We start from the raw sequence: 138,617 nt of genomic DNA, 5'->3' as shown, positions 1-138,617 counted from the left end.
AGGGGCACAAAGGCGGAAGCGCAAGTACTGGGAGGCGGCCCACACGTCGCAAACCGGAAACGGAAACAAAGTTGATGGGTGAAAACCCGGAAGTTGGAAGTCCCGCCTCCTCCGCGGCATTTAGTCCATTAAATTATTCCAATCCCAACAATCTATTGTCTTCATTTCTTACTATTTCTTTTGGCTGCACTGTATGTGTATGTTAGATTTTATTTTATTTTTTATTTTTGTCCAATCACATTTCAACTTGTGCTGCCATGTCTGTCTTATCTGGAGACTCAATTGTGACAGCTGATGTAACTAAAACCACATTAGTAATGATTTATTTTATTTTATATAAATATTGCATCTTTGTTCATCTATTTATGCCAGTGACTTATGATGACAGGCAGAACAATTAAATGCTCTTTCACCATACAATGTTAACCCATGTACAGCATTCACATTTTATGTCATTTTATTTCATGACATTTTGTTTGGTGATGTTGATGTGAATGTTTTCAATGCTTTTGGGTGTTATTGCGCAATAAAAAAGTAAAGAAAGCCTCTTTGCAGTCCTGTCACTTCTGTTTCTCTCGTGTTTATCTCTGTAGGCAAGGCCAAGTGACGTATGTGATCATAGTGGTGGTGTGATCACATTGCAAAACAAATACTGTAACTGCTTAGGTTCTGGTTATCTTCAGTATGAGGGGAGATAAAAAACATTTGAAACATCTTCAATTGTCCTTAGCTTCTTGACAAATGCATTATATTCAGAGGGTTTGCCCATGTAAGTGAACCTTTAAAGTAAATAAATAAATAGGCTAAACATCAGTAGTGTGAATGAACATATGTTGATGAGCATACAAAAGAAGCTTTGCATAAAGGCTATCCCTTAAAAAGCAAAAAGAGAAAAATAACATCTACACTCAGAAATATGTAAGTGACTGGTGAGGTGAATGATGTGCACTAAATATTGACTGTCCACGGACTGTAGGTGAACGGCCTGTGATGAAGCAAATTGTAAACACATGTCCAATGACAAATAACAAAGTATACTTAGAACTTACCTTCTGTTCCTGATAAAGATTAGCAGCAATAATGTCACCCGTTTCATTGTGTACAGAACTTGTCCTTATCATCCGAGAAGTGTCGTGAAACCATCGCAGGGCACATTCACACTTACATTCACATTTATGGACATCTTAAAGTCTTCAATATGGATGGTTTTGGGATGTGAGAGAGCATCTGAAAAAAAGAGGTTCCAACCTCACACAGGAGGGCCTGAGCCAGGTTCAAACACAGGACTGTGAAGCACACAAGAGTGAAACATTGCCAAAATGACAGATAGTTTCAAAGAAAGTCCTATATATTCAAATATAGTATTTTTCCTTTAAAAAAAATGAAATTAATGGCAATTTCCTATTCCTCAAATTTTTAATTTCAAGTTCCTGATTGTAAAACGGCCACAAGAGGGTGGCCGATACTGGTATCAGCCACCTTCACGAGTACCGATACCTTAAAATAAGGCTGGTATCGGCACCGATACCGATACCTGGTATCAGTACTCGCCCATCCCTGTTAGCGACTGCAACAATATCTGATTATGTGAATTTGCTTACAGGGTAAAATGCAGACGTGTTCAGATATTTAAATTAATTTGAAATCATTAAGATGTAATTACGATAAGATACGATATACTTTTATTTTCCCCGTGGAGAACTTTTTCCAACGTAATTTCAGAATATAAACTGAAGCCTGGAAATTTATCTCTTGATGCTAATGTCTTCAGATGCTAATGTTTCACCACCAACAACGTTAATTATTGATTTCTTAAAAAGGAAGCAACCAGCTAAGCTTGTCACATCGCATGGGTTATAATTCCAGCATTCACAACAATAAATATAAATTGCTACAAAGTGAAACTCAGTTTTTTTTCTCTGAATATTACCCCATCTAAAAAAAATTATACATGGCCCTAATATGACATCACAGTTCCCTGCCATTATATCTCCTCTGTAACCAAAAGGTTAGCAGTTTAGATTTTTTTTTTTTCAAACTTCAATGTTATATACTAGGGGTGTTAAAAAAATTGATTTGGCAATATATCGAGATATTACAGCGTGCAATTCTCGTATCGATTCAATATGCAGCTGAGTCGATTTTTAAACATACATTTTTGATGGAAATATTCAACAAAATGCCTTACTTAGGGTTAGGGTTCACACTTGAAGCATAGAAAAATGTTACATTAATGGAACATTAAGGCTTAAAATTTGATTTCAATGCTGTTCAAACATGAAACAGACTGCAACTTGTTTGTTAAATACAGTGGCTCACAGTTATGAGCCTGAAGTACATTTTCATACAAATCTTACAGTGTACATGTACAATTTTAATGATTGGTATTTTCTAAATTTAAGTTGGAAAAAAATCGCAATAATTGACATAACGAGATTAATCGTTATCGAATCGAATCGTGACCTATGAACCGTGATAGTGATCGAATCGCAAGGTACTAGACAATTCACACCCCTATTATATACTAAAAAACATTGTAACACGTAACACAGTTTTAGTGATATTTGTAGGGGGTAAAAGTTGTGGTAGTGCTGTCAAAGTTAAAGCGTTAACTGATTAATTCATCGCAAAAAAACAATGCATTAATCATGAATTGACGCAGATTAAAAAATCTGATCAAAAAATGTTGAAGACGTCCTCATAACATTAAATGTAAAAATAATTAACACATAACCGGTGCTCTTCAAATTTGGGGGGGGGGCGGGTGTTGATAAAAAAGCCTATTTTATTAAGCGATTAATTGTGATTAATCAAAATTCTAAGATGTGATTTTCTGGTTGTTGGTTTGACAGCTCTAATTGTAATAGTTATTCAACAGCATGCTGCAGTGAAAACATCACTTCAAGCCATTTCACTGGAATAATAGGGCAGTGACACGTAACCTTGTGCAGTCCAATTAATGATTAATAATGTCAAGGGATCACATGCAACAGTTTGAAAAAACAGCGGATCTCTGCCAAGAAAAACACAACAAAGACTGTAGCCTAAGCCTGTAGCCTGCAGACATGGGGGGCTTGTTGCCTATAGAAGCGTCACGGTGCCCTTTCCCTCACACCTCACTTAGGTTATCAGGCTCTATGTTTCCGTTCGTGCCTACCTTGAACTTTGCACATGTCAACAGTATAAGTCGACAACATTTGTGGTCAGCTCAGAGCTTGGATAAAGATAGTGTCGTGTGTAAACGAGCATTTGAAATGTGTTAAAGTAGTCTTTATTTTAGTTTGGGATAGTTTGGAGAGTTGATAGAGCGAGCGAGCATCATCTCGCGCTGGGAAGTCAAACTAAACTGGTCGGGATCCTTACAAAAGAAAGTGCTGGTTGCCTGGTTAGCAGGCTGAGCTTTCAGCCTTGCGGTTTCACACACAATTTTTAAGGCCAACTCAGTGGATGGTGGTCGTGTGGGTTCGAGCCACAGGAAGGGCCCTGCATGAACAATCACATTAAACGCATTTGGTTTGTTTATCAAAAATTGTGTTGTCCACCATTTATTTTATTCCAAGGTGATGTTTTTCTCAACCGCTTATTCTCCCTCACTAGGGTCGTGGGTGTGGTGGAAGCGATACCAGCCATCTACGGGCAGTTGGCTGCCTACCTGATGCAATTTTGTGTATAAATGTGGGTTTCCCAGACGGCAGGGAGTATTTTCCAAAGCAAGTGTTTCCCACCGCCGGTTCTCTTCGCCAACAGACGGCAACAACCGGCACATAACTAGAAGAGCCTGGTTATCTTCACCTTCACGTGTGTTGATTATGCGAGAGATCTCCTGGATTCTTGACCCGCGGTGGAAAAAAGTCTTTATATGTATGCTGTTAACTTTTGTGACATAGCAAGTAGTACGTTCTCGACGTCGATTAGACAGCCTGGCTAGGGGGAATAAAAGTGGCGGTGATGGAAAAAATAGCAGTGACGAACTGTAATTTAGCAATGGCCGAAGTGCAGTTAAAATAAATATGACAGAGTGACGGACTAATGTAGATTTGGTCGGTTTGAAATAATGATATATTAGCGATGGACGCGGGTGACGCTGGCAAATGACGTACAACAGACCAGACCTTATTACTATTAATTATGAATTTCAGATCAAAAATAAGGAAGAGTGAATTTAAATGAATAAAGACTATTACATACGTGAAACGGAGCAAGGTGAATTAATTTGAAATCAGCATTTCTTGCCCAGGCAGAGCAGCAGCTGTACGTTGCCATCACCTACGTTGAAATAACACTTGAGAGGCCAGAGTCTACATTTATGATTGTATGGTATATGATAAATAATTCCATGAGTGAGTAACAAAATTTGTAATATTCTAAGTTTTAACAAAAATATATCATATTAAGTGCAACATGTAAATACATTTGCTGTTAAACTAGTAAGTTAAAATAACAGCGAGTGAGTAAAATATTAATAAATATAAAGCTGTTTTAGAAATAAAAAAAAAGTATGTATTTTGTTTCTGCTAACACTTATACTTATTTACAAAAACATATTTTCTCATATTATTTTGTCGATTTTAAAGTCCTAAATCTAACTCAAATGCAAATCCACATGCACCTCATTGCCAGTGACTAAGGAATGAAACTTCTTGATGGACCGTCAAACTTGTAAATATTAAAATAAAAAGAGAAAAATAAAAACATTGCTTGAACATTGAATAAAATCCTGATAAAATCTTCTATAGATGAATGAATCTCTCGGGAAGCTGTCCATATTTGCAATAACTTGACACTGAACTGTGAACATGGAACAGCTATTGTACCTGCTCAAAATTTAAAGCAATGCCCAATTCATATTATACAATTGTATTGCTACAAATGATAATACTCCCTCCTCTGACTAATTGGTATGCTGCTCGCTTTCTGTGGGGGAGGAGAACATTTATTGATGTCTCCCCAGAGAATTTTGCAATCATGTCAAAATGACCAAAAATACAGTACAGAAAGTACAGAAAGAAAAAAAGGGGAGGGAAAATGAAAGAAAAATAAGTCAGTTGTTCCTTTGGTTTGTATAATTATGTGTTACTCGCATGATTTGTATGACAATGAAATGAAGCTTCGGTTCCACATTATCTTCTAAATTAAAGGCAATGTTAACAATTTGATTTATTTTGTACCAAAAGCGTATGTAAAATTGTTGATGTAGGAGGGAACTAGGTAAAATCTCACCTAGGGCGCCACATTGACCCGGCCCTGACTGTGAGTGTGTCATCCTGGCCACACCACTTAAACATCTCTGGCTCCGCCCCTGCCGAATTACTCACACGCAGGGATGGATTACTGACTCCCACAACAAGGCTATCGAGGGACTCAACGCCCACCACAGAGAAAGGGGAGAGAAGACCGCAGCGGGGGCGGAAAGGGTGGGGTGGAGGGAAGTGGAATAGGCTGGCCCAAGGAGCAACAGAAAAGCTGTAGGCGGGTTAAGGGCACCATGTGATGGGCTGTTTGCTACTCCCACGGCTGTCGTTATCACCAAAGTTCTCCTTGTTTCATTCAAACTCTGCCACATCATTTTATTTTATTTTATTTTATTTTATTTTATTTTATTTTATTTTATTTTATTTTATTTTATTTTATTTTATTTTATTTATTTTTTGTTTTGTTTTTTGAGAGAGCTCAGTATTGTTCATTCGGTAATTTTACTACTCTGGGCAATCTCTTTTTTTATTTTGTATTTTGTATTGGGTGAGTATGTGCATGTGCGTGTGCATGTGCGTGTGTGTGAGTGTGTACTCATTAGTTAACCTAAAACTATTAAAAATCCCATACCGTTCACCTAAACCGAATACTTCAGAATCCAGCTAGAGTCGTGAGGTTGTCAGGAGACCCGAGGAAGGATCAAAGAAAAGAAAGGAAAGTGAAATCTAGCACCGACCAGACATTACCTACTGCCCACCAGGTTACCAACCAGAGTCTTTCACCAACCCCAGAAACATCTCAATTCCAACAAATTAGGGAGACCTCAAGAGACCAAAGGAGAGACTGAGGAAAGAAAAGAAGGATAGGTTAATAATTTCTGTTTAAATTGCATGTAGGAAACTCTCAGAATGAAATAACCTGGGTGAATCAGAATATTCGCAGGCATTAAAAACTTGCTTCTTGGATAGCATTCATTTGTGCCTAATAACTTAATTTAAAAAAAAGCAGTGTTTTTATTCCATATAAACATGATCTCACAGTGTGGGAGGATTTTCAAGAAGAATGAAAGCCTTTGGCTTTTGCCTTGCAGCGTGACATCCGGACTTTCTAGGAAAGGGCTCTTCTTTCCAAAGAAGCTCAGTTCACCCTCCCCGAAAGGAGAGCGTTAAAAAAACACGTCACGTTTTCAGTCGTGTCTGCATCGCACAACTGTTAAACTGTGGAATAAGCTGCTGCATATAGTGAATAGTGCAGTATATTAAAACTGTCACACAAATATCTTAGACAGTGTGGTCCATGTGGTGCAACACATAAAATGAAGAAAGCAAAGACGATGAGCATATAAAACCAACAAAGTATTCGCCTTCCATATGTGCTTTCAGTGTTGTAAAATGTGTGCAACGAGATTTCTAAAAACAGATTCCACTCAAGGATGATGGCAAATATGTAATCATCCCCTTTTTGTTTTGAAACAAACTATACATGGGTCATTTCAGAATGGGAGACATTTTCTGTCTCCACCGTGACGTTTCTAAGAAGCCAGGCTCAAAATAAAAAACGATAACAATTTAACTGCAGCTATAGTGAAGGGCTTTCCTACATATTATTTCAAATATCAAATACTGTATCCACTGGCGTTGCAAGGGTCCCCAGGGGCCCCAAGCAAGAAGGGATTGGGGGCCCTGGCAGATGGGATGTGTGTGTATGTGTGTGTGCGTGGGTGTGGAGGGGGGGGGGGGGGCACAACAGATAACCATTCGTCAGATGCATGTTGTTGAATTTTAAAGAATCAACATGAATTGTGCTTCATTCAAATAACTTGTTGAAACAAAATAAAAACAATAATAATTTATTTAAACAAACAACATTTGGAACCAAAAATAGAATGCAGCGCTATGCTTTATTTTCATGACTATGTACATTGTACATTGCCCCCTCCAGTCTTGAACAATGGCAGGTGCCAGATCTTCACTCCTCCCACCAGCCTGGTTGCTTCCCTCAAACAAGAACAAATGCAGTAAATATTCAGACAAATATGAACTCAAGTGTGCACCCCTTAGAAAAGATGTCTCCAAACAAAGCTACTGACTTAATATTGACTGAAAATATTAAAGAATTTAGTAATTAAGCTAAAGCAAACTCAAAAAATACTGACATTAGATGGTGGTGGCACTACAGTACATAACTCCTCATCAGTTCATGCATAGTTTTGATGCCTTCAGTGACAATCTACAAAGTAACCCGCCATGAGAATAAAGCAAATGCATTGAATAAGAAAGTGTGTCCAAACTTATGGCCTGCACTGTCTATTCAATATTCACCACTGTCATGTTTTCATTTTTCTTCTCCTTCTTTTTTCCTTTTGTTTTTCACTCCCAGATGGATATCTCCTCTTCAACCTGCCAGTCTTGTCGGATGATCTCCTGTCACCCTATTTGTTTACACTAGAGCACGCACACTGTGACTCTGATGAGCAACAAGTGCACGGGGAGGGACGAGTTTGGCTCGCGGGGCCCCTTTTGGGAATTTGACATCATTTGAAATCTGTATGCCCCAAGCAATTGCCTGGTTTGCTTAATGGCAAGCTACGCCTTTGACTGTATCTCACAAAAATGAGTACACCCCTCACATTCCAAGTGAATCTTTTCATTGGACAGTACTAAAGAAACGACACAAAAGTAGTCAGTGTACAGCTTATATAAGAGTGCAAATTGATTGCTCCCTCAAATAAAGCTATTAATCGTTAATTGGCCTGTGGTCTGACGAGACCAAGATAAACTTAATTGGTTTAGATGGTGTCAAGTGTGTGTGTGGAGGCAATCTGGTGAGGAGTACAAAGCAAGTGTGTCTTGCCTACAGTCAAGCATGGTGGTGGGAATATCATGGTCTGGGGCTGCACGAGTGCTGCCGGAATTGGGGAGGTACAGTTCAATGAGGGAACCATGAATGTCAACATGTACTGTGGCTTGCTGAAGCAGAGCATGATGCCCTCCCCCCGGAAACTGGGCTGCAGGGCAGTATTCCAACATGATAATGACACCAAACACATCCAAGATGACTACTACCTTGCTAAAGAGGCTGAGTGAAGATAAAGGTCCTCGAGAGACCCTATCCAGCCTGTTTTCCATGTCTCGCTCCTTCAGCGCAGCTAAATCTAACGATTAGCTAATCAGCAAGCTTTGCAGAAGCCTGATAACGATCCTGATCATGAATGAGGTGTGTTAGTGGTAAGAAACATGGAAAACAGGCTGAACTTGAAGTCTAAAGATTGAATGGATGAGTTTAAAATCTTGCACTTCTTGCCCCTGATGAATTCCACTGATTTTTTTAATGTGTTTTTGGTCATCACCTTGCTGCATGCCGAAGGATCTCCCAATCAAGTTTTTGTGCTTCTTTCTTTAAAGGGATACTTGACTCATTGAGCCATTTTCAGCAGTAAAAAGTTAAGATTTTCACCAGAATTAATTTGATAACTTTTTTATTTTTCATGTACAATTTATACCAATAAAAAAAAAATTCACTTGCCGTCGACTGAGGAAATAGGTAACGTCCAATCACGGCCCACCTGTTTTAAAATTTGCAAGATAAAGCAAATCAACACTATATTTAGCTGTGGGTAACAAAGAGCTGAAATCTGAAAACTGTATACTGTACACTAAATACAAATACAAGAGTCCAAAGAGGTTCTGTAATAAATAGAGGTATTTATTTATATACAGCAAATGTTGACAACAAAGGTTGCAGAATAGGTACCATTTCCTAAAAACAGAACAAATATTTACATTCATGAACACTCTATATACATAGATATAACCTGCACTGCTAGTAGGTGAATGTAAAAAAAAAATCTACATTTATATACACCAAGACGAACAATTGAGATTCGGTATCTTCCACCTGGAAGTCCAACAACCGTGAACATCACAACGGTATAGTAAGTAACAAATCAGTCACGGTACATAGCCAATGATTTTGTACACATCCTCTCCAGTACAATAACAGCAACATGGCCTTTTGGGCAACAATAAAAAGCACCATTCACTCACAATACAAAGGCCAGCAGCGCCAAAAGACTGTGATGAGGCACGTGTTTTCCTTCCGTCAGGAATGCTACGATAAGTTCCCCTCCAAAGGGAGGCTATAAATATACAAGTGTTATAGTACAGCGCATTAGGCTGGTCCACACGTGGTTGCATCAAAGCTATTCTGAGGAATGCATCGGTCATCTCCAGACACAAGTAGAAATTTAAGCAAGTCGCTCCAATAAAAAGATCAGAAGAAAGGAGCAACATGTAGCTGACAAGCGAAACCCTGCCATTTATGCAGCATTACCTGAGGTCCTGGCACTTGAAAAGTGATTATTTTCCATCAATACTGAGGTGATTGCCGGTATAATAATTACACATAGAGATATGAGGCAAAGTAGTTTGGACGAACAGTCCACACGGCTTCTTGGCTTGGTTTCAAATAAAACCATCTTGTTTCTGATTCAATAAGAGAGTGAATACCCAAACCTTTTGAGAAACAATCATTAGTTCATTCATATTTCACTAAGAAGCTATAAAAAAGTACACTTTAAAATTAAAGATTTTGGTACATTTCAAGCGGGACTTTGATCATAAAGTGCATAACTTGCATTGAATTTAGTAGCTTAAAGGGCTGCTTCAATCTATATGTAAATAGACAGAATAACGTGTCACATACCTGTCATAGAAAAAATATATTTAAAAAATACAGCTTAAGCTATGTTGTCTTGAATGTCCACTTTAGGAACTATCTTATTTTACAGTCAGTCGTTGTTGTTGTTGTTCTTGAAGAGTAGACGGTAGTAAAAACAATTGACTCTCTCTCTGATATATCTAATTGAATATTTCATTTCGAGAAAACTTTATAGAAAGAACTTGTAGGCTAACCAGGTAAGCTGAGCTAAATAAGGCTATGCTAACCTAATTTAAGTCTCCAGTTCTACTTTCATAGTCAAAGCAAAAATTCACTTTTTTTCCCTCTGAAAAATGCCAACCTGTTGTTTCTCAAATTAACTAGAAATATTATAATACTGTAACATAGTAGCATCATTGACCATGTTAACCCAATACAACTATATTTAGGGCTCCGGGAGAGCCTGGTTAGACGAGTTCAGTAAAAATTTTACAGTATAAAGTATCCATAGAAAAAAAAATAATAATAATGAAAATTACCGAAATGAATTGAACCTGAATTTCTTCTAGGTTTTTGTTGCTGTGTAAAGATATAGTTGACTGATAATGCCTTTGAATTCCATCCCACATGCCATGTGAGGTTTAGCTAGTTTTCAGTGAATGTTGGGTTGTCCGCCTCTTCATCCAAGCTCACAACCTGTTTCTGATAAGACAAAGAATATTATCAGACATAAATGCACGTACTGTATGTACAGCAAGTTTAAACCGCAGAAAGCGAATTAACTGGCAATATTACTAAACTTGTCTCAATAAAAACAAAGTAATAGCAGTGAATGCTCTTTTATGTAATTGTCTTTTAGAAAATATATTTCCATTGCACAGTGCTGTTTTGGCTCATTTACTGCATTTTGCGTTAATATAGAGTGTGAAAGCTGCTGCCGTATAGAAAGTATCAGCTGTGATGCCGCAAGATCTCCTGTATTTTACTTCCTGGCATGTGACTTCAAGATGGCCACAGTCAGGACTCAAAATTTAATTTAAGTGACTTGGGCTGTAAAAAATTGCTAATGCAAAGTCTATGTGAAGCAAGGTTATTTTAGTTAACGAAAAAACAAAAACTCAAATTAAAAAAACAATTTCCTTAATGAAATAAAAATAGAAACAAAAATGCTTTAAAAAAAAAAAAGAAAACTAACTGAAACTACCTATTATGTCTACAAAACTAACTAAAATTAATTATAACAAAAATGTCCTTTGTTTTAGTCGTTGGTAATTAATTTAATGCATGAGCCTTTGGGGATGATTTTAAATAAGATTTTAAGCACATTTATTTAACCAAAATAAGGACGTTTGAACGTGTCACACAGAAGTGACGTCATCTAGCAGCAGCCAATAGAAAAGCACATTCAGATGACGTCACTCCGAGGCGACAACGAAATGCTATGTTAGAAATTTGTTACTTTTCTCATATTACCATGGAGTTTATTAAATATTGCGCACAAGCAGAAGTGGCAAATTCAGGTCCAGAAAGTAAAAACCCTGTCACAGTTTAGCTTTAACCCCAGGTGCTAGCTAGCTAGCTAGCTCCCTGGCTAGGTCCCATGATGCTCATTTACCTGCTAGGGAGCATCAATGGCTAAAGCCAAACTGTGGCAGGGTTTTTATTTTCTGGACCTGGATTTGCCACTTCTGTGCACAATACACTTTAAAAAAAAGAAGAGAAAAAAAAGATGAAAACTAATGCTGAAACTAACTAAAACTAAGCATTTTTTTAAATAACTAAAAGTAATAAAAACTAACAGAACCACCCTGGAAACTAATTAAAACTAACTAAATTTAAGAAACTAAAACTAAAAAAAAACTAAAACAAAAAAAACCTAACTAAAATTAAATTCAAAAACAATAATGCTGATGTACAGTAAATAATAAGTGGCTAAAACCATCCCATATACTTACTTTTGGGTAGGAATACCCATCAGAGCTGTGGTTCCTCCAAATGTGCACTTGGTCCTCCGTAGTTTTTTGATAGACAGGGTTGTCAAAGTGGATCGTGTTGGTGTTCTTTAGCTTGTAGTTCTTCCATAGCAGTATGCCAGCGAAAGCAAGCATACAAGTGATTGCTACACAAAGATACAGAGTCAAGTTTGCTACAATGGGTTAGCATAGCAATATTGCTTTCTGTGACCAAAGCTACTCACTCAGAGGTAAGACAATGTACAAAGCAATTGGGGTGCTGGAAGATGTCGTAGGTCGCACCCCAGCAAACTCATGGTGAATGTCTGAAGAAGAAATGGACATAATCAGATAACCTTCCATCTATTTTCTATCACTGATGCAGATCCTGTAACCAGAAATTAGCATTTACATATGCTTTTATTCACCAACTCAAATCGTTAAGTAGTCTCTGGGGTCTTTGTTTACTGGTACATTTCATGTACATATACTGTCATAATTGATATGTTTTTTCCCATGAATGATTTGAAAATGGCTTTCACCAATTTGGCTTTTACCTTGAGAGGTGACTGGCGTTTGAGTAGTGGTCTGGGGGGCTTTAGGTTTCGCTGGCTGTGGTGAAGTGGTCTTAAATTCAGGTGTGGTGGTTCTGACCAGAGGCCTTGAGGTGCTTGGTATTGGCGCGACCACAAGTCTTGTGCTTGTAATGGGAGAAATGGAGGTGTGGGATTTGGGTGGGACTGTGGACAGTGGGGGCTGGTTGGTGGTTGGAATCTGGGGATGCACGGAAGCTGCAGGTGTTGGCACTTCTGATGAATAAAATTAAGAGTCAGTGAGTGACTGGAATATCATAATCAACTGTAAATGGAATTTAAGGCAGATATTTGGTAATTGACATACCTGGCACACATCTCCTCATATCCCTTGCTAGCATCATGTTATCAGGACAGACACAGGTGTATTTAGGGGGATGTCTGCCCACTTGTGGTGCTCCCAGGCACATGAATTCACAGCCACCATTAGACACCTGACACCAGTCTCTCCCTGCAAAATTAGTGGGCATATTATTTTGTAATTAATAGAGCTTTGTGGATATTTTTTTTAATGATAAATCTTCACCCATCCATAGGTCTAATCTACCACACTAATGCAAAGCTTTAGCAGCCAAAGCTGATGACTAACTGATCATCACAAACAGTAATGCCAAAAGTTCTCACATACCCGCAGGCTGTTTAAGGTTATGATACAGAATAATGTCCTCTGGAGATGTCAGGTGCTCTGCCACTGGAATGATGTCTTCGCCCGTCAGTCTGTTAGCACTTAGGATGGCACTGTTACTGACGTCAGTCCAGAACACTCTTTCCTGAAGTGAAGATATGCATGACAACACTATAGACACAACATGTATGGATCCATTTTGATCTGGCTGTAAATAAGTACCTCAAACACGGTGAGTCCCAACGGGTGTGTGAGCTTGTGCTCATCAATAATGAGGGTGTGCCGCCCCCCACCCTGTACGTCGATACTGGACAGGCTGTGTAACTTTGAGTCCACCCAGTAGAGCCGCTGGTTCAACAGGTCTAGGGAATGTGAGCAGTTGGGGAAACAGGTCAGTCCGTCATGCTTCAAATACACACCAGGAATTACAGAGGAACCGGAAGGTTGGGTGTACCGAGTGTTATTCCATTGGGCCACACAATGTTGTCAGTAACCAGAGCGATGCGGTCACCTCCATTCAGACCGCCTTTTTCAATTTTAGCAGGATTCCCCCAGTCAGTCCAGTAAACAAAGCTGGCCGTACAAACACATGCACAAATGATTGCAATCAACACATTGAAATGAGAACCATCTGTCAAGTGTCAAGTTGGTATCGGAGGGTAGCTTACTTGCTGTAAGGATCGACCACAATCGCTCGGGGTTTAGATAAGCCGTGGGAGAAGAGAGTCTTACGACGATCGCCATTAGCAGTTGCCACAGAGATAGTGCCGCGGATGCTATCTGTCCAATACAGGTTGCGATGGATCCAGTCGAAGGCAATACCCTCAGGTGCGTCGATGTCATTAGAAATCAGTACAGTGTGGTGAGAAGAGTCCTCCGCTGAATCCATTTGTGCTCTGGAATCGAAGTGAAAAAAATACAAATAAAATCTAAACCCCTGACCCATTATCCCACTGGGTCAACTTAAAAAAAAAAAAAGAAAGAAAGATCAAATCTCCCTCACCTGTAAATCTTCTTTTGCGATATATCTGACCAGTAGATTTCTTTCGTGGCCATGTTCATGTCCAAAGCCACAACGTTCTTTAGACGAGGAACGACCTGCGTGTACTCACTTTTGTCCAAGGTCATTTTTCTGACTTCATGGCGATTGGTGAAGAAAAGGTAGGCAATTGTACCTACAAGATGACAGTGGATGCTCTAGTCATGCAAAACTTAAAAAATAAATAAAATACTCTATTTGTTGTACAGTTAATATTCAGTGAGAGAAGATGGAGAGTTGATTTTTACCAATGGCCTTGCAGGCTTTGGTTGAGGGGTCAACCTGGTAACCTTCTTCACACTCGCATTTGTAGCTGCCCATCTGGTTAATGCAGATCTGGCTACAGGTGTCCGGGATGAGGCACTCATCAATATCTGATGAAAAATGAGGACCGCATGAAATTCTCATTTGTTGAGGAGTCAATGGTGTATTTATTTTTTTTACCTTCACAGTAATTTTTGTTGGTCAGTTGATATCCAGTGGGACAAAGACACTCAAAACCAATTTTCAGGTTGTTGCAGATATGAGAGCAGCCGCCATTGTTGAAGAGACATTCATTGAAACCTGAAGACAGAAAAGCTTTACAATGATCTTTCTGAGGACATAACAGGTCGACACCATCAGTGCTAGTTATCCTGAGTTGTTATGAATGAGGATCTCAGTACTTACCACATTCCCTCATAGGCTCATCTGACCAATCCTGGCAATCATGTTCCTTATTACAGACTTTATCCATGCTGATACACTCCCCGCTGCGACACTTAAATCTGGTCAAGCCGTCACATTCACTTGCTGTGCATACAGAAATAAAACAACTTCAGCAAAAGACAAGTTAAAGTGTGGCCAAATTGGCTGCAGGGGAGTCGCTTCGTACCATTGACGCAGCCTCTCTCATCACTCATGTCTGTGCAGTCATTCCGATAATTGCATTGGTGGCTTCCATGAATGCAAGTGCCATCATCACATTGAAACTCATCAGGACGGCAAGTGGGACGGACTAGAGAGATGCATCAGACAGGCATTCTGTTGATATCCCAGTTCTGAAGCCGTTCGCTGCCATTGACGGCTATACACGTCAAAAGAGTAAAGCAGCATTCGAAACAAACGATCACACATACCACAGTCGGCTTCATCTGATCGATCAAGGCAGTCAGCTCCTCCATCGCACCTCCAGTTCCCGTGAATGCACTCCCCACTACCGCAGTGGAATTCCAGGGGAGAGCAGCGGTGAGCTGGAGAAGAGGCACGTACCGCCGTACCACAGTTGTGGACCCACTCGTCCGAGCCGTCTGCGCAGTCAGCATCACCGTCGCAAGCCCACAGACGCGGAATGCAAACGCTGTTATTGCACTGGAAAGAAACACTGCTGCACGTAACCGGCGGACAGGAGGCCTCGTCACTGCCGTCATCGCAGTCTGCTTCCTCGTCACACACAAAGGAGGTGGACACACACTGGCCGTTTGTGCAGCGGAATTCTGTGTTTGTGCAGTTTTTGGGTTCTAAGAGACACGAGACACAGTGAAGAAGCCAGTGATCAAAGAGAGATCGTAGAGGTCAACCTTGTCAGACACATAAGAATTGCGCCATTAAATGAACATAAACAGAGGGGGCGAAAGTATGGCATATTCTTTATAGAAGTGCAGATACTGTGCTTGTGTATTTTTTTTTTTAAAGGCTGTGGTGAGAGTGTAAGTATTGAGTCAACATTTGATCAACATTTTGACTTTGCTTCACTTTATGTACCAGTATGTAAAAAAAATATAGATATCCGTTTTCATCTGTTGAAGTGAAAGTAAAGAGTCATAAATAATGACTCAAACCACAAGTACTTGAAAGTACACTAATGAAGTACAAATACTTTGTTACTTGCCACGACTGGGCAGAAGCATTGGGTCACCTGAAAGAAAACAATTGCTCCCCAGTCACAGATTTCTGAAGAGTAGTGTTTGCCCATATCAGATTTGCACTCAGGTCTCTTGGCTTGAAAAACCTTTTATATTTTTTCCTCCAAATTGAAGACATAGGTATAGGGTTTACTGCTAAACAAAATGAACAGGAAGAGCAGCCTTTCTATCGAATCTGGCTCTCTTCACCCTTAGTTCAGAAAGCGTGTTCTTGTATTCCCCATCCCCAGGTATCTTAAGGAAGTGTTGCTTTAATTTTGCTAGATAGCTAGCTGTACTGGACTAGAATTGCTCAATTTAGGACTATGACTCCTATCACTCAACTCCATATTGGGGGTGGCATGGCTCAACTTGTAGAGTAGTCATCTCCCATCTGTGAGGTTGTGTTAAAACAACCACTGCTGTTTTCTTAAGATGGGACTTCACTCGAGGGAGTTCTCCACAATATCAGTCTGGGACTGCTCCGCGTCTATTTGCTCGGGAAAGGGCGGGGCATGCTGTACAACACGTCGAGCTGATTGGACGAAGCAGAATCGTGTGCACGTCGACCTAACTTTTGTTCCGACCAATCACAGGCAAAGGATGAAAATGTCGTCACCGACATGCGACTGTTGTGACTAGCTGATATCATGGCGTTGATATGTGGATACAAGAGACTAATTCAGCGAGAACAGAATTCATTGCAGCGTCCACACATTTGTCCACCGGTGTCACCATGTTTGGTTTGTTTCTTCCCACGGCTTCGGCGCTTCTTGTTTTCGTCACAGCTGCATATCCCGCCCCCAAATACAATGTCGCTCTGTGATTGGTCTGAACCACCAGTGGTTCGTATTGGTGGAAATCAATGGGAGCAGTACAAGATGGATTCTTGGGAGTTTGTGAATTCACAAATACCGCGAGAATACATCTTGTGAGAGCAAGGTTAGGAACTTAGTGGCAGCAGATAAATAAAAAACAGCAGAGGCCCCAGAATTGAACCCTGTAGAACACCGTACATTCCGTTCCGACCACTTTTTTTTTGTGTGCTTGACTTTGTTAACATGAAAAGATTACAATAATAAAGAAATCACACGATGTACCATCACAACAGCCACAAGTCAACAACTGACTGCTCCAAATTCACTGCAGCTAATGATAGCCAAGTGGGGGCATATCTTCACAAATCATTTGAGTCAGATATGTGTCTTGACCTCCACCGAATCCCTGAAGTTCGATCTAACCCAGGTTAAGAACCACTGCTTTAGTTATCTGTCCCACACATGTCCAATTCAGTGTGTGTCTATACTGTGTGCAGATTCCTCACCACAGTGCTCTTCATCAGCTCCATTTCCACAGTCTGCTTTCCCATCACAGCGCCAAGTGCTCGGTATGCACTGGTGAAAGTGGTCGGCGCAACTGAAGTCTGTTGGTCGACATGTTTTGGCCACTGGAAGACGCACACAAAAACAATCCAGTGTTTGAGATGTTATAAATCATCACACTGAGGGATTATGGAACCTAGGTCTATGTATTTTCATACTTACAGCAATTATCAGGAAGCTCGTCCATGCCATCGCCGCAGTCATCTGTGCCGTCACACACCCACCTGGCTGTGATACATCTCCCATTCCCACATGGGAAATGTTTGCTTCCGCATGTCGTCAGTGCACCTGCTGCACACAGATAGAATCCAAATGTCAACGTATGCTAATTCATCCATGACAGGTTCATGATTCCTGTAAACAAAAATGTGTAGGTTTTCTGGCTTCCTCGCACTTTCCTTAGGCCTGCATTGTAAATTAATTGACGATTGTACACAGGTGTGAGTATAAGTGTCAGTAATGAACCGATGTCTCAATGTTTAGCAGAGCTGCCGGAGTTGGGCAATAACTAACCTGGTGAGTCATACATGTCAATACTTGTTTAAACATCACCAAGTCCAAATTTATTAAGTTAGTTATTATTATTATTATTATTAATAAGTAAGTTATTAATAATAATAATTAACAAATTACAAAAATAATGTCACTTTCTGTAGCGTAAGGTCCCTGTGCCAAACGAGTCATCTGATGAAGAAAGAGGTTGCCCCACTAACCTCCATCTATAATGGAGCCACTGAACTGAAAGCGCCACACCAACTGTTCAGCGCATTGCACAGACCATTTATGAAAAGGCACGACAAGCCTTGAGGGCTTGAAATCCAAATGAGACACCTGTTTCAGTCGGGGCTTTGCGGTGAACCCCCCAGCGCCAAATTGGTAATAGCGTGCTATACAAAAGATTAAATGAACACATTGATAATATAGTGAAATCTTTACACATGTTTGATTTTGTTCCACGTTGAATGGAAACGTGACTTGGAAGAATTTTGACTCTTTATTGCTCTGGATATCTTTCAGAACTGTAAATCACAAGACAAACATCTGGTGCCTTTGGACGGGCTGTTGTGGAAAAATCTGTATGCTTAAGTTCTTAAGCATTTAGCCATATCTCTGAATCTAGTTTATGTCTAAAAGCCATGAAACTTGAAATTGTGCTTTCATGTGTGTTCAAATACTACTGTTTACCTGGAAAAATATCAATGAGAAACAATCAAATACTGACAAAAGGCCAACACTTTAAGATAAGTAACAATCCTATTTGGACAAAATAAAGTGTACAATGTATCGTTTCAAATGCAGGGAGTAAAAGTAAAAAGTCGTCTGAAAAATATATACTCAAGTAAAGACACTTGAAAAATCTAAAAGTACAGTAACAAAGTATTTGTACTTTGTTACTTCCCACCACGGATGCACATTATTTATCCACTGAGCTTAAAGTTCAGACCTCGAAAAACAACATAATCTCATTGCTGGCTTTATTGACCGGAAATAAACCAATATTGGGAGAAGAAATGTGCTGCCAAATTCTGCTGTATTTTACTGATCAGTCACTTGCGAGAAACACGTCTTACAACACTGGGTGGACTTTTCTGGTAAGGGCATTAAACACAAGTACACACATAAAAATAAAAAACGTGTGAGGACTTGACTTACTAGGGAATGACAAAAAATAAAGCCATATCGGATTTAGGCTTCTTTGCACATATATTATCTTAAGGTCAAGTTTTCAGGTTGGCTGCATGTAATTAAATTGACTGCCAGTTTGAACACGTTTTACAACTGACTTTTTCTCAGAACCAGCAGGTTCTGGGAACAAGTCTGACAATGTGTGACCAAAACTGAGACAGTGTTTGTATTGGAGGGTGGGCGGGAGGAATTCCATTCATATTCATTTCAAGATTTAAAAAGGGGGGTCGGCCTTTTGGATGTGACAGGAAGAAACCAACCAGTCTTCTGTTGCATCATGTTGGACTAACAAAATACTGCATCCAAATTATTCCCAATGTGGATTTTATGAGTTCAACAAAAGGCAAGTGGGGTCCACTTTCACTTAACGAATGACTAACTGTCTTCTCCCACTCATAGAAGCTGACTAGCTGCAGAACCTGAGTGCCAATAAACAAAAAGCAGATCACATTTAAAGAACATTGAAACAAAGATGATGGAATAGACTGATAGCATGGCGGTTTATTTGTTGATACTAATAAATCAAAGGAACTTGCGAGGCTAATAATATTTTCATCACGGTGAAGAAAAAGAGTGGGAACGATTGACCTACATTCTGGGAAAGCAAGTCCCGACAGCCCTCCCCCTCCCCCTCCCCCTTCACCTCATCATCTTGCATCCGGTACTGGAAATCACAGGATATTTATATATATATATATATATATATATATATATATATATATATATATATATATATATATATATATATATATATATATATATATATATATATATATAAACAAAAACATTTAAAATATTATGAATCCTAACAAACAGAAGAGTTTGAAATTTGTTATTTAAAAAAAAAAAAATGAATTTGAACTTACTTGTTTGAATATGAGCGTAGATTAGAAATGCCACCAACATATAGAGCGGTTCCATGGCTTCCACGCACACTGCACATGCACAAAAGTCTACTTTTTAGACTAATTCTAATCTAGAATCTCAACAGAGCAAAGTGACGTGATATGTGATGCTGACGAAAGAGATGGTCCTGCTCTCACTCTGCAATGTTTGGCAACAACACGAGACCCATTTCAATGTGGCCCATTGGGTGGGTGGGACCGATGGGGTGCAGGGGGGCCTGCAGTTAGGAAGGCGGGATTTGAAGTGGTGTGATTTGTGAGCCGCAGGAGACTCAACAATCCGGAGGCGGAGCTTCCCACTTGAGATGATTTTTTACTATGAGTAACTTTAACCCCTTCGCAGAAGGCTCACGTGGCACATGGAAACATTGCCAGGTTTTTCTTCTCTCTCTGAAAGTTGAATTTTGACCCTTGTGCAATACAGCCTTGACATTGGTTCAGGACAGGGATATTTACTGTAATAAAAAAACATTTAAAATAAATGTTGCTTGGTCATATTTTGTGCAAGTTTCAATCTTTTACAGTGTGTTAGTCAGAATTGCCTCACATCCAGTAACAGTAACTTTATCAGACTCATGAGAGCAAATGTGTGTTTAAAAGTAGGAATGTAGTGGAAGACCACAACAGACAGCTGGCAGAATTCCTAAAGTGAAGAGCCCCCCCCCGTATAACATTCAGCAGGTCACGAACGTGGCATCGTCAAGGTTTATGACCAGAAGACTTCTACATCTACATACAGTATGTAACCTCGGGAGGGTAAGGGTTTACCACGTGGAGCAAGCCTGTCATTCAAAAAGAGAAGGTTTATGTTACGATTTACCAGATTTTTTTTTTTAAAAACAGACATACAGTTAAATTCCATCACCAACATTTTTTGAATATATGTGGTTAAGTTGGGAAACAATATGGCGAACATCAGCTATCTAATACAGTGGGAAATGTTCATGGGCAAAAAAAAAGAAGAAAAAAGTGTGCGATTACACGCAGCTTCAAAATTGTAAACGTTCAGAGGCGTAAACTATACAAAATACTTAGAGCACGGGCAGTTAAAGTGCACACTGTAAAAAAAAAAGTTACCAGCATTTCACAATAATTTGCAGTATTATTTTACAGTAATTTATTGTGTTTCCCTGTAATATCCCAATGAAGACCTGAATAAACTACAGCATCCTTGGATTTGACAGTATTTAAAGTTTAAGTGCGTTTGATTAACCCCAAATGAAGCTCAAATGTTCTAGTAATTTTTATCTGTCATTTAGGTTGCTTTCTAGTAGAGTCCTGTTTTTGTTTTTTTTTTGCACTCACTGCTATTTTTAAGTGCCCATTATTCCCTCCACCTTGTGTAATTTCCAGGTGAGGAACAGCAGCACCATGTTTTTCGATGGGTATGGTGTTGTTGTGCCTGTGCCATGCCAATCAAACCTTTTGGAATTATGGCCAAAATGTTCAACATTGGTTTCATCAAACCATTACAAAATCTTTGAAGCACATGTGGGATAATATTTGTGTGAGTTATACAGGTTGTAGGTTACATTCATCTTTGGAAAAGTTTTGAAAAATAAATTTCTTGATCTTATTTGTTTTTATACCACACAAACAATGCATTTGAATAGGGCTGTGTAGACTTTTTTATTTTTTATTTATCATTTGTATATATAAGATTGTTATTGGAAAAAGGCATATCAGCAGAAACAGAGAAGAGTCTTTTTGCTGGAGTATCACCAAAATGGTTGGTGCCACCATTTTTACAAATAAGTTTGTATAATATTTTTCAGCAATAAACAGCTTTGATCAAATCTACCCACAAGGCATTGAAAATAGGGAATTTAAAGCTAACTTCTCAACGCAGGTGGATCCACCGTTGCTATATCACACATACAATTTGTCGGGGAAGGGAAAAAAAAGAAAATGAACACAACCTGAAGCAAAAAAGAAAGCAGATCCAAATCCAGATGTCCTATTGTAAAACACACCCTTTTTTGAGAAATGATGGTCTCTCATGAAAACTTTTCCTGGTTATTCCGGTATGTTTACTCGCATGTTACGCAGTCACTTTCAAACGGCCTGTTTACACATGTTGAACAATCTGTTGCCTGTCTCCTCCTCCCCTGAATGTTCATTCAGGTTCCCTTGATGCAATTCCGACTGCTTCGTCTTCTTCTTTTGACTCACTGAAGCGCTTTGTGGTTTGATCACGTCTTATGCAGCTTCTCCAACAGAATCACTAAAGAAGGATATCAATATGAAGTCAGTCTGTTTTCCACTTGAGATGGAAATATTTTCCCAATGTATGGGTCATGTACAGTCAGTGGCTGTGAAATTCACATCAGACATTTTCTTTGCCGGTTGATCTTATTAAACATTTACTCATTTGAAAAGTGCAGTTGCAGATTGCTGGTGGATTGGGAGTGGCAGCTCAGTTGGGTTTAGCCGCCCAGTGAGTATATACACTTTAGTCTCATTACCTTGAAAAAGATAAGACTGAGCGCCGGAGCGGCAAATGTCAACAAAGAACCTGCAAGGTAAAGATTCAATGTCAAAGTTTGCTGCTGCTATAATGAAAAGCACAGCTGAACAAATAGATCGTACATTAACTTCACTGGCAGTATTGTTGGACAAATCCTCTCATGAAATCATTTTGTTCCTGGAACATGCTGTGTCCTTACATGCTGTTAGTCTCTGGAGGTGAAAAGAGGATGTCCACCTGCTGAATATTGGAAATATTTCAGGGGACATTTTCCTCGTCACCTCAGCTATTGTGGTGAATGAAGAATTTATTATAGTCCATGCAAGCAGATACTACAAATGGTTTTGTGTTCCTCTTACTCATCGACAAACAACTTCACACATGTAGAGCTAAATCTGAACCTCCTTTATACCAAATGCAAATATATTTTAAATAGAACATATTTATTATTTATTGCGTTTTATGTTCGATCTCAAGCACAGCACTTTGTTATAGCTTCAAAGTGCTCTATTAAAAAAAATTGAGAAAAAAATTATATCCAGGATATTTAGTAAATAGCATGATCACATTTACAGACTAATTCTATATTGTTACTACAAAAATGTAATGAACCATTATATAACGGAGGCTGGAGCAAACATTACAAATAAATCTTTTAATTTCCTCAGTCAAGATATGCGTTTGAAAACGTATTAATTAAATTGATATAATGCATTAACAGGAAGACTCACCAACCCATGAGTGGCCCGCAGGCATATTCTATAGCTAAAACCCACGATGGGACATTGTGACTTTCTAGGAATGTTGCAGAAGTGATCATTTGAAATGTAAACACTGGTATAGATTTATAGTAATAAAATGCTGCATATTTATATTTTTGTTTCCTAATTATTTTAAGAAATCATTAACATGATCAATGTCTCCACAAAAATAAATATTAATAACACTATTGAAGGTATTTTGAGCAAATTAATTTCAGATGTACGTACGAAATTGGTAACCCTTTGCATTAATCAGCACCCAAGAAGTCGTCGCTCGTTTTCAAGGTTGGTGACCCCTGATTTACAATATAGGCTACTTAGAAAGAGACAAACATAAGAGAGCTAAATACATGAGATTAATGCTTGAAATGGCAAAAGATTTAAATTAAAGCTGAAATGTAAAAACCCAAATTGAAATAATTGCATGTCATCTCATACCTATTAAATGAACATTTCGATGACAGTAATGTTACGGAACAGGCTTCCAATAGTTTTCTGTAAAATAATGAAAGCTGCTTAGCAAATAAACCTCAAGAGTAGGACTAAACTGGTAATAAAGAGCAAACTGTGGTTAGTAGGCCACCTAGTGGTCAGGAAAAATCAAAATCAGCCTGCACGGACAGGTCTTATGAGAAACCTTTATTGAACTTTTTGGAATCCAGTGACACCGACACGAGAAAATGGTCCCGTCCCTCCCTCCCTGTTTACATACACAACCTGAGAGGGAGGGGCTGCGGGTGGGCCGTACCATGATTCCGCTTGTAGTCTTAAATTACGCAAAGATAATAACAAAGACACATCCAGGTGCATTTCTACAACGCGCAACATGCATTCAAAACGGGATTTCAGGGGAACACAGTGACTCTTGATTCACTTCTCAAATGGATGACAAACTAACAACTTAAAAAAACAAACAAAACTTGTCTATATGGCCCATGATCAGTCTACAAGTCAGGCTCTGTCAATCTTCCAATTGAGGAGGAAAAAAAAAGAAAAAAGGACACGCTACTGATCATAAGAAAACATGTTTAAATATGGAAGTGGATAGTTTGTATCAGCTTGATTTTTTTTTTTGCTTTTACATCAATGATATACTTTAATGAGAATACAAGTATCACTAAAGAAAAGGAAGAAGAAAAAAAATCTGATGTAGGTAAAACTCGGCTTTCCCACTCAACGTCTCCCAGCTGTACCTAAAGGAAAATATCTACGTTCCAGTCAAGTAGCTCAGTGGGCTGTTGGTCCATTTAGGAGTGGTTCATGTTCAGTCCTCTTCGCTGCCGCTAACCGAATGCTCCTGAAACAAACACAAATGTTAATTTTGCTACCAGTTAATAACATGCTTTAAAGAATATTTCAGAAACGCTTCAGGATAAACTTTTTCAGCACTTCTTTAGTCCATAAGGGGTTGAGCTTCGCTATTCGTTACTCGACTTTTGGACAACTCTATATTGACTGGGAACATGTTTGGAAAAACATTGCTTGCATGAGTTTGAAGTTGAAGAATTTAGTAGAGAGATCTTCGTAATCAATCAATTTAATACCTCTGGCAGAAAACGACAACAGAGATTGTGAGCCAAGCTCTCTTGTCAAACATCGGAGACCTGACAAATGTTCTTAGGGATGGCTGTGCAATGGGCACTGACTGACGCCCCCCACCAAAATAGAACTTGAGAGGGGCTACAAAGAGCAGGGCTAAAAGTAAAAAAAAAAAATCAAAAAAATCTTGAGCCTGAACTTTTTTTGTGGGGAGCGGGGGTGGAGTGGATCAGACGCACATACACTACAGTGTTTCCTAGCTACTTCGCGTTATTGAGGATTCACTCTATCGTGGCTTTTCATTTGTAAGCCTTTTTTAAGATTAAAAAGAAAAACTTGAACACAGTTATTTTGCAGACGTGTTGTTGTCGTGCTGCCAGGGTGCAGAGCACACATCTGCTCAAATCAATTTATGAATGCAGCCTACAATTAACAGCCCGGCATTAATTCTAGATTTTGCATTTTAAAAGTTTAACTTATTAAGTGTTACTAGTGTTTATAGAAGGGTGGGAGCCGTGCGGGGCGTTTGTGATGGCTTAATAGAGGCAAGAAAAATAAAATTAAAAAAGGACAAAAAAGTAAAACTCTCCTTTACGGATATTGACCAATTGTGAGAGGGGCTTGGAACGTATCACTAAATTTGGCAAATAACTTTTTTTGCAGTATGCTTGGCAGGGTACGGTTTAAATGTAAATATTAGAAAGTAATAGTGATAATGATATAAGGACATGCTGTGAAACTCAGTCAGGCTAATTAATTTGAATTATTCATTTAGCAACTATTTAATTGGACTTTCGCACTATTCTAGATAATAATGTTTAGCAACACAAAGACACAAACTATGTAAAATGTTGCCCATTCCGCATCCATTGCAGCCTGATCATCCTGGAAGAGGGATTACCACATTTGCTTCTCAAGGTTTCTCATTTTTCGCCTGATAGCGTTTTTTGAGTTTTTCCTTGCCCTCTTGTGGTTCGATTGGGGATGTCGTTGATATTTGTTAACTGATGGCCATGTGAAGCCCTTTGAAACTATTGTGTGATTAAGGGCGATATAAATAAACTTGACTTGAGTCAAGGGCAATTTATACAAAACTGCATGAACAGTTACAGAGCAACAGTGAACTATAGCAATGGCAAATTCGGTTAAAGAAAACAATTTGTTTTGTTTTTTTACAATATGATCGATGCAGCCCCAGTAGTCTAAAACATGGTATTCTGATTAATATTGTGTTTGTGGAATATGAGTTAAGCAACAAAATACACCAGTTTTTCTCTATCTCATTTGGCCCCTTACTGTCGACTGAAAATGACATCACAATGTCTAAAGGAACAAGAAACAACCGATCACAATTCACCTGTTTTCTGAGGCTGAGCTGATTGGTTGTTACCTGAGATACTGTTTCTTGAGCAACTTTATGTTGTATGTGAATTTTAAACTATTGTACTGAATTACCAATTTTTCAAAGTACCGTATTTTCCCGACTATAAGGTGCACTTTAAAATCTTACATTTTCACAAAAATCGACGGTGCGCCTAATAGTGAGGTGTGCCTTGTGTGTGGACCAAGGTCCAAAATCTGAATCTTTCCCGCACACATTGCTTATATACAAGAAAGGCGGACCTGAATGAGGACAGACATGAGAGCACGGAGGAGTCAACTTGGTGGCGTGTTCTCCAGCCTCTCCTCGCCCTCATAATCTTGCTTCCTTTTTTTCCCTTTTTTTTTTTTTAAATGCCTTATTGAACAACGTTCACTTTTAGCAACAAAGATCGCAAAAGTCACTTTTAAGTAGTGCAAGTCTACACAGAGTAGCTAAACAGATCACACCACATACTAAATACACCAGATTGTTTTTTCCCCATCTCCCTCAATGCATTGTGAATGCTTGGGCGAACGCAAAAGCCGGCATCATTTCCGAGGACACGACAAAGAGACTGACTCTGACAATTAGACGGCGTGTTTGATGGAAAATTTGCCCAGTTGTTTGTTTCTGTTACAGAAGATCACGAGGACTATGATTGATTTGTGGATTAGGATTAATCAAAAGCAACGCGAGTACATTGTTACATACTTCAAGTACAATTGAACTCACAGTTTACATTGTTACTTCAACCGAACTCAGTTTTGTTCTGTTCGCTGCCTTTTTAAAAACATGCGCTAGCACTAGCATATGTTTTAGCATAATAGCATGCTACCATATGTTTTAGCATAATAGCATGCTACCATATGTTTTGAGCTAGCGTGTGTTTAACCATGCGTGCGCCCAATAGTGCGGTGCGCTTTATGTGTGTGTTAAACACAGAAATAGCACTTGTAACTGTGACTGCGCCTTATGGTCGTGAAAATACGGTATTAGCAAAGAGAGAGGTCAACCTTTGCTTCTTTAAATCAGTACATAAACATGTCTCACCTCTTCCTGTTCATCCTCACTGTCGTCGTCGCTCACCACAGGTTTAGCCCGCATGCCACGGCCCCTCCGCCGCTGTCCTTTCCCACTACGTTCCCCCTTTTCTTTTCGGCTCAGTTTAATCTTAACCTTCACAGAACGGGCTGGGAGGGAACACAGCTTGTTATGACCACTAAACATGATTTTGTACAAACCATTTTCTGTTCCTGATTCTTACATTCAGACTCTGAGCCTTCATCAATATCTTCCTCTTCTTCTTCGCTCTCTTCTCCTTCACTGTCCTCTTCCTTCTCAATCTTTTGTCTTACACTGGTGAACACAGATTGAAGCACAATGGAGTCTTCGTAGATCTGATGGTTTGAAGAAAGCAGAAAAGTTAGTCCAGAACTTTTGACTTATTGTATTAGTTTGAGTGTGAACGTCTGTGATTTCATTTACTACGCATGTTTGACTGTTTTCCTATTCAATAAACAACTTGGCGCGCATGGGCCACTGTTGTTCTCATGAGTCAAGGTATTTGTGAAAAGTAGCTGGAAGTTGACACCAACCAGAGATCCCTCCAGGTTGAAAGTCTGAGCGTTCTGACACAACAGCATCACGTCCTTCTCCAGGTCATTCAAGCTGCGGTACTTATGGCTGCGGATCCTCTCCTGATAGACGGAGAAGTGAAAGTCAGATATAGATTGGCATGTGAAAACAAAACTAGAACATCTGAGTATGTACCTTGATCTTCCTAAAGTCTACGGGCTTGCGGATAAGCTCATAGTACTCGGGAAGCTCCTTGCGGGAAGGCAGTTGGATGAAAACCTCACTCAGTTGTCGTCCATTAGTACTAAGGTGATAAGAGAATGTGCATCCATTAGTTCCGACAACTATATCATTGCATTTCTGCCGGCAGCAATGGCTGGCCCAGTCGGCGTTGAATTATGGCCACTTTTTGTCTTTTCTTTTTCAATTTTTCTCGAAATAGTCGTTTACTAATCTACCCAAAAAATCCAGTGAGCTCACCCGTCCTTGTATTTGATGACAGCATCAACTATCTTCTTCATCTTCTTGGTGAGGGACAGCGGGTTAGGAGAGAGTTTCTCAGCAGGTGGCCGACCACGTTTCTTTGCTTTCTTCACGTCGTCATCCTTGTCGCGGCCGCGCCCGCTGCTGGAGCTGGGTGTAGAGGGGCCGTCATGATCACGGTCTCGCTTGCGCTTTCTGGTTGTCTTCTTGTGGCGCACTTCCTCCTCAATGTCTTCCAAATTACCCTCTTCTATGGCCTATTGGAAGGAAAAGATGAGTGATTTGACTCAGGACAAAAGCACAGGTGCTATTTGAAATGGTCTTTCATTTTGACATACCTTTAACCACTGTTTCTCAGTGAGTGAGTCGCTGTAGTCCACCTCCTTACGCTGGCGGGATCCTCGGCCAAACATCTTCTCCTCCTCCTCTTCGCAAGTAAGCCTCTCAACCTCAGCGTCATCTTTCAAAATCCAGTTGGGGAGATCATCCTCCTCCATCAGACGGGGTTTTCTCTTGGGGTTGCGGGCATCCTCACGCCGCCTGTCGAGATCCATGCGCTAAATACGACAGCAACGCAAGATGGTTAGAGGACTCAAAGATTATTCAATGATAATCTATCTGATGTTTGAATGTGGGGTGAGATTAACCATGAACTGCTCAAACTCTTCTTCACTTCTGGCGATCATCTGATTGACTGTCTCATCATCAGGCACTTCATCTTCCTCCTGCAGAAAGATTAGACAGTAATAGTAAGACAGGGCAACCAGCAGAATATCGGGGTACCTCAGAGTCAGTCACCTCTCTCAGCTACAGACCAACTTCAATAAAGCAGAACGATTATTGAGTAAGCGACCATGTCAAATAAACCAAACAAAAATTAAACAGGGACAGCAGAAAGAGGGGAAACAAAGTAGAAGATCAAGTATTAAATCAACTATTACATTAACCATCAATGACAGAAGCAAAAATACAAAAGAGAAAAGCAAAAGTCTGGTTTGATGAAATCCTGAGAAAAGAGGAAGAGAAATAGGGGAGAGAAAAAAATAAGGAGAATGAAGATGTGGGAACAGCGCACAGGGAGATGTGGGTGGGTGGGCAATGTGGCAATGTTCGGATCACACCCACCCATGCCCCCCTAGGGCGGCAGCCTCCACGAGCCCCGACCTCGTCCTGTTCCTCGTGCTCCAAAATGGCCTGTAAAAAGGCCCGGCGCTCACAGCCTGATGACTTCTGGTCAAACATGCCCGCCTGGATGACCTTCTGGTCCACGTTCAGTTTGTACTTGGCTGCCGCCAGGATCTTCTCCTCCACACTGTTGACAGTGCACAGCCGAAGGACGCGCACTTCATTCTGCTGACCTATACGATGGGCCCTGTCCTGAGCTTGCAGATCCTGTAAGATAAACAAAAAATTAGTAGGTTTCTTCCCCTTCCAGCATATCTATCACATTAAAAAAATTCCTGAAAAGAAAACAATTTAAGGATAGTTTTTAGTCCCAACCGGTTCATACAAGTCCACAACTTTTGCAGACCGGCAACCTAGTGGGTTGGGGGGGGGCTGCTACAACAACAAATGCAAATCCACTATGTATTTTTATGTACCTGTACTAGAAGCACAAACATCACAAGGGTAACAACAACGCTTTAATATGGTGAGGTCACTATGGTAATGCTTATGAATGAAACGAGCAACACAAAAACTGGGGTATTTTGTAGATATAACAATAAATGTGAACCCACATTTTTATGGAACTACATTAGCAGCGCCCTCCCTAAACGAGGAGAGATTTATGAGATCGATAGATTTAAGGAGGGCATGATATGTTGGCGCTGCCAACATAACAAGGCACCACAGGACAAATCTAAAGTCCATGATTAACTCACTCACCATAATGCTAAATTAAGAGCCGCTCGCCACAGAGCAAATCATGCATGGGAATCACCTGTAGCTGCAAGTCCATGCACCCTTCTTTATCTTCTTGGTCATAGGCTCCTGTATTGTCTCATCACTGGGCCTTTTCTCCGTTGCAAAGAAACTTTCCAAATATGTATGTTTTATACAAATTTTGCTAACTTGTCGATTAGCATCAGCGCTACACGACTGAGATAATTAGCATCTTGACATGTGTCAAGAGTCCGCCGTAAACAGAGAATCCGGTCACTTTTCAAAATAAAATATTTTTAAGCCTCGGCTAATCAATTAACCAGAAGTATAGTATGTTTTTTATTCTTTCAACTGTGCGGCCCGGTCCAAAGTGGCTTACGGCCCGGTACCGGACCACTGCTTTAATGAAGTGTGATATATACTGTATACAAAAAGAAACCCCCTTCAAAACCCCTTATTCCAGTCACAGATTTGGATTTTTCACAATCCAACAAACCTGACAGTACATTACCTGATGTGGGTTCCAGTCACTGTCATATATTACAACAGTGTCAGCAGATTGCAGATTGAGTCCCAAGCCTCCTGCTCGGGTGCTGAGCAGAAACACAAAGTACTCAGAAGTTGGCTCATTGAAAGTTTTCAACAGCAATCCACGGTCATCCGCTTTTGTGGTTCCTGTGAGGAGGACATTAAGACATTTTTATATCACGTAGAGGACTAGTATTATTAAATTTAATATGCTCAGTTTAGAGGTGGGGGAAGCAGAGTGGACAAATGGTCAACATCGACACGTTCTAAATTATTGGTTTATCGGTATTGGTTGAAAATACCATTATCGTGCATCCCTACTTGCAGATGAACAGATAAACAGATTCACAAAATGTGCACGTTGGTAGTCAACCATATTAAATTAACTCATTCACTCCCAGCCATTTTTCACTGAAGCAACCCTCTTCGCTCCTGGCTGTTTTTAGCATTAGAATATAGCTAAGTTTCATCATTATTCACAAATCTGACAGTGGGGAAAAGATCTTTAAGCAACATGGCCCCGGTTGATCTCTTATATTCTACTGCCACTTGCTGGCCGTTTTTGTAATACAAAAACATACAAATACGTCATTGGGACACTTAAAACATCTAAAATACGTTTTGGGGAGCAAATTAGTTAATCATGACACATTTTCTTTGTTGTTAAAGAAAAAAACTGGTTCTCACCATCAAGACGCAGGTACTTGAAGTTGCGGTAGGCAAAGTAGTCTTCCATGATGGTCATGAGTGAGGTCATTTGACAGAAGAGCAGCACTTTGTGGTTGGTGGCCCTCAGCTTGGGCAGGATACGATCCAGCAGCTCAAATTTCCCAGAGGAGCGGTACAAGTCAGGACTGGACAGATGGAACAGGAAGATTATAATCAAGAATGAGATGGCGTGCCGTGTATTGTATGTCACAGTATTACTTATAGTACTCAATGCAGACATGCAGATGCAGTAAACACAGTTTATGCTATACATACCCAGACACTATGCCGCCAGAATAACCCAGATGTTCAGAGAAAGACTCCTGTAAAAACATATCATATAACATTTTATCTTCAGTCACCACATGTATTATTTACCTGTAACTTATTCTTAATTTCCCACCAAATTTCAATACCAAAAAATGTACCTCAATGTGTTGGAACATGTAGGGGTGATTGCAAATCTTTCTCAGCTGCATAATAGTGTTCATCAGAGTCTTCGTGCCGCCTTTACCCTAGAGGAAAACAATGGGATATACAAGTCTATTAACTTTACTTGCTCAATAAAATTTACTGAAATATTAATGTTTCCACTATTATATTTAAAATCACTTTATTTTACTTACCTTCTTATCTTTCTCTGATCCATCTGTGAGCAAGACCCCCTTCGCCTGCATGTGTCTATACAATACTCTCTGAAGGGCTGACATGTCACATTTGATCACATACTCCACCTAAAAAAACAACACAAACAACGTTAAATCAGGAAACTTCAACTTCGGTGTGTGTGTGTGTGTGTGAGAGCCAGAGAGAGAAATGCTTTTATGCTAATTTAAAACACTGAAATAATCTGTGTGTGTTTTTAATTCAGTAAACAAAGCCATTTTATTAACAACCAGAAGGAACCAAACCTTCTCTGGCAGCTGGGCCTCGACCTCCTTTTTGAGCCGGCGTAGTAAGAAGGGCCGCAGCACCTTGTGTAGACGTCGAATAATGAGAATGGTCTCTTCTTCATTGAGGTCAACCTTGAGGGGGTGCAAGACAAGACTCATTCAAAACATCTATAGTCTACATGGGTTCAGTGTCTATTTACGTATACAATATCTATCCATCAAGCATCTTTGTTAATGTCACTGGATACAGTAGTTAAGTTGTGATGTGGCTTAAGAGGAATAACAGTTTGTGTGCCTCCATCTCATTTTCTGCAAACTTCTGCAATCTAACAAAGAATGCTTACTTTCTCTCCAGTCATGGCGAATGGGGCATTGAACCATTGTTCAAAGGTGTTGCAGCTCTTGAAAATGGTGGGCAGGAGGAAGTTAAGCAGGGCCCAGAGCTCAGGGAGCTTGTTCTGCAGAGGAGTGCCTGTGAGCAGCACCCGCCGTGGGGCCAGGTAGTGGGTGTTCAACACCTGGGTCAGCTTACAGTGGTGGTTCTTCATACGATGGCCCTCGTCCACAATCATATACTTCCAACGAAGCTTTAGGAGGACATGATAGGAATGTAATAAACGAACCACAAATTCTCATGGTTCTGACTTGACAGTAGACACATACCTTTGCTAGCACCTGCTTATCTTTGATGATGTACTCGTATGTGGTGAGCAGCACATTGAATTTGCCACTGCGCAGAATGGGAACGAATGCACGGCGAGCAGCTGGAGAGCCCTGAAAAAATGAGCAGAATGCTTCAAATTTTTCGCTATGAAGTTCTAAAGAACTAGTACTTACACATGCTGCGTGATTCATATATCAGAATTGGAGCTTGATATAATAATCGAAAAACTGACCTTGTAGGAGATCTTCACAACAGATGGCGCCCACTTATCAAACTCGTACACCCAGTTCGACAGAGTTCTATGAATCAATACAGAAGTTTAGATTAGGAGGATTAATGCTGACTCCTGGTGAATTGATAAGTGCATTACAATAGATTAAATAAATGAGTCACTGAAATAAGCCCAATTTTTTGGGGGGGGGGGGGAATTAACAGAAGAAAATCTGACTTTTTTATGGCTTTCTAGCATTACTAAAAAAAAGAAACAAAAAATGCAGTCTGGATAAAAATTATTGTACCGGTACCTTGGAGGAGTTTGCAATAAACAAAACACTTTTTGGCAGTTTTGTTATAACTGTCATAAGGAAAGGGGTCCCTCATCCCTTGCCGAAGCAATGGTGTAATATTTGCCACCAGTTAGCAGAAAAAGTTAAAAAGAAGGAATTTAACAGATCCAGAGAAAAAAGAACAATGGTGACATAGGTGCTGCCTTTCACAGGTGGTGGGGCCACAGGTAGCAACATTTTGCCTCATCTGTCCAAACTAAATTCTCCCAGAAGCTTTGTGGCTTTTTAACATTATTTTCTTTACTTTATTTAACAGAGGAGTACCAACTATTCTTCCTGCGTATAAATACATATTGTGCCAATAATCCACACATCACTGACAATTTGTGGACTCACGAGAGTGGTACGATGATGAGGAAAGGCCCGTTGATGCGCTTGTTTTCCATGAGGTAGGTAATCAGGGCAATGGTCTGGATAGTTTTTCCTAAACCCATCTCATCAGCCAGGATGCCATTTAAGTTGTTGTTGTAAAGTGACACCAGCCACTCCAGCCCTTTGATCTAGATATTTATAAAAAAATAAAAATAATAAAAAAAGAGAGAAAAAAAGAACCAAAAGATAGGGGGGGGGGGCAAGTTAGGCTCAGCATTCACGTTGTTAGGTTTCAATGAAAGAAATGAGCTAATTCCGTTTTTTCACCACTTGATTGTATACCTGGTATTGTTTGAGCTGCCCGTTGATCAACAGCGTAGACTGTCTGTCTACTTTCTCTGTGACTGCATGAGCCACAGCGTAGTAGGACTGCAGGCCTCGGTTGAAAGATGCACTTCCGTACTCATCATCCACATCCTGCTTGGCATGCCTGAGGCAAATAAAAACAGTCAGTCTCATGGCAGACACTAGGGGTGTTCAATACCATTTTTTTTCACTCCAACTACTTTTGCTATATAAGATTTCATTTAATACAATGGCAAAAAATTGGTCCTCTAGTGCAAGGGAGACATTTCCAGGCATAATAATGGCGTCTTACTCAATGATGTGCCGAACATCCACTTCAGATACGTCTTCACTGTCTGGATCTGGGATCTTCTTTTTCTCGTCATTCTGAGCTGCAGAAGCATGAGGTTTCTCTTCGTCACCCTTCACACAAAAGGTGGAGAAAAGGTCAGTGAGAGCAATCCGAAGCATCTTTCTGCTCTGGTTATGAAGAAAAAGTTAGGTAGCGTACCTCTTCCTCCTCCTCCTCCTCTGAGCCACTGTCTTCACTGTCTGAACGTGGTGCTACTTCATACCTACAAAAAGACAAATTACTAAAGACATGATGTTGTTTATTCTGTCCAAAGAGTCTATAGTTGAAAACAAATATTTTAACATTATGACAAAATACAGTAGTGTATAAATGAGACAGACTTTAAGCATTGCACTGACCCTGGGTTCATTTCAAGCCAAGTTTCTAGCTGACCCGCCTTAGGTGCATCAACCCCAGTCAGGATTTTCCCACTGTCCACATGGATGATTTTCACTGGGAGGTCACTCATTTGACTGGTCTCATCCAACGGCTAGGAGACAAGACAAAATTACCACAATTGTACAAATGTTGTCTGCAGATAAAAACTCAACTCTTCTTAATACAGGATATTATGGCACATGCCTTTAGGCGCAGGTAAATATGTATATACATAAGACAATATATTGTCTCCAATTGGTTTCTTGAACCAAATGCAACAATGTATCAACACATGGAGCAAAACGGGTGGTCACAAGTCTAGCTTCATCCCATTTAAAAGCAAGAAGACTTCAATCACAATTGCTATTTTGATGACAGATTTCCAATATCCTATCTCACCCACCTCTCCATCAGGTCCAAGTGCAGCAGCTCCTCCCTCTGCAGGCTCCGGCTTCTGAACCCATTAACGATACAAAGACAATAACTAACATTAAAAAACAAAAACATTATTGTCTTAATTTAAGGTGAATAAACAGGCACCTTCTTTTTCTTCTTCTTTTTCTTCTCCTTGAGAGCTTGTGCAGCTTTGTGGGCTCGCACCAGCTCAGTGAGATTGGCCACATATTCATCTGTCTGCTGCAAGAGGTACGCCAGGCGCTTATCTTTCTTCTGGTCAATAAGTTTACGATAGCCCTCTTCATCTTCAGCCTGATAGATGAAAACATTACATACGGTGATGCACCCGCTGAATACACTCACTGGAATTTATTGTACATAAGTATCTGCGTGAAAAAGATTTTTGAGGGACATCTCACCATCAGCCTACGCATTCTCTCTTTTTCAATGCGCTCATTCTCTTTCTTCTGCTCACGCTCAGTGTTTGCGTGGTAGGTGGCGATCGCTTTGGTGGCCTTCTGGCTCTTTGCTGTGATGGACCGATGGTACTCCTTAAAGTCCTTTGCATGCTGCAGGATGCTGTTGAGGTATTCCTATGAACAATAGACAAAACCAAAAACTCAAATTCCACCCTGAACTTTGTTTTATTCCGTACTCTGTCTCCAATCACAAATTGTTTCACAACAAGGCACATGTTTTGCCACTTGACTTTCTTTCACCTCGCACTGCATACCTGGTGTTTCTGTCGACGTTTCCGTTCTTGTTCAATCTTCTGTTGTTTTTCAAGCTTCTCTGTGATACGGGCCTCGCGTAAAGACTGGCGCTTGCTGCGCTTGTAGGCCTTGGCGTTAAGAGCAGTTTCGAGAGCAGTGTCGCGACGCATGCAGACCACCACCTCTTGCCGTAGCTGAACAAGGAAAAAACATGAAAAGTGGATTTTTAAGGCTGGGTATTGATTTTAATTTCCTCAATCGATTCACGAGTCTTCAGTTTTTTATTTTTTCCGATTCGATTTGATTCACTTCATTGATTCAGATTAATTATGGAACAGCAATTCTTCTAAATGTAAGAAAATGCTTTTCAATTCATGTGAACAGTAATTTCAAGAAAACTAAGGGGAAAAAATTGGCCTTTAGAAATCTATTTTCTTGAGAATTTATGGTTAAAAAGAGTTATTAAAATAATAATTTTTTTATGAATCTATATCGACAATCGATTAGATATCAATTATTACTTCTTTTTTTTTTAACCCAGCCCTATTGGATTTAGCTAACAGTCATGTAGGCTCTAGCTAATTTAGTTTGTCAGCATGCATACCTGTCTCTGAAAGTTAAGCAGCCTCAGGGCTTTGAGCTCAATGTTCGCTTTGGTACGAAGATCACCTGCTAGGGAACCAGGTAGGTTCTCTAGTTCCTGAATGCGGTGAGCAATACGGGCTTGCAGCCTGCAAAACAAGGAGCAGAAACATCTTTAAGAATATATTGCAAGTGCAAATACTGAATTTCTAAACGTAACAAAAACAGTCAATGTGATAATGACTCGTGGCAAAGAAACTGTTTAACAAGAGACCAAATGTTTTCACCTGTACTCCCTCTCCTGGAGGATCTCCACTGGGTCCAGCCCTCTGGGTTTTTGTATAGGGGTTATGCGATTCTGTTTATGGTGAAGCATCATGGGAGGGGGCTGTGCAGGCTGACCAGGAGACTGTGTCTGAGGGGGCATTACAGGTGAGGCAGCAGGTGGCACAGAGGGAGGAGCAGGAGACGGTCTGCCTGTGGGCTGAGGAGGAATCAGCTTCTGCGGAGGATTGGATGGTGCAGCGGCATTCACCATTGGTCCTATAAGAGAGCGACCAGATGGCGTGTGTGAAGACATAAAGACAGTCTAAGCATTGATTGCAGTTTCACTTGTGGCACCTTATCAACAAGCTGCCACTTGACAATCAGTGTGAAAATGCGTGGTTGTCGTCTTTTTAATTAACACTTGACAAATTTGTGAAGCAATCTTGCATGTGCCACTTTTAAGAAATTAGGTAATTGTTGTTGAATTCATAGATACATAGTAACTAGGTCAGTGTTGGGACAAACTGTACCTTCAGGCCATGATTTAGGAGGTCCATTGGCAGGCTGGCCTTGCATGCCTGGGGGAACTCCTGCCGGTCCAGGGGGTGGCATATTGGGACCAACCATACCTGAAAGGGTAAACATTTTTATTTCAACATTTCATTTCATCAGCCTCAATAAGGAAAACAAAATTACCCGTGCCAGACTGGTCAAACATGAAAAAGAAAACAAGTTATGTTTATTTGCAACACTTTAAATGTTTTTTATGCATTTCAGCATATCACAAAAAGTAAACATAAAATGTTTCTCCTCTGCTCACCATGAGGTCTGTTGTAGTTGGCCTGAGCTGGTCCTGGCCCTGGCCCTGGCCCTGGCCCGCCGACAGGACCGGCAGAAGGGGGCATGTTGGGCATGGACTGCTGTTGCATTCCTGGCATGGGCCTCTTCCCTTGCACGGCCATCTGCAAGTGGTCCGGTAAGGGCTGACTGCGTGCCAGCATCTTGTAGGCCATAATCTGAGCCCTGAGTTGGTGCAACTGGTTCTGGTTGAAAGGCGTGGGTCCTGCTGGACCCCCTGGTCCACCTACAGCACCACCTGGTCCACCTGGACCCGGTGGACCCCCACGGTTCGGCTGTCCCATTCCCTGATTAGGGTCACCGGTACCCTCGATTGGGCCAGCCCCTGGACCGGATGGACCACCGGGCATCATGGGGCCAGACGGAGGACCATTAGCTGGGACCGGGCTAGGTGCATGCTCCGAGCCTCCCAACGGCGAGGGATAACCTTGGGAGCAAGAATACAGGGATTAGATTCAATTTTAAGTACACTTTTTGGAACAGGGAATTTATACATTTATCTTGAAGAAAAAGTTTTCCCTGGATTGTTACATTAGTCGAAACAATGTAGAGGAGCAGACTAAAACCGATGCACTTCCTTAGTTTTACTAAATAACACGACATTACTTTGTAAAAATCTCACTCTCACGGATTATTACATATATGAATCCCAACATATAGTCACACATTTACAAATTGGTTGATGTAATACTGTTGTCCCTTTTAGTTCACCTCAGTCTTCTTCTTTAGCAACTATAATTTGTGTTGTATGAAAATGGAAGTCGGCCCTCCGGTTGTCTTCACGTAAGCCGTCTGCTCAGGCTGCCAAATTTACAGCACAAGAAGAAAAACCGGCTAGATGTGTTCGTGATGTCTCTCTCGCTCACTCACATTTGCTTTTACTGCCTGTCTGGATGACTGGCTTGTCTATTCTAACTATGTATATCCGTTCAGGAATACACGTTTTACTTAAAACAAACAAACAAAACTCATTGTAAATTGAGTCAAACTAAAGAACCTTGAAGGCACAGGTCCACCTGATAATGTCTGTGCAATGTTCATCTTTTTGAATATAAGCAAAATCAGATTATCCTAACTAATGTGGTGGATTTAGATTAGTTGCATTTTGTTTAGTGCATCAGCAATACAGAGGAGAGTGGGGACTTATTTATTTCCATTGACGACATGGCAATTGTCTCAAAGTAGTGAGCAACTAAGGCAATGAGTTGCAGTGACATTTCAAAGCACGGGTGAATTTCACTCGTTACATTCAATGGAACAGTTCCATAAACTATATGCTGGCGGCTAAGTGATAGTGAGAACGCTAAACTATGAGAGTTGCAAACAATTAACCAACCTTGATTTTCTTTCAGATAATAAGTGCAAATAATTTTTTGGTCAGGTCTTTAATTTGAACCAGTTTTAATCACTACTACTAACTCATGCTGGGCTGGCTGCCATTAGTTATCCGATACCCAAAAATTTGCTACATTTTTTTTTAACCTGCTGCGACTTAACACAACTTTGTGCCATCTCAAAGTGATTTAGAGCCCCTCCAAAAAGGATTGTAGCGTATCGTCAACCTTACGGCCCAAGTTATTTTTTCAGAAAACACAAAAGAAACTAAACCACATACCATTTAACATGACATTTATCAATAATTTTATTTCAGGGGTTGAACTGAATGATCTATTTTAACTAAGGATGTAGCTGATTTTAGCAGATGTGTCCAGCATCCATAGATATTTAAGGCACAAATAATAATAATGTTGATGATGATAATAACAATAGTCAAAATATGACTTATGTAATTATTTTAAAAAGGTGACTATATTATTCAAGAAAATTGATTCTATCCTGACTCCTGAGAGCAGTACATCCATCACGATGAGGGGATGGTTCAAAAGTCACTTGAATCCATGTGATGCAGTACCTTGGGAATGTTGATCCATGGGGCTTGGAGGAGGCCCCATCCCACTGAGCCCTCCTGGTCTCATGCCCATGCCTTTCATTTGACTGTAGCGAGGGTCATCGGGCATGCCCTTCTCATGCATGGCATCCATTGGCTAAGTTAAAGATACACAATTATCACACAATGGACTGAAAGGCAGACTCATTTATTTTTAACTATATTCTGGTCACTGTATCTTAATAAATGTATTTAGTTTATAAAAAAGAAAGAAAGAAAGAAAGAAAAAAGCACCAACTATAAACTCATAAGCAAGCAAGTAAAATTAGGACAGTGACAAATCTGGTTTAAATTAATCGAACCATAGCTCAATAATGTATTCAACATCCAGGAACGTGAATTAGGAATGATAACAAAATAGCAGAGGCTTTTTGGCATGTTACGGCGTTCAAGGTCACCATTTTTCAATACTGACCGAATACTTACAATAAATAAAAGATTTGAAAATGCAAAATAACTTATGTACTTTGTGCATCTGGTGCATGTTTTCCTGAGGATATCCCGAGGGTCCCTGTGGAGGGTGTGGGTGTCCAGATCCAGGAGGTCCTGGACTGGGCCCCATCATACTATGGGCAGAGCCTGGGGAAGGGCCTGGACTTGGGCCCATCATACCACCCGGAGACAGCCCTGGGCCTGGGGAGGGACCGGGCCGAGGTGTCCCTCCCATTGGGGGGTCAGGAGTTGACATCTCTCAGGTGAGAGTGGGGATGTGAAGCAGCAACAAGGACCCCTATGAAGAATGATAAAATAGGAAAGAAACAGTGAAGAAGAGTGTGTCTTATTAGAAATGCGGTTAGAATCCTTCAATAATGACAGGACATGATTCCTACAGCTTAAGGCAAGTTAAAGTCAATACTTATTAATACCATTTGGGGGGAAAAAAAGTTACTGTAAAACCATCTTTCCAAACTCCCATGTTCTGCAAAGTTGTTGAAGCCTACAAATGACATGCATTTTCTCTTAAGAGTCACGACTAACTCAACATCACTGTTTTGTTGGTTCTGTTATCATGATTGTATGATGTTACGACGAGAGTGATTTGGAAAATTATTCTTTTTTTTAAGAATATTTATTCATTTTGAAATTTGAGACTTCAAAAACATTAAATGCTATTTACGTGTTAACCTTTCTTAAACACTTTTGAAAGGTTGATTTATGACATTCTACAACCAATTAAGGTATTTTTAAAAATCGTGCCTTTTAGGACATTTTATAGTTGCATGGGGAACCCGAATGAAAAACAGAAGAAGTCAGAAATGTTTTTATTGCTTCATTAAAAAACAAAAAAAACGTTACTGCCATTTATTTAAACAATGATGATAAGCAGTTAGGTAAATGGATGTATGAAAATATTAAGAGACACATTTGTCAGGGCTAAACTTTTTATTTGTCAAATAATAAAATGATCAGTCATTTGCATTGTTCACAGACGTCTATACAAGCATAAGTAATTGACCCATCAAAAATATTATAACACGCATACAGCTCATATTAAAAAATAATGACGGTCCCATAACAAAAGAAAAGTTGAGTTATTATTTGATGAATCTATTACATAGTAGGTCAAACCCCCTTTAAACAAGAGTCAGTTCGGTTTCAGAGCAAGTGAGCGACAGTTTAGAAGTTAAACGTCCCAGAAACAGATAAATCCACACTTTTAAAAATCGGTTTGCGCAATGCGTAAACATTTATAACCGTTGCGGTGGATATTCTTCTCCAAATTATTGTCATATTTAGCTAAGCTAACGTCAGCTAGGCCTAGCTTGTTTCATTGTCAGCGTTACTTTGTGTCGGTTCACAGAACTGTTCGTCTATATAACACTAGTTTCATCATGAACTGTTTAAATACTACAACCACTTACGTCACATAGAACCGGACTTTCGAAAAATACACCCCACACATTAGTAAGCGCGTAAAAACAAAACAAAAACATTGAGATAACAACACAAGTTATCTGATGACGAGAGCTAACATGCTAGCGGGTTAGCAGAGCTAGCCTAGCCGGCCATGCTTTTTCGGGCCAATTACACAGGAAAAAATAAATTAGACCAGCAGTTTTAAAGCAGCGGCGAGCCAAAGTTTGGAGCATCTCTCGCCGCTTTCGTTGATTGATCCAAAGCGCCACCCGTACCCTCGGTCTCTGCTCCGCTCACAACACATTTCCAAATATAATTTTCATTCATTGCTCAGAGTCGCGCCACCGCCGGTTAACTGCGGTGTCCGTCTTTTCTCAGACAGAACACATCCTACAAACACCAACCCATCCTTGAACTGTCTTGTCGTTCACAAATGTCACCCGTTCAATCTACTAACAACATCGAATTGGACTTACACAAACGGTGAACAGCGGTGTATAAAATCTTGCCGGTCTCAAAGTCTCTTGGTTTTCCTCCCTGCCAGAAAACAAAGAGCGACCTACCCAGTCGTTTTTTCCACACCCCTCCCTTCGCTGAGTAAACTGGAACTACATGTACGGCTCAACAGCGCCCCCTTTCAGCGCATCTCGCGCCCTGTGGGCCCCGTGACGACAGCAACGAATGCTGGAATGGAAGCGGGGGGATGGGAGCGCGTCCAAGTGCTTCCGCGAATAAACCCACGAAGCTTTTTTACCTCGAACTTTTTCGCAGGAACCAAAGAAGCAAGACAATATATGCTAAGGGACGAATATTTTCATCAACTTTATTCCTAATCCTCCTTGAGAAAAATTGTACAGGACAGTTCAACACAGACCCAAAAATATATGAGCTTATATTTGTTTTTCCTGAGGCCAGTTACAACATTTAAGGACGCGTAATCAGCTACATCCATGACAGCATTAGGTTATTTTAGTGTCACGCGTTGTCCATAAGACTTCTTCCTCCTCCATTTAAAGAAAGTCACACGCTGTCAAACAGCGAAAGGCTATATTTGTCTATTGTTCATTCTTGCTAGTACAGTACTCATTTTATGTTTTTGAATACAGTATTAGAAAAATAATACATTGCCCCAAGAGCAATATGAAGTTTCACCTTGTGAAAGAATACATATAACCATAAAACTATGTATCATGCCATTGGTCAGTTTCAGATCCATCCATCCATTTTTGTATATATAGCAAAGGGGAGCTGCTGACTTTGACCTCATACTCCTATTCACAACTATAACTCGCATATTGTATATTGGCATTTTAGAGTCTTTAATTAACCGTACATGCATGTTTTGGATGTATGAGAAGCTAAATAAAATAAAAAAATATCATAAATGTGAGGCAGATGTGTTGACCACAAATTCACCGCGATGGTCTCAGTTTAAAGGGGAAGTCAACCCACCAATTGTTTTTGAAAATAATGTTATTATTATATTATTATATGCAGCCCCACTAGTCTAAATATGGCATATGCGTTTGTGGAATATAAGTTAAGCAGCCAAATCCAGACATTTTTATCCATCTCAGGGGGCGGCCATTTTGCCACTTGCTGTCGACTTAAGATGACATTACAGTTGCTCAGGTCTCAGGTAACAACCAATCACAGTGCAGCTTCAGAAAACAGGTGAGCTCTGATTGGTTGTTGCCTGAGCAACAGTGATGTCATCTTCAGTCGACAACAAGTGGCAAAATGGCCGCCCCCTGAGATGGATAAAAAACCCGCTGTATTTTGCTTCATTACTCATATTCCAAAATTGTAATATTAATCAGAATGTCATGTTTAGACTAGTGAGGTCACATATAACATATTATTGTTAAGAAATGCTTAAGGTTGACTTCCACTTGAAGATATTGGGGTTTTAGTTTGAGCATATTTTTCCTCAAGCCATATCAGATGTTGGCTCACAAAAGAACAAACTCATCCATGCTGTCACTAGTGTTGACCCTCCTCAGCTTGCTCTTCCTCTGGATATACGTGATGTTGTTGGCGGATGTCTGGCGTTCCTCCTCCTCCACTCGACTATGACCTTCAGCAAATATGAACATGGGGTACGTCTCTGCAGATGTGGAGACAGCCTGGAGGGCGAGGGAGGCAGCAATGACAAAACTGCCACAATGATCAAGTTGCATGTAAGATTTCCACATATCCGCCTACCTCATGGACAACTCTGCAAAGCATTTCAAAGTCCTTTTGGCCTTTCGCGTAGAATCCGATAGTGCAGCTGGGATCCATGCGAGAGAAAGGCATTTTCCTTGGAGATTTACAGTGAAATGACTGCAACATGTAGAGGTGAAAATGCAAAACGTTGAAATTTTCCTTTTCGTATAAGACTGAGCCAAAGTCTTGGCCCTGGGTCACCACTAGCTGGGGTGCTTTTTGCACAGGGGTCATTTTGACATGATATCACATTATTTAAAAAGCGGTATTACGCAAAAAAATACAAAACCAATTCCCACAAAACTTTTTAGTGCAGTGGAACTGGATCTAATGTTAAGGTACGAAAACTTTTTTTTTTAAATTTAATTTGTAACAATGGCATCAATAGAACCGTCCACCACCAGAACCTTATTAGCTCCACCAACCCGACACGACCTGCCTACTAATAAACAGAGGGATAAACAAACAGCATTCCATGACACATTTCCCAGTTTGGCCTTGGTGGAGGTCTGAATTGGCCCATCAGGGGACCTAATCTGGCCTGTGAGGACAGACCACAAACAGCAGGTTTTCACTCAAATGAACTGTCGTTGCTAATTTTGTCCACTGGAGGTCGCATTGCCAACCACATAAGTGACATTCTGAAATTTGGCTGCTCTGCAGGATTTGATGCAATAATTTTATTGTAGAAATTTCACGTGACTCTGCACTAAGATAATAAATGGGAATATAATTTTTTTATTCAAAAACTAGTAAATATTTTTGACCTGTCGTTATTGATAGCTTATTAGGCCACAGGCATACTGGTCCGGCCCACTTGATATCAAATTTGGGTGAACATGGCCCCTGAAATGAAATGAGTTTGGAACACCTGGTGTATGGTAACTAATTATAGCATTGCCAAAAAGCTAATCTATTGGTGGTGGCCTAAGACAAGCTTAAAGAAAAAGAGTGCCAGCATTTCTGGTTACCTCTAGAGGAAAGTTGCTCTTTGTTATATCCACCGTGGGTTGACAGTAATGAGGGTCCAAGTACAACAGATGGTCATCTTCAACAAAGCAGAAATTTATAAGGTAAGTAGAAAATGTTCATACAGGTGATTTAAATAATTGCAGGACAATGCATGGAACTTGACATACCTTGAAAACCAACAAAGTAGAGAGAGTGCTTTGGTTTGCCCCCGATGATACCAATGCAGTATTCTAACGTCAAGATTTTCTATTGCAAAAAATAGTGGAAAACGTTTTGTTATTTGTAGACACTGAAGTAATTACAGGCCTCAACACCCGCGATTAGGGCTGGGTTTAAAATCTATATATCGATATCGAATCGATATTCCTTTTCATAGCCTGATATCGATTCATGAAACCATGAATATACCCCTCAACATAAATTAATGTGCCTTCTCGCGTCACAGGGAAATTTATTCTACAAAAAAGCCCAGTGTTTTTGCCACTTTATTTACATAGTGCTGTGGTTGTAATCAATTTCAATTATTATTTATTGTTTTGATCAGGTCATGTTAAATAAAACATATGATTAATGTAACTGCATTGGATTCAATTTTAAATGTAAATATTTGTATTTTTCAATTTCTAATTATTTTTTATTTTGTTATTTTTGTATTATTTGTATTTATTTTTTATTAATTATTTTTAAATTATTTTATTTATTATATTTATATTTTATTAATTATTATTTTCATATTTTTTACATGTCAAATTTTTCAATTAGAATTTTGTTCAATTCCGATTTCAATTATTATTTGTTTTGATCAGGCCATGTTCAATAAAAATAAAATACATGTAACTGCATTGGATTCAATTTTAAATGTAAATATTAATATTTTTTTCATACTAATGCACCAAGTAAGAGCAATAAGTTTATACTATTTACAGCATTGGTACTCCTGATAATGTTTTCCATATAAAATTAAAATTGATACTGAATGAAATCCTTAACTGAATCAAATAATCAATGTGAATCGTGAATCGAATTGAATCAGAGCCTTCTGAATTGAATCAAATCGATTTTGGAAATCTGAATCGATACCCAGCCCTACCCGCGATTAAATCTATATGTGAAATTAAAAGCTACAAATTGATAATAATACACTTGAAATACAATTTACTAATAGGCTTGTTTCATTGTAGAATAATCCAGTATAGTTACACTGACCATGTTTTTACTGAGACATTAAAAAAAAACATACGGTGGACCTCTGTAGACTTTTTAGTGGAAAACACGTATTGGAGCTTTATCCCTGCTTATTGAAGAATTGTGTTTGGTTCGAAAAATACAGTTGATATAAAAAAAATTCTATGCAATTGCGGGTCATCCCATTACAGCCCACCCCTCCCCCACCAATAACAGACATCATACTACCTTGACACAGGTGATATAGGCAGGATTGAGCTCTTGTCCTCCAAGTCGCACAGGCACCAGGAGGATCATGGCCTTCCAGGGCTGAATAGATGCAGCAGAGATCCCGGAAAGACGCCGCCCACACAAGTCTTTCACATCATCTATGTAGACTGGACAACACTGTGCATAAATGAACCATGTCTGTCCTGGTTAAAGTTCTACTGGTAAATCAGAAGTGGGTGACATTGAGTAAATGATTCCCCAAGCACTAACTGGTGCAATCTTGTGCAACATAGATGACAAGATTGGGAAGGTCAGATGATGCTTCTGCAGCTTTCCTAAAACGAAATGATAAAGAATTTTCGGAGTGAGTCAGCAGTAATGTAGCAAGCTGATATACAAATGGAATAATTACTGACCGCAGAATATGCGCCACAATGGAGGGTCCGTACCAGTCCCCTGCTTTCTTCCCTAAGCTTCTGCCGAACTCTACCAGCTGATGTATCCCAAAAGGAGCTGAGGGGTGATCCGCAAACCATGACACAACCTTCCTGTGTGTGGACTCCATGCGTCTGTCCAGGAGGGAACCCAAGCTCAGCTTTCGGACACTCTTTCGGAGCCCTTTGGAATTCTGTGTAGACACCGGTCTGGCTTCCGGGCGGACCTCTGGGAGATCCATATCATCTTTGAATATGTGATGGCTCACAGAACATGTCGATCCTGGAAAGGATAAAGAAAAGATGGTCAGCATTGTTTTTATGTTGGCTCCATGAGGCATGTGAGAAAAGGGTGTGGCAAATTTGAAAACCCAAACTGTATTTCACAACAAAGTATTCAAAGTATACGACTACACATTTGCAATCCTTTGGATCTTTTATATGGTTTACATTGCGGTGCTGTGTCACCTTGTGGCATCAGGTGTAAAAGTAGTCCTCGCGCTAACAACATCTGCCCTGTACGGAGAAGACATCCCCAGCCACTGTCAGTGGTCAGAGAACAACCTGTCAGCTGAGGGAAACCTCGTCTGTACGTCAACCACAGCAGAGCTGCAAAGGAGTGGTGGAAACACTCATTCTCCCCTGACATTGAAATAATAAAACACAAATCTGGTTATCTTGCAAAGCAATGAAGCATCGTGCTTAAATTATCTGCTTGAAATTGCAAATGCAACCTCACCTCGATCCCTGAGCTGATATGACTTTCCAAACATCATCACAGGAGAGCTCTTGCTCAAATTTGATTTCTGCTTGAAGGACAAGCCTAATACACGAGAAACAAGACTTCAAGAGACTAAATACACACTTGTAGTTGTAATGTAGTTTGGCAGCTTAAACAAACCATATTTGACACTATTCCATGCTGAGACCAACTTGGATTTGATTTTGCCTCTTTCCTCAGTGTCTTCTCTTCTCTCTTCTTCATGGCACAGAGAAGCTGCTGAGGTAGTAGAAGGGAGGAAGTGCCAGTCGTCCATATATTCATCTGCAGCAGACTGGCTCTGAGAGTTAGTTGAGGAAGCACCGGGGTTCATAACCGTCAGATTTGAACAAGACTGGCCATGAGGGAACACTCCTTACAGACTGAGCAGCTATATGCAGATGAAGAACAAACTTAACAAAGCACTGCTGACATATGACATTAATACATCTTGAGTATTTATTTATTTACGGAAACAAACGTTATTTAACGTGATGATGTGCATTTAGACGAATTGGATAACTACTCGTAGCTATGGAAGTTAAGAGAGGGAGACCATGTGACTGCACCCTGTGACTCAAGGAATTTCAGATATTTACTTCCAGTAAAAGAGCTGCTGGTGGTTTATTAGTCTTCTGCCCACAGTATCAAAGAAGGACACAGTTTATGTTACAAAAAGTAAAAGTCAATATCAGAAAAAAAAATCTAATTACACCCTCTGTTAATAAACTAGTATTAACATATTCATACCGAAATAAAAAATAATATATATTTTTTCTAGTTCTAATTCATCGGTTTCATAACATTTCTATGTGACAAGCTGAAATGGTAATACTAAAGAGCCTATAGCTACCTAAAAAAAATACCTGACCTACGTGTTAAGTATGATTGGTTATGAAATGCCAACTAATTATAGCTACTTGTTTCCAAACATATTTTTTTTTTCAATCACCGGCGCTAAATATCGAACATTCCCTTTAAGTTAGTAACGCAAACTCACCAATCAAGTGCACTACATCGCTAGAAAATGACGGTGTTGATTTACCTTCTTTCAGACATTATCTTTCTGTGAAATTAAAAGAGCCAAATCAGTCACTGAAGCTCAGGGAGATTGTATCGTTGATACAAGTAGTGTACGGTAGTTGTAGTTGTCCATCAGCTTCTACTTCCTTGTTTATGCAGGGAACGGTCCAAAGCTCTATTGTGATTGGCTGAGACTGAGCCAATGAGCTTCCTAAAACGTACTCGCCTCAACTGCATGGTCTATTTACGACAGATGAAATTGGCTTCTCCAAAAGTAAACAAACAAATGATCATTTCGTCTGTTTTTATTTTTCTTGCAACACAGGAACTTAAAATACACATCCTCTTTGTCATACATAAAAACAAATATGACTCACAGTACTGCACAGGATCGAGTGCAGGACTATTGAATGGACAGACCACGGCATGATAGGCCTGTAACCCATCTCAAATTGACATATATATCGAACATCTACTGACATCTAAATCGAAATTATACTGATTTTAATGTAACATTTTCCAGGCGTCTCTGCTTTCAAGTAAACAATGGCGTCTATAGTATACTTCTTTTTACTTGGCATACAAGTTCCTATTTGTACTGAACGTACATTAATGATAATTCCATTGTTCCCATGTGACTAACAGTGTAATTACATATGAATTCATAAACAAAAAATATATATAATTATGGTTTGTAAACACGAGACAAAATCTGAAAAAAAGTGCAACTCATGACACATCAAACATTTGTGTTTAATGCGAAAACAACCGTTTCCACTTTGAACCCCTACACAGCACATTGGATGAAATAAAAAGTCACAAGCTTGAAAAAAACCCTTAAGAAATAACGTAAACATCTTCACTGACATTAGACTTATGAATATAATTTTAGACATCAGATTTCTCACTAAACCTACACAAATCAACCTTTGTGGTAGGTCATCCACAAGATGGCAGTATAAGGTAAGTACGATGCAACATTAAAGATTGAAATGAACACACTCAAGTCGTATCTTGAAATTATAAACTGTAATGTTAAAACTGCACACGAGGGTTTTTTTTACAGGTGATTTGACTTCAAGAGACCAGAGTGGAGAAACAAACACTGAGCTCGAGGACTACGGAAAGGGCATCCTCACTTTACGACAGACTTCCGTTCCTAACACGAATTCAAAACGCAGTTTATCGCCAAACCTGCGCGTTTACACAGCATTTCTATGATTCAACTTCTACCTCTTGAGTTAGAAATGGACCTAAATCCCTACAATCTTTTGCGCAGCAAATTGCATCAGTCTACAGACTCTGGCCAAATATTAAAAAGCAAACGTGCGTATATGGGTTTTTTACAATAACGTCACAAAGTCTTCAGGCTTTTGTAACCAGAAAGTAATGTTTGGTTTACACTTTGCATTGTGGCAATGCATGCGCTATAGAAGATTTGTCTTCTTTTTCTAATTGCAGTGATGCTGAGAAGGAAATCTGGTCAGACATTCAGTGTTGTATTATAGTCCTTACCCCTCGCATGGGAGAATCTTTTAAGTAAACAAATTCAGATGAACCGTCCAGAACACATTACATGCATTCGTTTTTTTCATGTACATTTAGCAGACACCAATGTTTTCTAACTTTAAACAAAACACCACATTTGCTACAATAAATTATGAATGATAAAAGGAATTATACCAGCGTATGTAGAAAAACCTTAAGTGTATTCAACCAACTTTTTAAGTGGTAATTATGACCATTTAGTCTCAATAACCCTATAACACACAATGAATTCACATACATTAGCAATTGCACACAGCAAAAGGGACAACTTTAAAAGCAAAACAGATTTGCTTGGCTTATTGCAACGACTTCTTTTACACTTCTACTCGTCAATGAAACAATGTAAACTTAGTTATCCTGGACACCTAAAGTTGCATTATTAGCACATTGCATAGTGCCCTGCCCTGTGCAAGTTCATCTCATACTTTCATCCCACTGGATTTCAGCCTTTTAACCAATCAATACACCGGCCAGCCCCTTTGACAACAAGTATTTCGATATTTTGGTCCAGGCTCTAGTACGCTAGTTTTATTCGTTTTTTTCCTGCTTTTATTATGATACATGACTAGGCAACATTTTTATCATTCTGCAGTGCTAACTAAACTTAACCAAACTAAGTTAAATTGAATGTGGTTTGCATGTTGAGATGGTTGCAAAGTTGTTCACAGTGTTTACTACCTCATGGTCTTCAGTATTTTTTTTTTCCATTTTCATCTGCTTTTTAAATGTCTTAGATTTTCCATGTACAACATGCATTTTGTTTTTTAATTATATCTACAGCACTTTTTGACAAAGACATCCACAGGCCTATAATATGCTAGTGCACACACATTTTCAAACAGTAGTTGATGCATCTTGTTTTTTTTCTCATTATGCCCAAAGTCACATATGCAGTTTTATTCCTCTTCAGGCAATTATGTTTGATTAAAAAGGTGTTAATTGATACGATATGTTTGGATGCTTCTACAGTAAAAGGCAATGCATCGGAGGGTTGGCTTCTTCTGCTTCTCGATCACGAATGATGCTTTGAGCCCCGACTGTTTCCTTTATCTAACTGGAGAGCACTTCCAGCCATCGTTTGGGCCCCACGGCGTCCAGCCCCACCTGAAGCCTCCACTTTCGCCGCGGAGCTGCCTCGTTTTTCCTCACTTGACTTATAGGGGTCTTTGACCTTGGAACAGTCTTGCAACCCCCCTTTCATCGGCGCGAGTACCGTTTTGGCGACACTTGTGAGCTGCGTGACAAAGCTGGCTCTATCCCCGGGGGACATGGCGCGCGGCTTGCTGGAACAAGGTGAGGATGCGTTAGACGACGGGGACATGGGGTTTTCTTCCAACACCTCCAGGTGCATCCTGTCCTCCTTCACTCCCCGGTAGCTCTTTGAAGCTCTCTCCACTTTGGAACCGACAGCTGCTGGTACGTTTGATGCACTGTGGACCTGCACTGGGGTCGGAACTGGAGGCGCAGGACCTTTAACCCTGGTTGTCTCTGTTTTTTTCTCACCACCACTGCCTTCTTTCTCAGCAGACACTGTGGCTTTACGAGGTTTGGATGACTCGGTAGTCGATCCTTTGCGACAGCCGCCTTTGTCTGCACCTGCAACGTATTTGGTTTTGTCTTCGGCATAAACTTTAATTGAAGAGACGCTTTCAATGTGAGCATCCTTTTGCTTTCTCTCTTGCGGTTGGAGGCACTTTGTTGTCCCTGGAGTGGCGACTTTCTCACAAAATTTGCTCTTAGAGACAATAGCCTCAGAAGTCACAGCATTTTGAGGTTTGACCCCCTGCTTCAGTTTGGTCTCAGTGGTGAGCGGGGTTACTACAAGAGAAGAGGTGGTCTCAATTGCAGCTGAGCTCCGTAGAACCCCAGAGGTGGATAATGTTTTTTTGGGGTCAATGGTGGATTCACTTTTTGTCGTTTTGGTCTCAGTATGGGATCGAACAAGATCAGAAGCCGCGGTTTGAGTATCTTTCTCCGCTACTGGCACCATCGTGTCACGACTAAGTGGCGATTCTTGCCTTCCCAGCCTTCTGACAGGCTTCAAACTACTGCTTTCCCCTCCCAAAGGTGGAGAAGGAGAGGAGGAGGAGGAGGGAGAAGGCGGAGCAGGTCCATTCTCTCCCTCCATTTCAAGCAGACTCTGTAGGCTGTGCTCACAGTGGAAAGACTCTCTTCTGTAGTCGCCATGTGTTACCTCCAGACTGTGCTTGCGTAGACTCACCCCTCCCGTCAGAGGAGAAGGCGACGACGATGACGACGAGGAGGAAGGCAGAACAAGCGCGCCAAGCTTCTCTGCCGATTGCACCCGCTGCAGGAGGGGGGATCTGGGTGGCTCGGCGCTCTTGGGGCGAGGGCGGGCGACGGGTGGCGACGAGTGTAGCTTGACGGGGAACATCTGCACGGTGTTGGAGCTGCCTACTGTGTGGCCGCTCAGAGGCGGAGGGGAAGACGTGGTGGGGGACGGGGTGTGGGCTAGAGGCGATAAGGGGATGTTGCCAGCAGATTTGCAGCGAGCAGAGCGGTACTGGCGGTGAAGTTTGGGCGATAAGCCATGAAGAGAGCTGGGCCTCATGTGGTGGGATGTGGCTGGGGAGTTGGGGGTGCTTGACGCTGGGGAGCTGCTCTGTGAGGAAGTGCCTACGGAGAGAACGTCATATCTTAGGGGCCATTATAACAACACGCACACGTCATTAGGATAAGTGTACAGGAATTGTTTGCATTGAAGTTGATAGATTAGCAACTAACCCACGTATGGCGATTCCAGAGTGGATCGATAACTTTGTGTGGGTGAGCGGGCACAGAAGCTGTGGGTGGGAGATGCGGGTAGACTGTCTCCAGATGAAAGAGAGCGATTCAAAGAGGAGAGGCTGCGACTTGTGTGCAGCAAATTGGATTGCTTGGTGATTTTTCTGAACAGGGAACTGCGCTTCTTACTGGAACAAAACAAAACAAATGGAATATAAGCAAGCAATGATGTGACTTCAGACAAATTAAAAAGTGTTTATCATTGCATGTCGCATTAACTCACTCTTGCCCCTCTTTGGTTCCTGGCCTTTTGCTGCGTCGTGCCATTTTGCATTTATAGCTGGTCTTGCGTGCAGGTCCCACTTTTATAGAGGTGTTCTCAAAGGGAGTTGTTGTAACGGTCACCTTGTTTCCACTCTGAAGATAAAATATCACTCATGTTAATTTACAAGCAAGTTATTTATTGGAGTCAAGTAGATATAACTCCACCTCACCTTCAGGATGAGCTCCACCACCTCTGTATGGACCAGACCGTGAACTGACTCTCCATTTACATGGGTGATGAGATCACCAGCACTAAGTCCAGCCTCCTGGGCGGGGCCTCCGTCCTCCACGTGCTGAAAATACAAATAAAATGACTTGTTAAAGGGGAAGTCAACCCCCCCAAAAATATTGACAATAATATGTTCTATGCAGCCCCATTGGTTTAAATACAGTATTCTGATTATTATTGCGGTAGTGGAGTATGAGTTAAGCAACAAAATCCAGCAGTTTTTATCAATATCAGAAGGCGGCCATTTTGCCACTTGCTGTCGAGTGAAAATTGTATCATAGTTGCTCAGGTCTCAGGTAACAACCAATCACAGCGCAGCATACAGGGTATGTAAACTGTCAAGCACTACTGTAAATGTTTGTTTACTAGTGGTGCAATTGGCGTTAGCATGTGGTGTTGCCACCCGGAAGTACGTATGACATCATAGTGAAAAGATCTACAGAAAACAGATGGATGGGAAAATTACTTCCATAATATATCCATCGATTTTCTTCACAACTTGTCCTTTCCAAGGTCACAGGGCCACAGTCTATTCTTTTCTGGCTGCCTTGGCAAGAGGCAGACTACACCCTGTGCTGGTCACATTTGGAACAGGCCGCACGTCACGCACACTCACCCAGACCATATGGTGTACGCTGTAGACATCACTGTCTCCTATGTAGACTCGTATTGCTCGAAGAGTAAAGCCATACTTCTTCCCAGAGCGGTGGATGGTGATGGGGGAATGCAGGACATTTACCACTGGACAGTAGTCTCGACTGGGTGAAGAGTCCCGAGAGGATGGATTGGATGAGAGGGAGCGAGGAGACATGGGACTCGCAAGGGGAGAGGCGCCATGTTGCTCCACTGAGGGGAGGAGAATTAAGTAACACTCAATATATCATAATTTGTGATTTAAAAACATGTTTGGTTTGATAAAAAAAAAAAAAAATCATTATAATGTCTTACCTGCAGGAATGATGACAGATAAAGCTGTAGCAGAAGCAGATTTGATTACTTTATTTCCTGGTCGTGAGTTGAGTTTTTCTCCCTCAGCTGAGAGCTGCTGGTGCCGAACTCTCCGCAGCACCAAGTCCGTGGTGGCCCCTCTGGGCCCTTGGGGCTCCGGAAGCCCCAGAACAGCAGCACTGGCTGGTAAAGAAAATATTTGAATTTTACATAAACATTTCAGTTCATACTTCAATTGTGATCTCCATTTCTTACCTCCAGCTGTGAAGCCATTGCTCTCTTTGAGGAATGTCCTCAGATCGCCTTGCGAGGAGATGGCACTCATGGCTCCTTCCAGAGAGGTGCCCCTGGCCTTAACTTGGGGCTGGCCCCTAGATAGGAACTGTTCAGAATCCACCTCGAGAGGTGAGGCCAAGCGGTGCGTGTCCATGAGGGCAGAGAAGCGCCTTCGGGCCCCAGATGGAGGACTGTAGTCGCTCTCGGTGAAAGAAGACTCTGAGCAGGACAAACGCTTCCTAAAAATAAATACATAAATAGAATTGGTTCTTTAAAAAAACAAAAACAAACGTTATTAACTCACTCAGTCCCCGTCATTTACACTGAAGCAACCCCCTTCACTTCCGGCTGTTTTACTGGATTTTGACTGATTTTGCAAGGCCCACAGAATATTGTGTTCGATTGCTATAAAAACATGGAACCTACCAAAAGAAAGATTAGAGTCTCTTCTTTCATCAGGAAAAAAGTATATTTGTATCGCTTTCCGTTTTGCAGCAATAAGTATTAGAATATAGCTAAATTTCATTATTATTCAGAAATTTGTTGAAAACACTAGGGAAAAAAGCTTGTTAAAACACGGCCCTGGTTGATCTCTTATACTCTGCTGCCACCTGCTGGCCATTTAAAAAAAAATACCATTGCTTTAAGCGACCTCTACAGGTCAGAAACTGCATCAAAGCCTTCTGTATGCTCTAGCATAAAAACAACAACATAAAAACGTATTAATACGTTCTTGGGAGTAAAGGACAAAGCATTTAAAAACATTTATACGTTTTGGGGTTTGAATGAGTTATATGCTTTTTGCCAATTTACTTATTTTTTTAAGTTATAAACAATCGTAGCTTTCTTTAAAAATGGAATCGGCTAACAATTTTACTGCATCACAGGGAAAGATGGATCGATTATTTTGTCTTCTTATCGTCCCTCTTAGCAGCATTCAGCACTCACATCTCAGGTGATCCAGTCCTCCAGCTCTTGTCCCTGAGTGTAAAACTACCCAGACTTTCTCTCTTGGCCATTCGGTCCTCTCTTGGAACTTTGTGCTCCCGTAAAGTTACATTTGGGGGTTTATGCTCCAGCTGGGACAGATGCTCCATACTGCTGTACACCTACATTTGCAAACAACATTCTAGCTATGAGTGAATTCCCACATAAACAGCTGAAGAATGCTAGGCGTTTCAAAACTGTATACTGACCTTACTGAAGCGTGGTGAACACGAAGAAAAGCGATGTAACTCTACTGGCTCATCATCATTGGTATCATCTTCATCGTATGAATGCACATGATGGTAGCGCTCAGACCGTGCTAATATAGGGAGATAATACAATAATAATTAGAATTGGCCGAAAGCAAAGGTATTATTTTGGTTGGTGTGCTACTTTAAGGTCATACCCTGAATTCACAGCAGGGGACTTACTGTCAAAATAACTGGTGTCTTCCTCTGACTCCAGGTGAGGGATGAACTCGGCCTTTTGTCTCAGCAAGCTGTTCCAGTTCACCTCTGTGAAGAAGGAGTGCTGCTTCACTTCAAAAGCGCCCCCTACTAGGCAAAGATTGGGGTGGAAGCAGGTGGGCGTATATAGAGAAGAGGGATAAGGAGAGTGAATCACTGCAGCCGGAAATCAAGAAAAAATACAAAAGAAAATGGAACCAGGGAAATTCAGCAAACTATTAGTCAGTAACTTGAATTTGTAAAATATTTAATTAAAAATACAACTGCAAGTTGAAAGAACAATGGGCTTCATTCAAAGTCCGCTCTAAAAAAACAAAAAACTAATTCCCTCTAAAATACACTTCAAGGACTCAGTTCATTTAAGCATTTCATGAGGGAGCAAAATAACCACTGTTTCTGCAGTTACCTCAATAATATTTTAAATGAGGAATTAGTTTCAGTCACACACTGGATAAAAGCTAACAAATTGTTTATTAAAACTGCAAAAACAAAATGTATGGTTGTTGGTTCAAAATATTGTTTAAAAATTAAACCTATGTTACACTTAATTCTGGAAAATGGCGTAATTGAACAAGTGGAAGAAGCAAAATTATTAGGTGTAGTAGTTGCCGCTAATTTATCGTGGACCAATCAAGTTAACTCTGTACTTCGGAAAATGGGAAGAACTATGGGCACTATTAAATATTGTAAAAAATTTATTCCTTAGTGGTCGGCCAAGCAGCTAGTTCAATCTTTGGTACTTTCATATTTGGATTATGCATCAGTTGTGTGCTCAAACAGGAGTGGAAATAATTTAAATAAGTTACAGATGGCTCAAAATAGAGCAGCAATAATTGTGTTGGGTTGCCCATACCGAAGAAATTTGATCATGCATGATAACTTGGCTTGGTTAACAGTTAAATGCAGATTGAGGTATTTTTTAAATAACATTTATTAAAAATATTATTTTAACAAAAACGCCAGAAATTATTTATGGCAAAGTTTCTTTTTTTCCTTCACATTATCATGGTTACGGCAGACGTCAGGTTAGTGAAGCAAGGTGTGTATTTTCTTCATGTAAAACAAATCAAACAAAATGTTATTAGAAAATTATAAGAGAAGTTTTAAAAATAAGTTGAAACTTATCTTGTTTACACAATAATTAATATGACATGAGACTATATATATATATATATATATATATATATATATTTATTATGTGAGCATTGGAACAATGAACTTAAGTGTTGGATTTGTAAATTCATTTATATTTTGGATAATTGTAAAATAATTGAAGCATACTTATTTATTTTGATTGTATTACAATTATGTACTTAATGTTAATTGACTGCATTGACCTTTCTTTTACTTTTATTTATTTATTTATTTATTTGTTTGTTGTTTAGTGTATGTGTATGTATATGTTTATTTGAAATGATTGTAATGAATTTGAAAAGACCCCAGGAAGATTAGCTCCTGAAATGTGCCAGGAGCTAATGGGGCTCTTAATAAACGAAACCGCTACATATTACATATTATTACAAAGCCAATTCCAATGAAGTTGTGTTAAACATTAATGAAAACAGAATGCATTGATTTGCAAATCATGTTTAACCTATATTTAATTGAATACACTACAAAGACAAGATATTTATTGTCAAAACTGATAAATGTGGGTGCCATGATTGGGTATAAAAAGGAGCTTCCCTGACTTGCTCAGTCATTCACAAGCAAAGGTGGGGTGAGGTTCACCTCTTTGTAAACAAGTGCATGAGAAAATAGTCAAACAGTTTAAGGACAATGTTCCTCAACATACAATTGCAAGAAATGTAGGGATTTTATTATCTATAGTTCATAAGATCATCAAAACTGGTTCAGAGAATCTGGGAAAATCACTTCATGTAAGTGGTAAGGCCAAAAATCAACACTGAATGCCCCTGACCTTTGATCCCTCATGCAGCACTGCATCGAACGCCAACATCAATGTGTAAAGGATATCACCACATGGGCTCAGGAACACTTCAGAAAACTAATGTCAGTAAATACAGTTCGGCGTTTCATCTTTAACTCATTCACTGCCAATGACGCCTATATACGTCAAAAATTCATTGAAACAATTTTTTATTAGTTTAACATATTTTTCCACTTTTGTTAACAAGAGTATGGAAAACCTAGAATTTTTTTATTGTATATTTAGAATAGATATAAAATGTGAGCTAACTAGTGAAGTCATGCGATTAATTACGATGACAAATTTTAATCAACTGACGCCCCTAATTTTTAATAATTTTCTTTTTTTAAATTGTTTTCTTTTTTAAATCTTTTTTTTTTTAAGATTAAAAATTAGGTGCATCAGGTGATTTTTTTTATGGTAATTAATCGTATGACTTCACTAGTTAACTCACAATTAATCACAAATTTTATATCTATTCTAAATGTGCAATTTAAAAAAAAAAGGTTTCATACTCTTGTTAACTAAAGTGGGGGAAAAAAATGTTAAACTAATAGAAATAGTTCAAATGAATTTTTGACGTATATAGGCGTCAATGGCAGTGAATGAGATAAGTGCAACTTCAAACTCTACTATGCAAAGCAAAAGGCGTTTATAAACAACACTCAGAAAATCAATTAGATTAGATGGGCCTCAACTCATCTAAGATGGACTGATGCCAAGTGGAAAATCTGACGAGTCCACATTCCAAATTGTTTTCGGAAACTGTGGACGTTGTGTCCTCCGGGCCAAAGAGGGAAAATAACCATCGGGACTGCTATGGATGCAAATTTCAAAAGTGTGCATCTGTGATGGTATGGGGCTGTGTTAGTGCCCATGACATGGGTAACTTATGCTGCTTTTCCATTAGCCCCGCACGGCACGGTCACACCACACTGCACCGAACGACACGACACGGCCTCCATTGCATTTCCATTACAACAGGTGAGAGGCGAAAAAGGGGAGCGACGGGGGCACATGATCAGGCGAGCGTGTGTTTACTCGCAATTGTATTTTTATTTTTACCACAATCGTTAAAAATCCATCCACAAGTACATATTGAATTATAAATATAGTTCAGCATTGTTGTTAAACATTATATTTATTGTACAGTATATACTGTATTTTTATGACTTTGGCGAAGAACGGCGGGCGCCTCTTGCCTCGCGAGCGTAAAATAAGGAAATGGGCGTGCGTCGATGTCAGACAATCAGATGACAGTGATGACACGACCCCGCTCGGCCCCAGACGACCGGCGCTGCAAAACCACCTCCGAGATGGTTCTAAAAGGCAGGGTTTCATTGTAACCACTCGGCCCTGAAAAAGTCACATGGAAACGCCAACATCCGAGGCTGACCAAAGCCGACTCGGTGTGCCATCCAAGTAATGTATTTTTCATGGACGCTCCTGCTTATTTCAGCAAGACAATGTCAAACCACATTCAACAGTGTGGCTTCTAGACTGGCCCGTCTGCAGTCCAGACTGGTCTCCCATTGAAAATGTGTGGCGCATTATGAAGCGTAAAATACAACAGCTGAAGCTGAACATCAAGCAAGAATGGGAAAGAATTCCACCTACAAAGCTTCAACAATTAATGTCCTCAGTTTCCAAAACGTTTATTGAATGTTGTTAAAAGAAAAGGAGATTTGACACAGTGGTAAACATGACCCTGTCGCAGTTTTTTGGAGTGTGTTGCAACCATAAAACCCCAAATGATTATTTGCTAAAAACAAGTTTATCCGTTGGAACATTAAATATCTTGTCTTTGTAGTGTATTCACATAAATATAGGTTGAACATGATTTGCAAATCATTGTACAGTATTCTGTTTTTATGTTGAACTCATTCACTTCATTGACGGCTATAGACGTCAAAAATTCATTTTAACTATTTCTATTAGTTTAACATTTGTTTCCACTTTTGTTAACAAGAGTATGAAAACATAGATTATTTTTATTGTATTAGAACAGATATAAAATCTGTGATTAATCGTGAGTTAACTAGTAAAGTCATGCGATTAATTACGATTAAAAATTGTAACCGCTTGACGCCCCTAATTTTTAATAATCTTTTCCTTATTAATAGAATCGATTATTAAAAAGAAAAAAGAAAATATTTAAAAAGAAAAGATTATTAAAAATTAGGGGCATCAGGCAATTAAAATTTGTAATCGTAATTAATCGCATGACTTCACTAGTTAACTCACAATTAAAATGTTATATCTGTTCTAAATGTACAAAAAAAATCTATGTTTTCATACTCTTGTTAACAAAAGTGGAAAAAAATGTTAAACTAATAGAAATAGTTCAAATGAATTTATGGCAGTGAATGAGTTAAGAACAGTTTCATGGTAAAACTTAAACATAATTGTAATCTATTTATTTTCTATAGAGTTCTCTATAAGAAATAGTTAAAATGAATTTTGACGTCTATAGCCGTCAATGGCAGCGAATGAGTGAACACAATGTCCCCACTTATATATATGTGCTGTAGTTACTAACTACCATACCGCTCAGATGCTCATGCTCAATGACTCACCACTTGCTACCGTGAGCATACAGTGCATCCTCATTTCATATCATGAATTGTATTATTTGAATGAACTTACATAGCTGTATTATTATATTATATTGCCTTCTAATAATTCTTAATCTCAATAACAACTTTTGAATGCAGTGTGCGAGAATGTCAAACTAACTTATTGACCTGTTCCTAGTCGAACAAGTGAATTTGTTTGTAAAAGAGATGAGATGAGATGTTGGGCATCAACAGGGAGCGCCTCATCTCCTTCAGGCCATACTATGTCATCTGTGGGGGACATAACAAGTCACACATAATTGCAAGAGAGGTCAAACAATGGGAATGATAAAAATAAAATGGTGGACATGGATGCATTTAACATTTGATGTTTCACCTGTTATAACCTGTCCAAACAGCTCCTCCGGAGTGTCTCCAAAGAAAGGCACACACCCCACCAAGAACTCATATAAGATGATACCCATAGCCCACCAGTCTACTGGCTTTCCGTACCCTTGACGAAGAATCACCTCAGGAGCGATATACTCTGGAGTGCCACACACCTACACGCAAAAACAGGTTTTACATTTTTGTTGGACTGCACTTGTCACTGCAGCAGCGAACGTGTGAATGTCATGTACATACATTAATAATAATAATGCATCAGATTTATATAGTGCTTTTCTAGACACTCAAAGACGCTTTGCACTTACACATTCACACTGTAAAAAAAACAAGGGCTAAGGAGTACAATACTAGTAGGGAATACTAACATCTAACATACACCCATTAAAAAAATCTTTAGCTATATCGCAGATGTTCACATAAAGATGTGTAAGATTTGCATGTGCTCACCTACCTGTTTATCCAAGAACTCACGAGTGTCCTTTTCGATGTGTCCTTCATACAAGTTGGTGGTCAGACTCATCAGACCCATTTTAGACAGGCCGAAGTCAGTAAGCTTGATGTGGCCCATTGATGTTATTAGAAGGCTGAGGTGAAAAAGCGTACAGTAGGTACAATGTAGTAGGTATACTGTACCATTATTTCCAATGTGTAACTAAGTAAACACTGCTCCATATGTTATTTACTGTACATTTTGGCATGAATTTTCGTAAAGTGTCTTACTTGTCAGGCTTGAGGTCACGGTGGACAATGCCATAGTTGTGCAAGTATTCCAGCGCAAGGACAGTTTCAGCAAAGTACATTCGAGCCATTTCCACTGGCAGAGCACCAATGTTCTTCAGCAGAGTGGCACAGTCTCCCCCTGACAGTGGAATTCAGAACTTGTTAAGTGTATCACTAAAATAACAATGATGACAAACTAATACTGTACATTATTCTCCCACGAAAATGTTGCTGTGCTATTATATTAGATTTCATTTTGCATCTTGCTGATAATCGACTAATCAGTCATCACTGATGATTTTTGCGATCAGTCAACTAAACAGATCATTATTATGTAAATTGCATTTATTGCACCAGCAAGTAGCTGCTCTTACATAACAATCATCAACTTCCACCTTTTAAGAGTGACGTTTGCATTATTAATTAGCATTCCTGACATGTTTTATGGTGTTAATATGATAGTGAAAATTCATATATAGGCGAAACTCTGGCCTTCAAAAGTCTACCTCATGAAAATCAGTTGAGATATTAGCAAGTTATGACTTATTTTCAATTTACATGAATTTGCTTCGATGAGAACGTTGCCCCCACCAATATGGCCGTCACGGATTCCCATTGCTTACTAGTCAAACAGCTGACCAAGATGAGTGCGCGTGTTGAAATTGAATCAGCCACAATGTGCTTGTTTTTTAGTTGCTCGTGTTATTGCTGCCATGAAAGGTTGAGTTTTTCATTTTCTCACCTTCAACATATTCCATGACCATACACAAGTGCCGACGGGTCTCAAAGGAACAGAACATGGACACCACAAAGGGGTTCTCGGCAAATGTGAGGATGTCTCTCTCGACAAAGGCCTGCTGGATCTGGTTCCTTAGGATCAGGTTTTGCTTGTTAATTTTCTTCATGGCAAAACGCTGGCGTGTCTCCAGGTGTCGCACCAGATGCACAGCACTGATCAAAAAAGAGAAAAGAAAAGAAAAACATCCATTCACGTGCATGATTATTTTCACTTCCTACCCATTACTTGTCTATTGTGGTTCATCATCATTAGTCAAGCAGCTGCTCTACTTACCCATATGCTCCATGGCTAATGAGCTTGATGGACTGGAAGTCTGCTTCACCTGGTGGCTTCATTGTTCTAATCTTACCCTTTGGAAAACAGATTGAGTCAATATCTGCCTAGCAACATGGCTATTCAAATACACACAATCATCCTTAAGCATGAAGTTGCTTGGGAATGGAGCAAAGCAAAGACGGTTTTCATTTGAATATGAAAGACAGAGACCAAGGTTGCGAATAAACACTGGCGAGGCTGAGTTGATTTTGTATAAATAAGTTCATTTTAATTTAATTGACTATAAAGAGTATGCCTCACATGAGAAATACACTGGAAAAACTAGCTCACCTCTGTCGAGTCATCTGTTTCAGGAGTTAGAGGTCCTTCACTGTCATAATTATCAAGGTTTACCATATCTGATGAAGAAAATATATCAAATCAGAATCAACTGTTTGTTAAATATGTGAATCATTCCGCTTTTTACACAGATTCACAAAAGTGTTGGGTTCCAAATTTTATGAACACCCCCTTAAAAACCACTCACTGGATCGTCATGACATTTACCCGTACTTCTATTGTTGAGCAGGTGCATCACATCTGCAAGTATTGGATATGCTGCATTTCAGACTGCTGTGTCTGACCACAAAACATTCTAGTCAAAAGTAAACAAAAACATGGATGACACCCTTGATAAGCTTGTCATTTGCGGTCATCTGCAAAGAGGACTAGAAAATGTAAAATGAGAAAATTATTAATTCAAGTAAGCAAAATTATCTGCCAACAGAACAAGAAAATTGACCTGTAAGATTTTGAAAAATAAGAAAATAATACTAGGCCCATATCAACCACTACGATCTTGAAAATAGTATTTTCAGACTAAAAACAAGTAATGTCATTTTTTAAGCTGTAATAAATAGAACTATTTTCTTAAAATACATGAATTTTTTTTACGCTTGGCTAACTTAGCCTGAGTGTCAAGCAGGGAGGTAACACGTCCCATTTTCATTGTCATGACCTAGCCAAGATTTGAACCCACAACCTTCAAGTCTAGGGTAGGGTAGGGTAGGCACTGACACAATTAAAAATGAGTTTAGTAAATATAACGAAATGAGCCATATTGCACTCGTCAGATTGTTTGCATACTTGGGTTTTTTTCAATTCTTATTGCTAGATTATGCAAAATCTTAAAATAAAATAAAAACTGATGAAACCCCAGCAAGGCCTTTGATGATTTTGCTGTATAAGAACTTGAGGTTCACATCAGCTCACTAATCTTTGGGATGAAATACTGTGTAGCAGAGACTGTGCGCCAGACCCAATCATCCAACAACAGTGACCTCAAAAATGTTATTTTAGAAGAAGTGGATTGAATCACAAATAAAAAGGCTACAAATCAAACAAATGGATTTATACTGGGACATCCTACAGTTTAAGATGAAATTTGTAGGTGACCCAATACTTTTGCCTTAAGTGTAGTTCTTGCCTTGCCCCTCACCTTCAATTGGGTCTCTGGTGAGTCCCAACTGGCTGACAATATAACGAGGAATGTCAGTTTTCATTAGGTGACCCTCCTTGGCAACATCCTCCGCAGCCTCCAGCAGATGGTAGAACTCCTCAGGGTTGAATTCCTGGGTAGTACAATGTAACACCATGAATGATGCAGCAGGTGACGGCATCACAATAAAATCACATGGAGGAATTGATGGCTGGTTAGACTTAAGATGAATTTTAAACTTTGCATGGTTTTATATTGCAAATGAATGGTTAGAGTACACACAAGGTAATTAAAAAAAAAAGGCTTAAAGAAACTGCAATAATCCTTATAATGGGGACTTTTGTTTTCTACATGAATTTTTTTTACGCTTGTCACTTTTCTACATGAATTTTTTATATATATATATATATATATATATATATATAATGGGCACTTTTGTTTTCTGTGGTGCGGTACGCGTAATAATTTTGAGTTCAATACATTTGCATTTAATCATTAGGAACTTTTTTTTTCTTCAAATAATATTTCAGGTCCAATATTTATTCTTACTTTAAAGCTGTTCTATGTAACAATTTGGCCAAAAATAACTTTATAATAACCTTTTTATTTAACCATTTATGACTGAAACATCTCATTAGTAGATTAACAACTTAGCTGTTCACAATGGGTAATGCTGCAAGATAATGTCCAATAGTTTTCCGACTGAAGTTTGAATTTCCCGCCCTCTGTCTGCGGATGTGACGTCATGTGCTCATTATGTAGGTGAAGAAGGGAGTGTGCAGTTATTTTTTTTTGTCAACAGGTGATGGTAGCAATTGGAAATTGAATTTCCTGCTTCAGTAGCATTCATGTCTATTGGATTTTAAATAAATCAGTTTATCCTTTGTTGTTGTTGTTTTTTTTACCATTTTCTTATACTGTAATGTGGGAAAGTATTAATGTTCCAACTGTGCATAATGCTACTGTGGCTTACAATAATATGAATACATTTTCTGCAGAATTTTTTTTCCGGTGGGGAAATATTTAATCAATGGAGTCAGTCAATAATTCTTTTTGTACTACAGTTCACTGCACTATATTGGCAAATGAGCAGCTTGAAGTACTGTATTGTGTGAATGTCTACAGAAAGCAGGTAAGGCAACACGAGCTGCTGATAATTGTTAACAATCCCCAAAATGTGCAATGTATAATCGCATAAACCCAAAAGCAGTGACATTTAGAAAATGGGGGGAAAGTTGAGAATGATGAACCATTTCTCTGCATGTGTCACCCGTCCATCAAATGCTGCATCAGTGTGTGACTCGTCAAGGTGAAGGGATTGATAGACGTCACAAAGGAATGTAATCCCAGACATCCTCAAAAAGGCATCTTGCAACTCTTAATGGCACGGTTGTCATGGTCTGTCTGACTCAGATGAGAAGGCAGCGAGCAGCATACGGTTGCTGCCAAGTACTAGCCACACTATGCCAGGGCAAATTTGAATCTTAATGCAAATACCATCCAGACAAACAGATGGTTGGTTTTTTTTTCACCAGATCATGTTAAACCTTTGAATTTTCTGCCCCCGGTATCTGAAGCATGCGTTAGGATGCTTAAATGAGTATAATAATGTTTAATAAGTGCCAATGTTTATTTGAAGATCCACAAGTTCTACTTCTTTTTTTTTTTTTTGCATGAATACATCAACTCTCAAAATGCTCTCGGCTCAGCAATCTTGTGAGATATCTCTATGCACAAAAATGCAGGTGTGGGATATTGGAACTGGATCTTTGTCAAGTTACATATTCATAGAGTATACTTGTGCCTCTTGAATTCAAAGGTGGTCAGTAAACAACATTACAAAACAACCCAAAGTTCTTTTGTTTTGTTTTTTTAAAAGTACCTGTCATTTTCCAAACAGTTCCTTTGTTAACACTATTATAGATCAAGTTACTATTTTTAATGACAATACAGTAGAGTCATTCTTATGGAGACAACCTCATTGTACACACATACACACCTCATTTCCAATGAAGTTGGAGCGTTATAATGAATTGCTTGATGTACAATTTCAGTTCCTCAACAGTCCGGGGTCTGCGTTGTTGTATTTTGCACAGCACATTTTCAATGGGAGATCGGTCTGTACCGTTAGCAGGCCAGTCTCGTATTCACACTATTTTACTATGAAGCCTGTTGTAACACGAATGTGGCTGGGCATTGTATTGCTGAAATAAGTAAGGATATCTCTGAAAAAGATGCTTGAATCTGAGCACGTTGCTCCTTTCAGCATTAACGGTGCTTTTTGAACATTGCGCTGATAATATTCTGTGTGGTTCTTTTCCTCTTTGGCTCATCGGAAACAATGTCCATGATTTGCAAAAACAGTTTGGTGAAATAAGCTATGAGAGCGAGAGAGTCATCTTACCAGACACTCCAAGAGCCTAGCAGGTCGGGATATGATGATGAGAAGCTTTTTCACCAACTCCGTGACAAAAGCCACCTCAGAGCTCTCTGAACGTTCAAAGGCCTGTCATTTAAACAGAGACAAAAGCAAGATCTCAATCGGTGAGAACAATTGAAGATACAGAGAGATAGAATGAGTCAGGTTCCCATGGGTGATCACAGCAATGCAACCAAGCATTCCAAATTGAAGTGAAGATAAAACATGAAGCGCATCGGCTTCCGTTTATCATTTAGTGCACCCACTCGATGCTTGCATCTCAGACAGCAAATGAATGAAACGTTTTAATTAATTTATTGTGACTGTTTATCTCCAGAGGGGAAATTATTAATGACATTTTTGTTGCATGCATTGTGTAATCATAGATCCTTTGCACTTAAATATATAGGCAAGTGAGAAATGTGGTAATGGATTAATGGGAATGTAGAGTGGTACTGCCTTCATTTGCAGTTCAAAGACATTTTGCAACACAGGGAACAAGTTGCTAGCACATCTGCCCCGCAGTTCTGAAGTCTGAAGTTCAAATCATGGCCTGTTTGAACGAGTCTGCATGGTCTTCCACAGTACTTGCAACATTTATAAGCCAAATTATGAAATGACTTTGTAATTAGATTAGTCAGACTCCTCTTATGATTTTGTTTACTTCCACCTACATCATGAAGGAGCTTCTCCAGGTTCTCCTGCAGCTCAAAGAAGTAGACAGATGTGATGAGTCCCTCGCACGATTTGGTCAGGCAGTCCCGAGACAGCTCAGCGATCTGATGGTGGATGAAGCTGATAACTCCATCGGCCAGCGGGAGAACATTTTCAGGAGCGTAAGCGTGGATAAACTCTGCAAGCCTCCCTTCCATCTGTGCAGTGGCCTAGTGGAAAGTAAGGGCAGGGGTTGAGGACAGTAATGCGTCAGGCCCATCTGGGCTCACTCAGTAGCCAAACACAAATTAACACCGACACAACGGTAGGAAAGGGGTTTCTATTTTGAGTCGTTAAGTCCATACAATTTCAATTTGAAATCATTTGTCTCCAAACGTTTACTACAACTGCATAAGTTGCTATTTTTTGGGGGGGGGGGAAGCTTTTAGCTACTTTCCTTTTCCATGTGAGTCTCACCTTTGGAAAGCGTTCCTTGTACACATGGTTCATCATGACTATCTCGTTATCATAGCAGGAAGAGGAACGCCCCGGGCTGGAAGGAGTTATCAAAGAAGTGAAAAGTGGAATCTCATCTTTTGTAATAAAACACAGCACAGAAACACAAATCTCTGAGACCAAAGGCCCGTCTGCGCATTTATTGAACTTCTGCTATCATGATGGCGCTGCTGACCTGAGACTGCGAGAGCGCGGACGCATGTGTGGAGATGAGCGTCCGCCATCATCATCTGTGATGCTCTCCGTGCTGCCAAAGTGCTTGGACAAGAAGTGGAGCTCATCCATTGTGGGCTGGAACGGCAGCTGGTGCAGCCGCTCATGAGAGGAGCTGGACGACTGCAGAATAGCGTGACATGGGACGAAGAGGAGGGGAGGGCCAAGGGCGGAGGAGGAACAGGAAGCACAACGGGATGGGGAAAGGAAGGGGAGGCAAATGTTGAATAGGAAGGGAAACAAAAATTTGGTTAATCAGGAAAACAATACATTCACGCACTTCAGAAAAACAATGACACTGGCTCCTACACTTGCTAACCGAATGACATCCTGGTATTATCATATGTAACCATCCATCCATTTTCTATTATCCTGTTCAGGGTCGTGGAAATAACTATTAACACCAAGCTTTAAATAAATCGCAATAGCAAAATAAAAACATATTTGGTCAAAAGATTTTGCAGGGATTCTGCATAGGGTCTGACTATATTGGGCATGTACTCAGCGGTCCGGGAGTGCATATCCGCCCTGGTTAAAGTCCTTTAAAACAAAGTGGGCTGCACCTCAAGAGAGCTTGTGCCCTCTGTGCCACCCTTATCACGTCCCAATTGTTCCAACAGCCTGGCGCTAAACACTCCCCCCTCTTCCTCCTCTTTCCTCCAATCACAGCCAGATGGCGAGTTGCTCCCAAGTCTGTGACGCAAACTTCCACAATAAGACACATACTAAAATACAGTGAGGCTCAGCATAGAGACTACAGTATAGCTAATAGGAAGACGCAATTACATTTAGACTGCATCCATATAAAAGGTGCTGATCCAGGGACTGTTTTCATTCATTAAAAACAGGGGTGGCCAAGTTCGGTCCTCGAGAGCCCCTATCCAGCCTGTTTTCCATGTTTCGCTCCACTAACACACCTGATTCATGATCAAGATCGTTATCAGGCTTCTGCAAAGCTTGTTGATGAGCTGATCATTAGATTCAGCTGCGCTGGAGGAGGGAGACATGGAAAACAGGCTGGATAGTGACTCTCGAGGACTGAACTTGGCCACCATTGCATTAAAACATTTAGAGGTTTTCAACAATTTCATTAATTTACAGTATAATGTATTCATGTTAACAATACACTTGGTTACTTGGTTGAAAGTGTGTAATTGCGATTATTATATGCTGTGGACATAAAAAGTCTACACACCCCTGCTTGAATCTCAGATTATTGTGATATTTAAATTTTAAAAAAAATAAAATAAGAAAAAAACTATCAAAAGTGTTTCCACCGCTAAAGCGACTTAAGATATGTACAACTCAAATAAAACAATACAAAACAATAATACAAATAAAATATTTGAGAGAGTGGAAATAAAACTAAAATACTTAGATGATGTGATTGCACAAGTATGTACCGGCTCATATAACTGGGGATGTGGCCGTGTTCAGAATTAATGACATTTAAACTCATGTTCCTATACGGGAGTCAACATACACCTGTCACCATTTAAAGTGTTTCTGATTAAAAAATTTAAGTCAGCTGTTGGCTTTTCATATTCACAAATGCTCATAATTCATAACGCTCCAATTCCGAATTATGAAGGTAAAAAGTCCCAAAGCATGATGCTGCCACCAATATGCTTCACTGTAGCTATGGTCTTGTTTTGGTAATGAGCATTGTTGTGTTGGTGCCGAACTTTCCTTTTGGAATTTTAGCCCAAAAGCTCAAACATGGTTTCATAATACATTTTTCCACAAATGTCTGAGAAATTTTAAATGGTATTTTTTTTCTTTTTTGTTGCTATTTTTGTCCTTTTCCAACTAGTATTTCTCTGGTCTTTACATCAATTTTGGAGGGACGTCTAGTTCTTGGTGTCACTGTTGAGACATTTGTCCACCTGATAATGACTGCCTTCACTGTCTTCCATGGTATATTTAACGCCTTGGAAATTCTGTTATTCTCTTCTCCTGAATAATACCTTTGAACAATGAAATCCTTCTGATACTGCGGAAGCTCTCTGTGGATCATGGCTTTTGCCCTAAAATGTATCTACAAAAATATCAGGAAAAGCCTACTAGAACAGCTAAACTTTATTTGGTATTAATCAAAGGCACTTTAAATGGAGAGCGGTGTGTGCTGACTCCAGTTTAATGAGTTCCAATATGACTAGTGTTAAGTGTGTGATGTGAATCCCTAATTATAAGACCATGTCCACAGTTGTGCAATATCATTATCCCAATTGTTTATTTTGACTTCCCCTGGCTTTCTAAAATATTTCTTAACTAAAATGAATGGTGGAAAAAGTTTTGAAAGGATTTATCTTGGACACATTGAATGAAGATATTTTGTGGGGAATTTAATCATATGTAAAGACAAAAATTGCTACTATTGGTCAATTCCTGCCACAATTCAGGTTTATAATTTTAACATGATGCTTGTACTTAACTTCTATCTGATACTGTTAATCTATTTCATAATGTGAAAATGAGCGCAATAACTTTCTAATCTTCTCAGGCGTTGCATAATTTAATATAAGTAGATGTTCGTATGCCTTACTCTTGTGCTTGCATGGGTTTTTCTCTTGGTAATACAACTGCTTTACACAGTCCAAAGACACAAGTTTGGTTATTGAGTTTGAACTATTACATTAAAGATTTACAAGATGTCTGAATGAGAGTATGAATGGTTATTGGTCTCTATGCCAGCCTACTGAATCAGGTCTGAATCCTTCTCTCAGTCTTCAGCTTACCAATTACCATGAACAGAATGAGCAAGTTGAAAATGGATGGATGTCTTTCAAAGTATTCACGTAGTCATTGTGCCACTTTAACTGGAATAAATGACTTCAATCGGCTACTTACTGTTGAGCTGGGAGTGTTTGTGCCATAACCAGACGAGGGCAAAGATGCCAAAGACCAACGTCGTCCGTCAGCCCTGTTGAAAACACAAATGCGAAAATACTTAAGCCACTTCAAATTAATTCACTTGCCACAGTTGTTTATTCACTCACAAGTTTGTTTGTTTTTTGTCACGTTCTGTTTCGTTTTAGTTGTCAGCTGTCTCTTACCCTACGGTATGTTTTTCTTGGTTCCTTTAGGGGGCGCAATGAGTTGGGTGGCGTGAGCAAGGAGGAAATCACCTGGGATTGCCAATCAGCTCCTAGTCTTGGATGTGCGCACCTGGGAGCAATTGGTAATCACCTCCCAGTTTGCTTCCCCCCCTGGTTCCCAAGAGTTTCGAGTCGCTTTTTCTTTCACCGTAAGCAACATGGTTCAGTAGTCTCTATTTTCTTAGTTTTGACAGTTCTGCCAAAAACGTATTCCTTACTTTACAGTGGCAGGCAAGCAGACAAATTTGATCAAGAAAGAAGTTCAGCAATGTGTCTGACTGGGGACTTACTGGTGTAATCACAAACCATTCAAGTCTCATACTGTATATACACGTTTGTTTGGCAACGGTCATGTGTCACAAGAAGCGGATCAAAGCCTCAAAGCTACTGCGTCACCTGCTGCTCTCACACAGAATCACGTCTCGCTGCAATGAATCATCAAACACCCCCTGCTGCTATTTATGAGGCCGAAGAGCATCGTCTACCCCCAAACACTCTTCTGTCTCTTTGTTATATATAACCAAAAAAAATCATCCATCCATCCATCCATCCATCCATCCACCCAGTGCAGCTTTATGTGTGATTCACATGCTATTCTTGATTGTCTTGTGCATTTACAGCAAGATGTTAAGGAATCTCGTCAGGTGAATGCTGTAGTCAACAATGATCTACTCCATATGACTGGCTCTCAATCATTGCTTCAGATCAGAATGGAATGTCATTGACATTGTTCTTTGTGTACAATACAATGCTTAACGCCAGTAGCGATTGTGCACGGACTCTGAAATGGTTCAAATGTTCAATTCACTTTTACCAAACCACCTGTCCACTCACACCAGTACTGTGGGGAGTCAGTAAACAGAGAGTGTCTGTGAATGTAATGGCTTGTCCCAGTCACAAATGAGTCAGCCTGCTCTGCTGCCAGAAGCTGTGAATACAGCGAGAGGCTGCCTGTTTCCCAGCATGTGTAAGACCTCACACAACAACACCTCCTGGATCACTTAACCCATGTGCACTTGTTGTTGCTGTTGCCTGCCTCCACCCAATAAACATAAATGAGTACGCATCACACTTGATACACTTAAGTATTTATAGTGACCTTCTGGAGGAGGCAAAGGAGAAGTGCACAGGGTTGCTTGGTGAGAAGTTTCTTGGGCTGTCCAGTGGGCTGCTTCCTGCAGGGACAACAAGGACGATGAAACACAAGACACAAACAGGAAAAATGAGCTACTGGAACTAATTGTTAATTAACTAATTGTTGGTGTAAACATAGACTGGTGACATTTCTTGTGCACTTTTATACTAAATTCATGTGAAAACATGAGCGCTCTCCATGTCTTGCCAACACTTTGTGATCAGTAAGTCTTCTCTATTGCAAATTTTATATGATTGCAACTTTGTCAACAACAAAAAAAAGCTAAACATTGTGCTGTTAGCTGGAATTTTAAAAGAAGAAAAATAAAATTGAAATAATTATCCTAGCTGAAGTGTGGTGTGCTACTGCTACTGTACTTACCAAGGTGTCCAGGGAGAGGCAGAGGAGAGTGTGGGCGGGGCAGAGTCGGGGAGGTGGTGGTCAAGATGAGGCTTTTCCTGTTGCTTGTTCGACAGCTACAAATAAAATCAGAAATACATACATAAAGTATGTTACCATACATTAACACTGTTGGGTTTATGCATCCCAATATGTATCTGCATTTAGGTTCAAATACAGTATTGTGGTAAAAGTGTGTGAAAATGTTGCTGATTCTAGTGTTTCTCAACCACTGTGCCGGGCACACTAGTGTTTCGTGAGATAATGTCTGGTGTGCCGTGGTAAATTGTCCAATTCTACATAATTGGTAACAACAAATTAATTATTATCCGCAAATAGTGTGTCGTTGTCGAGTAACTCAAGAAAATCTAGCGAAATCGCACTTATACGCAACTTTGTCCAAACATCGCAACTTTTCCGCAACAAATACATTATTAAAATGCACGTTTCACTTTTCTTTTTTTGAGGGGGGTTATTTCGCCCGAAATGGCTCCAAAGGCGGTAGACGAAAGCTCTTTCGTTGAAGCTGAACTCACGAAGAAGAAAGCTTCATGTCACATCCTGTTTTAGACGCTAGCAAACATTGATATCTATGCTAGTGAAAGTGTTGACATTGACTGCAGAGAAAATGCAAAGCATTTACCATCTAAAAGCTGGGACCCTTGTGAGGATAAACAGTTTGGAAAATGGATGGATGGAATCACGGCAAATTAAATGACCATGCAAACCAATATTCTGACTTTCTGCACGAAAGCGGTGGTGAACTATAAGTCGTCATTCGACAAGCGTTTCACAAGTTCTAAACACATATAAAGTGTTGAAAGAAATATGCTGTCTCTGCAAATCATACTCATAGAGAGGGATGGAGTCGAGGTCTGTCGGGAGCGCCGAATGAATTAAGGTGAGAAACGGTGTACAGTTATATAACATTTGTATGTGAAATAGTGAACGATGCATGTTAAGCCTAAAGTTGGGCAGATTCCTGACGTAAATCAATCATTAAACATGTCTTTAAATGTAAAGAATTATAAATTGAAGATATATTACCATACTCTCTTAATTGAAAGTGTACATAAGTATGTTTTTCAGAGCGATCATTTTGATTTTGAGGAGGAAATGGAGTAGTAGTTATGGCAATGATCTTGGTCATGATAGGATTAAGCACTGCATATTTCTTAGCATTGGCAATTTATTTTATATATTTTGGTTCTAATGTGCATAATGCACCTGTAAGAATATTTGCACATTTGGTTTCAAGAAATTATTTGCGCTTTTTCAAGTTATGTGAACTTGTTGTTCAATGATATACAATAGATATAATACAAACGTTAAAAAAAAATGAAACGCCATAGCCATTTTAGTTTAGTTAATAGTTAGGATTTTTTTCCTATTTTCTATGAGTGGTGTGCCGAGGAAAAAAGTGTGCCGTGGCTCAAAAAAGGTTAAAAAACACTGGCTCATTCCATCATCATGCGCGTTTTCCCTGAACAAAGACTGAAAAGAAAGTAACACGAAACATGAGAGAGAGAATAAATTGTGACGGGGTAGAAATATAGAAAAGACCACATTACTCATCTATAACCTCTGTGACTTCCAGTTTTTATATCACATATAACTGGAGCCAGTCCACAAACAAACTGAGGTAGGTTTTTTATTGAATGGATCTGAATACACAAAGGAAAAAATGGCTATGGCCCTTACACTTACAAAAACAACCTCACTCAACATTGGATTGATGGGCTGCAATATAGAGGTGCAATATACTGTAGACATAGATACAATACAAAGAAATGTTTTCTTTATTTGGAGATATTTATAACAAAAACACCTATATCAAATACTGCATCGAGTGGCTAAGATGGCTTTAATTTAATAATTTGTGTGTGTGCAAATAAATGTGACATATACTCAATTGACCACAACATGTTTATTCCTGTTTCCGATGCAAAATATTACCTTGAGGTCTCTCAGTGCCTTACCTAACCAAGAATATCTTGATCGATTATATCTATAACTAGCCTCATGGACATCGATCATGAATGCCATTAATACTGTAATTTGAACTGAACATGAACAAATAAATACATTTAAATGCATAAGTGCTATATGGCACTTTCTGAACTGGGTCAATTACATTACATCCTAACATTTTCGGTACACAGCAACTGTCCCTGCCCTTGGGATGCTCAAGTGAAGCTGAATCTCACGAAACATGTGAATGCACAAATTCAACATATCACCATAGACTTCCATTTACTTACTTCTTCTGTAGGGTAGAAAACAATAACAAAGGAAAGCAGCTGAACTTTTTTTTAATGTACTTTCAGTGCTGTGATAAATTAATAGAAAACATGATTATACACTAACTACTAGCATTGTGTATTTCCCTCAGGCAAGTCCACAGAGCAACACAAACTGTCTGTTTAAGATGCGGCTTTCAAAGTGATGTTAAGAGTCCTTTAATGGTTGTTCAAGATCAAGTGAGGACAAAAGGGAGCGAGGCACTCATTGAAACGAGGCTGGAGAATACGAGCAGTCACGAAGGATGTGTGATGATGGAGAAATAGAAGGATAGTATATAATGGTAGGGGGATTAGTTGTGCTTAATTCTGACCTGAGAGTTGCATGAGTACAGTATCTCAGGAGGGAATGGAGGGACTATCAATTCAGAAAAAGGAATAGAGGGCAATTTTGCATAAAATAAGGAAAATAAGGCAACTCAAAGCATTCCCAGTGGTCATCATTATACCAATAGGCACACAGTAAACATGACAGAGTCTTATCTCTCTCTCACACACACACACACACACACACACACACACACACACACACACACACACACACACACACACACATATACACTTGGTGGGAAGTATATTCACGCCGGACAAACACGACAGAATGCAATGGTGTGGATGGTGTATAATGTAATGGGAAAAAATAGACTGCTCATGCTCTTATAAAGCCATGCAAAAAGGAGCCTTTATCCTCTGCATGCTTCTTTGCCAGCAATTAACATGAATCAAAACAGACCATACAGTTCACACCAGACCACACAAATGTTCTATGCTGTTTTCCCTCCTTAGGGTCACAGTCATGGATGAGCTGGAGCCCATCCCATCTGACTGCACGAGACACAGATTACACCCTGGACTGGTCCCCAGGTAACCACATGGCACGTATAGACAAACAATCATCCACACAACTCACATTTGCACCTAGAAAACAATGTGGAGCCTAACATGCATGCATGGTAAGTTCCACGAGTACACCTTGCTACCGGATTGCAAACATATGAGGGAATATGCACTTAGCTTTGACTATGTTGCTAAAAGTGATCAACCCTCTGCAAAAAAAAAAAGAAGAAAAAAAAGAGTACTGTACACCTCATCCTCATAGTGTAAGTCAATTAAATAGATAACTCTCTGACGTTATCAAGCATAAAATAAACAGAAACTGATATACTAAATCTCAATCGATTATGTGGAGGTACCCAATGTGGTGTCCAGTGAATGTCAATGTGAATGTGCTTGTAAATTTACTTAGACAGAGGTATGTAAACAAATGAGCACAACTGTATGGTGAGAAAAAGGCCTAATCCAAAACACTGTGGCAATTGTTCTGATATTTTGTGGACACGAGTAGAGATGTGCATGTGAATTTTGTTGACGAGTCACAGCATTTTTCTGTCACTACATGGCCTTTAGCATTTGTACATAAACAGTTGTGCTCATAAGTTTACATAGCATATAAATAAACTGTAACAATACAAAATGGGTGGTATTTTTGACTGGATGAATGCTATGGCAATTTGCAAAAATATCAAACAAAATTTGCACGATAAAATATGCAGCATTTCTGAGTCTGCTTATCTGTATTTTGAAACTGTGGTATGCTTTTGAGTTACTTAGTCATATATACTGCATATATTGCAAAATGCGGCCAAAAAGCTGTTGTGTGTAGTATTCTATTCTTTTACAATATTTGCTTTGGTGAGTACGCAGGAAGGAAAGGCTAGAAGTGTAAAAGCTGGAAGCAGAATTCCCTTCATTCCATCTGATCACGGCTCTCAGCAGTGTTAAATGTCAGAATCATCCACTGAGTCACTGAAGAGATAACCGGGACAAAGGTCAGACACAACGACCTTTACTATGACCTCTATCCCTCCCACTTGGCCTAACCCTCAGGAGTCAGGCACCCTGAACATCGCTGAAAGCATTTCAACTTCAGCTCTTCGGGAGAGCGACACTCGGAAATGTTTGTACACGTAAGGGAATGTTTAGCCAGCTAACATTAAACTGTTAAGCAATCAGTCAATAAAGCCTATCAAGTGGGCGTATCAATGCCTTTGTCATTACTTTGCTGTTGTTCTTTGACGTCGTCCTAGCACGGAGGGAGTTTGCAAACTTGGACGATGGACCGGAAAGACAAACCCTCCCAGGTTACCTTAGCGTAGCAAGCTGGTACGACAGCACAGATGGATTTCAAACTTTACCGAAAGGGAAAAAACACTCTGGGTTTTACCATTGACCAGTGTACTACAAGTAAGTTATTTGAGCTAACAAGGAAAACCTTCTGTAGGTTGACGTGGCTGTGCATCGGACGCCTATGGTCTTGGTAGCCATTCAAAATTGTAGGAGCCATTTTTTGTACATACAGTACATGTAGGTCACCAAGTTCGACAATGAATACCGTGTTGAACACATGATTCACACAAATGAAACAACACATTTATTTGTAAAGTGAGGTCAAGCGCAAAAAAACTGAAACATGCCTGCCTGTCTATTCCCCTCAGTGGCTTTAATTTGGATTTAGCCACGACAGAGTTGATTTGGGATTCACTGCTTTAACAGTCAACTAATAGCAAATGCAGATTTTGGGTGCCAGTCCAAGCTCTAGTATACAGTATATTGTCAAACATTAAAATCTTCGGTTCAGTCTGGGGTCTTACACTGTAGCTGACAGCAGCAATATCTCTCAAACATGGATACATTTAGTGCTGTTGGGAAGCGTCTACCCTCAAACGTACAGTTCTCCACTGTGACAAGCTCAGTGAGTGAGAGTGATGGTGCATGAGAGAGAAGATAAAACGGAATATTATAGTTTCATTTCTCAGAGAGGAAAGATGAGAAGAGGGCCCTGAAATTCAAGCGCCGACGGTTGCAAGGGATTCTGAGATCCTCTTGAGGGAAAAGCAGCACGTTACAAAAGAGATTCTCCTCCTGTGTGATTTAGGTGACTGCCTCACGATGGTTTGCCCATAAATGGCTGAGTGAAGTCTCGCGGCTTATTTAGTTACAAGGGAGGTGTGTGGCTTCAGAAAAGATAGCCGCACACACAAACATGTCCTGGCATCACCCATAAATGTGATCCAGTCTGGCTAAAGGGTCCGCATGTCACCAAGTAAAGTTTCGTGTGTTTGACAAAAATCGATCAGATGGTCAAAAACTTTTGTTTTGAGATTTCGCCCAAAATAAGTCTACTTTCCATAAGGCCTCAATTTTAATTTCTCAATAGCCAAAAGGTTAAAATTATAGTTGAAGTGTATGAAAATAAGTGATTAGTATGTGCATCGTTAGCTAATGTGTTTTTGTCCCGGGGAAGCTGCGTGGAAATAACCCGTAGTTCCTCGCCACTACGTCATTTCACAAAGGATTTATATACAGTAAAAGTCAACAATGTAGCATAATGTGACCCTTAACACGAAATCAAACAGAAGACAGCACGTACAGCAGTGTTAACGAACATGTTTTTACATGATTGTATTTTACATTATCCTACTTTGCTGGCTAAATTGAGTGGCATGAAATACACCACACGTGGGGAAACAAAGAAGGAGAGATTTCTTAGTGGTGCATAAATAGATAAATGCATGATCATTTTGAGAACATTCAGAGATCTTGCGGGTCAGCGTTTGTGGTAATATAATAGTAGTTCTTGTAATGATTGAGAGTGTGTGGCAGCCAAAATAACACAATTTCTACAACTAAGACTGCTTCCAGTTCCAAAACAACACGTTCAAAATGTTAAGGTACGAACGGGATTCAAACCCACGATCTTTTGTTTACGAGACCAACACCTTACCACTTGTCCACCACACCTACATGTCCAGGTAGTGGGATCATACATTATACAGACATATAATAATTAACAAGGGAAAAGGCCATGCATGTTGGTCGCCACATTCCGGTTTTTATAAGAAAAGAAAAATAAGAACAATATTGTTAATAAATTCAAAATATTTTGAAATATGTATTTCTATTTCCGAGCAGGATAAATTTTACATGTGCAGTAAGTACCTTCAAACACAACAAGATAGGACCACGGTGGGGCGCTACACATCGTGGTAGTATTATTTTTAACATATGCATTACAACTGGACCTTTTGGCTCCTGGCTGTGCTGTGCATGAACGTGAATGAATAAAAGGACTCAGGAGACCAAAACAAAGTAGCAGGAGCAAATGATCGAGGATAAAAGAGTGAGACAGTAAAAGCTAGTATGCGTGTTGTCGTGTATGCGCATGGAACCTCGGCGAGCTGAGCGCTAATGGGAGAGCGGACACAGATATCACCCAAGGGCCTTTCACTTTATCTCAGTCTTTCCATCCTTCACCTCTTGCATAACCTCCCGCTTTTTCCACCCTCTGTGCGTTCATCATCCTTAGAGTTCGCTCTCATCTGCATCTTGGGAGTTAGTGCACATATCTTGATGCCATATAGCCAGTGAGAACTTTATTATTACTATTATTTATTTATTTTTACAAGAGCAGTGTTGTTAAACTGTTGACTCTTTTCACGACATCTAATCATATTCATTGTGATTGGATGGATGAAGTCCAGGATAATAGGCTCTAACACACCCATGACCCGAATGATATTATATTCAGATAATTAGTTCTTCGAACAAATGAAATGAGTATTTAAAAAAAGGCCTCACAAGTTTGAAGAATAGAGTTGGGCAGATATTAAAAGTGCTCTGCATTGGGGTTCAGTTGTGCCATAGCACTGTGGTAAACTTTGTCTGTGGTCAAACTTTTGTTCCATAATGGAATCTGCTTTATTCCTTGATCAGTAGGGGGCAAATCAAATCATTGCGAAATGCTCAACATGACATCCAATTCCCAATAGTGCCACTGTCGAAAGAAAAAAAGAAAAAGTGTTTTAATGCCATCTCATATTTTCACCCTGTTGATACCATAGTGATAAAATACTGCAAAGAGTTCAATTCCTTTAAGAAGCAAAATGATGGCGAGCGTATTGATGTTTGACACAAGACTTTATTGTTGCAACCATATCTTCATAAAACCGAAAAAAATCACTTGTGTGTCCTTGTTAAATATTTCCTCAAACAAGCCAATCTGAAATGTCAATTATCATAAAACAGTACAAGTGGATATACATTGCTGTGAAGATGGCTTTATTGGAGATGCTTTGCAATATAAAGTACAATGCATTAAAATAATAAATACTCATTACTTCATTTACGTTTACGTGTCACACTGATATTTACAATAGGAGAGAATAGTATTTTCATTGTTGAACTACGAAATGCAGCTCATGGTTTAGCAGCTATTCCAAAGAGTAAGAATTTGAATGAAGGTATTATACAGCGTAAAGAAAACCACATAATTAGGTATGTTGGATACAGACCGATGTCAGTATGAGTACTCAGCTCTTGAGTAGTCACTGAAGCCGATAAAACTAGCACTTTTGATACATAAAATCCCCCCACCAAAAAATAAAGCGGCAGATAATTTTGAAGAAAGACCTATATACATATATATCAATATGGCATTTTTCCTTAAAATTATATTAAAATTAATGTCATTTTTTCTATTGCCATTTCTAGTTCCATTGCAGTGTTTGAAACATTCTAATTTGATGTGCAGACATGCTATTGCAAAAATACATGGAACACAAAAAGGCTAGTGTTGATTAATACAGTATTTTGTTTAAATGCATACCTTAAAGTTGCTCAATGCAGGAAATACAATTTTGAATCGCTACTGCCACGTGTGGCCAAAAAACGGAACTGCACACTTCCTTCTTCACGTACACACTGTTGACGTCACATCCGCAGACAAAGGGCGGGAAATTTGAAGCCGAATCCAGCCTGATAACTATTGGCCAGAGGCTTGCAGGAGTACCTTATGTAAAGAGCTTTGGTGTTAATCTGCTAATTAGAAGATGATTGTTTAAAAATAAATAAAAGGGCTATAGTAAAGATATTTTTGGAAAATTTGCTTCATAGAGCAACTTTAAGCATGATCAATCATTTTTGACTTATGGCTATAATATGATCATTAAATTAAAACAGCATACGAGGCGATTCAATTCTCCCAAAACTGATGCAAAGCACATACACAAACACTGCAGCTCGCAGGGCACAACATGACAATTACTCAATCTCAAATTTCTCCTCTGGACTAAAAGATTAACTATTTGTTTCTCACTTGCTATTATTGAATACAAAAATTCTGTGAATGAATGTCAGCATGCACACAATGAAAAAAACATCTCAAAACAATTTTGTGGTCTGCGTCATTCTTTTCACTATAATGCCACTCGTAATACATAATGCTACTGCATACTGTGATAAGTGGCCACTTAATTATGCCTTTTAACCCCACTTTAAAGGAGCTATAAAAGGTCACTCTTGACAGAGCAATGACGCAGGTTACCATATAACACACCATCAGCTTCCTGTCTTTGCCTCTCATTCCTTTTAGCGTGTCGGAGCATGTTGGGTGCAGCTGATTGTGACGCGAGCTGTCAGAACGCAGCAGGTATCCCAATGCACCACAGAGCTCCAACCTTATTTAAAAGTGCACTGGTGTGTTTGCGGAAAATCAAGGCTGTGCATGGAAACAAAGAGGCAACAAGGGATTGTGGGTCATTTTCCCAAGGTATGGTTGTGACATTTATGACGCTTTTCTCTCCCTCTTCTTTCACTTGCGTGCACTTAAAGATGAGTTAAAAGCTTTTACTGCAGGCAATGGAATCTTTGAATGAATGGATGATGATGCGAGCAAATGGAGATGCAAGGTCATGTGGACTGTTGCGTAACATGTTGAACAGACTTAAAGATTTTGAAGAAGGGCAAAACTGGTGACAATGCGCACTATGTATTCTCAGAATGGGTCTGCAGGGTTTACCCATGAATGGATGAAGCCAATGAACTCATCTATAATGTATGGTGGCTGCTCATGTCCTACAAGGGGAGATAGAATGGAGTATGAAGCCCAGCCTGCATTTAAATGAAACCATTGAAAGAAAAATGTCAGTAATGGTGCAAAGGCAAGCAATCGGTGGATTGCAAAGAGTTCAATTTAGATTTGATTACTCATCGTGACTCCTAGGAACAGGAGAGGCGATGACCAGAGGGGCAGAAGAGACGACCATGGCGGTGGGGTTCTGTGGGCTGACCCCAAGGGAAAGACTTAACACGATGCGGCCGAGAAATAGATTGGAAAATTGTTACAGCTCTCACGACTGGAAAAAAAATAATCCATACTGGTTATTTTCACACAGCACTTACATAAAGTAGATGGATGCCTGCTGGTTATCGCTTAACAATAATTTATTAGATTCAAACAAATCATGAAAATTCAATCTGTTTTTATCATGTTTTTTGAAAAAAGGACTGATCGCGATGCACTTTTTTCAGGCATGCTTCTTCATTCTTGTGTGGCAAAGGATTAGATGTACAAATATGATGACATAATTTGCTTTCCAATCATCTATTCCTTTTCTATACCACTCTATGATGTGGAGGGGGCGTAGCCTTGCTCAACAGACTTGGGCAAAAGGCACACTACACTTTAGGCTGGTCATTATGTCATCATAAGATGATTAAGCTTAGGTCATTATGTGAACCACTACCACTGACTACCCCTACATTTTTGTACAGGAATCAGGAAGAACTGAGTAATGCCACAAACAAGGGAAGCATATAAGATGAAAGAAATGTTTTTTTTTCTAAACTGGGAATTCCATGTGGATACTTGACTTTAACTGCTTAATAAGAGAGCAAAAAGGAGATGCGTGAGGTGAAATTGAGCAACCGGAAAAAAACAGTACTGGCTTTCAGCACCAAGGACAGCATCCAGACTCTGACAGACAAACAGCATCACTCCATCTACTTCACAGCCACACGACATTCCAAAACCACAAACACCACTGAGCTTCCTTTAAGAAACACTCTTCAGGGTCAAGAGCAACAATGGAGAGAGTGAGGACAAGAAGAAGGGAGAAGTGGAAATAACACTCACCTGCTGCTCTTGCGAGGCAGTGGCAAATCCTTCTAGAAGAAACACAAACACAACAAAAGAGATCAGGTACAGAAAAATCTACAATAACGATGCAGGTAAATTCTATGCACAAAAACACATCAATATTAGAGAACACCAGAATGAAAGAAATGCTATTCTTGTATTTAAGTGAGACTCTTTTTAAGCCAATACTATTATACATTGTTGATTTATTGTATCAACACTGATACAGTCGTGAATGCATTGCACCAAACAGCCTATTTCTATATAAGTGTTTGAAAATTGAATTAAAAAAAAACTGTTCTATGAAGCACGAAATAGTATGGGATCATTTAACAATCACACACATAGACAATGAAAGAAGGTTGTAGAAAACAGAAAAAAATTAACTCAATCTGTCACATTTAGGTCATTTCAGACTTTTTTTTTTAAATAGAACAGAAAGCAAAAATATTTTTTTGCTGCCAAATGAGTATATACTGTAGATATTTATTTAAATGTTATGCTTTTTTTAAATAAATGTTTTAGTAATTATGTTTTCTTTGAAGAAAACATACTGGCATTTTAAAGCTTTTCAATGTTGTTTATGATGTGAATGTGAAATGTTGTCCTTCTCCTAGTTCATACTGTACAAAGCCATGATCACACAATGCAGCATCACATGTAAACAAACATTTATTTGCATGTGTAGTCATTAATTTCAGCCAGACTTTCTCCATCCTGCCCCTCCTGTGTCCATATGGACAGGGAACACCGTAAGAGTCATGCCATGCCAACGAAACCTGACTCTCACAAACAAGTAAACAAGTGAGAGATCACGCCTGAGGTCTTTTCTTTAAGCCTTGGAAATAGCCTGGCTCTCTATGTGCTTCTTCTACTTATGCTTGATGGTCTCAGATAAGAAAGGCACAACATATTAGTGTTAGATACAATGAATGCATCACACCTTCCCCTTGTCACATGGAGGTTAAGGTGCTGTTAGCCAAATATCGACTAACCAGTAACCACAGACTGTGTAATAATTAGCATAGTGATTGCTTGTGTGCGTGCGTGCGTGCGTGCGTGCGTGTGTGTGTGTATTTATGGGTGCTATATGTGGTCAATAATTGCCTGTGGAGGCAAGGGTTGAGAGTCATCTCAATAAATCAACTTTTTCTCCATTTGATCAAAGCATCTCCGTGAGTGCACTTCCCTTACGCCAGCATGTCCCTGAGTGTTTTACAGTACATGTTAACAAATCCATCTTCACAAGGACGACCGAATATTCGAGCCACTGATCCCTCCTCACTTTATCCTTCATTGATCACGCTAATTGACCCTGAGCCGACAGAGCCAACGAGACGACTTCCAAAAGCAAAAGGAAGTGCCGCAGGCTTTGCACCAATGAAGAGGGTTAACGATACAAAGTATTTTTAAAAAGTTTGGAAACAATTCCACCATCAAAAGATTATACCAGCGTTTCGGTAAGCACAGAATGTCTTTCATAAATGTATATTGGTGCCTTGAAATACGAGTGATCTGACATACGAGTTATAAGAGATAAGTGCCATCATTCGGATGATTTTTTTTTCTTTGACTTGTGAGCAAGTTTGAAATTCAAGCACTGGTGACAAGGAACCCAATTAAATTCACTTCACAACACGCAGCAGTTCGGCAGACAGTGAGACAAAAACAGGCTAAGTTTAAGTTGTTTACTGTCAGACTAAGCATAAAAGAAAGAGAATTACACAGAATTATGCATTTAAAACCCATATAGCTTTTCCTTAGAAAAGTTTGTTTGGCTTAATGCTAACAATTATTGCAATACACTAAACACAGACTAAAATATAGCGTAAGCGTTGAGGTCTTATAATCCTTTAACCAACAGTATTTGAAACATACAGTAAAGCAGTACTGGATAATAAAATAATAAAAATAAAATTATAAAAATAATGTTATGCAAAGATATAATGTCTGCAAAGAACGACTAGTGTGGCATACAAAGGAGCAATTTGTGACTGTTTCCATGTGTATGTATTACACTGCCCCAGAAGGAGCAGTGTAATGTCTACTGAATGTAAAAAAAAAAGAAGAAGTAAAATTGCATTATTATTGTATTTATAAGTATAATATTTTAGGGTAATATTTTTATTATTTAAAAAAAAGACTTCCATTTTTTTTTCTTTTTTTAACGGATTAATGGCATTTCCATTCATTTGAATTGGCAAAGATCATTTGGAATATGAGTATTTTGAGTTACAAGCATGGACAAAGAACAAATAGAGCTTGTATTTCAAGGCACCAATAAGATCAACCAAGTAGTAAGAGTAAGTTTTCTAACAAAACAAATTCTGTTAAAGCCTTGCCGCCCACTGGGATGTTTTTAAAATATTTCACAGTGATTCAGAGGTTTTCAAGCCTGCTGTTGACATATTTATGAATTAAATGCATCTGACATCTACTACACATGACCACAGAGCTCCAAATCTGTCTTCCAGTGTCCCCAATCAAATTCACCAAAATCGCATTAGACGCAATGGACCAGTTTTTAGACATGGTCTGAGCAACTCTCTGTCACCGCTGCTCTTAGCTCTAATCATGTGCAAGCAAGCCTTGCGCTGATACAAAAAATCAGGATGTGCCGGCACTAGCATCAAGGTGCAGGAGGTGCGTCTACGAAACTAGAGCTCAAAGTTGTCTTTCTATGTTGCTTGCTGGATCTGTAAAATGTTCTAAGTCAGTGCTGTCTTTGGGTAAACCATAAGAATGTGTAAAAAAACAACAACAATTCAAGCATTTCTCAAACAACAGAGCAGACAATAGTTACCCAGCTACTTTGTATAAATCAAACCTGTGAACATCTGCTCACTGTCCCTGTGAGGAACTCTTGACTCTTCAGGCATGTCTAGGCAATAACAAGTTGGCACATTAAACAAAGTGCAGCGGTCTATAGGCCGTGGTTTTCCACTTCAGGAACTTGAAGGGAAATTGAGGTCAGCCCGCATTTATTAAATGTTGTGATCGCCCCTGTAGGGCATCTTTCTGGTTCTTTTTGGCAGGAGGAATAAACAACAACTGCCAGATGGGACACAGTTATGATTGCTCCACACTGTACTCAAGAGTCAGCATAATCATTTTACAACCACATCAGATGAACATGTCAAAGCAAACACAGCAAGCAAAGATCAGCTTGACTGTCCGTGTTGTTCCTTTTGTTCGTCTTCAACAACTGTAGTTGTGACTGAACAATTAAATTGACCAACCCACCTGGCTGGGATGGAAATGAAATTAAGAAATGGGTTACATGGATGATTAGGCAGCGTTTCCAATAAATGCTTGCGCCACCTGAGCCTTGGAAATACAATCATAAGAACTCACGCAGTCCTCTCTTTCTCATATTCACTAGTTTGAGTATGCGCAGAATGAATAAGTGCTGCTCCTGCAGTCATAGTTGCATAATTAAGTCAACGTAAAACCATGGAGTGAGTCCAACCGGGCCACAGACTGTGTGCTCTAAAATCAAATCTTCATTCCAAACATGGCCTTAATTAGCCTACTAAAAATTCAACGACATTAATTCTCCATCACTTCCTCTTTGTATTGTCTGCATCTGTCAGCTTGGATTCCCTTTCACACAGTTCATTCTTTATCTAAAATCCACTTTCATTTGCACATAAGTCAGAAAGTGACAACTCATTTTAACTAATTAAGTCATTCCAATCAAAGCTTGTTTTGGGGCATTTTGTCAGGAGAACACGTGTCTCTTTCAAACCCTTTAATAATAATGGTAACCCTAAACCCTTTAAAAATGCTGACCATGACTTTAGGAAATTAAAGCTCCACTTTTTATACTATGTGAATTATTTTTCTCCTTTAAAATGACGTATGCCTACTGCCGACTGCATAGTCGTTACCTACATATTTTTTTTTTTACAACATGATGTTTTGCATGTGGGCTTTTCAATACGTCACCTGCAGATGTCCTGTTTCTGTCAAAGCATGTTGACTTTGACAATGAGTAACCTCATTTATGATTAAACCTTGGCACTCATACAATTGTGCACATTGCCAGGGCATGTTCTCATGATTTGAGTCACCAGTCTTGAGGTATCATTTGAAAAGTCACTTAACCTCAAGCCCAAAAAAATGTATTTAATATACTTTTTTTTTTTTTGTAAAAAAATTTTTTGCAACAGTTCCAGTTGCTTATCAGATAGAATGGCTGCTGCTCCCAAGTCGAGGTACGTCCTTCATTTCACCTGACCTCCACTAACACTACAAATGTGAGCATGGGCGTCTGGAATGATCGAGATTCCATCGATGCAAATTAATGTTTGATGACAGCCCCAATTGAATACATAGTCACACAGAATAAAGATAATGAATAAATGGGTGTCAAAAGGCTAAATTACTTTTTTTTAATGTTAAAAAGCTTAAATCCAAACAAAATTGCGGCCATTTCAGCGTGTTCCTGATGAGTAATTGCCTGTAAATCATCATAATGAAATGTGCTCATCAGCATGTGTACTCACTGTAAAAGAATAGGCACTTGAAGTCATGTGATTTGATATCTGTCTGCCTACGGACAGTTGTGATAAAGAATAAGATGTGTGTGTGGCCCATAAGAAAGGGTGGCAGGATGCAGCAGACAGATGTTTGTACTTCATGTCACCTAAGTTTAGATTAGATTTGTAAAATGTTCTCATTCCTATCCATTACTTACATTGGCTGGCCTGGTGACCAGTTATGTTGTCAGCATCTCTGTATTAGCACTGTTATTAATAGACTTTACACCAATCAGATAGATACCTGCACCGCTTCCCTTTCTGGTACAAAATACAGTGCAAATACAGTGCCTCAAATGACTGAAGAATCAAACCTATCAATGTTTAAGAAACTTAAAGGTATCAGAGGCATTGACAGCTCAAAAAGTAGGGCTGGGGTGAAATATTGTTTGGCAATACATTGCGATACTGTCCGTCCCGATCCGCAGTATTGATCCATTAAGTGAGTATCGATACTTTTGGATACCTTATATTGCCGTGCAGCGCCTAAACCTCGGAGCCTGTCATATCTTAATCTGCCAAGTCGATAGGTGGCAGCACTGTGCCACCGCAGCTTAAAGGCAACTCAAAAAAAAGACACAAACTAGAGTGTAGCCTAATATGCCTTGGGCAGCAGCAACCAAATGCGAACAGCGCCGTCGTCGATGCAGCAATTGCGGGGCAAACATCTGTCTTTCTGCCAGAAATGTTTAAGGCCACAAGTGTATAGAAATACAGGCTTAAAAAATACACATGTTAAGGTTAATACTAGCCCAAAAAAAGCCCCCAAAAAAAACAAAAAAAACATAGTGAACGTCTTTTAACGTCCTCGGCGCCCTTCCGTAGGTTTATGCTAAACGTTTTATAACGTTTATGGCGGTCAAAGAGTTAAGTATCGCAATACGTATCGGATCGCCACCAAAGTAACGAGGATATTACGGGAAGCAAACCAAAGCTGTAGCACCGGGCTACGCATTGCAATTGGTTTTATTTTTTTTCTGCCCTCACAAACTTTTTAGAGAGCGTAACTCTGTTTACTCAATTGCATTGTCCACATTTACAGTAAAGAGTTTTAAAGTATTTGTGAATTAATAAACATTTCATATTCAGATCACACTCTTTGTTATTTTTGTATTTCCTTTCTTTGTACATGGCAAAGATGATTAAACACGGGCAAAAGAATAATTGAGAATACTTTTGTGATGTTCTACAAACATAACACAAGTATATGCAGTAAATAGAGAAGTTATATACTGTAAATTGACATATAGCTCCATCTTGTGATTAGATCGGTGATCGGTTTATTTAAATTTACTGATTGGTGATCAGCCCCAAAAACCCTGATGGTGTCATGTAAAGTCTAGCTATTATCTACAGAAATTTGCATGATAAACATTGTGGTATGGGGGTGAGATCAGAGAACTGTTGCCAAGGTCTCGACATAAGCACTAACTTGTCTAAATGAATAAAATGGCGAGAAAATGAATTACAATCAAAAGGACGATTTACTGTAATCAAAATGCGGTTTCATCCATCCAATCTCAATAGTCTCTCTTCATATGTTATCATTGAATATGCGTAAACAGAGTACCCATACGAAACCCACTAAAACACAGGGAGAATATGCAGACGCCACACAGGAGGGTCTGAGGCAAGATTTTAACCCGAGACCAAAACCTTAATCTAGATCCAGATGCAGAACTAACAACATAATTAGTTTTCGTTTTTCTAATTTTTGAGTTCTGCTAGCGGTATCTGTCGTACTGCTTACTGTTATACTATGTCAAAATGACTGTTATGGGAAAAGGTCATAAATCACCCGTGGTGTAATACTTGGAGGTTACCACCATCAGAAATACATTCATGGAAACTGACAGCACATTTCTAGTTTGTATCCTCACACGCGTTTCAGATTTAATTAGATTGTGCACTGTCCTAACTCTTTAGTCACACTGTGACATCAATGAGTGCCATGATCCCAAATTCATTTTACTCATTTTGAGGCAATGCATCGTGGATGTGTGACCCCTGACCCCGCCCTTACTGCGGGGGAGTGGGATGTGTCACCATATGGTGCACAAAGAAATGTGCGTATGTGGAAGAGAAAGAGAGCGCATGACAGTTGGGTTGATGAGACCCAAGGGAATGACAAGGCAGCCAATCAGATGTCAACACACAATTTGACACACAGGCACCATAAGAGCTAAAAGTCAACACATAATACTCATATTTTCTTATACATGCAGAAATTAGCCACACAATCATTGATTGCATCACCTAGAAATGAATTTTGTGAGCCATGACACTATGATGATAAATTTCCCTGTAGCTCGTTATACATCATGGCAGCACAGCGAGGGGCTTAGTCGTGGGGATAATGAGACACGAAACCATCAGCACACTTCAGCACTAATCCTTCCTTGATACCTTACTATTCTCTCCATCCTCTCTCTTTTGTAATAAGGGTCAATTTGCCACTAACCAGCTTCAAAGTACAATTTCAAGCCTTTGCTAGCAATGTTAATGTTGTGGTCGACACGTCGCTAAACTGAATGAATAAATGGAAATAAATGCAAACCGAGAAGCACACGTCGCATGCGCACAAGAGGCTGCACTCCGCCCGGCAGGCTGCTCATCTCTGCTCAGTACACTTGACTGAATCATGCAGAGATTGGGGGTGGGGGGTGTATGACCCATGATTAAGCAGGAAGCTTCATATCGGATGAGCATAGTGGTCTGAATCAGCACGCACGGGGTACAATTCATTTGCAGCATTTTGTCAAACACAGTGTTGGCCTACATAAGCTCCTCTAATCATACTCATGAACCTGCTAGGGCGGGAGAACCTAACAGCAACAACGATGGGCTAAAGCATACCTTGAACAACCCCATGCCTCTTGTCTAGTGTCCATCCATCTTTGGCACCATCAGGGCAGGGGCACTAATAGCAAGTTAAGCAATATAATGGAATGTTACAGTAATATGGATTAAACTTTTGGTTTGAATTTGGGTTTTGTATGTATCCTGTTGCATTTAATGTGCTTCACTCGTTCATTGTTATAGGCTACATATTTAGAAATGACAGTAGAATAATATAATCGTCACCGTTCGTAATATTAGTCACCGTTATCGTTAAGAAACTGCACTGTAGAAATGATAATTATGTTGTTCATAAGATATACGGTACTGTATGAAAGAAATAAATTTTGAGAGACTACACCATGTCGATGTATTTATATGATCAAAAATAATGCTGTTCTTGAATTGTTATTTGTTATTAATGTGTATTATATATATAGCTGGATAGATAGATAGACTGTGGCCGTGAGGTTGTCGGCAATACCCAGCCCTAATACATACATACATACATACATACATACATACATACATACATACATACATACATACATACACATTATATCATACTTACATTTTAGTTTGTAAAATAATAATATATTGATTATGACTGTTATAGTACTAAATTACATATGGTTTATTAAGTAATGCTATGATAATCTATCTCTCTTAATCAACTGCTGATGGAGGTCAAAGTTGAGCTACTATAGTATTACACGGAAACAACAGTAACATCTTTATGTACAATATTTGTATTATTTAAAAAAACAACAGCAACAACAACAAGATTCTGCCAAATAGGATGAGAAACCTCTACAGTACGCAATAATACATCGAAGATCTCGTCACAGAGAGAGGCGATGTCCAGTATGAGCTCACCTGCAGCCTCCGGCGTCGTATTATGCCCGAGTCATCCATGTCTTCATCAAGTGCAATGGCAATAAAATAATCAGCTCCCTCTGTTCTGTTTGGCCCGAACGGGACTTCAGCTTCCAGCCGAACTGCAACAGAAGCAGCAAAGTCCTGAGCTGAGGGGTCCGGTGTCACGTCGAGGAGGAGCACGTCATGACACAAATGTCAAGCGGCCCCATTGTGTCTGCTCTAAATTTATGTCACTAAAAAGAAGCCACCAAGCGAAATCTCACTGTTGACAGTGGCGCAGTTGCTGTCCGAGCATCCTTAACAACACGCCAGAGGTTAGTCCGTCTGGATACGGTTCTGGAGGTAGTTGTGACTCCAATTTAAGAGCACTAACCTGGTCTTGACTTACGTCCTGCTGTGTCACAACAGCACTCACAAGAAACGCGAGTTTCTTTCCACGCGAGAATTGCGACTTGGAAAGCGAGCTGGGCCAAATGCCTATTTGACGTCCCGCAGAAGGGCAGCCGAGAGCCACTTACTCATCCCGGAGCTCCTCGGTCGGTCTGACACACATAACTCTCCTCGATAAAGCACTATTTCCCCGTTCAGTCGTCCATCTGCACTTTCAATAAAACCGGGGAAGCTGGAGCAGCAGCAGCACCAACGCGATATTTGAGTGACTCCTATCTGGGATTCCCTCTCGCCCCTCCTCTACTCCTTCCCCCTCCTCCGCGTGAACTGCTCACGCTCTCCTCACATCATTGGAGCTTCACGCAACGTGCACTATAATGCGTCATCACGTCCCCGTTTTGGTCCACATTTGCTCCACCAGGCTGCGTGTAAACTGGCTAAATTCAGCACCATAGATAGATAGATAGATAGATAGATAGATAGATAGATAGATAGATAGATAGATAGATAGATAGATAGATAGATAGATAGATAGATAGATAGATAGATAGATAGATAGATAGATAGATAGATAGATAGATAGATAGATAGATAGATAGATAGATAGATAGATAGATAGATAGATAGATAGATAGATAGATAGATAGATAGATAGATAGATAGATAGATAGATAGATAGATAGATAGATAGATGGCAAAATTTCCCTTAAGTGTGGATACATCTTACACTGGCATTAGAAAAATAATTATTGTACATTTTCCATCCGTCCATTTTCTGTAGGCTACTGCTTTTCCTCACTAGGATCACTGGTGTTGATATTGAGAATGAGGCGGGGCACACCTTAAACAAGTCGGCAGCCAATCTCAGAGCAACTTTGAATTTAGATTTGTTAATTTTGATTTCTCTTCTTCTGCAGAGCTTGCTGATGAGCTGATCATTTGATTCAGGTGTGCTGGAGGAGGCTGGATATGGGGCTCTTGAGGTTCGGACTTGGTGACCCGGGTTTAGACTTTGTTAATGGTTTTTGATTCCATATTTGTTTTATTTTTTTATTATTATGTGAAACTCGCCTCCCTGCTTCCCTCCCTGCGCTTTGGTCCTCCAGCGTTTTGCCAAAACATCATACAGGAAGCATGACATGACAAACACTACAAGACCACTGACAGCAACATACATGTACCGACAACTAGCTGACAGAAAACATGTAACTAAATAAAAGCAAACAAAGCAAACAAGACACACGTGACTGGGGTGGCTGATTAATAGACAATGGACTGGGCTGACAGGAACAGGTGGAAGCGAAAACCTAACAAGTACGATAGTTCATTAACATGGAACACGAAAAAACAGTACATAACATGAAACACAATTTAATTAAATCTCTATAAACACAGATCATAACAGGTGTAATAGATAGCAAAATGTCCCAATAAATGTGTTTATTTTGTAGCTACTAAAAAAAACAGATGGAGGTCATTGCTATTACATAATGGCCTTTGGGGGGGATTAGGTCTTTCGCACAGATTTTATATAACATATTGTCACCAGCTTTGCAGGCCCATCTAACCCTTCCAGAAGGCAAACATATAGATTGGCCACATGGAGTCTTTTAAATGACCTCTAAATGTATTTCCTGTACAATGATAACATAACATTCAACACTGCCAGTACTGCCAAAAAGTGTACATGTTTGTCAGTAATGGTGGATTAGTTGTTAGCATATTTGCCGTACTCTCAAGTGACATGTGTTCAAATCTCCACTGAAATGCTTGGACGGGTTTTCTTCAGAGCACGCACAACGTCGTTACGGCAGATCGAATGGATTGAGAACTAATCGTTAAGATGATCTACCCGGAAGACGCAGAGACAAAAGATCCTCGAATATACCTTTAAGCAGAAAAATCTCGGGGCGGCCATTTTGCCACTTGATGTTGACTGAAGATGACATCAATGTTGCTCAGGTCTCAGGTAACAACCAATCACAGCGCAGCTTCAGATTGATTGTTATGGATAAAAACAGCTGGATTTTGCTTCATAACTCATATTCCGCAAATGTAATATTAATCAGAATGTCATGTTTGGACTAGTGAGGTTACATATAACTAATTATTGTCAATCTCTGGGTTGACTTCCACTTTAATCAATAATAATAGCTATATCTGTGATGCCATTAAAGCAAGCTTGGGCTCAGTGAAAGGTTTGACTACAAGTAAATGAACCTTAATTTTGACAGAATTAGTGACAGAATGTACTCAGATGTAGCCAGGAAAATTATCCATTAAGTATGCTTGCTGTTGTGTGTGTCAGATTAAATGGAGCTATGAGGGCCATCTGGTTGGCAGTGAAGGAGCCAGACCATTTCTGTGTTGACATTGGGGCTCTGTTTTGTGGCCTGTAGGCAAGCTGTGCAAACCCCAACACACACACCTTCACGGTAACCATCAACCCCAACCCTTTCAGCTCCATCAAAACAAAAAAAACATGCTTGGGCTTCACTCCAGAGGACACATGGTGGACAAATGAGGTTACAGATTAGTGCTGTGGCACAGAAGCGTAAAAAGCCAAGTGCAGGTGGAAGTTGTGCCCAAAGGGAAGCATTTAATTGAGTTTCACAATGGCCTCATTATGGTTGCGGAATGAGTTGAGCAGCTTCTGAACACACAAGAGACCATAGCGCTGTCATATCCGCTTACGTCGGGTAAACCTTTCAAGTTTGGAGGGTGACAACTGCTCAGGCTTGTTGATATAATTGTTTGCTGACTGATATGACCATTTTTCAATTTTATCCTCAAACACCGTGGCATCCCAAGCAAATTCAACAAATGTGCATGTTAAATCCCATGAATGTTCTGTTTTGGTTTGCGTTAGCTTTAGCTAGTTTTGGTTAGGTTTTTTATTTATTTAATGATTTTACAGTCTCATCACCAACTGAGTAAGTAAGTGTGTTTGTGCGCGTGGGTGAGTCTCTGTGTGTGTGCGTGCGTGTGCGCCACTGATCTGAATATATAACTGGCTAGCCGATAGGTCAAGACTTTTGAAGCCGCGAGGCCGCCATATTGCTCCTCCCAAGAAACGTTTCTCGACATACGATACTATACATTTACAGTATCAAAATTGGAGAATATTTGAGACAGTACTTAGTAAAATCAGCATTATTTATGATGTTTAAATTTTACAACTTGCCTTAAATACATGTATAAATGATATGCTTAATGATGTTTACAGGAGGAAACTTGTATATATTTTTTTAATGTTTATTAAATAATTATAACTGCAATTCAACAAAAGATGCCTCTGCCATAATATCTAATATTGGGGTTGAAGGAACTGAGCGATAAAAGAAAAAGGGGGGTCTTCAAAGCAGCACATACCGTCCACTTGTAAAAAAAAAAAAAAAAAAAAACGTGTTAAAAAATAGTGACCACCTCGCCACAAACCTCCTATCCCTACACTAACTGCCTACGAGCTGTTAATGTCTAATCTGTACGTATACCATATATTGTATACACTGTAGTCTGCTCGTGAGATGGGAGGAGGAAGATGGCCGCCCTGTGACTTCAACGGCTTGCTCGAGCGTGTATGGGCTATCGGCTATTCAGTCATATATTCAGATCAGTGGTCTGCGCACCCTTCATTAGTAAACCACTACCCCCTTGTGGTTGATAATTGTATTACAACAACAGAACTGGCTCTACAGGGTACAGTATAGAAAAAACACATGCAGCGTCATTCTAAAATCAGTTTCATTGGGAGACTGTAATCATTTGTAGTTTGCATCTTGTGTATTACCCCCATCCCTCTCTGTCTGAGAGGAGGACAGCTCACAGCGGACATTGAATCCTGATTTCCACAGCGTCCCGTTCAGAATCAAGAGCACCTCTCCTGCTGGCAGCCCTCAGGCCGCATGCACCCAGCAGGATGTCCTTAAATCCTCCTCAGTACTGGATAACAGCCTTCTTGCCTGCCTCCATAGAGCAGGGACACCATAAGAGGATTGCTATAACTCTGACCAGAGCGCCAAAACACAAATGCACACGAATGGATTGACACATTCACTGAAACACACCTGAGCATTTGAGGTCAGAGGCAGAAATTAAAACATTTTCAACAACAAAAAAGATCTGTAATTTTAAGACATCTTATGCTTTTACGCTAATGTTGTAGGAAATATCCAATTTGACTTACACTCATTGCTCAAAAACATTTCTTTATACCAAATAATGTTCCTTTATGGTCTAGCTACTGTATGCCAGTGGCATATAGTGACATACAGGCAGAAATGTAAATGCCCTTACACTAGATGGAAAATTTACAATTAATACAGCATATTTGTCCATATCTAAGTCTTTGTGACATTTTTGTTTGGTGGTGTGCTGTTTCTTATTAAAAAAAAAGAAAAAGTTCCTTGGCGCCAAAGGTTTGGATTTACTTAATAACAAATTGACTTACTAGCAATCCAGTCAATAAAAGTGTTTTTATTCCATCCATCCATTATCTACCACTTATCACAGGGCCCAGTGTGTATATTTGAAACCTATTTGGCAATGATAGGTCCATTCTTTGACTCTTTCATAGCCCACAAAACACATGTAGACTGGTTGGGCGAACTCCCATGCACCCTCGAGGACCCTACCGTGTGAAAAATTGACACACAGCGGAGTGGAGACAAAAAACAAACACAGCTAGTCCACTGTTTCACAGCTGGGATGAAAACCACGTTGCTCCTCCTAAATCTGAGATTCAACTTCTATAGAGAAATCTTCTATAGAGAACTCCATAGAGAATAAATAGACTGCAAATATGCATTATTATTATTATTATAATTTTTAAAAAATTACCATGAAACTGTTCTTAACTCATTCACTGCCATAAATTCATTTGAACTATTTCTATTAGTTTAACATTTGTTTCCGCTTTTTTTTAACAAGAGTATGAAAACCTAGAATTTTTTATTGTACATTTAGAACAGATATACAATTTGTGATTAATCAGGAGTTAACTAGTGAAGTAATGCGATTAATTACGATTACAAATTTGAATCGCCCGACGCCCCTAATTTTTAATAATCTTAAAAAAAAAAATCAAATTTGTAATCGTAATTAATCGCATGACTTCACTAGTTAACTCCTGATTAATCACAAATTTTATATCTGTTCTTAATATACAACAAAAAAATATCTAGGTTTTCATACTCTTGTTAGCAAAAGTGGAAAAAAAGTTAAACTCATAGAAATCGTTCAAATTAATTTTTGACGTCTATAACCGTCAATGGCAGTGAAGGAGTTAAGCAGGGCCTTTCAAGCATGAAGGTATTTTACTGCCACCCATGAATGGCTTCAGTCGATTTGTGAAGGAACAGATTGACACACACACACACACACACACACACAAAAGATGTACACAGCTTTTGTTGTATTTTTCTTTTTTCTATGCCAAAGCAGCATGAGGAAACCAGTCAATAAAGCCACACAGAGAACAAAAGGCCAAAACTTGTTCTGAGCAAAGAAGAGCTTGGGGGCCTGCATGTGTGTGTATGCACCAGTGTTTTAGTCTTTCGTATGAATGGTAATTGGATGCAGCCTCAAAGCAGACTTGGCAAGAACCAACCAGTAGATGAAAAGACTTTCGAACACAGACGATACACAGAAGTAAGCCTATTACAGTGATGCAAAGAGTCCTGCAAGAGTACACAACAACATCACCAAAGTGCCTAACAGCTGTTGTGGCTTTGTGTTCCGTGTATACTATCTGCTTTGACCTCTTCTAAATGTCATCTCAGAAGCCAAGTGACAGGAGCAATGCATCTCGACTTCAGTCAGACTGTTATTCCATGTGTCCGTCTTCCATCAATATAACTCCACACAAGATGACAGGGAAATTTAAGGGACTACAACTATGAACCTCCTGTATGCAATTTGAAGGTAGCTGTGCTGTTCTACTCTCTGACCACAACGTCATGCAGCTCGAGACCACCAACAGGTCACTGCTGGAACAGCAGGCAGCCAGCACAAGGACCATGACAGTTTTGACACAGAGGAAGTGCTGCAGTTGTGTATTTATTCATTTAGTTGTCATTGTTTTTCTTCAGTGCTCTATTGAAAAAATGAGTTGGAATTTCGGGAATCTTGTTAATCGGATGAAAAGCCCCTGCAGATGCTACTGACATAATGATAACTGATAATTCAAAATAATAAATAAATAAATAATAATTCAAAAATATCACAGTAACATTCAGACTCTGTTCCAATAAAAGTGACGAATTAGACCAACTGAAACATTGATTTAATACATTAAATAAATGTTAGAGTTGATCTTATAAACATTATTGGTTCTTTGCATGCAATAGTGCAGGTTAACCACTGGGAGGAGAACTTGAACATCTGTTATAGCTTTAAATTTTCATCAACGGCAATTACTTTATCCCTTGCTATTAGTGTGATTTTAATATTTGATGTGTGTATTGAAACTTATTTAAACTTGTTTTTAAACTTCTTGACTTTCCGTGTGTTGATCGTTTGATTGATTTTATCACAGCAATAAACTGGTTATTCCTAAACGTTATCCCTTGTGCCTGTACGAAAATAAAGCAACACATTTTTCATGCTCAGTGATAATCATTTTATTTGGCTAATTTCAATGTTTACTTTGAAGTAAATTAAGAGAGAACAGCAATCATGTGTGACATCTTACCCCATGTAGTGAGACAATGGTGGAGCAGTATGGTCGCACTCTGTTCGATTGCTTAGAACTCTGCACTCACAAAAAAATATGAAAATGACATGAATAAAATATGCCATGCTAAAAGCTGCCTTTTAACTCGTTTGATTGCTAGTTACCTTTAGCCTATAGCCCAGGTGTCAGCAACCTTTCCTGTCTAAAGAGCCATTTTAAGCCAAATAAATAGCCAAAAATCTCTCTGGAGCCGCAAAACATTTGGACATTGTGATAAAGGAAACTGTGTATTAAGGTTAAAGTACTGAGGGTGTAAGAGCACCATAAAAAATATGCAGCATCCAATACGTAGATTTTTTTTTTCTCTACGTTTCGTCTTCCATTTTTTGATATATATAACTTTTCAGACTTTGTTTTTCGTACATTATTTGACTTTTCTGCAGTTCTGTCAAACTTTTTTAGCATTTTTTTTGGCAATTTTATGGACATTATGGTCATTTTCTGCCTCCTTCCTTTTTGAGAAATTTTATGGCTATTTTTGACATTTTGTTCTGCCTTTTTTGTTATCAATTTACTAACATTTTCGTCCATTTTTTTGGGGGGGGGGGCATTTTATGGTAATTTTTGCAATTTCTTCTTTTGTTTTTGGACATTTTATGACTACGTTTTTATTTTCTGCCTTAAACAAATTTTCAGTCTTTTGGCATTTCTAAAGACATTCTATGGTAAGTTCTGGGATTTCTCTTTTTGTTTTTGGACATTTTATGGTCATGTTTTGAACTTTTTCTTTTCTGGAGTTGTTGTTTTTTGTTTATTAAATTCTCTGACATTCTTGGCAATTTAAATCTAAATTAATAATTAATTTAAAGAATCGTCCACATTGTGTTATCCATTGAAGACATTGCTCTATTTTGTTTTTGTCTTTGGTAATGGAAAGAATATGGCTCCACCTGACAAACTCTTGGGTTTCCTCATGTCCCATTTAAACAATCCATGTGCTTCACCATTTTTCTTGTTGGCGATCCACAGATTGTTAGAACTTTTTTTGGTAGGGTTTTATGACTGCTGACAGAGTTCTGATTTTACAACAAATTTCAACGGTGTGAAGACGATCTTGACGGACTGTGGTCGTTTGGGGGCATGGATTGTGAAAGGGCAGTCAGGGTCAGAGGTGTGCTGGAGCCTATCCCATTTGATTCACTGGAGTCGTTGTCTTGCCAATCAATTACTAGGCACCTCTGGAGTTACAACAATTCACACTGATGGAGAATATTAAGTCTTTAATTAACCTAAAAATGGAGGAAGCTGAAATACTCAGGGATGTATGACCCATACATGAAATACTGTTGGCATCAGACTGAAACCTTGCACTTCCAAAATGTTCACTTTTCAGGAGATCCCAAAATTGCCAAGCTTGTTCAACCATTAACATTACATCAGCGAAAAGAGCAAGCCACGTTCATCACTTTAGATTGGTCCATAATTTGTGAATATAACAACCACACGTGTAGACCAATACTATAGATTTAAAAAATATATATAAAATTTGCGACATGAGGAATCAGCCTAGCGTTATGTATGTTTCTTAGACGTAAAGTTCAGCCTAGGTGGAGGGCTGTGTTATTCTGAGTGGCTTTGTAGTCACTGTATATATTGTCATCATTGCTGAAACAACACTACAGTATAAGACATTTGTTTAAATGACTATAAAAGTGAGTTAAGACAGTAAGGTATCATCCCAGCACACACTCTTATTAAATACACTGTAGAACAACAAGAAAAATTCATTCAGAAATGTTGTGATTCTCATTCTTCTTCATAAGATCACAGACTGCCAGACGTGTCCTCCACTTCCACCTTTCCAGATAAATGCCAGTGAGGAGAATAGGTCAGTGGAACGTATCAGAGGCATTCCAAATGGTGGATACTGCATGAATGCCTGTCATTTAGTGAGTCAACAAAGATGGGTGGCAATGTTTGCCAGCTGAGGGCCAGCCGGGGGCTCCAAGACAGGCCGTGAGCCAACTCTGTTAAATGAAAACGACAGCGAGGGTACACAGGGAGCAGCGATGGCCTGCTTTGTCCTCCCTCTCTCTGTTGCCCTGAATAGCTCTTGCACAAAGGATATCGTTATTTCTCCTCTAATTACCAGATGGTGAACTGTTTGTCTGCCCCCCGCTCCTCTGCTCTCACTCCCAGGAATAAAGTGGTGCTGACCCTTGTGCAGTTATGAAACAGTCTGCTGGGACAAAGTGGTCCCTCTTTTCTGATTCCGCTCTTCCACTGAAATCTATGAGATAAACCGTAAAGCACTTCTTGCCTGAGACCATTGTGTTGTTTAATCTCATTAGGATTTAATGGGATTGGACTGACCATTTTTTATGGCACAATTACAGAATGAATTCGGTGTTGACCACACCCATTAAGATTTATCGTATAAACGGAAATATTGAACAAGTTTCACATTTGAGATTGTTGGTCCTGGACTCCTGACTGATTTCCGAGCAGCTTAGGAAAATAAAATCCTTAACACACCCACACCACAGGATAATCAGTCAGAAAAAATCTATCAGAGACATGTGACGATTGGACCTTTGCTGACTTTGATCGGAATATGGAGAAAATGAAAAAATTCTGGCAATTTTTCGGTATATGTGCACAGTAAACTTCGTAGAGTAAATTTTACTCTAAAAGAGACTATATTCGGTCCCACTCTTAACTCATTCACTGCCATTGACGGCTATAGACGTCAAAAATTAATTTGAATTATTTCTATTAGTTTAAAAAAAATTCTCACTTTTGTTAACAAGAGTATGAAAACCTAGAAAAATATTTTATTGTACATTTAGAACAGATATAAAATGTGTGATTAATCGTGAGTTAACTATTGAAGTCATGCGATTAATTACAAGAAAAATTTTGAATCGCCTGACGCAATTTATAGATTATTAAAAATTCGGGGCGTCGGGCGATTAAAATTTTTAATAGTAATTAATCGCATGATTTCAATAGTTAACTCATGATTAATCAGAAATTTTGTATCTGTTCTTAATGTACAATAAAAAAAATCTAGGTTTTCAAACTTGTAATAGAAATAGTTCAAATGATTTTTTGACGTCGATAGCCGTCAATGGCAGTGAATGAGTTGACAGAGTAAACTTAACACTGGGAAGAGAATAAAATACAAACAGCAACAACAAAAACACTCAAGGATTCAGGAACAATCCTACAACCTTCAGCATGGAAGACTACCACTCGAGCTATGCCAGACTTATTACTAGTTAACATATTGCTGGTGTGTCCAATTTTAAAGTAGTTTTAGTTATAGTATTTTGACTAAAACTAATTAAAGTTTTAGTCATAATTTAGTCATCTGATTGTATTTTAGTTTTAATCCAATTTTAGTAGACGAAAATAAAAAGCAATTTTAGTTGACTAAATTGACAATTTAGTCGTTTTCCTTCAGAATACATTTAACCTTTTAACCAGAAAATTACAACACACCTATTTGTAACAGTACTTTGACATGCAAGACACATTTAACAATTGTGTCTTGAATAATTGTTTCAATGAAACATGTTGAGGTGACAATTATATAACTTAGTTTTCACCTAAATAAAAAAAAAGTGCATAATTGCTTGAGATAAATCTTACAGCTGCACAATGAATGAAAATATGTTTGAACATTAAATAAAGTTCAGTGAACACTGAACAGTTTCTGAGTGTTTTTTTTTCTCCCACCAGCTTTTCATTCCTTCTGATTGGATTGTGTGAATTTTCGTCATTGTGTTGTTTTCATTTTCGTTTTAATCATTGACGAAATTGTCAGTCAATTTTAGATATCGTTATCGTCTCAATGAATGGCTTCTATTTTTGTTTTCGTTTGATTTTCGTCTGAAAAAAACATTCGTGAAGAAAATTATTTGACCAAAAATGGAGTTACGAGGATTCCACCTGACACTTGCGATATATTGATACAGAGCAGGGTTGACATGGGTCAGTGGTTAGATTGAACCTGAAGGTTCGGGGATTGTTCCTTAACTATTGAGTGTTGTTTTGTGTGTGTGAAATATTTTACTCTCTTCCGAGTATAAAGTTTACTCTGTTTAGACTGAGACTGAATATAGTCTTTTTCAGATTAAACTCTACAAAATGTACTGTGTGTATCTTAAAAATGCAAAGGTGTCTCAATTGCATTTTTAAAATGCTTTCAGTCACTTATGTTTTGGGTGCATGTACACATCTTTTATATGTAATGTAGTCATAACTTATCCAATTTTGCCAAACGAAATATTTATATATTTCTAAAAAAAAACATCTCATGAAAGCTTTCTTGGAAATGTTCATATTTTAGGGCTATGTGGTGATTTCTCGGCTTCTATTGCTGTGCTTTTCTTGCCACTGCTATTTTGCTGCTATAATCAATCAGGTCCAAGGCATGTCTCCCGTTTCCCAATCTTTGGTTTTAGGACTCTGCGTATGTAGGCCACAAGATGCTCTCCATCTGCTCCTTTGTGGCCAAAAGCTTTAGGAGGGCGCTGTAGGAAAGAGAGCTGCTGCACCAAGGGATTACGATGGCACACCGGGTCCAAGTAGAGGTGAGATTAAAACATGCAAGCATTAATAAACACAAGCCGTAGAAAAACACACTATGTAATGTCAACGCATTGCCAGTCATCCACATTTTAGGTCTCCCAAAAAGGATGTTTAAATTGTGTGTTCTCAAAATGGAAAGGATAAGCAAGTATTTTGGGGGGGATTACACCGTTAGAACACACAGCATTGTTGGCAAGGTTACAGCTTTGCTGATCACCCATGTGCATCCTGAGGCATGTATTTGGGCTCAGGTGGTAAAAATAAACCCATCCTGTGCAATAGGTTTAAGTCAACTCTGGTGCTAGCCGGAAGGCTTTTGCTACATGTCACATCCTGGCGGCGAGGTCAATTTGGTTAGTTCAGTGGAGATTTGTGCTCTCAGTCCTCACCTTAGCATCCAGTATTAAATCTCACATACCTCCTCTATCTAACCTTGTCATGCGGAAAAAGCCATGACCTCAGTGTTTATGTGTGTGTGGACAGAAAGATTGGAAGACCAGTGTGACTCAGCACCAATGGGATATGGTTTGGTTTTGAAATCAATTTGAGAAATCTAATTGCATTGTTTTAGTCGCTGCGCGGGCCAAGTGCTGCTGAAATAAGACTGTCAACAGGGGGATTTGGTAAACGTCTTCATTGGGAGATTAACTGCGAGGGTGCCCAGTCAGAGAGAGAGGGAGGGGGGAGGGGGGGGGGGTCTAGTCGCTTGCCGAATGGATGGGAGTGAAACGTTCTTCATATAAGCTAGAAAGCAACGAGCAGCACACAGCCCCAGCCAGCACGAGCGCACGAGACAAGAGCATCTTTCTCAGCAAACCCATTTGAACAAGACAGAGAGAGAAAAATAACTTGGGATCTAATCCACTGGAACATATTTTGGGACAAACACCAGGTAAACATATCTAAGTAATTTTATAAATCATAATTTTAAGAAGTACTTGTTGCTCTCACAGCAACAAAGATCATGTGATGATATTTTGTGCCTCAGATGATATCTCAAAAGAATAAAAGCACTCTAAAGTAATAATTCAACTAAAATCATATGTTTAGTAACTATCAGAATGTGTATCTGCTTTGTATTACGATATAATTGTAGTTGATGCCATTGTAGTGGCATTAACGATCAGAATTCTTCTACTTCATTGGTACAGTGTCACTGGGGCAATAAAGATAAAGCACTTGCCCAAATCCGTTATTTTAAATCCTTCCACTCAGAAATATTCAAATTAAGCAAACGTATTTACAGCTTTGAAACTACACAGTATACAGTACCAGTGTGGGTCAGACTTGTCCTGAGGCCATGCTGCCAGTTGATTTGTTTAATTCGTGTTCTCCGGCCTACGCCTGGGAGCAGCAGCTTGTCAGATTACACAACTACGCATGTTCATCTGATCACCGTGTCTCAGTCCCACCTAATTAGGCTCACCCTGCTATTAGGTCACCACATGCGGAGCGCACAGCCTGCTGGACGTCTCAGTCACTCTTACTGGGCGGACAACACTGGCAGCTTGTAGAGAACTTAATGACACAATTATTTCAATGTTTGGATAGCAAGAGAATAAAATGCATATGCCTCGTTTATCACGGGGTATATGTACCTGACCCAATTATAAGAAATGACAATTTGTGATACAAAATACAATACAATACAAAAAATTATTTTGCTATATATTTACCCCTGCCACATATTTTGAACACATTTAAACTTATTAAAAGACTAATTTTCAAAGTACAGTATTCCTAAGCACCTGTTCTCACTTTCTCGTTGGCAAAATTAGCCAAATAAGCTTCAAGCTGTTCATTTTGTGTCTCCCAGTTTGTTTATTTTGAAACTAATGCATAAAACAAGAATTAAAGTGGAATATCTTGACAATATTATGTTATATTTGACCTAACTAGTCTAAACATGACATTCTGATTAATATTACATTTGTGGAATATGAGTTATGAAGCAAAATCCAGCCAATTTTATCCACCTCAGGGGGCGGCCATGTTGCTCTTCAGTCAAAAGCAAGTGTCAAAATGGCCGTCCGCTGAGATGGATAAAAACGGCTGGACTTTGCGGCTTAACTCATATTCCACTAACGCAATATTACACAGAATAACATATTTAGACTAGTGGGGCTGCATAGAACATATTTTTGCTCAATTTTTTGGGGAGGATCGACTTCCCCCTCCATCTTGAATTTCACTTAACAAAAGCTGCTAACATAATGCGAAAGATATACAGTATGTAGGCCTACCTACTAATAAAAATTAACACAGAATGACCAGACGTCACGGATTAATCGAGACAGCCGCATTTTGAGCTTTGTGTCACTTGTGCCCCATTGTGTTTATGCATGTCCCGTCTCAGTTTTTGCCTTTGTCCAGTCAGCAAACCAATTGTTTGGGCCATGTGTATGTCCATCACACAGCCCTAGTGATTCATACAACTAATCTAACTACATCTAATCGCTAACAAGCATGTTTTTGTCATACAGGGCTAAAATAAAAAATAAGTGTGTTAAAAAAAATTGTTTTCGTCATACAAGAACAAGAACGACTTCCTGCTTCCATGTATAAGAATCATGGGAAATGTTGTCCTACTAGCCTAATGCTGTGGTCGCCGGTCATACACAACGCAACGCTTTTCTGATGGCATATTTCTAATGTTATAATCCGGGACCGGCGCAAGGTAAACGGCACAACCATCTTCCAATAGCTGCCAGAACTCAGCAAAAAAGTTTGGATAATGGTGAGTGTGTTCCTTGTTTAGCGGAACTGTCAAGAAGATAGCATTTAGCATTAGCTAAAGCAATAACACAACCACTAGTCAGTGCTCACCAGATTGACTAGCGATTACATTTCTTATAAATATTTCCTAATGAGAATTTATTGTATATTTGGGTTTCAGCGAACTTAGTGTCCAGTTTGTTAATTTTGAAAATCTGGTCACCCTAAATTAGGATATACATTACTGTAATCAGAAAGCTTCCAAAAGGCCTGAAAAACTGTTATATGGACCGCATTATACTGTATGTCTACATACACAGTATTATATTATAATGGATTGAATGTTAGCTACTCTCCAATTCATTGAACTCCTTGTGGTTATAGACATGATCGTCCTCTTGCGCACTCTTCTGTTGATATACGCACATTGGACAACTGTGCTGATTGGTGGAATCAGCTCAGAGGGGGTGTGTCTTCAAGATGGCAAGCACAAGGTCGTGCCCAACCCAGAACCTCACCTGAGGGGGTGTACACTCTATGCAGACAGTGAGTGACCTGTTATGCTCGTTAAAAACACTGCAAGTGAGACTGCAATGGCACCTTGATTGACAGATTGGCTGTGTGTACTCTGTTTGACAGATAGTTGCTGCACACAGGAAGACATACGCGACATCTCCCATCTTCCCTCTGCCAGCAATCAGAATGAACCCTGGGACAAGTGTGGGCCCCTGAGTCCTGGGTAAGCCGCCAACATTATTCCATTATAGCCTTTTATTATATCATGTAATTCATATGAAATAATAATTATTAGAGGTGTCAAAATGTGTGTGTTCATTTTAAGTTAATTCAAAGTAGGGCTGTCAATGTTAAGGTGTTAACTTATTGATTAATCACAAATAATTGTTGCATTAATCATGTATTAACGCAGATTAATCACACTATATATTTTTACCGCAGATGATCCTTTAGCTTGACAGCGGTTGGTTACTTTTAAGGTGGCACAGGTTGTGTTTGAGCAGTAAATAAAACTACATGCATTAAAGTAGAGCATTAATTAAATATTTGGTTATGACATCCAGAATATTTGTTCTAATCAAAATATTGGGGATTTTTTATTTATTTTTAAATTATTTTAATTATTTTTAATTATTATTATTTTATAATTATTGAATTATTTTTAATTAACTGATTAGGAAAAGCGGAAGATGAGAGCCTGCAGTAGATCAAAAATGTGGAAGACCTCCTCATAACATTAAATATGGAAAGAATTATCACATAACAGGTGCTCTTCAAATTTGGCGGGCAATTTTTTTGGAAAAGCATAGTGATTAATAATGATTAATCAAAATTAAAAAATGTGATTAATCTGATTAAAAAAATTGAATCGTTTGGCAGCTCTAATTTAAAGTTCCTTTAATGATTACTTACTTGGGAAACTTGTTCTTTGGGAATTCCAGTCGCAACGCAGCAGACACATCCACGTCAAAATTTTGCAGTAATAAAAAAAATAAAAAATAATAATAATAATGCATATATTTGTGGAGACTGGGGTCAAGTTGTATTTTACATTTTTAAAATGTTACATGTTAAAGATTAGATAGCTCTTAATATGAAAAGAACAATGCTCTGAGCTGTCACTAACATCTTACAAATGCAATTATGCCATCTAGTGGCAGAAAAATGACCTAGACACAAATCAATATCACACTGTTTTTTTTACAGTACAGTACATCTTTTTCATATTTCTGTTATCTTAACATTTTTTTCCACTTTCATGTTAACAAGAGATCAGATCTAAAATTTGCAATTAATCATGAGTTAAAGCTGCAATATGGAATTTTTTTCTCCAAAAATATATTTACAGTTGCCTTTTAATTTGACCAGATTAGCACTTTAGCTGTTCACACTGGGTACTGCTGCAAGCCGCTGGCCAGTAGTTTTCAGACTGGAAACTCCAAAAAGGAAGGCTGGAGCAACAACAACAAAACACTGATCTTTCACCACCAAAATCAGTTACAGTTGAGTTAACCACCTCTAGGTTACAGCAGTGAGTAAGAATTGACAAGCTTTAAATAAGTACATTCATTTATGTAATCCCTGATGACTATTTGGCTAGTGCTATAAAGTCCAGTATCTGCATAATTCCCAGCAGGGAAACCAGCCTCCAAACAGACAAATATTTTCTATTTAACTAAATTATCCCAAAGTAACTATAGTGCTCTGATTGTTCTTGGTTGCTTAAAGCTACTGAACGTAGACTATTCAATTTTGAATTGCTACTGTCACCTGCTGACGAAAAATGAAACTGCACATAGCCACAAACCCTTCTTCACTTACACAACGCGCACACGACGTCACATCCGCAGACAGAGCGCGGGAAATTCGAACCCGAATCCAGTCTGAAGGAGTTCCCATTGTGAACAGCTAAGGTGTTAATCTACTGATTAGAAGACATTTCAGTCAGGATTAAAAATTAATAAATATGTATGTGTTTCTTCACTTCTAAAGGCAAGACGATTCACTAAACCGCAGACAAGTAATTTAAATGATGAGAATACATTTGATTGAAATAGAAATTTAACTAGCTGACAGAAAACAAAAGAGCTTGTATTTTTTGCTAGTCACATTAATTGCGTATGGTTGTTTGTCTATTATGTGCCCTATGAATGGCTGGCCACCAGCCTTGTTGGCCACTGAGTAAATATGTATGTATCTCAGGACACATGACATGAGCAATAACTGTCCCCTCTTTCTGCCCTAGGTGTGAAGGCTTCCTGAAGCGTGTGTCATGTTTCTACCGCTGCTCCCCAGACGCCGCCCGCTGGCCTCATCCTCATCGCCGCTCCTACATCCAGGCGGTGCCTCTCTGCCACAGCTTCTGCCGGGATTGGTGAGACTGCCAAGCACATCATTAACTCATTCGCTGCCATTGACGGCTATAGACCTAAAAAATGTATTTGAACTATTTCTATTACTTACTATTATTACTTACTTTTTATTGTACATTTAGAACAGATATACAATTTGTGATTAATCGTGAATTAACTATTGAAGTCATGCGGTTAATTACTATTAAAAAATGTAATCGTCCGACTAGTTTTAATAATCTATAAATTGCGTCAGGCGATTATATTTTTTAATTGTAAATAACCGCATGACTTCAATGGTTAACTCACAATTAATCACACATTTTATATCTGTTCTAAATGTACAATAAAAAAAATGTCTAGGTTTTCATACTCTCAAAAAAAAGTTAAACTAATAGAAATAATTCTAATGAATTTTTGACGTCTATAGCCGTCGATGGCAGTGAATGAGTTAAAAGCCAAATGAGTGTTCGTCTTTACTTAGCAACCAATGTACTAACAGCCATATACCGTGTTATCCAAAATCAGAAGCTGGAAAATAGAACTGGGTTAGATTAGATGCATACACAAATGAATTATTAGTTTTTAGTCAATCCAAACTCAAAACACTATGAAGTTTAGCCTGACTAAAATTTGAAATATTATTGTTGACATGCGATAGCATGTGATTTGTATTTGATTTTTCTGCAGGTTTGATGCCTGCAGAACAGACCTGACATGTGCTCGTAATTGGGCCACAGACCCCAGAGGACACAACTGCACTGGAACCTGTGTTCAGTATCAGCAGGTATGCGAGTGTGCGTGGGCGTGCATGTTTCCATGTGTGTCAGGATTGACACGCTTACCCAAGCATTTGGTGTATGTTGTAGAAAGATTTTACCTGTTGACTTGAAATTTTGATTTTTTTTTAATGCATTTTTACGGTGTAGGCTTTTTCTAATATTCTGGTTATATAAGTTGGCTAAATGAGGAGTAGACCAAAATATTTTGATAAAGCAATCATAATGGATATAAGGAATTACATATATGTATATGGCAAGGTACAGTGTAAGATTTGGGATGGAGAAGGGCAGAATTGAATAAAGCTAAAGATGTCAAGGACAGGTTAAAGCCCCAGGAAATTTCAGCTTGTACTGAATAAGCTTTGGCAGCCAACGATGTGAGCCTCGGGTAGAACACAGTGTTTGTGTGCACGTGTGTCAGGCATGTTACACAGTGAAAGAGCTAACATCCTCTTTGTCCTTCAAATATGATGAATATATTATAGCTTTTGCCCTCTGAACATCTTGTGTGCCTCAGGCTTAATCCCCCAACAGATGAAAGGAAGCAGACGTCGAGGTGCAATTGCGCTGTAGGGGAAACGGAAAATAAGCGAGGTACACAAATTAGAATTCTGGCAAGAGACAGAAAATAATACACTAGAGAGGGGGGGGGGGGTGTAAAGGGGAGCAAATAGGCTGCAGTACACGGTGGCTTGACAGCACATCTTAATTGTTGGTTATTAGGAAGCCACCAGAGAGGGAACAGCGGCTAAAATTCACACAAACAGATAGTGCATGAGTGTGTGGGTGCGTGAAAGAAAAGTCACAAATTTGTTTACTTCTTCCAGAGAGTGTAAACTTGTTGACAGCCAAACCCGTGTTTCTAACCTTAGAAAGGTTTGATATGATCCTTTTCCCAATATAGTCTTTGGAAAAGTGGTAGCCTAGTCAAAACAATTTATTTGTTTTATTTTTCTACTACTACTTTCTTTTACCGTTGCAATAATCTACCTTTAGAGCTGACAGACTCCTATAGCCTAATACCCAGGGTTGGGAGGGTTACTTTTAAAATGTATTCCGTTACAGTTACAAGTTACCTGCTAAAAAATGTAGTTAGTACGCTCGGGCGTGCGTGCAAGTCATTTGCATATTATAGCCCTGATTAAAAGATGACTGACTAATTGGTGTAGTGGTTAGACCCTGCAAAATTTAATTGATTAAAAAATTGTACATTTGCATGTTAAGTCATTCTCAATTTTGATTGAAATTACGTTGAAATGATGCTTACAATTGTGGTGTTATTTTTGGAGTGTTGTAAAACTGAACTGTTGCACTGATGGAGCCAAAAGAAGCAATATTGTCAAGCCAAATGCTCTAGCCATCTTTTGTAATATACGGTGTATAAAGTTGAAAATAGTTTGTATTAGTATGATTGAGGGGCTATTTTCTTTTTATTTAAGAGTATCGAGGTATCTTCTAGCGAGTATTCCGTAGGTTTAAAGGGTAAAATGACTGATTTTACATAGCGCTTTCTACACCATATGGTGCCCAAAGTGTTTTACAATGTGTCACATCACCCATTCACACACACATTCCTACACAAGTGGTCTGCTGCTGCCGTGCAAGGCACTGACAGGTGTCATTGGGAGCAAATAAGAGTATTTAGGTGACTTTTCGGAAGCATTGCTTGTAATTGCTTGTGCTTGGGCCTACTATCAAGGTTATATTGGTAATAGTTTGGGATTAAGCTTTTTTTCTTTTTCTTTTTTTTTTACTCAGTTTTTTCGTTTTTAGAGCAGATTTATTATTATTTTTTATTAGGAACTAATGCGAGGTCCCTGTTGTTTTTTGTTCTTCTTCTTCTCACCAAACTTTGCACACTCCTCGGGCTCGGCCAAAAATGTGATATTTTATGAAGTTGCCATAACAACATAACAACATATAGCGCCCCCTAGCGTGGAAAAATATGCACTAATCCCGGCACGTTTGACTGAGGGCTACAAAAATTGGCAGGCACGTGAAGCGCCCCGAAAAAGAGTCAGTGGAAGCCATATCCTAAAATGTACAGGAAGTGAGCTATGAATTTTTGAATGTCCAATTTTGCCTCATTTTTACACATTCACTGTGGTCATTCTTTTTGCCCATTTACCAATAGTTTTCATCTGATTTACTTCTAACTTGGCATGTATCATCTCAAGACCTGGGACAACAACTGGGGAAAAAATCTTGACTTTTTGAAATAGTATTTGACGGGGGCGGGGCCTCAAACTTTGCCTTTAATATTTCCTTCATCAAAAAAGAGGAAATGCTTAATAACTCCGCTGTACAAGCTCCAAAAAATCTGGCTCTACCTCATATTTGCTCAGAAGAATGTTTAGGCCTTCATGATGTCATAACACGAAGTTTGTGAGTTTTCGCAAATCGCTGTGGGCATGGCAAGGTACAGTTCGCCAAGAAAACAACGGCAATTTTGAGGGCCTAAACATGCACAGAAACTCATGAAACTTGGCACACACATCTGGCCTGGCAAAATTAGCAATATTTTATCATGTATTGTGCGATTTTTACAAAAATCACTCACTAGCGCCCCCTAGAACTTTTTTACAAAGCAGCCCCGGTTGTATGTTTAAGCAAGATCTACGAAAAGATTATGGTATATATTAGGGAGCCCAAAACCTACAAAAAAAAGTATATTGGACCCATATGCTAAAATGAACAGGAAGTGAGTTATGAATTTTTGAATGGCCGTTTGTTGCCAATTTTTGCACATCATGCTCATTTCTCCTACACGTTTGATCCAATTGACTTCAATCTTGGCCTGGACCATGTCAAGACCGAGGTCAACAAAAGGGGAAAAAATCTAGAATTTTCAAAATACTATATGACGATGGCGGGGCATCATATTTTTTGTTTCAACTTTCCTTTTCCATGAAAGATGAAATACGTAATAACTCCTCGGTACATGCTCCAAAAATTCCCAAACTTCACATGTATGTTTATAGTTACGATATGAAGATATCCCTATGACAATAGTCGATTATAAATATAGCACCACGTAGCCCTTGGGGTTGACAAAAAAAAAATCACCCCACACATGGCATTTTCATATTTGTACAAAATGTTGATACTTTTGTAAGTGTGATAACTAAGTCATTTATGAATACTTTTTTACATTCGAACACTCAACATTTTTAGTGGCATCAGACCTATCCATACATATGTACTTTTTATTTATTTATTCATTATTATGTCCTCTATGGACAATAAAAGCAATATTGTGCTATGAGTAAAACTAACGATGATGTGTATATATGTACTTTAAATTTGGGGCAGCTCATTGCCAAAAAATAAAACGGACGCTGATTTTTGAGGGTCTTAACATTGACCAAAACTCATTGAGCTTTGCACACTCATCACACCTGGTAAAAAAAAACAACAATCCATGATATGTAAAGGTCTATTATGCCATTTTCAAATAAATTCTGCTTCGAATGTGCCACTACCCTAACGTGCAAGTACCCCAAAGTGGCCCGGGCTGCGAAGGCCCTTTACAGCTGCCCGCAGCTCTAGTTAGCTTTTATTTCTTTGAAAAATCTTCATTTCAGCTTTTTTTGGATTATTTTTAGTATTAGTTTTAGTTTTTTATACTTGTTGGTATATTGTATATTTGTCATGTGTATGATAAAAAAAAAAGTCATGATAAGTATTGTGTAATAACGTAAATTACAATTCCCAAACGGACGATCAATATTCCTTCTTCTGTACAGTCGTATACCGAAATAAAACATTTACAATCAATCCTGATAGCTCACGTATGAAATTAATTGACAAAGATGAAGGACATTGTCACTATAGGTTTGTAAACGTAAAATGTAGTTTCAGTTCGCTATCTTTTTCTTTTAAAGCACTCTCGTTTTTATTGTATTTTTTTTTGTTAATGACTTATTTATTTATTTATTTATTTCATTATATTAACTATAATTACCTTTCCTTCTGTGATGCAGCTGTATTTTATTGTTGGGCATTATGGTGGTACTTGGGTTCAGATTCAACAAAAAGTTTCAGAACCATCTGATTATGGCATTTCAATTAATTACAATGGGGGAAGCCGATTTGAGTCGGGGATTTATGAGCTTGGTCATGGAACAAAGTAAACTCAATGGGCCCTTTTTTCGCGCAACTGTGTGCATGTGCTTACTTTTCTTTCTTTTGGTAGATGAGCGCAGGTAGAAAGCGGAGAAAACCTGAGCCAGAACTTAAACCTGCTTTTAGCTGATCTAAATTCTAGTGGACTTTCTGTTGCCAAAATGTTAGGTGCCGCATAATAGAAAATGCCCTCGGTCAAAATCTATTTTCCATAGTACTGTATGTCCCCTTTTTCTTCTTTGTATTATTGTGCTCAGATGTATCAACATGGCAGAGATCTGTGTGAAAGCCTGTGGGGCGACGCCTTCATGACTGTTGAAGATGCATCTGAGGAAGTTGGAGATGCCAGCGCAAATGGCAGCCCCGGCGGCGGTCACCCGTGTGGCTGCCTGACCCTCAGTCCTTCTGACAAGGATGTGATCTCGGCCTTGCGGGCCCACCAGGACGACCCGGAGGAGCTTGATACCACCAAATCTGGGCTGCCTCCGTATATATCTCCCTGCCAAACCAAGCTGCCCCTGCAGACGAGGAGCATCAGGAAGGGCAATTCTGTCCTGCGCAAGCGTTCGGTTCTAGTGGACGACGGGGAGGGAAGTGGAAGTGGCCTGTAGAGAAGAAAGTTGAGTAAATGTATTAGAGATAATTGTCTAGCTCTTATTATACAACGTATCAAAAGTGGAGTTTGGACCTCGCTTCTCTCGTTAAGTTTCCCAGCTGTCATGATCAGATTTGAAGCATGATGAGATGACAATTCATAAATGTTGCTAATGAAATATTACCTGCATAGAAGTTTTATCTCCGGCTTACAAAGTAAAGCTTTATTTGTGTTTGTGTGGCTCTGAAATTGGCTGTTTTTTGCACAGTGCGCCGTCATCTTTGACGGTAGGAACTTCGGTGATAATAATGTCAACGTCACTTACCCTGGTGACATCTCTGAAAATGTGCTGTAGTCAGAAGTTCCAAACTGAACTTGTTGTGATACCATATCGTGCGGTGTGCGTCTAATGAAGTGTTTTAAAGAGAAAAAGTTTACCGCAAGTGGTATGATGACACTGAAAAGATAGGCTTAGTACCAAGATGACGGTTTAATATTCAGAATTCAAATCTGCTCAGCAATTATAGACTAAGTCCACAGCAAGGGTGAGATAATATTCTGGTAGCTTGGTCCTCAATGTCCTGTAAAACTTTATATTCTGATTACAATATGTAGCTCCACCTTGAGGTAATATTAGATGTGAAGATTTTTTTTTTCAAGTGAAAGTTCTCTAAAATGGGTGTTTGTGTCATTTTCATTATGTTCTCAATAAAGAAAACGTTCTGAACGGCAACACATATTTGTAACTTTAATTGATGAAATAGACTAAATACAATCCTTGTGTAAAAAATGAATGTGAAAGGTTTGAAGCATTTTGTCAGGAAAGAACAACATGGCATCAGCTACGATAGATTGAGCTTCTTCACATATGGTAGATCCCTTGTACATTGTTTGATACTTCATTTTTCCTCTTAGGAAAAATAAGCACATTTTGTGTATGCTTTGTCAGTACACGCATACAATTTTGAACACTACTACTACTACTACTACTACACATTGTGCTTCACTTTTAGTATTTACTTATTTGGTTGTTAAACCAAATTCCACGTAATCAAACATCTTGCATAGAGTTGAGTAAAATATATTAATTTAACAAAAAAGGTTGATTGTATCAAACTTTTATGTTGAAAGATTTACAGCTATGCAGATCTGAGCAAGATCCACAGATCACCCATCTAGGGTGCAATCATCTGAATCCCATTGATATGTATGTCGCTATTTTTAATACAAAAATTTGTTTCTTTCTAAGTTAATCTCATATTCCTAGGGGATTCAGAGCAGCCTCTGTAAGGTCGGGTTTGGCTTGGCTGAAAATGAAGAGCAAATTTGTATTTCAGCGACAGAAAGACCCAGAGCCGGCGTGAAAATATTGGTTCTTTGGCAGCTACAGCCCTGACCTGAATTCAAAGGACAAAACTGTGGAGTGACCTAAAGAAAGATGGGACACAGCGATTCATTCACCATCTAATGAGAATGGAATGCAATGCAAGGAAAAGTGGGCCAATAGGGCCACATCATAATGTGTATACCGTTTGAAGATGTGCACAATTGCGCAACCACTTTTTATGGTGTATATTTTAAACACAGAGGGGGGGGGGGGGGGTCAATTAATTTAAAAAGATTTACTAGCACTTGTCAGCAGGACATTTTCAAAATGTTTGTAAACAACAAGTTCCAGGACAGTGCCTGGTGGCACAATGCGAGTGACTACTGCTGCCCTGAATACAAAAGATGACAAAAACATGTTTTGAGGTCATAGTTAAGCGACTAAGACCAATCAGAGCTCTATACTGGACTATATAGCACTAGACAAAAGTCATCAGTGATTGGATTAACGTGGCGGAAAAAATCAATGCTATTTATTTAAAGCTTGCCAATTCTTACACACTGCTGCGACCTAGAGGTGGTTAACTGTGACTGCCTTTTGTGGAGAAAGGTCAGTGTTTTTGAAATCCTGATGTAACCTTCAAATGGAAGTAAATATACACTGAAATAACTGCATAGCAATGAAAGTGTTTGTATATGTGTATATATATATATATACTGCGATTGGCTGGCAACCAGTTCAGGGTGTGCCCCGCCTACTGCCCGAAGCCAGCTGGGATAGGCTCCAGCACCCCCCCCCCCGACTCTTATGAGGACAAGCTGTTAAGAAAATGGATGTATATATATATATATATATATATATAATATATATATATTAGAGCTGTCAAACGATTAATATTTATAATATTTATATATGCACAGTATATATATATATATATATATATATATATATATATATATATATATATATATATATATATATATATATATATATATATATATTAGAGCTGTCAAACGATTATTTTTTTAAATCAGATTTATCGCATTTTAGAATGAAAAATGTTGAGAAAAATGCCCGCCAAATTATGTGTTAATTCTTTCTACATTTAATGTTATGAGGACGACTTCTAAATTTTTTGATCCACTGCATGTGCACATCCTCCTCTTTTTCTAATCAGTTAATTACTTGCATAACTTAAAATGGGAAAAAAATGTCATACGCAAACATTTATTAAATGCTTTACTTTAATACATGTAGTTGTCTATTGCTCACATGTGCTACCTTTAACGTAACCATCCGCTGTCAAGCTAAAGGATCATCTGTGGTCAAAATTAATGGTGTGATTAATCTGTTTTAAATGTATGATTAATGCGATAATGTTTTGCGATTAATCAATGAGTTAACACTTTAACTTTGACAGCACTAATATATATATATTATTTCTGTTTTCCTATATATATTTATATATAATAGCTTATCTGTTATATTGTATATTATTATATTATGTTATATTATGTCATATCTTATATTTACTTTTTGTAAATTATTAAATACTGTATGATTCGGTAACTTTATATTTGGTATGCAATTTTTCCAAATCTCCACTAGATGGCAAGATATCCCTTCAAAAACCCTTCATTCGTTTGAGGTCTATGCCTTTTTTTTTTTTTTTTAGACCGCAATACAGTACGATATTAAATATTCAGACGTGGGCACGTTTTAAATACATGCTGGTTCAGGGCCAATACTATGCTGTGTGAGTGTGTTTAATCACACCCGTCATCCCTACAGCCTCATCTTACTATCAACCTACGATCAAATGTAAGTACATTATTAAACAATGTACAGATTACGTAACTTTAGCAATCAAAATAGACTAAGACCAAAATCAAGATCTGCAACATGATTAGGCAATAATATTTGGTTACATTATGTTTGGTTGTGCAGATGGCAACAGCCGGTGCGGTTCTGCGTGTCTGTGGGAGAGAAAGGGGACTCACAGAGAGGAAACTAAACCCTCCCAGAGCTCTTCAGACGTCACTGTTCACATCACAGATGTTCCCACACACACTCGGTGTGGGTTGTGGGCCGAGGCGTGCGGAACGCTAGTGAAGCTTTAATTGGCTTGTTTTTCAGTGCGCATTATTAACACGTAAGCCGGTCTTGTGCGTAAATTGAGCCTCCGCCACCGAGGCGGTGACACTTGAGCTTTATTTCGAGTGGGAGATGATAGTGCGATGTTTCTGATCGTAATCAAAGTGCTTGAGGCGACCTATTTACTGTTAATTGTGTGACAACTTTGGTCAGAGTGTGCATGTAGACCAACTTCCTTTATACTTTATTTATTTATTTATTTTTTTTACCAAAATGGGAAAACAATATAGAAAAAGAGAAGTTGTGTGGGCGGTCTGTTTCCACATGCGAGACAAAAATAACGGACTTGTTATTGATGGAAAGGGAATATTTAAATGTGTTCTAAAAGCTTCCTCTTCAAAATAGGTTGAGGGTGAACTTTTTGTGTTGTTCTGTGTATTTTTAAGTATACAGAGGCTCCTCCATCAGTGTTTGCTTCTCTTCATACTAGACTATTTAGTAGAACAAAAATACCCCTCCGGTTTTCGGGTCAGTTTATGTGCTAGGCTTCTCTTGGCCAACTGTCACTGAAGCTGTTTCGTTGCACTTTTTTTCCTTCAGTTTTCATTCAGTGTATGAGCATCACACAGCAGATAATTCATTGAAGGTCTCTGTTATTCTTATCCTAATTTATCCCAAAACGCTTGTCTGAGAGAATTACTCATCCACAGGATTTCCCCCAACCCCTCCACATAATCTTCCTTTGAGCCCCCTTTTTTTTTTTGCCGCGCATATTTGTGCACTGACGCGTACACAACCATTGTCGTCCTTGGCTATGCGTGCGCTTCTCCAAGCATCCACGCAGATGCTCCATGTAGGATTCAGCCGCCCACTCATGCCTGATACCCTGCCAAGTGGTGAGGCGCGTTCAAGAGCCCCGGCATTCCTAACAGTCACTGTCACCCGGATCTGCCTCCCGCCTATATGCAATAAATTACCACTGACCCCATGCAAGTGGGGTTAACAGCAGTGTCAACCATAGCAACACAAAATGATATTGAATCATTAGCATATATAGATTTTGGATATTGAATTAAATGTTTTTTTGTTTGGTATTTATGATTTGATATGTCTCTCATTCAGAACTATTGGATGGACTTTGGATGGTCTTAATATTGGGCAGCTCATTCAGCTTAGTTGGCTCATTAGTGGTATAAGATACGTGCACTTGGCAATAGGCTATATTAAACTCACGTTGTCAAGGGTACAGCAGGAGTCTTAGGTTCACTGTATCTATCCATCTATCCTATACCACTTGGTTTATTAGGAAAACAAGTAAGCTGAATTTAGATTTTGGGAGAGAGGTGTGGTTTGGTTCCCTTCAGCAATCACAATCACATTCTCACCCAAGGACTTTTAGAGCCAAACTCCACACAAAAAGACTGGAGCCGTTATTCAAATCACAAACTTCCGAATTGTGCTAACCACAATGTTGCCCATAAATGAACCTCTTAATGGCATCAAATTACAGTAAGTGCTTGGGCTTTTTCTGTGGCCAAAAGTTTTCTCAGCTGTATAAAGGTCATCAATACGGTACATTGAGGGGTTCTTCCAGTGACATTTTCCCTCTGTATATAAAAACAAACAAACACAAACAGCATACTGAAATTAATCCATACCATTTTAGATTCATGTCACCGTTGTTGTTTGTGCTGCATTTTTTTGTATGTTTGTTTGTTTGTTTCGGTGTAAGCCATGGTTCTATATTTCCTCTTTAGAACAATAACACATTGCCATCATGTTTTTGAGACTGTTTACTTAAATACACATCACACATAAAAAAAGGACATTGTAAACATTGGACATGGTTAGTTTGCCTGGATCAACCAGGACAAACCACAATAATTTACACAAAGAATATATGCAGCATTTGATGACATCATGACAATATCATCAATGGCAAATATACAAAGACATATTGATTTCTGTCATTTAGTAAACCACAATAAGGGCATCCTCTTGCCCAGTCCGAATGCTGCACTGGTGAAGTGTTGAATGGTTCTTTGAAGGGTGTCCAGCATCCGGAAGTACCATTTCAATCAGTCTTTTGCACAACAGACACAATGATTGTCTTCAAAGGCCCCCTGCCTTGTGTTGTTGTGGTGCTATATGCACAACATGAGTCCAGTGTTTTCACCTTAAAGTCACTTTTTTTTTTATAGTCTCTGTGTTTAAAATGCCTCCATTTTACTTGTGAGCATCAGCTGACAGCCGCTGCTCACATGGGTCAGGACTTTCTGTTTGAGATGAGCCACCTGGTCCCGGAGCACCGAGGCTGTGTTGGACAGGCCCGCGTTGTCGCTCTTCAAACCTTTCACCTTATCCTCAAGGCGGGCGATGCGCTCCAGTTTGCGCCGCCGGCACTTGGTCGCCGCCAGTCGGTTCCTCAGCCTCTTGCGCTCCGCCTTGATCCTCTCCTGGGTCTCTAAGTTGATAGGAGACATGGGAGGCGAGCCGTCGCTGCTCAGGAGGTCCGGGACGGTTTGCGGTTCCTCTTTGAGCGCGACGAGCCGCTGCGGATGAAGTCCAGAACCCGGGTGTGGGTTCTGGAAAGCGCCGTGCGCGGACGTCTGCGCGTGGCTATGTTGGTGGGGCGGCAGGTAGCTGATGGTGGCTGTGGGGTAGCTGGAGGCGGACGAAGAGAGGCCGGTGTTCGGGCAGTAGGCGTTCAGCGTTGTGTAGATAGGAGGTTCGGGTTGCAGTCCCGAGCCGAACACGCTGGGGGCCGCTGGCGAGCATGTGGTAACTCCGCTGGCGCCGATGGAGGACACCGAGTGAGGCATTTGGTTCATCTTGTGCAGCTCGTCCAAGGCTTTCACAAACCCCTCGGCGAAGCCCTCCTGCTCATCGGTGATGCCCCGATTGTAGAAGTACTGCCCCGGGGTCGGGCTGGTGATGACACCGTTACTGTTTTGGATGATGAGCCTCTCGAGCTCTGGGGACGCGAGCTTCAGGGTCCCAACGTCCTGCTGCCCCCCCTGGTACGGGTCCGTGTCGGCCCTCAGGTGCGACTTCAGGTTGCGATAGGGCTCTGTCAAGTTCAAATTCATATTCTGCTTTAGCAGCTTGTAGTCGTGCATGGCGGCGTCCGAATGGCCGTAAGCCGACAGAAAAGAGTCATCATGATAAAAACCCTGTTCCATCTTTGTGGACATAAAGTCGGGAAAGTAAGCTTACCGGCTGCTTATTGAAACAGTCTCAACAAATGTCAAGAGTCAGCAGAGAACGAGCATCAATTCGTCTTGTCAACAGTGTCCCAACATCAACTGAAAAATGAGTGAGAGTCCAACAAGTCAAGACAAACGCGCTCCTCCGTGTCTGATTGTTGATTTCTTCGCGCGCCTGATAAATCCCCCAAAAAACTTGCCGACTCCTGTGACGACGTGTACGCGTTGCTGCGTGTGAAGGTGTGTTCAGTCGGCTTCATAGTGCCCATTTTATATAGACATGGACACACGCTTGCAGCCAGGGGAATGCTGCGTTCTGATTTGCCAGTTTACCCGGAGACCACGCCCTCGCAAGTGACGCAGATGCCGGGAAGAAGCGACTGTAAATAAGCCTGTAGGCAAGACGACACTCAGCGGAGGCATGTCTGCGGACACGTTCGTCATAAATACAGAGCTTTTACTTTATTTATAACTTTAATTTAACAGTTCAGATGTTTAATATAGCTTTTTTTGACAAATAAAGTGGTAGTAGAATTATACCCAATTCAATTGGCTCCTCTTTTTTGTTACAAAAACGCATCAGTTTTAAATGCAATGGCACATAATAGCGTTTTATTGGTTAAGGTTACATGTTTTGATGTTTAATTGACACGAATTATGTGAACGTTCACTGAAAGCCCGAGTGATGCGTTGAAATCCTGTCGCCTTCTGTGGAGGAAGTCCTCATACCTAATATGGGCATGAGTGACGTAGTAGTTCCCCTCCGGGAGAACCGGGAACCCACTCCCACTTGGACTGCATTCCTGCTTTTGTGCCATCCATGTGCTTCTCAGGAAGGGACTTTCTGTATCAGCAGGGAGGGAAAAGGGCTCGGATATCATTTATGTTTACCGAGCGTGAGGAATTCAGTAGTTTAGAACAACAGGAATAGCGGAATTATTGCACAGTCATTGAATGCCATGTATTTTTGGGAAATGGGGAATTGTTCGATATTAGTTTTTTTGTTTTTTTTTCATATACAATAGTTGCTACCAAGACGATCTGTTGCATTATGGTTTACGGTCAGTTATGTGATAACATATTTTATTCTTTAGCCATATCTGAAAATGTTTGCATCTCACACAATAATGTCCCGTTGAAATGGATGGGATTAGCATTAGGCACGGCAAAGCAAGACAGCTTTATTTATGTAGCACATTTCATACACAATATAACTCAATATGTTTTACATAATTAAAATGACAACATTTAAAAGCATTGACAAACTAAATAATTCCAGTTATTTAAAGATACAAAAACTAGCTTACTAAAATTACTAACAGAACATATGCCACACACAAAAATATTTATTTTATTTTTTATTTTATTATTATTTTAGAAATGTTTTAAAATACCTTTATCATATTCATACATATTGGGGGAAAGCATAGTTTTTAACCTGGACTTAAAAGCATTTAACTTGGGACAAACTTCACTTCTGTTTGCATGCAGCATAACAGCTAAATGCTGATTCACCATGTTTGCTTTCAACTCTGGACACTGCTAATTGCCCAGAGTCTGGGTTTTTATTCAATTAACATGATATTCAATTAACATTTCTTTAATGTATTCATGACCTAACCCATTCAGTGTAATACCTTTAGGAATGGAGTAATAGTGTTCTGATCAGTAGTTACCCAAGTTTCAGCTGTTTGATGCTTCTTTGACGGAGTCTGGGGTTGGGTCACCGGACGCAGGATTTGCTGTGCAAGGTGGTCTCTAATTGCCCATGTCACATGCACATCATTCTGTTGTGCACACATTGGCCACTCAGGATCAGCACAAGCAAGTAAGCTGCAGTGTGTTGAAACATTTTTGCAAAGGGTGAAGAATATATGCCTGTAAATGTTGTTATCCTCTTTGTCTACATGTGTTGCTTTACCGTTTGTGTTCAACTATCTGCTGCTTAAGGGTTACAACGCCGTTGTTATTCGTTAGCACTTTGCACTGTTTGTTAGAATTAAGCAAAAGAGCTGTTGTAAAGAAAAACTAAGTAAACACATACTGCTGTCTTTGAAATTAGCACAACACTGCGCCGCATTGAGGCAGATGTTAGCAAGTATCAAGAAGATTTAACGACACTTCCTCCAACAATAAGCCCTTTTGTACTATGTAAACAAGCCCAACTAAGAAGCAGTCTTTGTCCTTTTGATCTGTTTCACTAAGATAACATTTGGTTCTGCTCCACTGGCAGAGTCGTTGCAGTTGACTTTTTTTTGCGCACAATGCACAGAGAAAGTAAAGTGCACCTGTCTCGGAATCATTGTCTGATCTTTGTTATTCGTCAACCATCCACACAGACACAGACAAAATGCCCCCATCGATGTAGATTGTATCCGCGATCAGACAAAACAAGCCAAGTGGGATGCTTTGCTCTGGCTTCTGTTCAATCTTCTGGCCGCATCTGAGGAACTCATCTTAGTTCTTGTTCTGCTGACAGCAGCGCATCAATAGCAAATCACTTGCTTACACATGTCAGATGAGACAATGTCAAGTAATTTTTTTGTATTAGGATTAATACAAAACTAAATTTTGGCATGTTCAATAATGCACATACCTGTAAAATGGTTTCAGGAAAACTCCGGTTCTTAACTTTGAGTATTATTTGAAATAATGTAATCATTATTTACATTTCAGTGTTGTAGCGTTCCAAAAGAGCAAATATGTACAGTATACTAGGGACTTGTTTCAAATCACTTACACATTGCTGGACACGAGCCAGAACTCCAGTGGCCCTAAAAGGTAAAAAGAGCTCAAAGCTGGACTGGTGGGCCAAGAAACCTCTAAGAGGGCAACTAGTTAGAGGGTGCAAATACTTGACTCACCACTGGCGCTGACAACCCACGCTAAGGCTCTGCCAATAAATAAAGCCCAACATAATCTCTGTGTTATAATGCAAAACTTGTAACGAGCACTACACACTCTATAAACAGTAACATGAGCTTGCTCCATCAATACTGTAGAGCGCTAGCTGGATGATCGAGTGTCACCATGGTACTGGCCAGAGTTGGGGACTTGAGTCATTGCAACTTGGACTCTTGTCAACTCGAGTCACTGTTGTGATGACAAAATTATAAAAGAGCTGAGGCCAGAGTTGGACTTGGGAGTTAAAGACTCTTACTTGATTTGACTTGAGACATGAAGACTTGACAGTTTGGTGTAAAGAAAACACGCACAGTTAATCAGGCTTTAGTATATTTGTATATTTTTAGCTTGATATGATTCGAAGTTTAGGGTCAGTGTTGTTCGGGTAAGGAATCTTAAGCCACATGTACATAATAAGAGGACACTGACCAAAACAGTCATTTCAATAAAAAAGAAAAGAAAAAAGAAAAACAGTAACTGGCATATGGTTTAAATATGAAGTAAATGTCAGATAATAATAATAATAATAATAATAATAATAATAATAATAATAATAATAATAATAATAATAATAAAGTTAAAACATATTCAGTACTCCACATGAAATAAAACATCACATTAAAAATGAAGTAAGTTTATTTAAAAGCAGTACCAAGCATTAATATGAGTTTAAAAAAAAACATTAATAAATTGTAATAAAACTACATTTGAGAACGTTTTGAGGTTAGCCTGTCGCTGGCACATCACAAGTGAAAAGGGACATTTTACACTGGGGTTGGCAACCAAAGAGCCATTAGAACTCATTTCATAAAACAAACCACTGCAACCACAAAACCTTTGGAAATCTAACATGAAGAACGTTTTTCTTGTCCTGTTTTTTTCTTTTCAGACACCACCTTGAGCCAGTGGACCGTTCCAAGCCATACTTCGGTGCGTTCACCATATTGGATGCGGCCATTGTATTAACCGTCAAATAATAGTCATAAAATTGACATCATATAATTGAAAGCACTGCGATTGGCTGGCAACCAGTTCAGGGTGTACTGCCCGAAGCCAGCTGGGATAGGCTCCAGCGCCCCCCGCGACCCTTGTGAGGAAAAGCGGTTAAGAAAATGGATGGCTGGATGGATAGATAATTAAAAGCAGAGGTTCTTTATTAATCCAATGTGTCACAAAATCACTTCACTTTGCCCAACACAATCCGGCTGTGGCATCATACTGTCTGTAGGGTATTAACAATAAGACACCGCTCTGAGGATGGGTCTGTATGGAGCTGCTTCGTTTGACCAGGATTTGGCTGCGTTCCATTGAATTGGAGTGCATTAGTGTTATTGAGAGGTGTAATAAAAATGTAGTGCAAAATCTTGTTTAATTAAAAAAGTGGAAGTCAACCTTAAACATTTCTTGACAATAATATGTTATATGTGACCTCACTAGTCTAAACATGACATTCTGATGAATATTACATTTGTGGAATATGAGTTATGAAGCAAAATCTAGCTGTTTTTATCCATCTCAGGGGGCGGCCATTTTGCCACTTGCTGTAACTGAAAATGACATTACAGTTGCTCAGGGCTCAGGCAACGACCAATCACAGCTCACCTGTTTTCTTAAGCTAAGCTGTGATTGGTTGTTGTACCTGAGCAACATTGATGTCATCTTCAGTCGACAGCAAGTGGCAAAATGGCCGCTCCCTGAAATGGATAAAAACGGCTGGATTTTGCTTCATAACTCATATTCCACTAACACAGTATTAACCACGACAATAACATACAGTATTTAGACTAGTGGGGCTGCATAGAACATATTATTGTCAAAAACAAACAAAATTGGGTTGACTTCTTCTTTAAATTATTATTAATGCTTTCTTTCTGAAGAAAAATGCTCTCTTTTTAAAGACCAGATTTCTGCAGGTAAGACTGCACTAATAAGATGACTTGATTTGGGATTTGAAATATCACAGACCTTGAGACAACCTTTGACTTGCTGCAGAATGAAGGTTAAGACTTTTTGTTGTTGTTGGTACTGGTGGATAGCGTCAAGAAGGGTGTCCGACGTAAAAACGGTCCCAAACAAATCATGCAACTGACTCGCTATGGCGACCCCTGATGAGACAAGCTGAAAGTTACAGCAGCAACTGTCAGATTTTGGACTTTCCAAATAAAAGCAGGCCCTCCATCTCCATGTTTGTTGAACCTTTGCTATTGTAGTTTTGGCAGTTAGACAAACCCTGTTATCATGTTTAGACCTCGTAGGGGTCCTCCCAATAAAACAGAGGTTAACAAAATCGTACATCTAAATAATCATATTCCTGACACAACTTCGAAAGCTGAAGCCAATCCCCCCCTTTTCCATGATTGATAATAATGCCGTGAAGAAATTGTCTGGTGTTCTCCAAGACTATTTTAATTCTATTCCTCCTTGCCAGTCTCCATGGGAATATGGATAAACAGAGAAAAACAACACACTTCCTGGCAGTGTTGTGCATTCACTTTGCCACCTCCCTTATAACTGCTATTCTCTGTGCAGCTGTTTGTTTCTGCCACTGCTCCACTCTGCTGGGGTTGAGCTTTTATTCAGCATTGCGGTAGAGGTTGACCACAGTCCCAGTGACATTTTGGCAACGCACATTATATGGTCCAGAGTGGTGAGTGTTTACGGGAACACTCACGCTGTGGCATCTTGCCATCATGCCAAATGTTAGTCAAAATGCTCGCATTACCTAAGCTGTGTGAGAAACAAATGAGTGAACACACAGGCAGATGTATACGGTGTGGATTCATGACTAGGGCTGTTTGTGTCCAGAAACAACACAGTAGTGCTTCGAATTCAAGTCTAAACATTGACAAGTGGCGAATGCTTGGAACACTTCACTTATCAGGTTTCAGCTTTTGTGAAAACAAAAATGTGTCTGACGTCTTAGTCACATCTTGATTAGTCACATCTCTGTTTAGACTGTTTAGATTTAGAGATGCTCTGTATACACAAGTATAGAAAATGCTCAGAGTTCTGCTTTCTTTGTCTGCAGACATGGTTTGTTCCTCCGAGATTTTGTTTTGATGTCTTTGTGTTTGTCTTGTGGGCTTGAGGGGTATTCAAGAAGGTTCAAGGCAAGATGAGCTGCTCGGCAACAGATTTGGTTGTAACATGGATGACTGCCAAAAACAATTGAATGTTACCTGGACCCTATTCCTGCGTGAGCATGGGAACAACAAGCCCCGAAGCTGGAAAGAAGCCTTTTACGCTACGAATTCATCAAAGCGTACTTGTACTGTACGTGACCTCGAAAGGCATATGACTTTGGGTGGAGTATTCGTCAGTGTTATCTTTACCACATGTTCAAATCTGCACAAAGGGAGGAGAAAAATATTGATTTATTAAAATGATTAACAGCAAAAGTATCCTTTGTCTCCCTGATGTCATTTCTCATCAGAAAAAATGTGGACTGTGCATTCCCCAAAAAGTAGGAATGATGTATACTGGAATATATGCAGACAAAATGTATTTTCAAAATTGTTTATGAATTTTAATCCAACCTTCTTATTTAAAACAAAACAAAAACAATGATTGGACATTCTTAAAAAAATAATAAAAAATAATGTCTAAAAATAGTGGTATCGTACACACACACTGCGAGCCAGGCAGAGGAGTGATCAAAACATTACATTATTTCATACCACTTTATTCATTATTTCAGCCCACTTCAACCAGGCAAGCTGTACTCGCGTGAGGGAGGCACTCGCATGTAGGAGCGTTTAATTCCCTCATGATTGTATTGTGACATATTTTGCTTAGTGCATTAATACATTAAATTAAAAGGAGAAACATACTCATTAAAGAAAGATCCCACAACTGAAGATGACCTCTATATTTGGATTACAAGCATTCGTCAGTATGACAACATTCACTTCTGCTATGAGGTAAGGCTACTGTCGACACATGCATACGTGTGTCTTCTGTTCGGTTTTTTTTGCGGGAGGGTCACGTTATGGTGTATTTCCACTTTTATTGGGTGCTATATCCGTTTATACAAATCATTTGTGACGTGACATTAGAGGTGAGGAACTCCGGTTTGTTTTGGAGCATGCTCCCGAGACGCGCTAGCTAGCAGCTCGGCTAAAAACATGCCCTCCTTACAATGTACATTACTTATGAGCTAATTGCTATTTTTATAAACTTCTATACAATTTCAACATTCCTGCTGCTGGGAATTTGATATAGTGATCTTAAGCAGGATATTTTTGGAGAATCTAAAAAATTAAATTTTTGTGCTCAAAACTAATCTCTGTGACGTATGCCTGATTTTGTTTTTTCTTTTATTAGATTTAGATTTCAAAATATATTTTTCAAAGTATATTATCACCACATTTAATTTTACTGCTGTATTTTGCTTGCTGCATTATGCATTATATGATTTATACACACAGTTGACATTGAGGGGTTGACATTTGTCCACTGTATGATTCCAATTCAAATTTTCTATTAAAATTTTTTTTTCATTCTTTAAAAGAAAAATAAATGAAAGGGGACAGAAAGAAGAAAAACGTAAAAATATCTGTCTCTAATCAACACACACAAAAGAAAAAAAGAAAAAAAAGTAAACACAAAATAAATGACAGCAAACAGTCAAGACACTTTCTGAGTAACAATTACAAAAAATAATAAAATAGAATGACCTTGTACTAATTATATTGATCCAGAAAATGTGTTTTTATACATTTTTAAAAATGCAAATGGCCCGACATGATTTTGTTTTATAATCCAGATTGTTCCACAAACTGACACCTTGGAGTTGTTTTGTTCTGTATTTAGGTTTGGAAAAAATATCTGTTCCTCTAATAAGTACTCACTTTCCCTTTTTTTTTTTTTTTTTTTTTGCATGGTAATTGGTAAGATTTCACGATGGGCTTTATACATTATTTTAAGGCGGTTAAATTCCATCAATTCATTAAATTTTAACGTTTTAAGTTAAAGTTAGTCTGTATCTTCTACCGAAAACGACTTTCTGTAAAAGAAAATGGAAAAGAAAAAGAAAAAATGTCACAACTGGAACTCAAACCCGCGACCTTTCAAAGACCCGAAGACAAGGCCACTCGGTCATTCAGACAATGCACATTTTTACCTTCCTCATTCCCAATCTCATCAATTCTTGCCAAATCACAGTTACTCTTTTTTTTTTTTTTGCCTCATGGATTTTGTGTTTAACAAAGCAAAGCAATGAGGTGCTTGTGTTGGAGATTGAGCTCTCCTCACCTCCTCCACTCAAACTGTCCCATTGTGCCTCACCACCTCTGCACAAGTCATCTTTTGTCCGAGCCATGCAGGCAGCAGTGCGCCTGTCGTCTGCTTCTTCGCAACATTGAGCCCTTTCCCTTCATCAAGGAGACTCCGTCCATGTGACTCAGAGCTGCGCAGGCACAACCGAGGCCAGCCAGAGGTCAAAACTCAAGCTCACGCCTCACTTCATAGTCTCTCCCTCTGACCTTCGCAACTCCAGCAAACACCCACTCAGCAGAAAAGAGCAGCGGGTTATAGAGGGGCAGGCGGGTGGGCAAGGGGAAAGAGAAAGACATGCTCAGTCTTGATGAGGTTTGTTTGCGAAGCGGCCTCTTGACGGAAAGGCTGACTCCTTCATTTAGACATAATGGGGCCTCTCAAGCGTGCACTGTGTTGGTTAGTCCCCTTTGTGAATATGGTCACTTTATTGCCAGATCTATTAATAGAGCCATCCATCATCATTGACATCATCACGCCACATGATGTTGTGGTGTACACCGACCGTATTAGCCCGAAACCGCCGGCTATCGAATCTATCAAAGGTCAGCCACCAAAAACCTCATTCACTCTTCATGTGGCATTAATTTGAAGGCTAAAGTTCATGAGGTCTCCAATTTGAGATGCTCCGCTGACTTCAAGTCTGGCATGCGTTAGGAGCATGTGCGAGCGACAATATGATTATTTTTGGCTTCGCAATCTGCCTCAGTATTTTAAGGGATGGAAATTAAGGTTGACCTAATTATCCCCTGATATTTACATCACATTATCATCACCGCAAGGTTTTATTAAGTCTTAAGCTGAACTGATTTACTACTGTATATAGTCATTCCATCAATGATGAAGAATTATGTCTAATAAAAAAAAAGGAGTCAGAGTTAGAGAGTTCGTACTGCTACAACTGTGTCCAAATGAGCTGTTAAAAATTTGCATCTGTGTCTAATCGAATCATATGCAGTCACCTTTTGGTTCAAGAAGATAATTTTTTTTAAAGGCTTGAAATAAACTGCTCATGCTGCAGGTCCAGGAACCATTTGATCATTTCTGTGAAATGTAGAGACAAAATAGCCTGCTGGGGAAGAACATTTTCCCCTACGGTGCTGCCTATCGCTGTGCAAATTAAAGAGAGGCTGAATAGTGAGCTTATGAAATTCACAAGTCAGGGGACCTACAAGAAGATGCGGCAAAGGCACAGAGATAGTGAGACTTTCTTTTTAACGTGTGGCTTTCAGTTGCCTCTGTCCCTCTATTCCTAGCTGATCAAGTACCCGTGGAGCAGGTTAAAGTGATCAATAATGAATGCTACCTGATATTTGGTTTAGGGTCATGGTGGTTGGCATGAGAGGACAGTTGCATGAAGCACATCTTTTCTGAGTTTCAAATTGGATGACATTAGAAATTTTGTCCTCTGAGAATTTTACTGGCATATGAAATTCTGCTTGAGTTGAAATCTGCACATGTTTGATCCCAGTCCACGCGCCAAGGAACTCTGGGATGTTGCTCTTCTCAGTTATGGTGTGGCTCAGTCATGTTTCTTGTGGTTTTATTGTGTGCCATATGGTCAAAATAGTCTTGGGCTTTCATTGAAGCGGTATTAAAAGTATTGCCCCGTCAGCCCTTATAGAGCTCAAAATAATCGGATTGTAGTTTGAACAATACACACAGTGGCCAGTGCACATTAAAGCTTATACTACAATGCACCTATGAGAGTCCCTACAAGAGCAAATGATTGACAGGAAATTGGGTGGCCTTGCCCATTATAAAAGCGCACACAAAAAAAGTCTCAGGACTCATCACCAAAATTAAACAGCAAGTCATCCATTTTGATTGGAAGCAGCCATTTTAGGTGAATTCCAGGGCATGTACTCTGACAAACTCCAACTAGGGTAGTCATCCAAATGAGCCCCAATCAGAATCATCAGGTGTACTAGTCAAATAGCTAAGGTTAAATTGCAACGTTTTTTCCGTGGATTGTGGCATCAATGTTTTATCATCATTCTTAGGATATTGCCATGAAAAAGTAAGTGTGAGGCCCTGTTCATTTGCAAATAGTGTTGTTGACATTACTTCATTTGGTTTGGATGTTAGAACAACTTCAAAAGTGAACTGGTGTCACAACTTTGGAGGATCCACACTACGCCAATAAGAACTTCAATTGTTATCGGTAAACTATCTAGTTGACAACCGGTGTGACAACTTCAGAGTTTCCATTGTACACTGAAATTCAACAACAAGTTCAAGTGTCGCCGGTTCACTTGATATTGATATCTGTTCAAGTTAGAACAACTTCAAGATGAATAGCAGTAGCAAATTACAACTTCCGGGTATGCACCGCAGCTACTAATGTAGAAAAAAAAAAGTTAAATGAATACCTCTTTGTTAGTGTCATTCCAACCTGAGCATTGAAAGGCGGAATTTTGCTATTCAATTGGATGAAATGGGACACCTAATGAAGTGTCAGGTGAATACATAAAAAAATATTAATTATTTTGGATGAGTCATTTTAATGTAGCACATGTCCTTACAACTAAAACATGATCCTAAAAATACTTCTGATATTGTCACGTATTCTTTTCTTGCCGTTTGTTGTCTGTGGCGTGTTTCATCTCATTGTCTGGTCTACTTCCTCATTTCTTTGCTGGTCGTTGTCCAAAATAATATTTGCCAAACACGAGGCTGTGGCAGCAGGAGTGAAGCAAGTAAAGGAATCCCGCCAGGACAGATATTAATGATGGGGCAAGCCCTTGCAAAGAGTGACGTCATTATTTGAAAGTCTGAAAAGTATAGCAGAAAGTCTTGAGTTGATGACTACACAGTGAGTCTCACAAATAAATATGCTGTAAGTTCGTGTGTTGAACTCTATCTGATTTTATGCTGTTTTCAATAAAAAGGTGCAGCTTCAGCAGTTTCTATCATAAAAAAACAGACGTTCTCAGATTTTTGTTGGTGTCTGCAATTCCAGTTGAGCCCCGGGGGAGCCTCGGCGTGATCCCTAGCCAAGTGCCATGCCCAATGCCCAGAACCTTGTGCATCTTAAACAAGCCTAGACACGAACGCCCTGGAGCAAATCATTGCCTGTAAAAATCATCCAACTCCCCCACCCACAAACACCGCACACTTCATCCACTCACCCGCCCGCTCACATGCACAAACGCCATTTGCTCCCTCGCTTGCGTATATGCAAATGAGCTTTTGCACTAACATATGACAAATGTACCTGCTTACAGACTGTGGCTGTTGTTGTTTTTTTGGTTTGTTTTTACATCAGCTGACAGTTATTGTGTGCTCTGTGCTTGGAATGTCAAGGCCAGCATGTTTGGTGGAATGGAGGCTAGCAGAGAAACCAGAAGCGGCAGCACTATTAGCAGTTAAGTCTCCGGCAAAGTACAATAACTAACACATTAGATTAGCGAAGAGGTGTATATTAAAAGCACTGGTTCAAGTAGAGTTTCATGTTTTGTTCATGAGCCACTACAGTATTGAGGAAGTATTTATTGTTAGTTGTGTAGTTATATTGACACTACAAATCCTTCTGGGAATTGCTAGCAAAACAGCTACTTAAAACTTGGTGTTCTCAGGCTGTCACATCAAAAGGGACAACCATCACTAAATGAGCTTGACAGAGTCGCATCTGCTGCACTTGTTTCCTCTTAAAATAGAAATCAACCATAAACATTTCTTGACAATAATATGTTATATGTGACCTCGCTAGTCTGAACATGACATTCTGATTAATATTACATTTGTGGAATATGAGTTATGAAGAAAAATCCAGCTGTTATTATCCATCTCAGGGGGCGGCCATTTTGCCACTTGCTGTCGACTGAAGATGACATCACAGTAGCTCAGGGCTCAGGCAACGACCGATCACAGCTCAGCTTCAGAAAACAGGTGAGCTGTGGTTGGTCGTTGCCTGAGCCCTGAGCAACACTGATGTCATCTTCAGTCGACAGCAAGTGGCAAAATGGCCGCCCCCTGAGATGGATGGATTTTGCTGTTTAACTCATATTCCACCAACACAATATTAAACGGAATGTCATATTTAGACCAGGTGCATAGAACATATTATTGTCAAAAAGGTTTAAGGTTCTGCCTTGTCACTGGCTGGATTACAAAGTAGTCCACGTATTGGCTCACTTACTGTAAGTGATTAGACAACAGTGACAAAATACTACAACTAGGGCGTCAGCTTTATTTTGTGTCTTGTGGTTAAAGTGGAGAAGAAACAGCATCTCTCCCGTGTCGTATCTCAGTCCGAAAGTTTAGACTTACTCATCTTCACAGTGCCTGTCAAACAGTTCACTGCCTTGTCATTCCTCATCACTGTGTCAAATTCATTGGCGTCCTCATTTATGATCACTTGTACATCTATCATAAAGAAAAAAAAAATTCTCACACCACAGCTTCACATATTTGCTCCCCGTGATCTCAAGAGCGCATGTTTTGTAGAGCATGTTAAATGGGGGATTTTGCTGGATGTTTCACTGTAAAGTGCAAGGACAGAAATAGCTAAACAATGACCGGCGGCTATGGAGGTTCGCATCCATAATGACCCCAGCCTTGTGATTGAAGAGGCCCCTCTAAAAAGCACAGCAGGTGGATGTGTAGGTGGTCTGCCGCCAGCGCTCTCCCTCTGTATACACGCAAACGTGCATTATTGCAAATACTGTAGATGTTCTTTTGCACGCCTTTACATTGTTTATGTGCACACAGGGAAAAACATATTTCTAGCTTTAGGGATGCCAATGGCGTGTCATTTTTCAAAGTCCTGCTTAGCTTAGAAACATATAACAAACCTGCTTTTGAGCAGAATCTATGCATCCTTAGAGCATAATTCAAATTTTGCCCCAATTTGTCCCAATCTTCTCAATTATGCACTTGCATCTTTAAATACAAAAAAAAATTATTCTATTATTCAAATCCTTGTTTTTGTTACAGCCTGACAGTGCATTCTTTACCAAGATCTCTCAGTTAACAAAGCAAGGGCTTGTCAACTTTCACTTCTGCAGTGAGTAATAACAAAAGACAACACTGAGTAAGAGTACTATCCATTCATCAGGCATTTGGCATTGCTGCAGCATTAAATATGGGCCTGTGTTCCAGTTTTAAATGAAAAAAAGAAGAAGCTTATTTGCAGTTTGCTTCATCAGCATCCTGATCTGACAGCATGATACAACTTACTGTACTCCAAAGGAGGACTGTCACATCACTTAAATGTGTGCGTGTGTGCGTTCAAACTCCTTTTATGTTGCACGTTAACCTCTGCCAAGCTCATGATTGCTCCGAAACTGACTCAGATCACTTTCATGATCCTGATTACATGAACACGTTTGCAGGTGCAGAAGTCATTTGGATGTTTTTTTTTTTTTAAGTGAGGGCTTGACTGAGTAGTTTTTTTGCTTACTGACAGCAAAGTTCTGTCAAGTTAATTGTGGACCCACGAGCAGATGTGTCTTTTTGCTGAGTGCAATGAAAGCACACATGTTAAGGTTTTCTGCGTGCCTTTTCTTAACATGCATACTCTATACTTACTAACACAATAAAGAACAGTTAACAAATGTCGGCAGTGGGGTCCTGTCACGCCCCTGTTTTTATTATGAACAGTACAGTCTGTTTCATCAAACCACACCTTAAAAATTCCTTAGGGGACAGCGGAGGTTAAGATGTTTCTACTAAATAAAGGCTTTCTCTCAGCACAACACTTGAGATTCGCAAGCACCTTGAGGGTTTTTGATCAAAACATTTCGCTTTACAGTTAATAAAAACTCTTTACTCCCCTGTTCAAATTCCAGAATTTTGTGATATAAAATGACTTACAACATGCACAACTCAATCTATATATTTGTTTATCAAGAGCAGAAGTGAAAATGAATGACTGACATAATTGCAAAAGTGTGCACACCCTCATAACCGGATGCAGCTCAGACCCGTCTGTAGAAAGAAATTACAGGTGGGGGCATTACATGGGGGGGGGGGGGGGGGGGGGTTCACACTTCTTCTGCCTAAATCTAATGTTCTTCAGGCTGAATAGTGGCGTTATGACAGCTGCAAAAGTGCACAGAAAGATTTTCTGTCACTGAAAAGTGGCATTTCGTTCTGAAATCTAAAAGACAAACGGGAAAAAATGTGTAGTTCTGTTTGCATTTATTCAACTCAAAAGTTAATTTCAAGCTCGCCATTTCTGTAAACAACTATGTCCGAATGAATGACTCTGTGACCCAGCCTCTTCTATCTGGGATTGGCTAGCAGTTGGCTTAATTTGCTTTTTAGATTTAATGATGTACGATATGGACAAAATTTCATATCTCAATATTTTTGCCTGACATCTCTATTCTTTGGCCTTTGACTCAGCAAGAGACTTTGCATCATTTCAGTGTTTTATGGTGCCTTATGGTTATCTTATTGATACTTATTTTATATACTTATTCACTTCCCTATGTCTTGTTATTAATTTGTTAATATGAATTTGATTTGCCTTGTATACTGACCTGCTAATGATATTTATTATATTTAATTTTATTTGGTGTTATTTTCTTTCACTTGTCTCTACTACAAGACTGATTTGTATTCCATGTACAGATCTTTGTATGCAACAATGGATGCTTTTAAAGTGCTTTATAAATAAAGTTGAGTTGAGATATGTCGATAATATACATTAACGATATATGGGGTCAGTGAAAACTAAGCAAAATAGCAATCCAAAAGGATGTGTAAAGTGCTTTTTTTAATTAGAACTTAATAACAGTTATCAACATTAACACACTTGGCAATAAAAAAACTGAATTCAACTCACATTGTACTGCAACTGTGCTTAGTGATAAATAATGTTATGCTCCAATATAAGTTGTTGTTGTGTTAGTGTGTCTGCATGGGTCTGTTAAACGCATTATTATACAATTTGTCCATGCATGTGTTGTGTGGCTTGACTTATTAAAATAAGTTTGCCACTCTGGATCAAGTTTTGGCGTTTGGTGGCTCCCATTACAATATGTTGCTTTGCATCACTTGTTTTAATCCACAAAAAGACAGCGGCATGACGTGCTCACTGCACGCTCATTGGAACAGCGGCGCACGCGCTGCTCGATAAACCCGGAAGTAGATTTGTCTGATGCGCGTCTCCAGAGCGCGCGTCTCCCCGGATCCCCCACGCCCCGATCCCGATTGTCATTGACTAGCTTTAGCTGTCAATCAAAGCCAAACTTGAAAGGATGTATGTGGTTGGCTGGCACGCCATGCTTTACTTGAATCAGAAGGCGCACTGGCTCAAGTTTACGTGACCGATAGGAAGAATGAACTATATGCCACGGAGGAGGCGGGACTTCCGACTTCCGGGTTTTCACCCATCAACTTTGTTTCCGAGTCCTGACCTCACATCAATTGTGATGCTGCATGTGGCACAACTTCAAGATAATGAGTCACACTAGACTTTGCAAGAATATTTCTGAAATGAAACAGTTTTTAGTATTATTATTATTAGTAGTAGTAGTAGTAGTATTCTGGTCTGCTTTTCCACTATAAAAAACATTTCACTGATTTTCTAAAGGAGGCTTAAACCAGTTATTAAATCCAAAGGTTCTCTATATACTTTTCCCACTCTGCAAATGTGATGTTTACATGTCTTCAGTATTGTTTATGCATGTGTAGATAGATGTGTATAAAGAATGTATATAGATATAGATACTGTAGATAAATTTTGCCCAGTTGTGGGAACAATCTTCTTCTTCTTCCAGTTGTTATGTAACCCTCCTCTATGCATCCGTCTTTACAGCATGCACCTGTGGGAGACTTCTCTTCTAATAAATGCAAGCAACCTTGGCAGAGTTTTGATCAGAGTCACCATATGCATGCAAGCGCAGCAGGGGCAGCACTTCACACAGATGTGTGCGTGAGTACAGCCACTTAAGCAGGCCCGTTCAAAAGCATGTGCACCCAGCAGGTGCCTCCTCTGCCCGCTTGGTGCTATATGGCTCCTTTTGCTCCACATTTACATCTGCGAAAGCCTCAGCCACCCGCCCACAAGTGTGTATCAATCAAACCGGATTACAGAGCAGCAAGACATCCCGAGGCAAATCATCTGTAGGATCAAAACTAATTACATCGCTTGACTCTTTCACCTAGATCGGCGCTCTCATTCAGCTGCTTCATGAGTGTCTCGTGGAGTAATAAAACACTTTTCAAAGCAACGCTTGCTCTTGGCAGCGAGGAGGAAGTTGTATTGAATCTTTACACTATCAGTGTTGATTTGTGAACATATGCCATTCAGCTCCGCTCACTGTGGCACATCTCAAACCACCATGTCCTTCCTTTCAGACAAGACTTCCTGTGCTGCTGTGGCCGGGTTTCACATTAGGATGTTGAGGGCTAGAGAGGATGTTCATCACATCCTATGGTTTGAGTTTGTAAAGGTATTTTGTAGTGATGTTTCACCTATACTGAAATTACATTACTGATAGTGATAAGATTCATCGTGCATGTTATCAGATAAGTTCACAGACTTGACATACTTTCCCCAGTTCAAACTTTCCAACTTTGTAATTGGTGTATAGTTCTGAAATTAATGTACTGTGTCACACCAATTGTTAAGTGTAATTTCCAGGGATATTGTTTCAAATCTGGACCGACCCTCTAACTTGGGTCAATTTGACCTACAGTAATTGGATTAGGTTGTTATTGACCCAGACGTTTTAAGAGTGTAGTTATGTTGCTATATTTCTGCCTTTATACCTGAATGTCAATTTTTAAAAAGCACTCAACTTGAAGTCAGGGTGTGACGGTAAAGTCACGGGTCAGCACATATTGTTTTATGTCTGTTATTGTGAGGAGAAATACAGCTTTAGGGCAAGCACATTAAAATGATTCACACTGCAACTTCAATGGGATTAGTGTCAGCAGTTTTTTCCTTTAATTGATTACACTAGTTTTACATCACTTGAATTTTTGTTTTTCAGTGTCATGCATTATAAGTTTGATATAAGTTTTTATTTTATTTCCACATTATTGTGTTTCAATGGTCACACCAATAGCTGCATCTACATTTTCAGGTTTTGCGGGAAGGTGGACCCAAGTGCAGGGAAGCAGAAGTATGAGGCAGAGGTGCTCAAAAGTAATGAAACTGGGCAAAACAAAAAGGCAAAACTGTTGCTTGAAAAGTCCAAAAACATGAGTCAACATAACAAACAAATACACAGGGAACACAACATGGCAGGTACATGGACATGACATTGACAAAGAATTGAAAGAAATTAAGGAACTTAATATATATACTAATGAGCCAACACCTGGACAAGACACACGTAGCTGAGGGAGCTGATTGGGTGACACAAGGGTCCGGGATGGCAAGCACAGGTGGACAAAATAAAACTTGACGATACAGACAAAGCGACGCAATGAAAACATGACAACTAAAATCTAACCAAAACCAAAATATTTTATGATAATGTTGTTACTGTTATTGCCTTTGATAGTGCTTAAATCCCAACCTTTATATAATAAACTGTAGTGTACAGTGAATAAAATCAAGTTTACACACCCCTGTTCAAATATTAGTTTTTTTCCCTACATTAAAAAAATAGATCAAGATAAATTATTGCAAAACGTTTCTTACTATAATCGTGGTTTGTAACGCAAATGAGAAAACATTTTCAAGAGAGGAAGTGCAAACAAGTCAAATATTGTGGTTGTACACCACATTATGGGATGTGGTTAAATTCTGAATTCACCCATCTCATTCAAACTCAGGTTTACTGGGAGTCAGCACACACATGCCACCATTTAAAATTCCTCAAATAACTGAGATATTCTAGTAGGCTTTCCCTGACATTTATTTTTGCTTTCGAGCCGAAGCCTGAGGGTGTTGTGCTAACACTAACTGCTATTTTAAAGTTTTCATAATTTGATCCAGCTTGTCAAAGGCCTCGATTCCCATTCTCAGATGGGCTCCAGCTCACCTGCATGACTGAACAGCACAGGCAGTAGAAACTGGATGGATGGAGGAACAAATAGAAAACAGGCAGCGCTGGCAGAACTTGAGTCAATCAGGCTTGCATTGCAGGCGGCAAGCAGGCAGGCACCCAAAAAGGGCAGGCCAACGGGAAGGATGCAAACCACAATGGCAATGTCTGGCATAATAATGGCAAAACGAGGAAGACTGCTATGTTATGAAGGAAGACAGGAGCCGCACAACACAGAATGGAACACTTGACATCGTTTCCATTGAAGCGCTTCTCATTTTTCCATCAGCGTGAGACCTGAAAGACAAAGTCTGA

At 39.4% G+C, this 138,617-nt stretch overlaps 6 protein-coding genes across 16 annotated transcripts; 1 reads left to right on the top strand and 5 right to left on the bottom strand.

Moving 5' to 3' along the window:
- Positions 1 to 8,877: 8,877 nt before the first annotated feature.
- On the bottom strand, positions 8,878 to 20,128 carry ldlra (low density lipoprotein receptor a). The gene is made up of 18 exons (XM_086067852.1): positions 19,879 to 20,128; positions 17,489 to 17,617; positions 17,269 to 17,391; positions 15,180 to 15,560; positions 14,936 to 15,058; positions 14,731 to 14,853; positions 14,506 to 14,625; positions 14,310 to 14,435; positions 14,026 to 14,197; positions 13,691 to 13,918; positions 13,477 to 13,595; positions 13,245 to 13,384; positions 13,026 to 13,167; positions 12,705 to 12,848; positions 12,362 to 12,613; positions 12,050 to 12,130; positions 11,808 to 11,971; positions 8,878 to 10,554 (listed from the first exon to the last, which is right to left on the bottom strand). The coding sequence occupies exons 1-18, from the start codon at positions 19,931 to 19,933 to the stop codon at positions 10,498 to 10,500; spliced, it is 2,679 nt and encodes an 892-aa protein (XP_085923978.1). The 5' UTR covers positions 19,934 to 20,128; the 3' UTR covers positions 8,878 to 10,497.
- Positions 20,129 to 23,763: 3,635 nt separating this feature from the next.
- smarca4a (SWI/SNF related BAF chromatin remodeling complex subunit ATPase 4a) lies at positions 23,764 to 41,978 on the bottom strand. Its single transcript, XM_086067838.1, has 34 exons — positions 41,833 to 41,978; positions 39,966 to 40,229; positions 39,464 to 39,596; positions 37,514 to 37,978; positions 37,224 to 37,322; positions 36,714 to 36,969; positions 36,449 to 36,575; positions 35,865 to 36,038; positions 35,551 to 35,724; positions 35,276 to 35,443; positions 35,139 to 35,189; positions 34,717 to 34,847; positions 34,517 to 34,580; positions 34,319 to 34,428; positions 34,003 to 34,150; positions 33,685 to 33,848; positions 33,015 to 33,081; positions 32,782 to 32,892; positions 32,463 to 32,705; positions 32,137 to 32,250; positions 31,852 to 31,959; positions 31,654 to 31,740; positions 31,502 to 31,548; positions 31,205 to 31,371; positions 30,501 to 30,664; positions 29,231 to 29,497; positions 28,753 to 28,830; positions 28,444 to 28,662; positions 28,103 to 28,362; positions 27,818 to 27,926; positions 27,643 to 27,744; positions 27,312 to 27,444; positions 27,098 to 27,237; positions 23,764 to 24,442 (listed from the first exon to the last, which is right to left on the bottom strand). The coding sequence occupies exons 2-34, from the start codon at positions 40,185 to 40,187 to the stop codon at positions 24,410 to 24,412; spliced, it is 4,935 nt and encodes a 1,644-aa protein (XP_085923964.1). The 5' UTR covers positions 40,188 to 40,229; positions 41,833 to 41,978; the 3' UTR covers positions 23,764 to 24,409.
- Positions 41,979 to 43,011: 1,033 nt separating this feature from the next.
- On the bottom strand, positions 43,012 to 48,315 carry LOC147184302 (cysteine protease atg4da-like). Of its 6 annotated transcripts, none has more exons than XM_086067780.1 (11): positions 48,171 to 48,315; positions 47,267 to 47,516; positions 47,105 to 47,188; positions 46,834 to 47,007; positions 46,348 to 46,648; positions 46,202 to 46,266; positions 45,950 to 46,098; positions 44,704 to 44,782; positions 44,536 to 44,612; positions 43,562 to 43,681; positions 43,012 to 43,482 (listed from the first exon to the last, which is right to left on the bottom strand). In XM_086067780.1, the coding sequence occupies exons 2-11, from the start codon at positions 47,457 to 47,459 to the stop codon at positions 43,309 to 43,311; spliced, it is 1,416 nt and encodes a 471-aa protein (XP_085923906.1). In that variant the 5' UTR covers positions 47,460 to 47,516; positions 48,171 to 48,315; the 3' UTR covers positions 43,012 to 43,308. The 6 variants fall into 6 exon arrangements, with proteins under 6 accessions (XP_085923906.1, XP_085923924.1, XP_085923932.1 ...); XM_086067798.1 differs by having other exon boundaries at positions 46,834 to 46,974; XM_086067806.1 differs by having other exon boundaries at positions 47,267 to 47,426; positions 48,171 to 48,292.
- A 123-nt stretch (positions 48,316 to 48,438) lies between these two features.
- On the bottom strand, positions 48,439 to 91,481 carry LOC147184301 (microtubule-associated serine/threonine-protein kinase 1-like). Of its 6 annotated transcripts, XM_086067745.1 has the most exons (28): positions 91,323 to 91,481; positions 90,802 to 90,923; positions 82,544 to 82,575; positions 72,254 to 72,348; positions 71,837 to 71,912; positions 70,490 to 70,562; positions 67,602 to 67,762; positions 67,388 to 67,463; positions 66,931 to 67,140; positions 66,242 to 66,343; positions 63,838 to 63,970; positions 62,691 to 62,758; positions 62,358 to 62,434; positions 62,028 to 62,236; positions 61,286 to 61,424; positions 61,017 to 61,149; positions 60,555 to 60,720; positions 60,347 to 60,448; positions 55,637 to 55,759; positions 55,415 to 55,524; positions 55,167 to 55,327; positions 54,198 to 54,457; positions 53,943 to 54,125; positions 53,611 to 53,840; positions 52,936 to 53,058; positions 52,725 to 52,858; positions 52,442 to 52,629; positions 48,439 to 52,333 (listed from the first exon to the last, which is right to left on the bottom strand). In XM_086067745.1, exons 1-28 carry the CDS (start codon positions 91,324 to 91,326, stop codon positions 50,709 to 50,711), a joined length of 5,115 nt encoding a protein of 1,704 aa, XP_085923871.1. In that variant the 5' UTR covers positions 91,327 to 91,481; the 3' UTR covers positions 48,439 to 50,708. The 6 variants fall into 6 exon arrangements, with proteins under 6 accessions (XP_085923871.1, XP_085923878.1, XP_085923884.1 ...); XM_086067752.1 differs by having other exon boundaries at positions 53,943 to 54,457; positions 91,068 to 91,481; XM_086067758.1 differs by having other exon boundaries at positions 53,943 to 54,457; positions 91,178 to 91,481.
- An 11,698-nt stretch (positions 91,482 to 103,179) lies between these two features.
- On the top strand, positions 103,180 to 114,280 carry rtbdn (retbindin). Its single transcript, XM_086067713.1, has 6 exons — positions 103,180 to 103,355; positions 105,563 to 105,724; positions 105,818 to 105,917; positions 107,940 to 108,068; positions 108,736 to 108,832; positions 113,210 to 114,280. Exons 2-6 carry the CDS (start codon positions 105,565 to 105,567, stop codon positions 113,561 to 113,563), a joined length of 840 nt encoding a protein of 279 aa, XP_085923839.1. The 5' UTR covers positions 103,180 to 103,355; positions 105,563 to 105,564; the 3' UTR covers positions 113,564 to 114,280.
- A 4,463-nt stretch (positions 114,281 to 118,743) lies between these two features.
- junbb (JunB proto-oncogene, AP-1 transcription factor subunit b) lies at positions 118,744 to 120,435 on the bottom strand. The gene has a single exon (XM_086067703.1). The coding sequence runs from the start codon at positions 120,160 to 120,162 to the stop codon at positions 119,179 to 119,181; it is 984 nt and encodes a 327-aa protein (XP_085923829.1). The 5' UTR covers positions 120,163 to 120,435; the 3' UTR covers positions 118,744 to 119,178.
- Between the last annotated feature and the right edge of the window lie 18,182 nt (positions 120,436 to 138,617).

This window comes from Leptonotus elevatus, chromosome 1 (assembly GCF_054856555.1).
Source record: "Leptonotus elevatus isolate MCC_2025b chromosome 1, RoL_Lele_1.0, whole genome shotgun sequence".
In the NCBI taxonomy this organism is placed as follows: Eukaryota; Metazoa; Chordata; class Actinopteri; order Syngnathiformes; family Syngnathidae; genus Leptonotus; species Leptonotus elevatus.
Note: the sequence above shows the minus strand (reverse complement) of the source record. Positions and strands in the feature narration are given on the sequence as shown.

Coding starts and splice junctions, on each gene's coding strand:
- ldlra (XM_086067852.1), bottom strand. CDS start 19,933: ATGGAACCGCTCTATATGTTGGTGGCATTTCTAATCTACGCTCATATT. Junction 14,626..14,730: donor TGAGCCTATGAGGGAATGTG/GTAAGTACTGAG, acceptor TTCTGTCTTCAG/GTTTCAATGAATGTCTCTTC. Junction 13,596..13,690: donor GTGGTCGATCCTTACAGCAA/GTAAGCTACCCT, acceptor TTGTACGGCCAG/CTTTGTTTACTGGACTGACT.
- smarca4a (XM_086067838.1), bottom strand. CDS start 40,187: ATGTCAACTCCTGACCCCCCAATGGGAGGGACACCTCGGCCCGGTCCC. Junction 34,848..35,138: donor CACTTGGACCTGATGGAGAG/GTGGGTGAGATA, acceptor CTTGTCTCCTAG/CCGTTGGATGAGACCAGTCA. Junction 32,893..33,014: donor TTGTGAAGATCTCCTACAAG/GTCAGTTTTTCG, acceptor TCATTTTTTCAG/GGCTCTCCAGCTGCTCGCCG.
- LOC147184302 (XM_086067780.1), bottom strand. CDS start 47,459: ATGAACCCCGGTGCTTCCTCAACTAACTCTCAGAGCCAGTCTGCTGCA. Junction 47,008..47,104: donor ATATCAGCTCAGGGATCGAG/GTGAGGTTGCAT, acceptor TTTCAATGTCAG/GGGAGAATGAGTGTTTCCAC. Junction 44,613..44,703: donor CTACTTTGTTGGTTTTCAAG/GTATGTCAAGTT, acceptor GCTTTGTTGAAG/ATGACCATCTGTTGTACTTG.
- LOC147184301 (XM_086067726.1), bottom strand. Junction 67,141..67,387: donor ACAAGGAACGCTTTCCAAAG/GTGAGACTCACA, acceptor ACTTTCCACTAG/GCCACTGCACAGATGGAAGG. Junction 61,150..61,285: donor CGTGACCTCAAGCCTGACAA/GTAAGACACTTT, acceptor TTTTCACCTCAG/CCTTCTAATAACATCAATGG.
- rtbdn (XM_086067713.1), top strand. CDS start 105,565: ATGATCGTCCTCTTGCGCACTCTTCTGTTGATATACGCACATTGGACA. Junction 108,069..108,735: donor CACAGCTTCTGCCGGGATTG/GTGAGACTGCCA, acceptor ATTTTTCTGCAG/GTTTGATGCCTGCAGAACAG. Junction 108,833..113,209: donor CCTGTGTTCAGTATCAGCAG/GTATGCGAGTGT, acceptor TATTGTGCTCAG/ATGTATCAACATGGCAGAGA.
- junbb (XM_086067703.1), bottom strand. CDS start 120,162: ATGTCCACAAAGATGGAACAGGGTTTTTATCATGATGACTCTTTTCTG.